Source organism: Microcaecilia unicolor, chromosome 7 (assembly GCF_901765095.1).
Source record: "Microcaecilia unicolor chromosome 7, aMicUni1.1, whole genome shotgun sequence".
Lineage (NCBI taxonomy): Eukaryota > Metazoa > Chordata > Amphibia > Gymnophiona > Siphonopidae > Microcaecilia > Microcaecilia unicolor.
Window position 1 is genome coordinate 66,894,248 of NC_044037.1, and position 109,545 is coordinate 67,003,792.

A 109,545-nucleotide genomic window follows, 5' to 3' on the forward strand; every position below is an offset into this window, starting at 1 on the left:
TGCCCTCCTCAAAGTAGTACCTCTCTGCTCTTTCTCTTCTTGTCCTCACCTCACACCGCCTTCCTTTCTCTGCAGCAATTTTTTAAAGAAGTGCTGGCAAATGACTGTAGGAACAGGCTGCTTCTGCCAACCCCAGGGAACTTCCTTCAGCTTTTTCCATGCCTGAGGGCTGAAGAAAGCCCAACCCTGGGATTGGCTGAAAGCAGCCTGTTCCTTGCATTGGGACACATGTTATCATGTCTTCACCTCATCTATTATATAGAAGTTTACATTTTTAGATACACAAATGGATTATTCTGGGAGAGGTGGTTTTATAAGTCAAAATAAAAATAAGTATTTCGTTTCATGTAGATCTTTTGTTTAAACATAACTAAATGGGCTATAAGTCCCTAAGACTGTCCATTTGGTTTTCTTATATTTTGTTCTAGTGATGACTTGTTTTTTCAGTTTTGGCACAGTATATCTCTTCTATCTGGTCAATAATAAAAGGAGCTCATTGTGAACATTGTCCACCTTTTAAAAGGTTGTTTTCTAGCTGTACATGAGAAATTGTGGTATTGAATAAACAAGTGTATGTTTATGTCCCTACTCATGCAGCCAAAGGTAGCTAGTTAATTGTTTAACTTATTAGTAGAACATGACAGAGGCATGATATGGTTGCATTTTCAATATGGTAATACTAGGGCCTAGCTAAAGAACAGGTTACGTTGTGTTAGTCTTCATTGTAGCAAACTTGCTTTCATTCTGCCATCATTATCCAGCTGGCTAGGCAGTGTCTTTAAAAGATGGAGGATAAATGATTTTTTTTTCCCCATTTTGTCTCATATTGAAACCACCTTTGCTTGGGCTAATATGGCTTACATTTGAAAATAGTGTGACAGAACAATAGAATTCAATTATATTGTGGGAATAAGTAAACAGATATGTCTGAAACAGATGTGATTACTATATAAAATCTACCTGTGCATTTAAAGATCTGTCTTTTAATTATGCTGCATATTTAGAAATCATAGCCCTAAGTCTAAACAGTTATTCAACTGTAGCATGCATACATATGCATGTTGCAAAAGTAAAACACCTTTGCCAGAGTACCTCCAAAATTTAATTTTTATTTTATAATTTCCATTTTCCAAAATGTTAGATATCAGTAGGCCTCAATGCAGTCCAAACGAAATTTAAAAAAAAAAAAAAAAAAAAAAGGAAGCAATACACATTACACCTAATTATTCAGCCACCCTTAGCATTAAGCTTTGTAATGACATTGTTAACAACATTATGTAAGCCACATTGAGCCTGGAAATAGGTGGGAAAATGTGGGCTACAAATGCAATAAATAAAAGTACCTGATTCTCATAATTATTGTGGTGGCCCTTTACTAGGTAAAAATATCTCTACACCAATACAGGGCCTTCCTCTAACCATACCCTCCAAATGATTACAATGATTTACTATTTAGAACTAATTACAACTCTAACCGATGAAACCAATACTACTTCTGTGTAGATCCGTATGTTGCATGAGCCTGTATGTTTGAACATATAAGTGAAATCAAATAAAAACGCTGCCTACCACCAATAAACAACGACAAGGATGCAGCAGCTCATCGGTTTGCTTGCTTTGTTTTGAGTGTATACTAGATGACAACTGCGCTCGGGGAATGGGAAACAGCGACCAAACACATTGAATTCAACCTTTTGACGTCATCCCGTCTCCTGCTTTCTTTAACTTTTTTGGTCCCGCTCCTGTTGACATTTATCGGCCCCACCCCATCCCGCCACGCTTGGAAACAGGAAGTTGCGTCAGGGGGCGGGGCGAGAGGCGGTCGTGTTTGTATGTTTATAAGTCGTTGCCTCAGAGAGGGAAGGAACGTTTTGGGTTTTGTAATTATGGAAGATAAGTTTGAAGGTAGGCTGTGGGAGTTGGGCGTTTCATAATGAAAGAAAGATGCTGATCCTCGGACGAGGGAGTGAAGGGGAGACAGACATACTATACAGGGGAGAGCTGAAGAGAAGGATAGATGGTAGACTGTGGTCGGGTGGGAGAAGCGGATCCCCAGGTCCTCAGTATACGATATGTTTTATTGCATTCATGCATTATATAATATAAATCAAGGAGAGGAAGTTTGTTTAAAAAAAAAAAATTAAAGTAGTGCACTGAGGGATCCCAGATTCAGATGCACTTTACTGGCATTAAAGTAATTGCTCCGAGTTTTGTTTTATAGTAGCTACGTTAAGAGATTAAAATGTTTTCAATATCGTGATTTAGGGACTCTATAGGGATAATGCTGGTCCACTCAGTGTCAGTAAAGAAATGGTTGCCTTGACCGTTGCAGAAATATTTCCCATCGTTTTGAGTGCCACAGGCTTGATCAAAAACCTTCCAAGCGCACCTGGATAAGTTACCTATACTGTTACATCTTATGAGCACCAGAAAAAAAAAAGCATTCTTTGGCACAATGCAGTACTTCTGTGAGCGTTCAAAGTAAATTTGAGAGACTGAGATCATACTCCACATACACTGGGCTTAGGAAGAGGTTCATTCTCTTCATGGTGTGCAAAAAAAACTAAAAGGCACAAAGGAGTGGAGGTTGACACAATGACTTCCATGCGAGACATAGTAAAATATGGAAACCTTTGTTAAGACACCAAGATGAAACCTGACATGGAGCCATGTTTCAGTGGACAGCGTGCCTGCTTCAGGGGTTCCTGAAAACCACTCAAAACTAGAATACTGAGTTTCTGCCTGTTGCAACACTTTGAGTTATGTAAATAAGTACACTGCCAGCCGATGGCAGGACATCCAGATATAAGAAATGCTGAAGCAAAGCTGTGGATGGGTGCAAACATGTTGCAACAGGCACCAGAAATAGAGAATGACACGGGGACAGGGACCCGCACTGTGGGGATGGTGACAGCCCACAGGGACAAGGACATCCCGTGGGGGCGGGGACAAACTTTGTCCCCATGTCATTTTATACTTTGAAGCGAGTTAATGAACTGGACTGTTGTTTATGTTTCAGTGATGAAGATGATGATATTTAGATTTGTTTAAGAAAAACTTGCTGGCCGCAACTAGAAAAGTTTGCATGGGGGATCCTGTACATTCCTGAAAACAACACATCTTTTAAGAAGATATTTCCTATCACAGAAAGGACTGTGGAACACAGGAGAGCTAGATTGAATCCTGAGATTGTTGATGACTTATTCATCTACAGATTAAAAAAAAATCATAACAGTGCTTCATGGGGCATATTTCTCCCATGCTAGGGCATACAGAATTAACAGGGTGGATTAGGATTCCTTGAGGTAGTAGAAGTCAACTATTGTTGGGTGTGGTGGTGGGAGGGTTTTTATAGTTGCTCGTTATTATTGTTTTCTGTTTGTGATTTATAAACAGTTGCACAGCATATTGTTCCTTTTTATACTTTAATAAAAAGATAAAATCATAAGTGTTTGAGGCTTCCTCAAATGAGGACAGAGCCCACGGTTATGGGGACAGGGCCTGCAAGGGCAGAGACAGAACCTGTGGGGATTGGGTGGGGACAGAGACAGAGCCCACGGGGATGGGATGGGAACAACCTTTGTCCCCGCGTCATTCTCTAATCAGAAACTCAATGCTCTAGACTTGGAGTGTTTTTCAGTGACCCCTGAAGCAGGCGGGTTATCTGCTGAAAACAGGGCCCTGTGTCTGGTCTCATCTTGGTACCTTAATAAAAATGTCCATATTTTACTACTCGTGTGGAAGTCATTGCGTCAACCTTGGCATCTTCTGGATTTCCATAGAGGTCTTTTTCCCATTTCTCATGCACAAAACTAACCCATTTTGAGAACTTGACCTTGAGGGAGAAGATTAACCTTGCTTAATCAAAAAAAAGAAAGTAAGAAGTATTTGTTGTAGTTAATATATAGTTTTCAAATTTGTTCTTTTTGTCTTAGTGTTTATAAGAAAGAAGCACAAGAAGAAAAAATCTTTGACAGAGGAGGATGTTGCTGTGAGTATGCTTTGTTGCATTTTATGCAGCTGTAGAGTGAATGTGTGGCGCTGGCCCAACACACGCAGCCAGCTATTTCTTTTACCATGAAGGTATTTTTTAAAAGTAGATGCGCTGTGATCATAAAATGGCATTTAAGAAAAAGATTTTTTACATTTTACATGCTTTTTAGCCCCTACCCCCAGCACTGATTCTATACTATGTAAATGTTTTAAGCTTAAAATATATATATACAGTGCAATCCGCTTACATGCAGTTAACTTGAGCGTGCACTTAACCGCTGTGACCCAAAGAAGCTTGACATCTGATAAACATGTACAGTACTGTTTATTATACGTACAGTATACAGTCTCAGTTAACGGACATTAGGATTACTTGAAGTAATCAGTCATAATCCTCTGTACACTCGTGTCTGTGAGTTCCATAGATATGCCAGACGGTAAAAACTGTCATAGCACTGACATCCAGTGGCTTCCAGATAGGCCCGCACAGTGTTGAGACTCTCCAGCGCTCTTGCAAAAGTGACTGGAGGTTGTTGAATTTCGCCAGCATGTACCTCGCTACTCATTTCATCATCTGTTTCATCATCATCTGTTGCCTGCGTGTAGGCACATATCTCAACATCAGTGCTGTTGTCAGCTGTTTGTAGATTGTAATCAGCAGCTACGTAATGATGAAACTCCTCTTCAGTAACACCGGCTGAGATGTCAATAGCCTGTTCATATGGCATGTTTGCAACAGCTGCATCTGTTTCGTCCCTCTCCACATCCTTAACAAAGCTTGCCCGCTTGTAGCAGTTCACAATGGTTGCCTGTGTAACATGATTCCAGGCTTCTTTCTGCTTATGTAGTGAATCCAACAGTGATAGATTACGAGCCAGTTCAACAGCACGTTTATCCTTGCCAGTCTGGTCATCCATAATGCTCATCAGATGACGTAGCACAATGTTGTTTGAAATTGGCTATTATGCCCTGATCCATAGGTTGGATCAGAGAGGTAGTGTTTGGTGGCAGGAAGACCACCTTGACGTTAGACAGCCTGACATCATCACTGTGTGCAGCACAATTATTACAAAGCAACAAAATCTGACGCTTTTGTGCCCACATTCTAGTGTCTAACTTCTTTAGCCATTGCTTCCAAATTTCCCTAGTCATCCATGAATTTGCATTAGCCTCATATAACACAGGAAGTCGCTTAACATTCTTGAAGCAATGGGGCTGTTTGCTATTTCCAGTGACGAGTGGTTCCAACTTCTCACTGTCATCCATATTGCAGCAAAGGATGATCATCAGTGGGTCCTTCGATGTTTACCTTCTGTAGTTTCGGCTTGTTTGAATGCAAGTGTTCCATCAGGAATCGCTCGCCAGTAGAGACCGTTTTTGTCAGCATTGAAAATGTCACGAGGTGCAAACTCATCCAAGATGGTAGGAAGAACTGAAACAACCCAATTTTCAGCACCAAAGTCATCAGCGTCTTGCTTCTCACCATGCTGTTTCTTGAATTTTATGTTCCTCTCCTTCCATCTTTCCAACCATCCAACAGTGGCTTTGAATTCAGTTAGTCCAAGACTTTCAGGTAGCTGATTAGCTTTCTCCATAAGCAGTGGACCACTGACAGGAAACTGCTCCTGACTTGTGAAAACCACCGAAGAAGAGCATCTTCTACCTCCTCAGCTTTCCCTCCCGTTTTTGTTTCCGTTGTGGATTTCCAGAAGCTGGTCTTTCTGCGTCAAGATACGTGAAATTTGACTGGGATTGACACCTTATTCTTTAGCAATAGATGCTTGTCTTTGTTTGTTTTCTAATTTTTTAAGAACTTCTATTCGTTCAGCCAGTGTTAAAGTCTTACAGTTGCGCGACGACGACAACTCCAGTGTACACTCTAACAACATTCTTTCGCTTATTCTACCTGTGGCATTTAAAGGGGCGGTAAATTTGAAATTTAGTCGGTTGTCACGCACCAATCGGCTTCCATATTCCATGTGCGCGCTTATGTGGAGTCTTTTCTGCAGAGGAGCGGTCTTAAACCATGCATATAAGCGAATCTTGCACTTATCAGTGGTGCGGTAAACCGAAGTTTGTCCCCATAGAAATTGATGGTGCTAAAACGGGACCAAAGTAGGGCATGCAGTTAAACAGAGCATGCGCTTATCCGACGTGCACTTAAATGGAGTGCATTGTATATATAGGAAACTTTTTTTATGAAGTTTTGAAGATATAAATCAGAGAAACAATATTTCCCAATAGAAATGTTATCAATATCAAAATTAAAGTCTCACAATACTAGAAGTTCGAACATAGGCAGTAGTTAGGAACAGTTATTCCTTGTCGTCATACCAGACCAGCCCAGACTAATGGGTTATGTCCATCAACGAGTAGAAGAAGATAGAGAAAAGTAGTTCTTGTGATTCACCCCTTAAGGCTATTGTGCAGCCCAGAATCTTATTTTTTTTTCTGTCTCCAAGCAGATGGTTGAGGGACAGTGTAGTTATTCTGCAGTGCTTTTCAGCCAGCTCCTACCCCAAGTCTCCTGGGTGTCAGTTGAGCAAGGGTTTTCCTCTTGGAAGTGTATTCTCCTTGTCTCTCAAAAACTGTGGTTGGAGCTGGGTGACACCTGGCGGTGCCAGGCTTCCCCCCATTCCATCACTATTCAGCAGTTGTTGAGTTTTGGCAGGCTACAGGCTGCTAATGATTCCTGCTGCGAGTGGGATTACCTGCAAATAATTATTTCAACAGGTTTTTCTTCTCTCTTGGTAAGTATTTTTGCCAGGCCCTTTTGCCGTGCGAGTTCTGCCTCAATTCAGAGCGGGAGGAGCCTCTTAGTTGTTGTTTTTTTCTGTTTCTTCTTCCCATGCTCCTCTTCGCTCTTTTTCCTATGTGCGAGTTGGTATGTTTATTCTCCAGGTGAACTTTCCCTTTCGGGGTATTTCAGTCAGTAATTCATGGCTGTGAGCTTGGCCTTGGTTTTTAGTGTTTAAGCACAAACTTCATATATTCTCTGACATAGTGGTTCTCGAGGTTCGGGGGGTGCCTTAGCTTAGCTGCACCCACTCCAGGTGTTCCTCCTTATTAATATACATCTCACTCTATGGCTACTCTCCTCACTGTCGTGTTTCTATGGGGTAAACTAGCTGTTGGCATTTAGCTCTGCCATAGCTCTTAAAGCGCATTCTAATTCACAGTTTCAGGGGAGTTTCTCAAAGTCCCTAGAAGGGGGTCTCTCTCTCGCTCTCTCAATATATGTTCCATTGCCTATTGTGCTGCTCTCTCTGCCAATAGGCTCACCTGAGGATGGCTTTCATTGTTCTCCTTGAACTGCATTGACTATAGGTTTCATTGGGAGGCTCTGTCTCTATTGACCTTATGATAGTTGTGCTGACAGGACTCATCTGCCACATTACCCAACTTTTTTTTTTCTGCGTGTTGTCTCTAAATGCCTGTTGGTAACTCGCATATATATCTTTGTTATATAGTGAGGCTGGCTTACTATGAGCTCTGAAAAGCTGTGTTTTTTCTTAGCAAAGCGCATTTGTTACTTACCAAGGGATCTGTTTATGGGTCAGCCGCAGTGCAGGTGTCACTTGGGAACACCTTTTGAAGTTGCATTGCCTTCTGGTTTTTGAGAGAGAGAGAGAGATTGTTTTTTTGTTTTTAATTCAAATTCTTGTTACTTACCAAGGGATCTGTTTATGGGTCAGCCGCAGTGCAGGTGTCACTTAGGAACACATTTTGAAGCTGCATTGCCTTCTGGTTTTTGAGAGAGAGAGAGAGAGAGAGATTGGATTTTTGTTTTTAATTCAAATTCTTGTCCACCTTTAATCAGAATCTCCCAAGTAATTGAGGAGCAGTTTGTTTCTTAGCTGATACTGTAGCTCACTTATCCACTCCTACCCTAGTTGAGAACATATTCATGCACCTTTTTGATTAGAACATAAGAATAGCCATACTGGGTCAGACCAATGATCCGTCTAGCCCAGTATCCTGTTTCTAGCAGTGGCCAATCCAGGCCACAAGTACCTAGCAGAAAGTCAAATAGTAGCAACACTCCATGCTACGAATTCCAGGGCAAGCAGTGGCTTCCCCATGTCTGTCTCAGCAGCAACTTTCTTTACAATCACAAGTGTTTATAACGTAATCTCAGAAATATGGTTCAAAGCAACTTGAATTGATACAGATGTCTCCATTGCAATTGTAGAGAAATATAAAAAAAAGATTAACTATTTTTGAAAAAGAAAGGTCTTTAAGTGTTTGTGAAAGAATAAGTTGGTTGTTATCGGACAATTAAATGTATATTATTCCAGATTTGAATAGCGTGAGAGGAAAAGGCACCTTCAAAAACTTGCTTATATCGAATACCCTTACATTAGGGGAAAGTCCAGCAAGAAACAATTAAACAAGAAGTTTGCGTATTTAAAGTCTTAAATATGAAATATGTTTGTATAAACAGGTGTTGCTCCAGAAAATATTTTAAAAATGAAGCAGGATATTTTGAACTAAGTCCTAACCTGCACCAGAAGCCAGTGGAGACATATAAAGGAGTGACATGATCAGACCTTTTAAATTTATAAATCAAATGAGCAGCTGTATTTTGAAGAAGCTGAAACTTTTTTTTTCTGTAATCTAATTGAAATCCCATAATAGATAGAATTACAGTAGTCTAATTAGGTCAGAATTAAACTCTGTATCAGTAAAGCAAAATGGTCTATCAAAAAAACTTGAACAAATAATTCTAAGTGGATGAAGTCTTCAAAAAAAAATAAAACAAAAAAAACCTTGTTATATAAATGATTTACCTGAGGTTCTAACGAAAGAGAAGAATCCAGAATGATACCCAGAACTTTACATGTATGATCAACTGGCAAACTTATTTATTTATTCATTACATTTAATGTACAGACAGAGCGGTTAACATCAAGATCCAAAGGTATTTTGTCAGGAAAAGATTCCTGATGTAAACCAAACTATAAGATCTTAGTTTTATTTGTATTTAACTTTAATATTGCAGCCCAGTGTTTTATCTTATTAATACAGTCGACAGTTATATGATAGGTCTGGTCCAGACATGTAAGTGTAGGTACCATATATATATACTAGAGAATGGCACAGTTACCATTACCATGGATATACCGCGGTAAATTGCAGTAAATTTTCAGTAACAGCATCACTGTAGAAAAAATTACTGCGGCTGCAGGAACAAAACTTTTTACTGTCCTGCGGGAACTGTAAAAAGCCTTGTTCCCACGGTAAAAAAAAAAAATCCTCTCCTCCCAGCGCAGCTGTCAGTCAGGTATTGGAGTCACTTACGCTTTCCTACAGCCAACCAGCAGTGTCAGCAATTCACACAGGAGGAAGTTGTAGTAAAGAGGACGGCAGTTGGCAGGAGGAAGGCCATGGAGCCGGCCTTGGTGAATCACTAGGAAAGTGATACCAAAACATTCTCGAGTGACATGGCGGGGGGGGGGGGGGGGACACGGGAGAAAAGTGCTGACTGGAGAAACTGGACCCATGGGGAGGAAGAGGAGGTGAGGGATGGCTAGACCCATGGGAGGAGGTAGGGGGCTACACTCGGGCTCTGTCTTCCCAGAGCATGGTAGAGGCACCAGAGCACCGTTCACATGTAGGTTAGCAGAGGCCAGAAGATGCACAGGTTCAGCGAGTAGCACTACATGCTGCTGCCATACCCTGACCAGGCCTCCTGTCAGCTGCAGCTCAGGGCTCGCGCAGACTGTTATTTGAGTTTGAAACTTCCTCTTCTGAGCAAGCAAGGGGGAAGAGCGGAGGAGGCCATGTGACATGGGAAGAGAGGGGGGGGGCTGGACACATGGGATGGGCGGGCTGGAGGGAAAGGGAAGAGGGGGGCCTGGAGGGAAAGGAGAGAGTTGAGGACTGGACCCATGGAAAGAGGGAGGCTGGTGGGAAAGGTGGGGGCTGGACCTATGGGAAGAGGGGGGCTGTGAGAAAGGAAAGCGGTGGGGACTGGAGCCATGGGAAGAGGTGGTTGGAGGGAAAGGAAAGAGATGCAGACTGGACCCATGGGAGGAGAGAGAATAGAGGAAAAGGAGAGAGGTGCTGGCTGGACCTATAGGAGGAGGAGGAGGGGGGCTGGTGGGAAAGATGTGGGCTGGACCCTGAGAGGAGGGGGGCTACAGGGAAGGGAAAGAGATGCTAGACCAAGGGGAAATATTTGACAGACAGCAGGAAAGAGAAGAGGAAAGAGGGCAGGCTGGTGAACCTGGATTGGAATGGGTGGGGGGGGGGGGGGGGGGAGAAGCTGAGTTGGGTTGGAGAAGAGAGGAACGCATTGAGGAAGAGAGGGGAGAAGCAGGTCACAGAGAGGTAACAGAAACAGAGGTGAAATGTGCATGGGGGGGGGGGGCGCAGGGACAAGGACACAAAGTGGAGATGCAGTGTGGGGATGGTATATGGACAGAGGGGCAATGCCAGACACAGAATGGAGATGTTCAACACAGGGGGAGAGGATAGGGAGATAGAGAAGTAATGATGGATTTGGGGATATAAGCACAGGGGAGATAATGGACAGGGAAGTAGAGGGGCACAGAAGGGAGATGCTGAACATGGGGAACGATAGGAACACAGAAATGGAAGATGGATGGTGAACATGGAGAGAGAAGAGAAGTCAAATGGACAGGAGAACCTGGTGAGTGAGTTAAGAGAAGACAGAGAGAAGCAGAAACCAGAGCCTGAGATCAATATGATTTTAAAAATATAACCGGACAACAAAAGGTATAAAAAATAATTTTATTTTCTGTTTTGTGATTAGAGTATGTCTGATTTGAAATGTACATCTTGCCAGAGCTAGTGTTAGACATGGCTAGGGTCCAGGGCAGAAATTGGGGAAGGGACCCCAAAGCCCACTACCAGGCTACACTTTCTTCACCTTTCATCAGACTTGGGGCTCACTCTGGTCAGGAGCCAAGGGCAGTTGCCCTAGTTTACATTCCCCTAACACTATCCCTGGTATGTGCCATCTTTCTATTTTGCACAGTACAAGAGTAAATACATATCTTTCTATATCTATGGCGTTATACTAAATAGCTGTTTGAGGCTTGTGCAGATGGGGGTCGGAGCTCGTGGTGACGGTGTCAAACTTTGTCCCCATGTCATTCTCTATATACTTGTTTATAAATTGAGAAATTTTGGCTTCAAAATCCCATCAATAAACCAGGGTCATCTTATCTATGGATTGTTCTCATTGGTACTCTAGCATTCTGGCTATTGCTAGCTTCATGGAACTACGCTGTGCTGAAGTTACTTGAAAGGATACAACCAATGCTATATATGTTCCTGATGTGGGAAGAACTCTTAATTCAGGTGAGCTCTAACAGTGTTCAAATTAAAGAGAAGAGGTTTGGAGGAAGGAGTGCAAGTGAGACTGGGGAGTGGTAAAATAAAAGCGGTTGTTTAAAATCTGTAAATGTTCTGTCTGGTTGAAAGTTTGTTCTGAGCATGTACACAGAGGAGGGCATGCCTGCTGGGAAGTGAGCATAATTATGTGGTGACCTGCAGAGAGCTACAACTAAAAACCATTTGATTGGCTGATTGCTCAAGCAGTAGGTTCAAAGTGGAACTTTAGCAGAGACTTATTGAGAGTTGGCGAGTGAAATTCCGATAGCGATTTATGTGCAACGCAGAGAATCTTAAATCAGCTTCCAAAAAATATGGGCAACCAATGAAACTTTAAAAACAAAGCATGATCAAATATTTGGGCATTCCCTAGGAGTCTAATTGCTGTATTTTGCAGTGTTTGCAGTATCCTAAGCTGAGAACTTGGTAGACCTGACTTTACTATGTTACCATATACCAATCTGGAGGTAAACAGAGCATGCAATAATGTCTGCATTGTTGATTCATCAAAGTATCCTTTAATTGATCGTAACTGTCTCAAAAAAGAAAAACCCTTTTCCATATCATCAAGCTGATCAATCCATAGACTGGTGGGTTGTGTCCATCTACCAGCAGGTGGAGATAGAGAGCAAACTTTTGCCTCCCTATATGTGGTCATGTGCTGCCGGAAACTCCTCAGTATGTTCTCTATCTCAGCAGGTGGTGGTCACACACAGCAGCAGCTCTGGCTAGGCCTCCAAGCCTAATTTTTAGGTTTTGTTGAGTGCCTGGGGTTGAGGGCTCTTTTGAGCAAGTGCAAACCTGGTGGTGCCAGGTCCCTCCTTTTCTCCCCCCTCCCGCTGGCTCCGTTAAAAAAAAAAAAAATTTTGAACATCCTTAAAGGCGTTTATTTCGACGTTTATTTAAACGTTCATTGCAGCTACTCACTGGGACACCAGGTCGTTACAGCTCGGAGCGGAAAGCAGGTAATTTTTACCTTTTTATAGCGGGCAGGGGGTTCCCCGATTTATCTCCTCGTGGCATATGGCGTCGGAGGGCGAGGGCGTAAAGAGTCGCTCCCCGGATCGCTTGGGCGCTTCTAGAGGGGATGCGGGGGTCTTAAAGTCTGATTCGCCCTTGTTGGGTGACAGTTTTGTGACCGATGAGTGTCCCGGTCCTTCCTCCGGTGTGGCGGTTTTTCCCGCCATAAACGCCCATCCCCCGCTCCTCGCCTCCGCCATCTTGGCCGGCCACGCGGCTCGGACGGCTTCTTCTTGGGCCGCCCTTGAGGTAGGAGACATTAATGCCATGAACGCCCTTATTTTGGGCGACGGCACAAAGGCGGCTAAAATTAAGCGCCGTTTTTCCCGCGCAGCTCCTTCGCGGAGTGTCGCGCCGGACGCCATCTTGGATGCGCAGCATGTCTCTCCCCCGCTCTTGCGAGCGCCGGTTGAGGGGAGTCTAGGGCTGTTGCCCAGGCTGCGGAAGTGCACAGTCTGGGGGGTTTCTCCCCCGAGTTTATTTTGCTGCTGCATCAGGCCTTCCTTATGCAGAACGCTGCCCCTGTTCCCTCGTCAGGTAAAGAGGTTGAGGCCCCCGGAGGTAAACGCCCTCGGGTTGATTCCCAGGCCTTGGAGGACTTTGTCTCCTCCGATGTAGATGAGGGCAGCGTATCTGAGTTCTCCCAACGGTCCTTTGCGGATTCCTTGGAGGAGACGGATCCCCGCTCGGATGGAGCGGATGACCCCTCTGCAGCGCAACTTTTTAGCTCAGAGGATTTGCCCAACCTGTTTGTGCAGGCCATGGGCATTTTGAAGATTTCCTCTCCGGAGGACGTCTCTCCCTCAGCCCCTGTTGGCTCTGCCATTATGCTGGGGACGAAACGCCCGCCTAGAACCTTCCACGTGCATGATGCCATGCACACCTTAATTTCGGCTCAATGGGATGTCCCGGAAGCGAGCCTTAAAGTGGCTAGGGCTATGTCCCGCCTCTATCCTTTGCCTGTAAGTGAACGTGAGGCCTTTCTGTGGCCTACCGTGGATTCTTTAATCACTGCGGTGACTAAGAAAACGGCGTTGCCGGTGGAAGGTGGCACGGCCCTAAAGGACGCCCAAGACAGAAGATTGGAGGCGGCCTTAAGGTCGTCCTTTGAGGCGGCTGCTTTAAGTTTGCAGGCCTCAGTTTGCGGCTCCTATGTGGCCAGGGCGTGCCTGACTATGGTGCAGCGGGCTTCCCCCTCGGATCATTCCTTGAGGGCTGATTGGTCGGCCCTGGAATCGGGCTTAGCCTATTTGGCAGACTTGCTGTATGATGTCTTGAGAGCCTCAGCTAAAGGCATGGCTCAGACAATCTCTGCGCGGCGGTGGCTTTGGCTGAAGCATTGGTCTGCTGACCACGCCTCTAAATCCCGCCTGGCTAGATTGCCTTTTAAAGGCAAGCTGCTCTTTGGGGTCGAGCTGGACAAAATCGTGACCGATCTCGGCACGTCTAAGGGCAAGAAGTTACCAGAGGTCAGGGCTCGGGCTAGTACTCGCCCTGGTACCTCCAGAGGACGGTTTCAGGAAGCCCGTCGGTACCGCCCGGGCAGGTCGGGCTCCTCTGCCCCCTCTTCCTTCAAGAGGAACTTCTCCCCCAAGCAGCATTCCTTTCGCAGAGACCGCCGTCCCGGAGGTGCTCCCTCCGGTTCTCCCCCAGGGTCTCGTACCCAATGACGGGGCCTTGGTCCACGCCTCAGTGCAGATTGGAGGATGGCTGTCCTCGTTTATGGGCGAGTGGACCACAATAACTTCAGACGCTTGGGTGCTGGAAGTCATCAGAGACGGCTACAAGCTAGAGTTCTGCCGACCCTTAAAAGACGGGTTTGTACTCTCTCCCTGCAAGTCTCCGGTCAAGCTGTGGCAGTGCAGCAGACCTTGAACAATCTGATCCGCCTGGGGGCGGTCGTTCCGGTGCCAGAAAATCAGCTTGGCAAGGGACGTTACTCCTTTTTCTTTGTGATACCAAAGAAAGGAGGTTCTGTATGGCCTATCCTCGACCTCAAAGGGGTCAATTGGGCCTTGAAAGTTCGGCACTTTCGCATGGAGACCCTCCGCTCTGTTATAGCGGCAGTGAAGGCAGGAGAGTTCCTGGCATCCTTGGACATCAAGGAAGCGTACTTGCATATTCTCATCTGGCCTCCTCATCAATGCTTTCTGCGTTTTGCAGTACTGGGCCGACACTTCCAGTTCAGAGCCCTCCCGTTCGGGTTGGCTACTGCTCCGCGGACCTTCTCCAAAGTAATGGTGGTCATCGCGGCCTTCCTGAGGAAGGAAGGAGTTCAAGTCCATCCTTATCTGGACGACTGGTTGATCCAAGCCCCCTCTTATGCAGAGTGCGGCAAAGCTGTGAACCGGGTGGTTGCTCTTTTGAGCTCCCTGGGGTGGATCATCAACTGGGAGTAAAGCCAGCTGCGCCCGACTCAGTCCCTGGAGTATTTGGGAGTTCGATTTGACACCCAAGTGGGCAGAGTGTTCCTGCCAGACAATCGGATTGTCAAGCTTCAGGCTCAGGTGGACTAGTTCCTAGTAGCCTCTCCTATTCGGGCTTGGGACTACGTGCAGCTGTTGGGCTCTATGACGGCCACGATGGAAGTAGTGCCCTGGGCCAGGGCTCATATGAGACCACTACAACAATCTCTGCTGCTGCGCTGGACTCCGATGTCGGAGGATTATGCTGTGCGCCTTCCCTTGGACCCAGCAGTGCGCAAGGCGCTGAGCTGGTGGACGCAGACAGACAAGTTGTCTGCAGGAATGCCTCTGGTGACCCCGGAGTGGATTGTCGTCACGACAGACGCCTCTTTGATGGGCTGGGGAGCCCACTGCTTGGGAAGGACAGCGCAGGGGCTCTGGTCTCCTGCAGAGGCAAGTGGTCTATCAACCTCCTGGAACTCACAGCCATTCGGTTGGTGTTGTTGAAGCCTGTACGGGTCCTGTCGGACAATGCCACGGCTGTGGCCTATGTCAACCGCCAGGGAGGTACCAAGAGTGCCCCTCTAGCCAAGGAGGCTATGAATCTATGCCAGTGGGCGGAAGCGAACCTGGAGCAGCTTTCAGCGGCCCACATTGCCAGAGTCATGAATGTCAAGGCGGACTTTCTCAGTCGCCATACCTTGGAGCCCGGAGAGTGGCAGCTATCTGCTCAGGCGTTCTTGGACATCACGAAGCGCTGGGGCCAGCCGAGCCTAGATCTGATGGCGTCATCGGCCAATTGCCAAGTGCCGCACTTTTTCAGCAGAGGACGGGACCCTCGATCCCTGGGAGTAGATGCTCTTCTCCAACAGTGGCCGACACAAGAGCTTCTCTATGTGTTCCCGCCCTGGCCCATGTTGGGCAGGGTGCTAGACCGGGTGGCAAAGTATCCCGGCAGGGTAATCCTGGTGGGTCCGGATTGGCCCAGACGTCCCTGGTATGCGGACTTGATCAGGCTCTCAGTCGGCGATCCTCTGCGGCTGCCAGTGGAGCAGGGCCAGTTACATCAGGGTCCCGTGGTGATGGAGGATCCCTCCCCCTTTGGTCTTACGGCCTGGCTATTGAGCGGCAGCGTCTGAGAAAGAAGGGCTTCTCAGACAAGGTCATCGCCACTATGCTGAGAGCGAGGAAGCGCTCGACTTCTACTGCTTACGCCAGGGTTTGGCGTATCTTTGCAGCGTGGTGTGAAGCAGGCTCACTTTCTCCCTTCACTGCTCCAATTTCTTCAGTGTTGGCGTTCCTGCAAGAAGGTCTGGACAAAGGCCTGTCGCTCAGTTCCCTGAAAGTTCAGGTAGCGGCTCTGGCTTGCTTCAGGGGCCGCCTGAAGGGTGCTTCCCTGGCTTCGCAGCCAGATGTGGTGCGCTTTCTCAAGGGAGTTAATCACCTGCGCCCTCCTCTGCACTCAGTGGTGCCTGCGTGGAATCTCAACCTGGTGCTAAGAGCATTGCAGAAGCCGCCTTTTGAACCCTTGTCGAGGGCATCTCTGAAAGACCTGACGTTGAAAGCAGTCTTTTTGGTGGCTATCACTTCAGCCAGAAGAGTTTCCGAGCTCCAGGCACTTTCATGTCGAGAGCTTTTTCTGCAGTTCACTGAGGCAGGAGTGACTATTCGCACAGTGCCTTCCTTCCTGCCCAAGATTGTTTTTCGCTTCCATGTGATTCAGCAGCTCTGTCTCCCTTCCTTTCGTAGGGAGGTCTACCCAGAGGAATACTCTGCTCTCAATTTCTGGATGTGAGACGAGTCATCATCTGATACTTGGAAGTGACCAATGATTTCCGGAAATCGGATCATCTGTTTATCCTGTTTACAGGTCCTCGTAAGGGTCTGCAGGCTTCTAAGCCTACAGTGGCAAGATGGGCAAGGAAGCCATTGCAGCGGCTTAGGGTCCGTCTCCTTGGAAGAGATTTGCAAGGCGGCAACTTGGGCTTCGGCCCATACCTTGGCCAGGCATTACCGCTTGACTGTGGCTGCTCGGGCGGAGGCCCGGTTTGGAGCTTCAGTGTTGCGGTCAGGGATTTCTATGTCCCGCCCTGGGTGAGTACTGCTTCGGTACATCCCACCAGTCTATGGATTGATCAGCTTGATGATATGGAAGGTAAAATTATGTATCATACCTGATAATTTTCTTTCCATTAATCATAGCTGATCAATCCATAGCCCCTCCCAGATATCTGTACTGTTTATATTCTGGTTGAATTTTAGGTTCAAGTTTAGCCTTCAGTTACTTCAGGAGGACTTCGTGTTCAAGTTCTTCTTTCACTTGGATTCTTCAAGAGTTGAGACGAGTTTGTGTTACAGTGAGCTGCTGCATTCCTCTCCCCTCCATTTTACGGGGCTGGATTGAGATTTAAATTCTGCCGGCACTCCCTCCCGCTTCGTGCGGCTGTAGGGCAGCTTTGTACCCCTCCCGCTTCGGCGGTGTTAGGGTCAGTTAGCTCCTCCCGCGGTTGCGGTTGCAGGATAAGCCAGATCCCCCCGCATCGGCGGGGATGAGCTGGACGGATTCCCCTCCCCCACTTGTGTGGGGATGAGCTGGGTTAATTCCCCTCCCCCGTTTCGGCGGTGGTGAGCTGGCCAGAGTGTCCCTTCGTGGGTGTAATTCTCTAAGTGCTGAGTCCTGCGGATGGAGCTTTGATATCGACATACTGAGGAGTTTCCGGCAGCACATGACCACATATAGGGAGGCAAAAGTTTGCTCTCTATCTCCACCTGCTGGTAGATGGACACAACCCACCAGTCTATGGATTGATCAGCTATGATTAATGGAAAGAAAATTATCAGGTATGATACATAATTTTACCTTTAGTAACAGAGAGGAGACAATTACCATCCCCAGGTATTTAAAGCTAGTGACTGGTGGAATTGGTTTACCAAACAAAATAGGTATCAGTCGGACAAACGCTACTTCCTAATATCCAACAGGCTGTGGTCTTATTAATATTTAAAAGAAGCCAATATTGCTGTAACCAATCAGCAATGGCCGATAGTCCCTTCTGAAGGTGAGAGGTCCATGGTAGCAAGTAAATCTTTGCCAGAATAAAGACATCGTCTGTATAACAATACACACTTACTCCATGTTTCTGTATCAAAGTTATCAATGGGCTCAAAGATGTTAAACAGGAGTGGCACTAACACTGAACCTTGTGGCAGCCTGCATTCTAAGGGTGTTAATTCTGAGTTCTTATAAAAGATCTCAGAAGATCTTTTAAAGAGACAAGATTTAAACTGTTAGAGCTATACCCATGATACCTATAGATTGCAATGGCTGAATAAGTAGATTGGATCCACTAGATCAAAGGCTGCTGCCAGATCTAGGGACACTGCTAGGATGAGCTGGCCATTATCTAATAATGCCCACATTTCACTAACTACTGCTATTAAAATTGGTTCTTCTATGTCCTTTCCTAAAACCCGATTGTTTTCGGTGCAGTATATTTGTATTTTCTACAAAATCAATCACTTGTTTTAAGGATTACCTGCTCAATCATTTTAGCTGGAAGGTACAGATTAGAAATAGGTCTATAGTTCTGCACATTGTCTGGGTCTAAGGCAGTGGTTCCCAAACTTGGTCCTGGAGGCACCCCAACCAGTCAGGTTTTCAGTATATCCACAATGAATATTCATGAGATAATTTGCATGCGGTGGCATGCATGACTGGCTGGGGTGCCTCCAGGACCAGGTTTGGGAACCACTGGTCTAAGGAAAGGGCCTTTAATATAGGGTGGACACTAGCGCATTTCCATTTGGAAGGCACCAAGCCTTCCTGTACACTATTAACCACCTGTACACTATTAACCATCAGCAGTAGTAGTGGAGTTAGATATTAAGTTATCTGAAGCCATGATATCAAGATGGGATCTAGCTTTACACATGGTCGCTTAATCCATTGGACTTAATTTCTCTAAAGAGATTAAAGAAAAAGTTTGGAATTTACTTATCTTTGATTCTGGGAGTTTCACTTCTGGCTCTACATTGTTTGCCTTAAAAGCCCCCTTTAAGCAAGAAGTACGTAAATTCAGGACCTTAGTTTGAAAATGTTAACCTAACCTCTCTTTGGGTGGCATATCCATTGGTGCATTATTTTCCCTAGAACCTCTCAGTTACTTTACTAGAGAAAACATCTGACCCAGTATATTACCACTTTCTCTAATCATTTTTGAAAAGAAATTTTACCAATTTCACTTGAAAATTATAGTATTTTTGTTATTGTTTACATTGATTTTGAAAAGCTACAGTTTTATTTTTGGGCAGGCTTTTTGGCAATTGCAGTTGCCTTATGAATTTCAAAACTTTTTTTTTTACACAAGAGCTCTGCTCTTTTGCTAAATTTGTTGGACTGTTGCAATGTGTTATGTTTAGGGATTACTGGAAAACTGCTTAAACAGCTTCAGACAACTCAGAATGCAACTACTAGATTGCTTATGGAAAAAAGTAAATGAGAAAGCGCTAGGCCTATTCTTAGAGAATTTCAATAGCTACCAGTTAGGGAATGCTGCTTGTTTAAGCTGATGGGTTCAAATATTATATTATCAAATGCTGCCTTATTGAGGATTATTCACCAGTATGAGCTATCCCACATGCTTGGATCCTTATCTCAGATATTATTAGAAACCCCAAACTTAGCTTCTTGTCTGAGAGTAAAATGGATGAATAAGGCTTTTAGTAGCCCTTTTATTAAAGCTTAGCATGCACTAAATTATAAGAAGCCCATAGTTATATAATGGGTTCATAGCACTTGGCGAACGCTAATGTCCGTTAGTGTGTGCTAAGCTTTAGTAAAAGGGCCTCTTAGTATGACAGGCCCAGGTTCTTGGAGCAAACTGCCCACTGAATTGCAGGATAAGGCTACATTAACTTCTTTTAGGATGGGTTTAAAAACATACCTTTTTAATACAAATGACATTATTCTATTTTAGAGGTTTAACCAAGGAGCTGGTTAGTATCCTCTTTTATTCTTTTTTTGTATTTTATCTGTGATGTAAACTACTTTGAATGGTCTATCCACAAAGTAGTATAAATCCTGATGATCGTCATCATCATCATTGTGTCTTGGAATAGTGAGAACCATTACACATTTACCTTCTGTGCTAATTTAGGTGAGAGGTTGATATGAGGGGAAAGCATTTATTTATTTATTTATTTGTTGCATTTGTATCCCACATTTTCCCACCTATTTGCAGGCTCAATGTGGCTTACAATGTTCCATCATGGCATTCACCATTCAAGAGTAAAGAAACAATTGGTATTAAATGAAGAACAAGTATAACTTAATAGAGTTGGGCAATCCGGTATAAAGAAAACAGTCAGAGTAAAAGGAAGTAGTGGTGCGATACAATTCCTATTATTGATCATTGTGGTATGCCTTATTAAAAAGATAAGTCTTTAGTAATTTTCGAAAGTTGAGTAGGTCGTAAATAGTTCTCAGGTCAAGTGGTAGTGCATTCCACAGCTGTGTGCTCATGTAGGAAAAGCTGGACGCATGTGTTAGTCTATATTTTAGACCTTTACAGCTTGGAAAGTGAAGATTTAGGAATGTTCGTGCTGATCTTTTAGCATTCCTGGGTAGCAGGTCAATAAGGTCTAACGTAGGCCGGGGCATCTCCGTGAATAATTTTATGAACCAACGTGCAGACCTAGAACACAGTGAGGGGCATAATCGAACGCGAACGCCCATTTGTAAAAACGTCCATCTCCGAGAACGGGTCCGTGAAGGGGCGGGCCGAACTGTATTTTCGAAAAAAATGGACGTCCATCTTTTTTTTCGAAAATACATTGGATTAGGGCGTTTTTTGAGCTGGGCGTTTTTGTTTTTTAGTGATAATCGAAACTGAAGCGTCCCAGCTCAAAAACGACCAAATCCAAGGCATTTGGTCGTGGGAGGGGCCAGCATTCATAGTGCACTGGTCCCCCTGAGATGCCTCTATGCCAGCCTCAAATATCATACCTAGCTCCATGACAGTAGTATGCAGGTCCCCAGAGCAATTTTACTTTAGTTGGTGCTGCGCGGACCCATGCAGAGAGGAAAAATCGGAAGAAAAAAAAAAACAAGAAAGCAAGTGCAGTCAGGGACGTCCAAATTAAAAGATAGTAAAAGGGGGAATTGAACCAGCAACCTTTTAATTACAAGCTCAGTGCTCTAGCCAGTGCACCACTGATTAGACGTCCTTTCCTTTCCATTAAGTCCCTCCAAGTTTCTGTCAGCCAATCACAGCTCATTTAGCTGACATCTGTGTCAGTTAAACAGCGGTGATTGGCTGACAGAAACTTGGAGGGACTTAATGGAAAGGGAAGGACATCTAAGCACCTGAATAATGTGGTTCACTGGCTAGAGCACTGAGCTTGTAATCAGAAGGTTGCTGGTTCGATTCCCCCTTTTACTATCCTGGTAATTTAGACGTCCCTGACTGCACTTGCTTGTTTTTTTTTTTTCTTCTGATTTTTCCTCTCTGCATGGGTCCCGCACAGCACTAACTAAACTAAAATTACTTCGGGGACCTGCATACTGCTGTCATGGAGCTGGGGATGACATTTGAGGCTGGCTTACAAGTTGGGAAAAAAGTGTTTAACATTCGTTTTTTTTTTTTGGTGGGAGGGGGTTAATGACCACTGGGGGAGTCAGGGGAGGTCATCCCCGGTTCCCTCCGGTGGTCATCTGGTCATTTAGGGCACTTTTTTGGGACCTGTTCGTGAAAAAAACGGGTCCAACAAAAGTGACATAAATTCTCTCTGAAAACGCCCTTCTTTTTTCCATTATCGGCCGAGCACGCACATCTCTGCTCAGCCGATAACCACGCCTCAGTCCCGCCTTCACCATGCCTCCGACACGCCCCCGTCAACTTTATGCGTTCCCGCGACGGAGTGCAGTTGGAAACGCCCAAAATCGGCTTTCGATTATACCGATTTGGGCACCCACAAGAGAAAGATGTCCATCTCCCGATTTAGGTCGGAATTTGGGCGTTTTTCTCTTTCGAAAATAAGCCTCAGTACGTTCTTTAACTGGAAGCCAGTGTAACCTTTCTGTTAGGGGTTTAGCACTTTCGTATTTTGTGTTTCCAAATATGAGTCTGGCTGCAGTGTTTTGGGCTGTTTGAAGTTTCTTGATGATATTCTCTTTACAGCCAGCATATAGTGCATTGCAGTAGTCTAGATGACTTAGCACCATTGACTGTACTAGGTTGCGAAAATGCTTCTAGGGAAGAAATGTTTTAGTCTTTTGAGTTTCCACATTGAATGGAACATCTTCTTAGTTGTATTCTTCACATGGCTTTCAAGTGTGAGATTTCGATCAATGGTAACTCCAAGAATTTTCAGGGTGTCTGAGACAGGGAGGGAAAAGTTTGGTGTGGTTATGGTAGTAAATTTACTTGTGTTATGTTGTGATGTAAGTATAAGACATTGTGTTTTTTCAGCATTAAGTTTTAATTGAAAAGCATCCGCCCATGAATGCATGATTTGGAAGCTGTGGTTGATGTCATCCATTATTTCCGTTAGATCATGTTTGAATAGGATGTAAATCATGACGTCATCTGTATATATCTATGGATTGAGGCCTTGAATGGATAACGACTTGGCCAAGGGTGTCGTCAGGTTAAAGAGGGTCGGGAGAGTGGAGATCCTTGGGTGTCCATGGAACTGACATATTCGAATTAGATTTCACTTGGTATGATCTTGTAGTTAGGAAGCCTCTAAACCAATTAAGAACGTTACCTCCAACTCCGAAGTATTCAAGAATGTTTAATATTTTATGGCTTACCATGTCGAATGCACTGGACATATCAAATTGTAGGAGGAGTATGTTATTGCCAGTTGCAATTGCTCGTTTAAATTTAGTTAGAAGAGTAATTAGTACTGTTTCGGTGCTGTGGTTAGATGGATCCTGATTGAGAGTCATGAAGAATTGAGAATTTATTTAAGTATTCAGTAAGTTATTTGGTCACCATACCTTCCATTAGTTTGGTTACTAGTGGGATATACGCTAGTTGGTTAAGTCATTTGTACTTTTCTTTGAGTCCTTGGGAATAGGGGTGAGTAGAATATTTCCTTTCTCCTTTGGGAATAGTCCATTTTGTAACATATAATTCAAATGCAACGTGATGTCTGATATGAATTGTTGAGGAGCGAATTTTATAAGGTTGTTAGGGCATATATATAGTTTGCAGTGGGACTTGGCAAACCTTTTGAGCGCTTGGGAGATGGAATCATCCAAGAGTGTGTCAAAGTTAGTCCAGGTTCGATCCGCTGGATGTTCACCGGAAATTGGGTCTAGACAGTCCAGGAATTTTACGTAGTCTGTGGAATTAATTGGTAACGTGAGTCGTAACTTAACAATTTTCTCTCTGAAATGTTTCGCAAGATTATCTGCTGAAGGGGTGTCTGTGCTGTTAGAGGTAATCGTGTGGTATCTAATAATTTGCTCACAAGTTGGAAGAGTTTGTGTGTATCCTTGTAGTCTGGCCCAATTTTAGTTTTGTAGTATGACCTTTTGGTTTGTCTGATGGTATATTTGTATTTTCTTTGTAGATATTTCCAGGCGTTGAGCGTGGAGTCGTCTTTCTTTTTATTCCATGCTCGTATATGCAGTGGACCTGATTTGATAAAATTTTTCTCCCATAGGCAAACAGTGGTGGTGTTTTGCAAAATGGGCGACGTTGTACGGAGTGTTCACTGCTGACGCTGTAGGTAGAAGCTTCAGAAAATTAAAAGGTGGAAGCTGTACTATGTGCTTGTCACTTCTTCGTAGGTTGTTGGTTATATTAGAATTGTTAAGAGTATTTCATTTTTTTTTCTCTTCCAGGAACTACAACATAGAGGGCATTTTCTTCTCAAACCAAAATTGGCACGGCTGGATATGTCTGAGTTTCCTTTACTACTTAAGGTAAAACCTCGCACTCTTATGTGGTAAGCTTTCCAGAAAGTCTTATGGGTCTTTGTCACGAAACGCCTAGCCACTCACCTGGGGCTAACCCTGCGACCACTTAGAGGGTCTATCCCCAGCACAGCTCAGGTCCACCTGCACCTGGGCATGTGCTCAACACTAGCACCCTCCTCCCATCGACTGGGTCCCAACTGTCTCTCGGCGAGTCTCCCGCTTTCAAGTTATCCCCAGTGATTTCTATGTTACTGGGGCCACACTTCCAGTGGTCCCACATTCCTAGAAAGCACTCACAGATCCAATACACAAGCCACCAGGATTCTTAGCCAGTCCAGAAAGCAGAGTTGATAAGCTAAAACATTTATTGTAATGAAAAACAGTGAACTATAAAAACAGATGTAAAATAACAGGTAACTGAATAAGGATCAATTATAAAACTAAACATTTTATCACTACCTGGTTAGTGCCTGGGAAGTACAGGAAATATAGCTGCTCACAGGGTCTTAATAAAGAGGTCTTTCTCTCTCTACTTCCAAACTGAGACTGGGGAAAAATCCTTTTTTCCCAGACTAAATTTGAGCTCCTGTGCCATCAGAGCCAGAACAACATTTTTTTTTTTTTTAAAGTAGCTGGCCACATCACTGCAGGTTACTTTCTCTTTGGGTTAAACTAAAGAAGGAACAGTCATTTCTTTGCAACAGCTTTAAACATAAAACATGCACCAGGTTCTGGCCAAACTAGAGAAATACACTTCAAGAAATAATTCTTATAATTCCCATGCTGGAAAATTCACCATTTCGCCACAATCTTCATCAGTGTAAATGTAGAAGAAAATGAGCACCAGCTGCTCTGCAAATCACTTAACTCATTTTGTATCTGGCTTAACAAGTTTGCATCCTTTAATCTCGGGGCTGAGGTATTTCCCTGAGCAGGTTCTATACATGCAGGTCTCAGAAAAACCTCAGCAATAATGGAAATGAAGCACTATAAGTTACTTTGTCTTTTGCGCCTTATATCTGGAAGGTCCTAAATAGTTGAAAGACTTAGGGGCTTTTTTACCAAGCTGCGCAAAGAAATGGGCCTAGAATGTCCTTATGTGAGCTTTTCCTGTGTGCTGAGCCAATTCCACAGCATCCCTTCAGACCAACACAGATGGGTTATGCACTCAACCAGCAGGTGGAGTCTGTGAACCACTGACTTCTGAGTTTGGCGATAACCATGCTGTGTAGTCCCAGAGAGCCAATAGTTCTCAGTCTCCAGCAGATGGTGGATGTGCAAATTGTGCAGTCCCAGTCAGATATTGGGGTGTTAGAGGCTTAGTAGGGATCAGTTCTACACTGCATAAAAATATAAAAATCTATAGTTATTCCTTCTCAGCGGGGTGTTGATAGCACTAGACTGAGGTTAAGGCCCATAGAGTGTCTTTTGCCCTGGATATGTCACACCTGGGTGATGGGGGGTCCCTCCTCTCCTTCCCCCATATCCGTTTGGAGATGGTTTCTGTGTGCTTCGGCTAAGCTTTAAATACCACTGAGGTCTGCTTTAAAAAAAAAAGTTGTTGTTTTTTTTTTTTTTTTTGAAAGTTTACCTTTTAGCGCTGAAAGGCTATGTGTTGCCAGCAAACTCAGGATCCTCCTGTCCCTTGCATCACTAGGTGATCCTTTTTTGTTGTTGTTTTTATTCCTTCCTTCTTCAGACGGTTTGCAGTCTGGGAAAAGCTTGTTCTCTGGCTGGTTCCCCTAATCGTGGCGGGAGTGAAGGCACTGTTTAAGCTGTATTTTGATCATCTGCGTTTGCAGTACAGACAGCTGTCTGCGGAGGTCTGGTGACCAGGGCTTGCTTTAGATGGTCTGAGAGGATCTTAGGACTACGGTTGATTTCGCCTTGGTGGACAAAGAACTGGCAAAGATAGAGATGGGTTCCTCCTTATGTGATGCTCTGTATGACCTTAGAGCTTTGTCAAATGCCGTGGCTCTTGGTGTAGTCGTCAGGAGGTACTTATGGTTACGGGGCCGGTCGATGAATGTGGACTCCGAAATCGAAGCTTGGTAAATTCCCCTTCAGGGGTTCTCTGTTATTTGGTGTAGAGTTGGTACAAAAATATTGCTATACTGGAAAAGACCAAAGGTCCATCAAGCCCAGCATCCTGCCTCCAACAGTGGCCAATCCAGGTCACATATACTTGGCAAGATCCCAAAAAAGTACAAAACATGTTATACTGCTTATCCCAGAAATAGTGGATTTTCCCCAAGTCCATTTAATAATGGTCTATGGATTTTTCCTTTAGGAAGCTGTCCAAAACTTTGTAAAACTTTGTAAAACTCTGCTAAGCTAACCACCTTTACCAATTCTCTGGCAACGAATTCCAGAGTTTAATTACACATTGAGTGAAGAAACATTTTCTCTGATTGGTTTAAAATTTACTACATTGTAGCTTCATCACATGCCCTCTGGTCCTAGTATTTTTGGAAAGCATAAACAGACGCTTCACATCTACCCGTTCAACTCCACTCATTATTTTATAGCCCCCTATCATATCTCCTCTTAGCCGCCTTTTCTTCAAGCTGAAGAGCCCTAGCTGCTTTAGCCTTCCCTCATCGGGAAGTCGTCCCATCCCCTTTATCATTTTCGTCGCCCTTCTCTGCACCTTTTCTAATTCCACTATATCTTTTTTGAGATGCGGCGACCAGAATTGAACACAGTATTCGAGGTGCAGTCGCACCATGGAGCAATACAAAGGCATTATAACATCCTCATTTTTGTTTTCCATTCCTTTTCTAATAATACCTAACATTCTATTTGCTTTCTTAGCCGCAGCAGCACACTGAGCAGAAGGTTTCAACGTATCAACGACGACACCTAGATCCCTTTCTTGGTCTGTGACTCCTAACATGGAACCTTGCATGACGTAGCTATAATTTGGGTTCCTCTTTCCCACATGCATCACTTTGCACTTGCTCACGTTAAACGTCATCTGCCATTCAGACGCCCAGTCTCGTAAGGTCCTCTTGTAACAAATTGAACAATCTTGTCAGAAGTCTAGGGGAAACGAAGGTTTCCAGAGTGCTGGAGGACAGACTGAAGGCAGAGGTGCGTCTGGTAGAGGGTGTTTTTTGGGATTCTCGGAGGCAGAGGCCAAGCAAATTCAGTGTCGGCCAGCGTAGTAGGTTTCTCCAGAGATCGCGGTCCTTTCATGATGGCTGAGGTCTGTCTTCCTTTGCCAGGGCATAATTCCCAATGAAGGTGTCGGGGTCCAGCCTCTGTTTGCTATGGGAGCAAGGTTACGAGAGTTTTACCAGAGATGGGCCTAAATTAATGAAGATTATTGGGTGCTAGAGATCATTCACGATGGGTATGCTATAGAATTAGAGTGTCCTCTGCCATATGCCTTTGTAGAAGCTCTTTGCTGGTCCGAATAAAAGGTGAGAGCAGTCCAGGTAACGCTGGACAGATTAATCCATTTGTGAGAGTCATTCTTCTGGTTCCACATGATGAGATGGGCACTGGTCAATACTCAATTTATTCAGTTGTTCCAAAGAAGAAGAGATCTTTCAGGCCTATCCTGGATCTGAAGGGTGTGAATCGAACCCTCAAAGTGCCATTTTTTTGCATGGAAACTCTGCAGTCAGTCATAGTTTCAGTGAGGCCCAGGGTATCTCTCTCCTCGTTAGATCTGACAGAAGCTTATCTTCATATCCCGATCCAGCAGTGGCACTGGAGATTTCCTTCGCTTCACAGTTTTAGGGAGGCGTTATCAGTTTTGTGTGCTCCCGTTTGGTCTGGCCAAGGATCCACATACCTTTTTGAAGGTGGTGTGATGGTGGCTGTAGCGCTGAGGAAGGAAGGGATTTCCTTTGCTTCACAGTTTTAGGGAGGCGTTATCAGTTTTGTGTGCTCCCATTTGGTCTGGCCAAGGACCCAAATACCTTTTTGAAGGTGGTGTGATGGTGGCTGTAGCGCTGAGGAAGGAAGGGATTTCCTTTGCTTCACAGTTTTAGGGAGGCGTTATCAGTTTTGTGTGCTCCCGTTTGGTCTGGCCAAGGACCCACATACCTTTTTGAAGGTGGTGTGGTGGTGGCTGTAGCGCTGAGGAAGGAAGGGATCTTTGTTCACCCATATCTAGACAATTGGCTTATTTGGGAAAATAGAGAGGCTACCTCTCAGGTGGTTCAGATGTTGAGTCTTTGGGCTGGGTGGTCAACCTAGCAGAGTCAGCTGAGTCTGTCACAGAGGTTGGAGTAATTGAGAGTGTGATTCAGCACCAAGGTGAGGAGAATGTTTCTTCCCCAAGCCTTGATTCAGAAGCTGCAGATGCAGGTACTCCAGTTCTGCTGCCCTCAGGACAGGTACTTCTTTTTTTTTTTTTAACTTTTATTTGTAAGTTATTGAAACATAGAACAACTTAATGGATACAACAACAGTAACATGAACAGGAGAAATTCCAAATAGAGAACAGAAATAAGGTAAACTAGTACCTAACAATCACATTTTGGAGCCCTACCCCCCCCCCCCCTTCCATATCCCCTAAGAGTCAAGCAGTCAGGATGAGAGGACCACAGTACATATGGATCCCAAATGCGATGGTAAAACAGTATGTGGCCCATATGCAAGGATGTTAGCTTGGACATCAGATGAATGTAGTCTAACTTGCGCAGGATTACTCGAAGGCCAGGTAGAGTAGGCTGCTTCCAGGCTGCCACCAGCACCAATTTGCTGGCTACAAACACATGGGTAACCAGATGATGGGTAGAAGACTTCACTCCATGCGGTTTGACAATGATCCATTTTCATGGGGTAAGTAGTCTTAGCCAGACTAAATACAAATTTGAAAACATTAGTCCAAAAAACTTGAGCATGGGGGACAAGACCACCAAATATGATACATATCTCCCTCCCGCCCACATTGATGCCAACATAGGGCTGATCCCAGTTGAAACATTTTGGCCAGTCGCTGGGGGGGTATAATACCAGCAATAGAGTATTTTATACCTGTTCTCCACTAAGGAACTAGAAACTGACACCCTAAGCAAAGATTTAAACACCCTCTTCCGCTCTGAATACTCATAAGAAACACCCAGTGCCTTTTCCCATTTTTGTATATAGTACATGACGGGCTTATGCTATGAGAGGAGTGCCTTATATAGTCTAGATATACCCCCCTCCCCCCCCCCCCCCCCCCCACTGGCCATCGCCTGCTCTAACTGTTTTTCCGATAAACTCAGCTCCCCCTTTGCCCGCCTAAGAACAAAATCTCGCAACTGATGGTACTGAAAAGCATTAGAGGCGAAGAACCCATATTCCTCTTGTGCCTCCTCAAAGGTGAGTAATTCCCCTCCTGAGGTTAAATTGTCATTAAATCACACTGCTGTCTAGATATTTGTCCAACATATCTTATGTGAGGAGGGGGATTCCTGTATTGACTGAATCTTTCAGAAAGGAAATAACAAGAATTTCAACAAACAGGCTTCAGATGGCATAGCAACTGTGTAGACACCCATAGGAATATTATGGACATCTACACAATTAGCCACACTAATTTTTAGCACTTTCTAAAAATGCTAACGTGCCTTCATAAACAGGGCCCTTAGCCCTCCTTTGCCTCAGGTACAAAATTAGATTGTAAACCCTCTGGGGACAGGGAAGTCCTCGAGGAAATGCCTAGTGTACCTGACTATAACTTACCGTGAGCTATATGGAAGCAAATTAAAATATTTTATCTTTATTAACTGATCTTTAGAGATTCACCCAAGGTGGTGTACAGCTTACCATAAAAGCTTAAACTTTTGTTAACAACATAACAGTTGTAAAATGGCCAAATATAAGAACGTAGAACATAGATCTGACTCAAGCTAACTTTTAAGGTCCAGCTTGCCCAGTATCCTCGTTCCAGCAGTGGCCAGTCCAGGGTACAAGGACTTGTCAGAGTCCAAAAAGTGGCAAGATTCCATGTTACTTAAATCCAAGGATAAACCGTGGCATTCCCTCTTGTCTAATTTAATAACTGTTTATGGATTTTTTTCCTATATAGATTTGTCCAAACCTTCTTTTTTAAACCCAGCTATATTAACTGCTTATACCACTTCCTCTGGCACTGAGTTCTGGAGATCAACTATATACTGAATATAAGTATAAATGCCACCTCCCTACCCATCTTCAAATCCCTACTCAAAACCCACCTCTTCAATGTTGCTTTCGGCACCTAACCTTTATACCTTTCAGGTAATCTAGACTGCCCCAATTTGACTACCCCTACTTGACTGACTGTACATATGTCCTTTAGATTGTAAGCTCTTTGAGCAGGGACTGTCCTTCTATGTTAAATTGTACAGCGCTGCATAACCCTAGTAGCGCTTTAGAAATGTTAAATAGTAGTAGTAGTAGTAAATGCAATCAATGAGATAAACTTGGAGACAGGCAAATTGAATTCTAATAATAAGGTGTCAGAAATATGCTTTTTCTGCTGTGCATTTTTAATATGCATAACAGAAATATGATTTCTCTGAGGGCAACAGAATGTAACATTTCACTGATGGTGGTATCATCTGACAGAGGCTGGCATGGGAAACACTCCCCAGCATCCTTTCTAGAAGTGTTTGGAAGTGACTCACTATGCACGAGTGTGCCTCCCCACATGATGTCATGCGGTACCAGCTCAGGCTTCATTTTTCCAAAGAGCAGTGAGGACATACTGCTTTGTTGTCTGCCCCCAATAGTTCTTATCGAAGCTAAATTTTCTATCGTTGTTCACAGTGTTTTGCTGCACTTAGTTGCCATTCAGGGGTACTATTCCTTTCCTCTTATTTCTCTTATTCCGTTTTTTGGTGCCTTTAAGTTTTCTTTATTTTCTGTGCCTGGGTGCAGTTTTCGCCATAAAGCTGGCTCATTTTGCTTCTTTTACTTTTTCTGACATGTCCCATAAAACTCCAGTGGTTTTAAGGAGTGTTTCAGGTGCAACATGATCATGTCCCTCAAGGGCACTGATAACTAGTGCCTGGGGCCCGATCATGATTCCTCTTCTTGTAAACTGTGTTCACAGATGACAGAGATGCATCAAGGGGTGAGAGAAATGGAGCAAAACGATTTTTGGTGCCGATAAGTCTGGTCTGTTGACTTTTTGGCATCGGAAGCATCAGATTTGGGGGCTCTAATTGCTGCATTTGGACACTGGGAGCTTTCGATGTTCAGAGGGCCTCTACCTTCCTCAACATCGAGCATTGATAGCAACTATTAAGACTGGGCATCCTCCATCCCCCTCCTGAGTGCGAGACAGGATTAGTCATCATCCTTTGTGACACTGAAGGATTCAGATTTGATGCATTGGGCAGAGGGTAAGAAGCATAGTTATGGATCCCTTTCAAAGGATGGTGTCTAACATCAAGATCACCGATGCCCTCAAAGTACTCCTGAAGAGAGCCGATCACTCTCCTGAAAACAAAATGGGGTGCAACAGCCTCCATGAAGCCAAGACCAGGTCACTGATAGTCCCCAGACCCCTTCAAAAGAGTTGATCACTCTGGATGACCTCCAGCCTTCATTGATAGCAGCCCTGAAGAAGTGACTCTGGGCTAAGCTTTAGAAGCAGATGGAGTGCCTGTTTGTTCTGTAGGAGGCTATGGCATCAAGGACACTGGTGCCAGAATCTCGGGCAATCCAGCCTATTTTATTAACTTATATTTCTTCTAAGGTTTACAGAATTTACACAAGTAAATCCATTAAGAAATTTTTTTTTAAAAATCAGAAAACAAAATAGCAACCTAAAAATTCTAATTCTAGTTCACATTACAGAGAAAGAATGCATCCATAATGAAAGTAAACAAAAATTATATAGTTGAGAGAGCCCACCCTCCTGCAAACTTAAATAACTCTCTAAATCCCCCACCCAATGCTCCAAATCTCCTTATAGCTACCATCAGACTTAACAAAAAGAAAACATTGTAATTATCCCTACTAATAAACAGTTCAGTTCATTAGCGCTGTATGATTGTGATCCCAGCAATTTTCTTTTATTCAGTCTGTAGATGAATTTCTAGAAACTGTCTTCTGGTTTTGTGAGGGTCTCGGTGTCCCTGGAAACCATCGGGTAAAAGCTTGCAGGGACCTTGTGCAGGAGCAAGTGAAAACTGAGTTGCTGGCAGTTAAGAGGGCACATGCATAAATGCAGGTGGGACCTGAGCAGTACTTGGCAGAACCTTCCAAGTGTCCATGGGATTAACACTGTATGGGTGGTGGGGTTAACTTTCAGACAGTGTTCCTCCTCACTGCACCCCCAAAGTTCTGCGGTGTCTGTGCTAATTGTATGTTCATCATAAACTTTGTTTATTTTAGAGTCTGTGACACACTAGTGTCATTTAGGATTGATAGAATAGCATGGTGGTTGGAAAGTTTTCACTACCACTGAACAAAATTTCTTCTGTTCTCATACTGAAATTACTTATGCCATATCTAGTAAGCTTCTCATCTACTTTTTCTTCCCCTCTCCCCACTCCCCCAGAACTTAGATAAATTAAATGTAAAGACAACGCACTATACACCTCTTACTTTTGGAGTCGACCCTCTTAAAAGAAATATTGCCGACTATGTGAGGTAAGAGTTTGAGTGAGTGGATGAGGTTGTTGAAATTTTACCTAAATATCTGTCATTAGTTCTCAGGAACTCAGGGTAATTGGGTCTCTTCATACAAATGGGAAATAAGATTTCTGATGGGAATAAGATTCTGAGCAAGCTAAAAACACATAATTTTGGCAAAAGTGGTGTGAAACAACTTTGCCTGGCAATGTTTGTGTTTTCCCATGGCAGTTAGAGGAAGCAAGCTAGTAAATTAGAACATCCATAAAACTGAGACTTGCCTGACCAAGGGGCCAGTTTGAACAGCCTGTTGAGTACATTGTTGCATCTTAGACATTTCTCAGTACAGTTACATTCCTGTTCCAGAATTGCCTGAATTTGGTTGTTTTTTGCTTGTAGAAACGGATTCATTAACCTAGATAAACCAGCCAACCCCTCTTCCTATGAAGTGGCGACATGGATCCGTAAAATTCTGCGTGTAGAGAAGACGAGACCTAGCGGTACAGTGGACTCAAAGATGACAGGTTGTCTGATTGTGTGCATCGAGCGGGCGACACGACTTGTGAAGGCACAGCAGCGGGCAGGTATGACGGTTAATTCATCACCGGTTGCGCCTCAGAGGGTTTGAGTCAAGTTGTATAATGTGAAGATGCCAGTGGACAATGCAAATGTAATAAAATTGTTTTTGTGTTCATCTACAAACTGAAATGTACTACTACTTAAGTGGTTCAGCACATGGATCAGATGTTGTCTGTTGTTATCCCTTGTAAATAGCAGAGGAAATGTGACTTCCTTTATGTCCTTACAAAACCAATCCTGATGTGTGGTTATATCCCCATGCCAGCTGATGGAGACGAAGCAAAGCAAAAGGCAAAGGGAACACTTTTCTGTAAGACCAGTACCTTAGAGTCCCCTAGCCAGATGATGCAGCAGTTTGGACTAGTTTGCTACAAGCCAAGGAACTAGAGCTAAAGGGGGAGAGCAGAGGTCCTGTTTCTGCATCTCCGCTTCTGGTCCTTGGTTAAAGCTTAGGGCAATGAGTGGCAGTCCTACACCCTGAATAGGGCAATCCCTTGGGGGTTCATTCCTGTTAGTTCTCCTGGGCTGGGGTGAAGGCTGTTAATGACAGACAAAACAAATATTATTTCGTTTTTTTCTTTTAAAAGTTTTCTAAGCAGCACAGCCCTGAATAGAGCCACCTGCAACCTCATTTGTAGTGCAGACTGATAAAGACCAGATTCAGCAGTGACTCTTCTGGCACCATCACCTCCACAGCAATTGGTGTGGGTAAGAGATCTGCTAGCTGTAGGACCTGGGACTGGATCAGCTTGTGAATTCTGTACTGAAGAGCAAGACACAGTGGGAAGAGGAGCAGCCAGGATCAGCATAGTTCAGATTCTGCCGTGGCAGTGACATACTGTAAGATTGCATGGGAAAGGAAGCTATATTGGGGTCTGAGCTTGTGGGCAGGCAGAACCTGGAGGAAGTCCACACCAGTGCAGTGTGGAAGACTTGCAAGCTGAGGAGGCGATGCGGTCCTTCACCTGAGATCTGGGAGAGGGACTTGGACGGCCCTTTTTTTACTCCAGCTTTTGTTTTGATGATGCATAGGGCTTATAGTTTGCTGTAGTGCGATTTGGGAGCAGATCCTCGAAGCATGAAGGAGGCAGTAGTGTTGGGGCCCTATGGGTAGTCAATAGTCACTATGGACTGTGAGAAACAGACTGATGGGCCAACCCCCAAAGTGCTTAGAGTTGGAGGGGAATTGAACTGAAGAAGGCTTAGCTAAGTTTGTGACATCCAAGAAATTGCTTGGGGAGGGGGTAGAATTTCTTGGAGGGGATCACGGGGCCAAGGAATTGGAGGGGAGAGGTAACTTGCCCCCTACTTTGGAAGGCGGGACCTCTCTTGTGCGCTTCTTTAGCAGAGAGAAACTGGCCTCTTATTTCATAGTTGTCTGAACATTGCTGAGAAAGGTCCAAATTCCAGCCCCATATTTACAGCTATTTGGAAGTAGTCTTTGGTATTTCTGTTCCCCCAGCCTATTCAGTAATTGTTGCTATGTAGTGGAAGACACCAGATGCAGCCTTTAATATGACTAGAGCAATGAGCATTCTCTATCCCCTTCCTAGCAGGAACAGGATAGTCTGCTAAGACTGCCTAGAGATGACGGCAGTTAAACTCAAGAGTATGATTCTGGTTAAAGAGAGCGTAGCACTGAAGGACCTGCAGGACTGGCATTGAAACTGGGTTTTTAAAACCCAGCTATGGGAGCCTAGTGGCATGGGCTGTGCTGCTGCTCCTCACAATTAAGGTTTGCAGGCTTGTTCCAAGATTTAGCAGGTGGGAGGTTTGCTTTGCTAGTTTTATTTGGAATGGGCTGCAATCACATTTGACTGTGTGTTTGGAGATTACTTAAGGAGTTACTCCCTGGAGTTTCTAGAACTGGTTCCAGAGGTCATTCGTGGATTCTCCTGATGGGGGAAGGAGATGTAGTGCAGGTAGCTGGACCATTTGTTGCATCTGAAGTCCACAGAGCCAGTTTCGAGTGAGGAACGAGATCTTCTGATATTCCATGTAGTTAGTGGTGTCAAATAAGGGGAGAGGGACCTTCAGGTCCATTGTGGCCATCAAGAAGGTGAACAGTTTCTTGGTTCTCTGATTCTGGATGGAAACTGCATGCTTCAGTCACAAGGGGGAATTTCTCACGTTGCTTGATATCATTAGAACATCAGTGGTTCCTTTTCATGATACCAGATCAATCTTACTGCACCCAGTTGGGCTTGCAATGTCATAAAGACCCTTTTCCAAGGTGATGGCGATTGTGGCAGCCTTCTTGTATAGTGATGAAGTATTGATTCACTAAACAGCTCGCTTATCACTATCAGGAGCATATGTTGGCTACAGCCTGGGTGATTTAGACACTTGAAGCCTTAGGGTAAGTGTTAAATGTAGCTAAGGGTTGGTTATATTCTATTCCCTAGATTACTGTTTCCTAGATTACCTGGGACTAAGACTGCAAGGATTGGCTGACCTCAGAGAGGGCAGATGTGGTAATCCTGTGAACTGTATTGTTTCATGAGGTGTATTTCTCCTAATTGGCCAGCAGATGGCAACTGTTTTGTGTTTTGAAGCTGTTGCAGAAAAGATTTTTTTTCCTTTTCCACTAGTTTAAGCTTGTGAAAAGGCAATTTGCAGTACCATTGGCCAGATACTTTCAAAGTTGGTGCTCTGGGCTTTGATTGGCCCTGGAGTTCAAATCTAGTCAGGAGGTACTGGATTTTCTTTAGTCTCAGGAAGAATAGAGGAGAAGCATCTCAGTCCTGAGACCCTGTTCAAGACTTGTGAGGAGTTAATTTTCCTGAAACTCCCCACGTGCTACCCAGGTGGTAACAAGTGTTAGATAGTTTTAATGTTGATCCTTGTTTTGGTTATCTGTTATTGCTTGCTGTACCTTTTCACCTGGTTTTTCAAACAGTCACTGTTTTACTGTAACGATAAACCTGTTAGTTTATTGGCACTTTTGTCCTGGACTGACTAAGAATCCTGGTGGTTTATGTGTTGGGTCTATGGGTGTTTTCCAGGAACTGTAGGACCCCTGAGAGAGTACCTAGAAATCATCAGGGAATAACTTGAGAGCGGGAGACTTGCCCAGAGGCAAGAGGGATCCAGTCAGTGGAAGAAGGGTGCTTCAGGTGCAGGCGGGCCTGAGCAGTGCTGGTAATAGACCCTCCAGGTGGCCGCAGGGGTTAGCCTCAGGTGGGTGTTAGACATTCTCTGACAGCAGGCTACTGAGCCAGAGTCTTGTTTTGTTCTTGGCCAAGCCCTGATGGTCTGACAGTATCTGCAGGTACTGAGAATGATGGCAAAGAATCTGGAGGTGGTCCTGTGTGCTCACTCACATGCAGCCATTACAGTGGACCATGCTTTCTTGATAGCCTCTCACATATGCTTGCCATGATTCTGTCCCTCCCAGAGGAGGAGAGGGGTTAAGTCTCTGAAGTTACGCATACAGCACCTTAAGAAGGGTGGACTTAGAATTCCCTGAATGGGTCCTGGTAATTGGTAACAATGGATGGTATAACCAGGTAATCCAGAGCCAGTAGCCAAAAGGCAGAAGCAGCATGACCGATAACTTCTTGGAGGCCAGAGCAATCCGATTGCCCCTGAACAGCCTGAGAGGTACCTGGAGTTGGCTAGTGGCAAGTGCAAGAAGTGCTGCAGTCTTTCTGCACTGGACAGAGAAGCATCTGATGGTGATGTCAGCAGCTCACACAGTTGGGAATGGACAATGTGAGGGCTGATTTTCTTAAGCCACAGTACATTTTTATAAGCCTTTACCACAGTAGTTCACAGTTGGGGAGAGGCTGCAGGAAGACTTGATGGGCAACAGGCAGAACACTGAACAACAGTCCTTTAACTGGTGTCAAGAGGTGGGAGCTCAGAGCATTAGATGCCTTATTTTGGCCACCATGGCTGCTAGTGGGTAGAATAGTGCAAAGGTCAGCAGAACATCTTGGCCCGTTGCTCCACACTGGCCTCAGAGGCAAACATATGTTGATCTCATGAAGATCTTAATGGACAAGCTGTTGCACTTCTTGGAAGAGGGGATGATTGCTACACCAGAGTCCAATTTGGATAGACAGTGTGACTCCTTACTCTGACTGCCTGGCACTTGAGAAGGTGGGCTCCAAAATAGGGGATATTGGTGGGAGCAGTAGCAATAGTAATATTGTGGACTAGGAAAATATCTATGTCCTTAGTCTATGTAGGAGTCTGGAGGATCTTTGAAGAATGGTGCAAGAAGGTCTCATTTGAGCCCATGAGATCATTGGTCGTGGATATTTTGGCCTTCCTTCAAGTTCGTCCTTTGGCCAGCCTCTACTTTTTTATGATGCACTGTCTACGTAGAGGTTTTTCCTGCTTGCTTAGTCAAGGGCCTGGCATTCAATTTCTCTCAAGGTGCAGGATGTAGCTACTGCTCGTTTCTGGAAAAAGGTGCAGGGAGATACTTATGTCTGCATGCAGATGTATGCTGTTTTCTCTGAGGAGTCAACAATATCAAGCTTCTGTTTAGATCAGTGGTTTCTTCTTGGGACCTTAACCTGGTGCTGAAAGCATTGTTATCCGCATCATTTGAACCTCTTTGGGCTGCAACGTTTGACACTGAAGACTGTTTTGTTGGTGGCTATTTGTTCAGCATGAAGGGTTGCCAAACTACAAGTTATCTCCTGCATGGACCTCTTTCTGATAATTTTCAGAAAGGCGGTCTCCCAATTCTGCTTGAACTAGGTGATTTAAATTGCTATCTTTTCATGATAAAGATCAAGATGACTGGAGGGAGCTTCACCGGTTAGATGTGCAGTGAGTGGTCCTGAGATATTTGGAGATCTCTAATGACTTCCGCAAGCCGGACCAGGTGTTTTTGTTTTGTTTTTGTATTTTTAACTACTCTTTAGAGGCCCAAAGAAGGGAGAAACTGTGTCAAGTGTCTCTCTTGTGGTGGGTTAAAGAAGTAATTGATTCCCTCTGCATACTTTGTAAAAGGGAAGCATAAGCCAGAAGGATTGTTAAGTCACTCTGAGTCCAAGCATTCTACTGGGCTGAATGTCAAGCTGTTTCACTGGAAGACAACTGCATGGTAGCAACAAGAGTGTCTCATCATTCTTTCGCAAAATATTATAGGCTTAATGTGCAAGCTATGTAAGAAGCAGCTTTTGGCATGGGTGTACCAGAGCCCTCTGTTCCTACTCAGTACTGTATAGTAGGTTTGCTTGGGTACATCTACACATCTGGATTGGTCTGGTAAGGATGTACAGGAAGTTGAAGTTTATACTTGCACTTAATTTTATTTCCTGGAGTTTTCTCAGACCTGTCCAGGGCCCTCCTAGACTAGTGGCAGCTCTGAATGGTGTTTCAATTTTTTTTTTTTTTTTTGGGGGGGGGGATGAGAAGCATGGTCTGTTGGGCAGTAAGGTCTCACAGCATCTAGTTGTACAGGTGTTGACATTGGGTCCATCTTGATTAGTGTCTATCTCTATTGGAGTTTTCAAACCTTCTTCTTCATCATCTTCTTCATCATGGAAAGCAAGAGGATTGTGATCCACTATTGCCAAGATGCCCTAAGTGGTTTATTTAGAGGCAGTAATCATTTATCAGTACCGGAAAGTTTCCTTTCCAGTATCGGTCTTATAAGGAGAGTTCCTTTTGGCTTGTTTTTCTCTGTCTGTATCTGCTAGCAGGGGAACATAACCCATATGTCTGAAATTTAATGGTGAGTATAAATTTCAGTTTATCACAGGGAAATAATCAAGAAATAAGGTGAATGGGTGTCTGATAGTGCTTCTGCTTTTAACTGGTTTATCCTGAAATGTGATCACATCACCCCACCCAGTGCGCGGTGTACATTAAAACTTAGTGGCCTGTCCTGACTACTCTTCTGTCGCTTCCAGGCAAAGAGTATGTCGGAATAATTCGGCTGCACAATGATATCGAGTCTGAGCTTCAGCTCTCCAGGGTAAGTCTCTGCATATCTGAGGATCTTTGAATTCTTCTATTGTGATGCTGGCTTGTGACATGCGCAGGTCCTAGTAGCTTTTTCAATAGCCTCTAGGACTCTGCAAGGATACAGCCATGTTCTTTAAAATTCCAATGGCCTGGGCAGGGCTTACTTTCTGAAATAGTGCATTTGTCCTAAGAAGGGCAAGCCTGAAGGTTGAGAAGCTTTTTAATCTGAGCTTAAATTGGAACATTACAGATTCATGTGGGAAGTCACAATAAAATGAAACTAATGATGATATAATGTTCTTATATACTGTACTTCATACCTTGTTAGGAGTTGTAGTGGAATTTCTAGATTTTTAACTGTTGCTGTGCCTCGCCACCTAGCACTTTTTGGAAAGCTACTACTTTAGACTTTTTTTTAATTGGACTAAACTACAGATTTGTTTTTGATCTCATATCCCAATTTTATTTGCTGTTGAGAAATGTTTGCTTCCACTAAAATTAGTAAATTTCTATAATATTTTGGTGCCAGGTTTGTTCATGTGCTCCCTTCCCTTTTTTCTTCATACTGGACTCCTTGCTACCTTCGGTATATATGACATGAGTTCATCCATTCTGTGAATACCACTGCCCTGTTGCTGCTGCTAGTGCAGCAGCATGAAGATTACTTAGTTTCATTACAGTGCAGTGTTTGAGTTGCACGGGTTTGGATACCACTCTCTCCACCTCTCCTTGTATATGTTTTGATTTTCTTTTTTTTGTATTTCCTGTTTGGTAACATATAGGTGTATATATTTGGTCCTTGCATTGTATTTGATTTTTATTGTATTAGGTTTATATCACATTTGCTTTTAATGTTATGATTAAACTATTGATTTATTTTATTTTAATTCTACTTTATATCATTTTATAGATGGTTTGAATATGTTCTGACATTCTGTTTTGTTTCATGTATATGTAAATGGTTTTTGTAAGATGGTTTTATGTTTGTTTTTATTTTATAGTTTACCCCTGACGCAGCCTGAGGGCGAAACGTGGCCACGTTGGGTATTGTTTTAATTACTACTTCTGGGTAATGTTTTAATAAACCACTTATATTTTTACCCAGTCTGCTTTCTAGTTTGTTCATCTGACTTCAGTAAGCAGATTTTTTGCCTTTTTTGTTTATGATGGAAGTTGATTTCCTTACGTATTTATCTTGCTGCATAACCTCACAGTAAATCAGACTATGAAAATGAACAGAAATAAAAACCTTGTGATAGATTCTTTTATGCCAGTGGATGTGGGGTAACCTGAATTTGTTTTCTCTGCTTTATTTTCAGGTTCTTGAAATCCTGACGGGCGCTCTCTTTCAGCGACCTCCTTTCTCCGCTGCTGTCAAGAGGTGGCTAAGAATTGTAACAGTCTATGAGAACAAGCTCCTAGAATATGACCCCAAAACCAGATTTGGTAAGGCACAGAAATTGCCAGAACCCCTTCTAGAGGCTAATCCTGGCCCTAAAGCTATAGGAAATCAGAAAAAAAAAACAGATTCTCATATCTCTCTCTCTTTTTTTTTTTTTTTTTTTTTTTACTGTTCTGTAATTATTTGTGTTTTTTCCTGCCTCCTTGCAGTTTCCATAACTCCTTATAGATTGTATATCCTAGATGTGGCTGTAGATATGTCTGTACATAGTTGTTAGTGTTGAGATATGGTATAATTTCAGGCTGAAGGAAAACTACCCTGTCTAATCTGGATTTTTATATACTTCTTTTCTGGGGCACCAAAGAAGCACCCAACACAGTATACATGAGTGCAAAAATACTTGACCAGATATATATTTTATCTAAATGTTTTTTATATTAATATATTGGTGGCAAAAACAAGGGACTGAGACATTTTCTTTCCCTTGTTGGACTTCTTTCTCATGTAATCCTTGAATTGACAGCCTAATTCCATTTTTGTAAACTAGCTTGTAGGTATTGGTCTGACCGTTGCAAAAGTTTTGTAGTTCTGGGGCTGATACAGAAAGTACCTGAGGGTGTGAAGTGGGCAGTTAGGACGTGGTCTACGTGCACATTTCTGGCCCAAAATAAAAAGGGTTTCACTGTGGCAGTTAACTCGAACAGCAAATATCGGTGCACAGCATATTAAAACGTATACTAAGGAAGCTATTAAACTGCAGCAATGCAGAGACATTTCTGAAGGAGCTGAATGCAAGAAACTTAAGGGTAAGGGGAGCCTTCCCGCCCAGAACTGCCTGCTCCTGATACAGCTTTCTGCACTGACCTCAAAATCCCTGGTTGTCTAGGGGCATCCTTCCTGCCCCTGACATTTACATAAAATAAGATATTTCCCTGATATCTAGCAGCACCTTCAACTGAATAACACCACAGGGAGTACAGAAAATAAACTGCCATATAAAAAAAAAACCTCAAATTGTATAAAAATTTGTTTACAGCAAATCATAAATATCAAACAGATAACATTAAAGTGCAAAGTGAAAGTGCTCAGTTCATAATAATACAGCCACCATGCAGTAGGGACTAGTTGGATCAGAACTATTACAACACAACCCATATTCTGACATGCTCAGGCACTCATCCAGAATGCCCATATAACATTTATACTCAAACACATACAATGAATTGTGCAAAAAAATAAGTCGCTTATCTTTAATCTTGAAATTCAGCATCAAATTTCCAATCAAATTATCCATACAAAAATCAAAACTACAATTGTCCACGGGCCAGATAACTTTGAATGTCCCCTCTTCACTAGGGAAAACACTTATAGTCCAATTATTCATATCAGTGGTCCAAAAATTTCCTCAACTCAAGCTGAGTTTCGCTGAAACTTCACCTGGAGGAAATAAACTCTATACAAAAGCAAAAATTATAAAAATAATCCTAATGTTCAAATTTAAACTTCTCAGTTATTCAGTAACTTGCAAATATTTAATCCAAACATCAATTTGCATCACTTTCAAATAAACAATGTTCAGCTGCTTGCCAAAGAAGTATCCAAGCCCAAACATGACTTCAGCAGAAACCAACTGCCAAAAAAACACCCAGCTTAAAAAGAAACATTACTAATGATGAAATCACATGCAAATGATGAAAACAGCACAGCCACTTAACCTCTTTATTCATGCTGTGTGGGTGGACTGTGTTCCTGAATGGAAGCTGGGCATTTTTTTGCGGGGGAGGGTGTGTGGACAGAGGGAGGTGTCTAGACTAGACTACTAAGGACTTTGATTTTAACATTAGGGGCAAGAGAGGGGTCAGATTGGTTCAGTTTTGGGGGGGGGAGAATGGGAGGCTACCAGGGATTAAAGGGGCTGATGCAGACAGTTATATTGGAGGCAGGGGATTTGGGTTGGGGTGCTGACTTTTTTTGTTTTTTTTTTGTTACATTTGTACCCCGCGCTTTCCCACTCATGGCAGGCTCAATGTGGCTTACATGGGGCAATGGAGGGTTAAGTGACTTGCCCAGAGTCACAAGGAGCTACCTGTGCCGGGAATCGAACTCAGTTCCTCAGTTCCCCAGGACCAAAGTCCACCACCCTAACCACTAGGCCACTCCTCCGCATAACTTTAATGTCCCCTTTCCTGTTGGTGCCTACGCTAATCACTACTCATGCACTGACAGGAAGGGGGATATTTTATCAATGAGCTGCAGATTACTGCTGTATTAGTGCTGCAGTAATTTGCATGCTCATTGATTATTGCATTGTGGTATATTTTTGAGTAAATTTTGTGGTAGAAACCACATTCTCATTGTCATTGTCATGTAGCTCTACCGTTTGACTCTCGGCATCATCTCTCAATGAGGTTCGAACAGTATGTTTCCCAGTGTGCTCTGGGAGTTGTAAGGTTGTAATCGTATGGTAATTATAGTCTAGTCCCTATCGTATGGTAATTATAGCCTAGTCAAAACAGGACAAATAGATGTTAGGAATTTCATTTATTACAATAAATGATTACACAGGGTATGAACAGAAAAATAATGGATTAAGATTTAAAAGGTGGGCTTTTAGGCCAGATTTGAATTCGGCCAGAATGAGAGCATGATGCACCAACTCAAACTTATACTAGTCCTTGTAGCTTATCAGTGAATAATAAGAGGGGTTTTGAACGCAAGGTCAGCTAATATAAGACGTACTTGTTTCCAGCATTCTAAAGCTATTAATTGTTAGGTACACAGTGCAGTTGTTAGGTTAAGAGAATAAAGTCTAGAGTTGGTGGTTAAGAATGGTACAGTGGATTTCTTGAACAGAAGAAAAGAGGTAATGAGGCGCAGCAGAATGAATGCCCTTGTGGGTGAATAAGAAATTTTTGAACTGTATTAGGAAACCGATAGGGAGCCAGTGAAATGGGTTAAGAATCAGGGAAGCCAGGGTTCATTTCCTTCTTCTGCCACACTGACACTTTGTCTCCTTAGGCAAACCACTTTATCTTCCGTTGCCCCAAGTACCTGCTTAGACTTTACTCTTTGGGGCAGGGGCATTTTACCTGAATGCTTCTCACTGCTGTACAGTGCTGTGTGTGAGATACAATAAAACCAAGAGGCAAGTGCTATGAATCCATGAGGAAGACAAAGAAACAGCACCAAGAACTAAAGTGAGTCCAAAGCAATTTTATTGGTAAATCAATGATCCCAATGGTCACATTTTACTTACAGAGGCTGCATTAAGGGTCAGAAATCGGAGGTCTTTCCCCCACACATGGACAAGCAGGATAATCAGCCAGACATATGTGGCGACATCACATGATGGCAACAATTCTCATCTGTTGTCCCTGAGCCCAGAAAAGCCTAGAAAGCTTTCTGGGTATGAATATGTAAATAAAAGGGGTTTTTTACCTGCCAGGGTGGTGGGGGGGCTATGAGGGCTCGGGGGGTCCATTGGGGCTGCTTTGCCCGGGTGGGAGAAAAATCAGGGACATGTACTTATCTTTTTATTTCCTGTGGGTAGCTAGCTGAGAAGACAGGATACACTCTCACTACCACACAGGGAGAGAGTTTCTTTTATTGTTTTTTTAATTATAAAGGCAGTAGGTACCTTCGGCTAGTGTTCCTATTAGCTCCTGTGACTGTGTTCCTGGTTCCGGTGGTACCCTCTGCAAGCAAGCAATGAGCTGTCGGAGGAAGGTGCGCTGGAGTCCATGTGGATGACTATTGGGTGCTAGACCTACTAGGGTTCGTTATCAACTACCCAAGTCCCATCTCCGACCTGTTCAACAATTGGAGTTCATAGGAGCCCTGCTCGACACGAGGGATGCTCGGACCTATCTCCTATCCGGTAAACACGTTTGCGCCGTGGGTAGCCAGTTACGTTGATATTTATATGGTTCCAGAGACATTTCCAGAATAGTTGCACTTTAAGACAATCCCAAATATGGAGTTTATAGGAAGCTTCTGTTGCCTGACACTTAGGACAGGTCCCATCAGAAAGGAGACCCATCTTCTTTGCACGAGACGGATGGATATAAATGTGCAAAAGAAATTTGTGATGTAATTCTTGCAGCTTAATACTATATGCTAACAACTGTGTGTCTTTTAGGCTATCTAGACATGCCTCCAAAGTATAGGTTCAAAAATCGAGAATCCATTGATTCACTATTCTGTGAAGTGGGGCTGCTTGATTGTCACCTTTAGATCTGCATAATAAAGTCCTATCATGCCTTTACATTGCAGCCATTTTTCATCAAACAAAGATTCAGTAAAATCTAGTGTAGATGTGTGCATCAATGTGACATTATACTGGTGCATCTGTTGCTATGCATACCAGTCCTGCAGTTGTAGCAAGTAAGTGGTTTTTATGGTATTAAAATCTAAAATTTGTGGTTCATCATCCTCAAGTGCATGTTGTATTGGAGGTAAACAGTGGTATGCTTGAAACGTGAATCAGTAAGTCCAGGAGGAGAATCCTTATTTCCCACTAAGGACAGATACTTGGAGACATTCAAATATAAATCATATTTCTTTCTTAGAAGCATCCAGGCCCTTTTCATGGGATGAAGAAGAATATGATTTTTGCAGTGGACGGGTAGGGATCCATAACGAGCATGAATCAAGTAGGATAGTGCCAGTCCATCACCCAACGTGCTTTCAAAGTGGTAATCACAAAATTCAGAAATCCAATCTCAAACATAACGTAATTGTCAGGCTGCACTATATGCCCGTAGGTCTGGTAGTCCCAAGCCTCCCTTACTCAGGCGAAGCTGTAGATGTTGAAGAGCCAGTCGTGGTGGTGTTGTGCCCCAAAGAACTTTCCTGATCATATTGTAGTTAAATCAGTGTGGGTGAAGACTATGGACAGATGTTGCAGAGTATATAACCATTTAGGTAACAGAATCATTTGTAAAACTGCAACTGTACCCCATAACAATAGAGGAAGATGGTTTCATGTCTTACAAAGGACTTTTATCTCTCGGAGTAGATAGAGAATATTCTAATTATACAGACAAGACAAATTTCTAGGGATGAAGAGACCCAAATATTTTAGTTGAGTCCCCGCCCAGCGCAAAAGAAAGGTTCCCCTCCACCGATGTTCTAAACCCTCTGACAAACATAAAGCCTCTGATTTATCTGCATTTATCCATAAACCCAAGGCCTGGCCAAATTCTGATAGTCTTCAGGGTCCATGGTAAAGAGACCTATGGAGACTCATACACTATGAGGTGGTCATCAGCAAAGAGAGCTAATTTAAATTCTTGGGAACCTACAAATATGCCCTGAATAACTGGATCTTTCAATAGCCTCAATGCCAGAAGTTCTATACATAAGATAAATAATCATTCTAGTTGAGTTTTCCTTTGACCAAGACTTGGGCCTAAGGCTCAGTGTAAAGGGGTTAGGCCCAGAGATAGGGCCATAATACCATATCAAAAGCTTTTTCTAAATCATAACTTACCAAAAGGGCATCATGTCTGTGAGATCACACCAATTCCATGGCACAGAGAAGTTTGTGGACATGAGAGATGGCATTTCTCCCTTTCACAAAGCCTGTTTGATGGGGTCTGTGTAGTCCTGTCCCTTCCCCTGAGGAGGGGAAAATATTTCAGCCCTAGTGGCTGGAATAAGAGAGACAATCAGACTTAGGCGTAGCGCAACCAGTAAAAATCTTTATTGGTATTTCCCTAAGCCAATACAAAATAATTGTTCTCTCTGGATCAGGTTGTCACCCAGAAGCCAGATGCACAGATTGAATAACAAAATCTGCTTAGCAATACTTTCTCATTCATTTTTATACTGTTAACAAGTTTCATTTCTCCTAAATCATGTGATTTCTCCTAATCTAACTTTTGTTCATATGAGGATTTTCCTGTTTTCTTCCATTACACAATCTATATAATAATTGGTCACTCCGCTTCCCTGGATGGCTGGCTGGCTGGGTTCGTAACAGCATGCTGACATCAGCTTGCTCCAGCGTTCCCTTCCCTCTCAGTGCCCTGCCCTCGCGGAAAGACAAAATGATGTCAGAAGAGGGCGGAACACTGAGAGGGAAGGCTGGAGGCGACGCGAGCCGAGCCTGCCGCCGCTGTGACCTGAGGTAAGATGAACGGCTTAAAGGCAGGGCGGCAGGAAGGACAGAGTCACTGGCCATGGTGGGGAGGAGAGGGGAGAGGAGAATCGCTGGACATGGATGGGAGGGCAGGGCAGAGGAGGATCGCTGGACATCGATAGGATGGCAGGGCAGAGGAGAATCGCTGGACATTGATGGGATGGGAGGCGAGGGGAGAATCGTGGGACACAGATGGGAGGGCAGAGCAGAGGAGAATCGCTGGACATGAAGGGGAGGGCAGGGGAGAGATGAGAAATCGCTTAGACGAGATCCTTCCTAGGGCCTGTTTCATTTTTCACGAAACGGGCTTTGTTGCTTGTATTGGTAATATTATGCTATTTTTTTTTTACATGTATACAAAAATGGCAATTTCCTCTACCATCCTCTCCTGCTTGTGTTCACATGCACACTTAGTGGCCATTGGCTAATCCCTTATCAGTAAAGCATGATCCCAACGTGAAAAAACAGCTAACACACAAGTAATATGAAACACCTGGTGTCCTCCTCTCTGAACACATATTTTCGTTAGAACATTTTGGTCTCTGCAGGGTCCTCAGTCTCTCTTCACTATCAAGGTTATATCCATTTGTATCTGCCATATATGGGCCACATAGCCTTGGTTCCTCCTGTGTTTCTCCTTGACATTTGACCAATACTTTCCATGTTGTGATCAAGCACTCTGCTTACATGCAGCTGCGGAGAGAAACTAAATTTATGCTGATGACAGCAAATCTGAGGGCTAGCAGGCCCATCTTACAGGCCTAGTATAGGGAGGAATATACAGGTCCCACTAGTATATCCATCAGCCAATTAGCTCAAATCTTTGCATATAATTTGTAATCCACATTGAGAAGTGATATTCCATTAATGTGATTATTGTTTAACATATTGTAAGCCACATTGAGCCTGCAAATAGGTGGGAAAATGTGGGATACAAATGCAGCAAATAAATAAAAATATTGGTCTAGAAGAGCTTGTGAGGAGAGGGTCTCTATTAGGTTTCAATGTAGGGATTACAGTGGCCCCCTCATCATTTCTGGGAATAGCCCGTTTCTCAATGCTTCATTATAAACAGTGACCAAATGAGGAGCTATCATTGGTCCCAAGAGTAGAACTCCAGTGGCAACCCATCTGGGCCTGGGGTCTTAGATGAAGCAGAGGTCTTAAATATCCCTCTGATGAAGAGGGGCGTTTAAGAGGGCTAAATCTTCCTTGGTTAAAGTGGGAGTAAATCAGATTGCATCAGTGGAGTTGTAGATTGGGCCTGATAGGTTTTATATTAATTATGGAGCATTTTAGAATAGATTGATTATCGTTTAATTTAAAACCTGTGAGGCCTTTCAGAAAAGGGATAAAGTGAGGTCCCTGGGTATCTCGGACCAGACGTGCTAGGCAGGTGTCCATAAGGTTCCTATATTGGAAAAATCTATGGTGGCCGTATTTAAGTGTAGTAAGCGTCCTCTGGTGAACAGGGCCGCCGAGAGGGGGGGACAGTGGGGACAGAAGTCCCGGGGCCCGGGCCTCCAGGGGGGCCCGGTGCCGCCGCCGCCTGGCCCGCCCTCCGTCACTCCCAGAAGTAACCTTAAGCCTCCTTTCACTTCGCAGCAAGCAGCAGCAGGTCAGGCCACTCCTTCCTTCCATGTCCCGCCCTCGCCTGATGTAACGTCCGCGAGGGCGGGGCACGGAAGGAAGGAGGAGAGGTCTGCCCTGCCGCTGCTTGCTGCGAAGTGAAAGGAGGCTTAACGTTAGTTCCGAGGGCCCGGCCCGATAGCGGGTGGAGGGGGGCCCGGCGACCTCGGGTGGGTGGGTGGGCGGTGGGGGGGGCCCCGACGATCTCGGGTGGGCAGGGCCCGGCGATCTCCGGTGGGCGGCGACCTTGGGTGGGGGGGCCCGGGGGCGGCCTTGTCCCGGGCCCGGCTCCAGCTCTCGGCGGCCCTGCTGGTGAAGCGAACAGTTAAGTATACATTGAATCTCTAGGTATTGTTTTTTATTTTCTGGTGTCAAATGCGTTACCATCATCTTACGAGCTTGAGCCAATTGTTTATGAAGGTGAATGAACATAAGAGTAGCCATACTGGATCAGACCAATGGTCTATCTAGCCCAGTATCCTGTTTTCTAAACAGTGGTCAAGTCAGGTCGCAAGTACCTGGCAGAAACCCAAATTGTGGCAACACTCCATACTACATATCGCAGGGCAAGCAGTTGCTTCCCATGTCTGCCTCAATAGCAGACTATGGACATTTCTTCCAGGAATTTGTCCAAACGTTTTTAAACCTAGTCACCCTAACCGCTGTTACCACATCCTTCGGCAAAGAGTTCCAGAGCTTAACTATTAGTTGAGTGAAAAAATATTTCCTCCTATTTGTTTTAAAAGCATTTCCATGTAACTTCCTCAAGTGTCCCCTAGTCTTTGTACTTTTAAAACAAGGAAAATTTGATTTTACTTCTTCTCGTTCTACACCACTCAGGATTTTGTAGACCTCAATCATATCTCCTCTCATCCATCTCTTTTCCAAGCTGAAGAGCCCTAACCTCTTTAGCCTTTCCTCATACAAGAGGAGTTCCATCCCCTTTATCATTTTGGTTGCTCTTCTTTGAACCTTTTCTAATTCTGCTATATCTTTTTAGAGATACGGCAACCAGAACTGAACGTAATACTCAAGGTGCCGTCGCATCATGGAGCGATACAGAGGCATTATAGTGTTTTTGATCTTATTCACCATCCCTTTCCTAATAATTCCTAGCATCCTATTTGCTTTTTTGGCCACTGCCGCACACTGAGCAGAAGAGTTTAGCGTATTAACTACAACGACACCCAGATCATTTTCTTGACCCCCAAGGTGGAGGTAACTATAATTGGGATTATTCTTTCCAATGTGCATCTCCTTGCATTCACAAAGCCACACAAAATCCTAGATTAATATTCTAAATATCTGCAAGCTTCTTACGGATACTGATGTAAAGTTTATCCTTCAATTATCAGAAAAAAAACTGAATGGGAGCATTAGCCAGATATTTTATTTGCCACCAGATCTTCTCAGTTCAGGGAGGCTGGTATTTTTCACCTATGAAAGAGCAGTTGGTCATTTGCTTATTGCTGGCATGTTACATTGTGAGAGTGTTTGTTCATAACTTTTCTTACCTTGTTCTTTGTGTATACTGCAGGTGTTTTCTGGGTAAGTTGCGAGGCAGGCACCTATATTTCAACACTCTGTACACACATAGGCCTGCTGCTGGGCGTTGGAGGGCATATGAAGGAGCTGCGGCGGGTGCGCTCTGGAAACCTGACAGAGAAGGTACTTTGTCCCTTCTCCCTTCCCCCCCACCCCTTCTTTTCCTGCTTTTGTTGCTTTACCCCAAAGTGTTCAGTTCAGGGTGGCTTCTCCTGTTCTGATAATTAAACTTCAGGATAGTGAAATGAGCTGGTTAAGATCTGAGACACAGAGGGGCATTTTCGATATGACACCTAAGTCTGACTTTGGACATTTTGCAAAACATGTCCAAAATCTGAATAGGAATGAAGATCATTTCGAAAATACTGTTTTGAACATGGTTTTGTGATGTGGACGTTTTGTTTTTTTTTAGTCCATTTTCAAACTAAAAACGTCCAAGTACAAAATGCACAAAATCAAGCCATTGGGATGTAGGAGGAGCCAGCATTTTTAGTAGACTGATCCCCCAGACATCCCAGGAAAGCAATAGGGCACCCTGGAGGGCACAGCAGTGGACTTCATAAAATGCACCCAGGTACACATCTCACCATTGCTCCCTTATTGTGTCTGCTGAGCCCCCCCCCCCAAACCCACTACACCCATCTGTACACCACTACCATAACCCTTATGGCTGAAGGGGGCACCTATATGTAGGTACAGTGGGTTTCTGGTGAGTTTTGGAGGGCTCACAGTTTCCTCCACAAGTGTAACAGGTATGGGCCTGGGTCCACCTGTCTGCAATGCACTGCACCCACCACTAGACTATTCCAGGGACCTGCATGCTGTTCTAATGGACCTGAGTATAACATCTGAGGTTGGCATAGAGGCTGGCAAGTAATGTTTTTAATCACAGTTTTTGGAGGTGGGAGGGGGAGTAAGGGGAAGTCACCCCAGATTCCCTCCAGTGGTCATCTGGTCATTTAGGGCAGGTTTTTGTGCCATATTCGTTATAAAAACAGGTCTAGCTCAAAACGTCTTGGACGGTTTTATTCTGTTCCATTATGGCTTAAAAAACGTCAAAGTGTTAGGAACGCCGAAATTCCTCCCTTAACATGCCCCTGACATGCCCCCTTGTGATTTGAACACGCTTCTGATGGACTTCATAGAAAAACATCTAAAAATTAATGCCAATTGATGTTTTTGTGAGGAAAAACATCCAAATGCAGATTTATTCCACTTGTTGTCATTTTTCTCTTTTTTTTTTAAATGAACCCAACAGGATACTAAACCCCATTAATCTCTCAGCCCGTACAAACCTTGCACTTATTAACTAAACAGACACTGGAGATTAGAAGACTGAAGCTAGCAGTTTCTGTTTTTCATCCTGTTAACTGAGAAGATGAGCACTTAAAACTAGGGGTGACACCTATTAAAACATTTTTAATCCAAATTAATCATGGTATCAGAAATTTTAATCACATGATTAATTGCAGAAAGTATGCAGGTAAAGACATGTTTTCTCTTTTCCAACACATATGCATGTCTGGGTTTTGGGGAGCCTTTTAAAAATTCTCCTATGTCGTGATAATTTCTCCTATGTACTATTAATACCCTTCCTTTTTTATTTTTTAAATCCCTGTGAAACTTGCTCTTTTAAAATGTCAGTGTTTAACTTTTTAATCTTTTAAAGTATTTCTGCTGCTTATGTTTACTTAAAATATCTCTGCCTGTGCTATAGACAAAACACTTGTCTACCAGACAGAGAATTATAAGTTAAAATAAGCAGCTTCAGGGGGTGCAAGTAAATCATTTTCTTGTTTCCCTGCCCCCCCCCCCCCCCTCACCTCTCCTAAGCTTTCTAGTTGCCGAGCATGCCCAGATGTGCTTGAAGAGGTCCTGGTATTTTCATCCTGCACATTTATCCTTAATAAAAGTAAAGTCAGATATGCCTTCTCCCCCCCCCCCCCCCCCCCAATTACCTTAAAAGGCCTTTAAGCTCCTCATAGAGTTGCCAGCAGCGTCGGTGTTTTCCCTTGTGCTACCTTCAGCTGACCCGGAAGCCTTCATTCTGACGCAATCTGCGAAGGCAAAGTAGGATTATGCATCAAGGGAGATCAGGACGCAGCAGAGAAAAGGCTTCTGGGTCAGCTGCAGGCAGCGCGAGGAAATGCTGACTGCTACCCTAAGAAGAGCTTAACAGGCTATATTACTTCTGTGCTGCTACTGTTTGTATTTGCTGAAACTGTTTTTACTTGTGTTTTCTAGGCTGCCTGTTAGTGTGTCCCTGAGCCCCTTGCCGCTGCCAATATCTTCACCCCCATCTGCTGCCGCTGTCACTGCCTGTTAGTGGGTCCTTTGCCCTGTGCCACTCCCGATATCTCCGCCCCCAGTGCTTACATCGTCATCTGCTGTCCTGGTGGTACTTTAAATTTTATCCTGTCTGCACTGTGGCAGTGCACGCTGAAGGAGCACGCACAAGGAGCAGGTCCAAAGATTCGAGTAACTTCCCTTTCTTTTTTACAAATTTGTGTCCTGTTTGCTTCCCTCAGTATCTCTACTGCTGAACCCATGTCCTCAGTTCCCCAATCAATCCCTGTTCTCTGGGGATATAGAACAGATCAAATACCCTCCTCAAGGCCTGCTACAAGGGTAAGAATTCTCTCTCCTTAGTATTTCTTTAAACCTTTCATTACCCTCTTCCTCGTTGTCTTCTACACTGGCTCTGCTGGTATCCACCACTTCTTCTGATTTATCTGTTTCCTCTATTCCTTTTTCTCTTCTTAATTGTAGATCTAGTAGAAGTAAGACTACAGCCCTCCTGGATATTCTTATAGTAAATCCCTTTCAGGTCTTATGTATAAATGAAATTTGAGTGTGGTGAAGAATCCCTTCTGAACCACTGCATTCCTCTGTACTACTCAGCTTTTGCTACCTCAAGCCTCTCCCATGCTGGAGGAGGTTTGGCAATTCTTTCCCTTCTTTTCTGAAGCTTCTTGAACTTTCTTCTGATATATTCTCTTATCAGGAACTGATACTTATTAAACTTTGCTTCCCTTTTCCATTATATCTTTACTTGATATATTTTTCTTCCTCTTTTGATTCCTCTGCCTGGGAATCCCTATCTCAAACCTTATCATTTGCAGTGACTACCTATTCTAATGTTTTGATCTTAGGCAATTTTAATTTTCACATTGATAACCCCCATTCTTCTTTCAACAAGTATTTTCTTTCATTACTTTCTGACCTTAATCTGATGCATTTCCTTCTCAACTCATGTGGCTGGCCACACACTCAATTCTTTCCTCTTTTTCATCAGAGACCTTTGCTCTATCTAATTTACATTCTTCTTCCTTACCCTGGATTGATCACTTCTTAATTTCTTTCTCACTGCAAGTTTCAAATACTGAGCATCAGACTTCTGTCTTTTCTTACCTAGAACTTGCCTCTTTCAATATACTGACCCTCTACTCCTCCCCTCAGTACTGCTTTACCTGCGTCATTTATGGATACCCCTTAGATACCCAGGTTTCCCTTTGGAATTCTACTCTGAGCCCAACACCCTACAGTTTCCGTCCAGTCCTCCGACTCTCGTTCTAATCCTTCAACCCTAATTTCACAGGGCTCTTCTTTTATGTCGCCAGACTCACCATGCAGAAAGAGCCTAGAGGAAACACGGGCCCCAAGAATCTTTCTTGTCCTATCAAAACTCTTACCGTCTCTCTCATCAGAAAATAAAATGGGTAAAAAGGAACTTTTTCTCAGCACAGATTCTTAAATCAGTTATAAACCTAAGAAGCTCTTCTCTGTACTTATCTCCTCAAGGCTGTCTACATTTTTTTTTTCTAATATTCTTTCGGCTGATACTGTTGCACTCTCCTTTTGTTGAAAAAACTGCCAACCTTAAGTCCTTGCTCCAGCTCGCTTTCCCGAACTTTCATATCTCTTCTGTTCTCTGTGCCCCCCCCCCCCCCCCCCCCCCCCCCCCCCCCCCCCCCCCCCCCCGCCTTACCCACTTCTACCATTAATAATTCCCTTCCCTTACTTGCAACCTCCTCAGATATCACATCTCATTCTTGGGATAACTTCTCTATACTATCTCTGACCTCATGACCTCATTCATTGAGCTTCTTGGTTCCATTAAACTGACCACTTGCTCTGTGGATCCGATAGCATCATCTTGGTTGGCTATTTCTCACCACTGTCGTCGTCCTTTTCTTTACCACATGATCACCACTTGCCTCTCATCTGGTGGTGTCCCTAAACCCTTGAAACATGCAGTAGTAAAACTAATTCTCAAAAAACATATCCAAATCCAGAATTAGTTTCCAGTTATCACCCCATCTCAAATCTTTGCATTCTTTCAAAAATCGCAGTGCACATAGTTTTTAGGCAACTTTCAGATTATGCTGAAGCTGCTAATGTTCTACACCCATGTCAGTCGGGTTTCTGCTCAGGCCATAGCTGCAAAACCATTATCACAGCACTTTAAGTAATCTTCACAAGGCTCTTGACTCTGGTAACATAGTTGTTCTAATTTCTCTTGATCTTATTGGAGCATTTGACCTGGTTAATAATGATGTACTTGTGACCAGACTCCGATATCTAGGTATATCTGGAACAGTCTTCTTATGCACATAAGCACCGCCACGTTGGGAAAAGACCCAAGGTCCATCAAGCCCAGCACTCTGTCTCCGACAGCGGCCAATCCAGGCCCCAAGAACCTGGCAAAAACACAAAATTTAATATGGCTGACTTCTTTCCTTAACAGTCACACTTTTCATGTGTCACAAGCCTGTTCATCCTCTAACACATACCCCTATCTTGCAGCTTCCCACAAGGCTCCATTTTGGCCCCACTTATATTTAATATCTATCTTAGTCCCCTGGCCCTTCTGATCCAAGATCTCGGTATCCATACTTTTTACTATGCTGATTATATCCTTCTCTTCTTTGAAACTCAATCACTCAATCCTGATTTGAGCAAACTAAACTGGCTGTAGCTTCCATAGAGTCTTAGTTGATTGATAATCGTCTTTTACTTAACCCTGCCAAAACTACAGCTTGCTGGATAACTGGTTCTCTTTCTCCTCTACAACTCTCCTCTTCTTTCCCAAACTTTCCCATTTCTCTGGTATCTCACTTCAGATATTTAGTTCTTGATCAGAAATTACCCCTATCTTTTAATCATCACATTTTTATCCCTTGCTTGCCCTTGTTTTTCATCTCTTCATCAATTTAAGGCTCTTAGACCTTATCTAGAACTCGATTTTCAAAAAAAACTTCTGTACACATTCCGAATTATTTGCTTAGGTCTTTGCAATACTGTCTACTCTGGTTTACCCCAGTATTCCTTTTGCCGACTCCACACGAAGCACAACTGTCCGGATTCTCTCGTATGCTTCCAGATTCGATTGTATTACTCTCTTCCTTATTCAACAGTACTGGCTCCTATCACTTCCCATATTCAGTATAAGATACTTGTTCTCACTCACAAAGGCCCAGATGCACTAAAACTTAACGACCCTCTAACAACCCTTTAACGAAGAAATTCCTAACCGCTGCATGCATTAAAGGCTTTTTTCCAACGAAGCAAGCAGCTAACGAAAACGGAATACAAACGAGTAACTACCATTGTAATGTGGACGATTCGAGATGCACTAACAATACCGACGATTACACCGAATCATTTACCGCGACATATTTAACATATGGTCAGAGCAGTCGTAAAGGCCAGAGCTTCTGGCAAAGTTTTTCAGTACTAAAATTGAGAATCTAAGAGCCCAATTCTCAAGGGTATCAGGGATCAGTCATATTGACAACTCCTCAAATTCACAATTAACTGTACCCTGGCAAGACTTTGAACTCCCATCTGTGGAATCACTGCATACTTTAGTTGCAGGTCTTTCACCCACTTACAGTTCCTTGGATCCCATACCATCAGCATGGTTGAAAAACCACACGCTAGAAATCCAACAGTTTATGTATTTAATCATCGTACGGAGTCTTTCTGAAGGGATAGTCCCTGCTACTCTAAAAGAGGCGCTAGTAAAGCCTATTCTGAAGAAGCCCTCATTAGATCCTATAACACCCAACAATTATAGACCAGTTTCTAATCTTCCGTTCCTATCCAAAGTGATAGAGACAATAGTGTTTAGACAATTGCAAACTTATGTAGATTCTAAAAATTTGCTACATCCTAGACAATCGGGCTTTAGGAAAGGCCATAGCACAGAGACTATCCTGACTTCAATGTTAAGTGAGATTCATGCAAAACTAGAACATGGCTATATTGCCTTGGTTGTTTCACTGGATCTATCTGCAGCTTTTGATTTAATTAATCATAAACTACTTCTTGATAGACTAGGTGAGATTGGCATTTCAGGGACAATTATGAAATGGTTTATATCTTTTCTTACCGAACGGTCATTTAAAGTAGTTCAGCAGCAATCGTCCTCTACAGAATACAACTTACCATGTGGGGTTCCACAGGGATCGGTCCTGTCCCCATTACTGTTTAATCTATATGTCAGTCCCTTGGCACTTCTCATTCAAACAATGGGTATTAGTTTTTATTCTTATGCGGACGATTTCCTTCTTATACATTATGTTAAACCATCTAATATGGATCTTACACCACTACAAATTTGTCTGGATAAAGTGGCAGACTGGCTCACAACATATCAATTAGTATTAAATCCAGATAAGACTATAACATCTTGGATAGTAGGACAGGGCACATGTCCAGCAGTGGTACCTATGCTATTTGGCAAGAATATCCCTACAGTTAAATCTTTTAGATACCTTGGGGTTATAATTGATTCTGCTCTGACTTTCGAGGAACAAATATCTGATGTAGTGAAAAAATCTTTTTTCCATCTTAGGAGACTTCGGTCAGTTAGGAATTCAATTAGTAAGGATTCCCTTAAAACGTTGACATCTGCTTATATTACCTCACGCTTAGACTACTGTAATATCATATATTCAGGGATCACCCAAGCTAGCTTGAAGCGATTACAAAGAATACAGAATACTGCAGCACGTATGATTTGTAGGGCCCGGAGGGATGACAGAGTAACACCTTTGCTACATCAACTGCATTGGCTTCCAGTTGAAGCAAGAGTTAAGTTTAAAGCCTTAGTCTTGACCCATAAGGCCTTTTATACACTAAATCCTGACTATCTGTCAAATCTAACTATTCCTTACACTGCCACACGAACCCTTAGATCCCTGACAGATAACAGGTTAGTGATTCCTCCTCTTGCTAGGGCTAGATGGGAATCTACACGGAATTCGGCTTTTTTCTATCTGTCTCCCTCTCTTTGGAATGGCCTTCCAAAAGAGATCAGACTTGAGAAATCTTACTTTCATTTTCGGAAACTTTTGAAAACCTTCTACTTTATCGAGTATGTAGATCAGAATTTAGAATAATGGAAGAAAGGTTATAAATGGGCATCTGTAATATATACTAAGTCAAAACTGTATTATCTGTCTGTGTAGATTATATTATGTATTTAATTTTGTATCTGCAGTGTTCTCCTGTGTATTAATCATGAGTTATATTGTTTTCATCTTATGTAGCTAGTTTGTTGGGTTTGCTGTGCTTTCCTGTAATGATTGGAGTTCTAATGTTTGTCCAATTTGTACTTATTGTACTGCTTTTTTTTTTTTTTTTTTTTTTTTTATAAATTGTAAACCGTTCTGTCTTGCAGTAGCAATAAGATACGGTATATAAATTGATGTAAATAAAATAAATAAATAAATAAATAAATAAGCTGTCATCTCCCCGCTTCCCCCTGCACCATAAAAACCCAAGCTGGCATGTTTAAAAACAAAAGTGAGATAAACAACACCTCCCCGCTTTCCCCTGCATAAAATCTAAACAAAAATCAAAAAAGGATCGGGAGGGGGCAAGGCGCTCATCAGGAGCGGGAGCCCGAGGTCGCCGCTGCTCCCCTGCTTCTCTGCTCTCCTCTGAAGCCAATTTCCCGGTTCTGAAAACAACTTTAAGCAGCCCAGGTCCCCCTCTGTTCCCCCAGCCCAGGTCTCTCTGCTGAGCTAAAGGGGATCACAGTGAAAGAGGTCTTTTGTTAGAAAGGGGGGTTTATGAAGGACGTCCTTTTGGAGTCTTGAGGAGGACGTCTTCAACTGCACTCTCCTGCTAGGATCACAGAGCTAAATGCTCGCACGTCCCGATCCCCCCCTCGCACGCCCCCATCTGACGTAAGCAACCTACATAGGTTTAATATGTTTGTGTTGACGTTTATGGCTCTGCGCATGTTTTAGGAGTCGATTACCGACGGGGATTACGAATCTGTAATGCATTGTATTTTACAATACCGCACTGAACATGTGCGACTTGTTTATTTGGTGCATTCTTCGTTTTTTCAAATTCGGTAAGCACGTTTACGTTTTAGATTATTTTATGTTTGGTTGATTCATCTGGGCCAAAGTGCATTATTCCAGTGTCCCTTCTTATCTCTCCCCTCTTCTTATTTCTTATACTCACCCCAGAGCCCTTCATTCCCTCAATGATAATCACTTATTCCTCCCTCCTGTAAAGAATGCCCAACACAAATCCACTTGAGCTTGTGCAATCTTCTGGCTCGTCCCTTCCCTCTGAAATTCTCTTCCCGTTCCCATTCTCTTAGAGCGTTCATATCCCAAATTCAAAACACTTTGAAAACTCATTTCTTAAAAAAAAAGCCTTCTCTGTCCACCTGGATCCAAACGGCTCTCTCGCAATCCATTAGCATCGCAGTCTGTCTCCCATCTCTCCCCCCTACCTACCTACTTACTCTCCTCTTGCCTTTATAACACTGACGTTCTTTTAACTTTATTTTACAGATTATGTACTTTGCTTTATCTCTGCAAGGAAAGTGATTAATCAAGTTCTAATTTAAATAAAAATAATAACCTGGATGGGAGGAGGGCATTAAAAACTTTAATCAATTTTAAATTAAAGAGCCCTTGTTAAATGTATTAAAAATTTATCATGGTCTTAGTGACTAATAGATGTTTGAATCCATTCTGGATCTCTTGTTCACTTTCATTCTGTCTTCTTACGCTATTGCTTGAAAGTTGCAGTATTTTTCTTTAGTTAGCTCTTCTTGGATGAAAACATCTTTAGGTTATGTATGTGGAGGTTTACCAGTTCTGCTTGAGAATTTGATTCTTGGGTTCTTGTGCATGGTTTGAGGAGTTTGCTTGTCAGAACTTCTAAACCTCATGCAGCTGTTGCATTTTACAGGACAATATGGTGACCATGCACGATGTGCTAGATGCACAGTGGCAGCTTGACAACAAGAAGGACGAGACCTACTTGCGACGGGTTATTTACCCACTGGAGAAACTTCTGACATCCCACAAGCGCATTGTTATGAAAGATAGTGCGGTGAGTTCAGCATTTTCCTCTTCACATTTTCCCTTCCCCTTTCTGAACCAGATTCTTTTGGAGTGGTGAATACTTGTACATTTTGACATTGTCATAGACTTTTATGGGTGTTGATAAACAGATGAATCAAGAAGTATGTATGTTGCACAACCGTGGCTAGGTTGTCATAGGTTGTGGTTTTTGCTGTTTACAGTAGGATGTTGCTAGTCAGGACTGGAGGTAGCAGACTTTTTTGAACTGGCATGTGTTACTTAACTTGTTACTTAACTTCTGACCTTTAGTGTTTGACTAGTGTCATTTATTGTATTCTTTGTTTTTGTATAGGAAAATAAGTACTATTTCTGATTGCTCTGTTGGCATAAAAGTGTAAGTGCCCTTTCTGATTAGAACCTTATGTCATCTGTTATCCTAATGATCCCAGCTCTGTTTATATATATATATATTTATTTCATTGGATCTGTTATATATATATATATATATATATATATATAACAGATCCAATGAAATAAATAAATTGTAAGTACATCATAGACCCATGTTAACGCAGCACGGCATTATGTGGGTGCGGTTACAATGCGGTCAGAGTTTGGACCCCACATTTTTCATGGGTTTCAGATGCAAGCTAATTGGTTCCAGACTTGTTCTTTCAAGTGATGCAAGGCAGTACTACTACTACTATTTAGCATTTCTATAGCGCTACAAAGCGTTCGCAGCGCTGCACAAACATAGAAGAAAGACAGTCCCTGCTCAAAGAGCTTATAATCTAGTAGACAAAAAATAAAGCAAACAAATCAATTAATGTGTAGAGGAAAGAGGAGAGGAGGGTAGGTGGAGGCGAGTGGATACAAGTGGTTACGAGTCAAAAGCAATGTTAAAGAGGTGGGCTTTCAATCTAGATTTAAAGATTGTCAAGGATGGGGCAAGACGTAGGGGCTCAGGAAGTCTATTCCAGGCATAGGGCGCAGCAAGACAGAAGGAGTGAAGTCTGGAGTTGGCAGTAGCGGAGAAGGGAACAGATAAGAAGGATTTATCCAGGGAACGGAGTGCAAGGGACGGGGTGTAGGGAAGGACGAGTGTGGAGAGATACTGGGGAGCAGCAGAGTGAGTACATTTATAGGTTAGTAGAAGAAGTTTGAACAGGATGTGAAAACAGATAGGGAGCCAGTGAAGCGACTTGAGGAGAGGGGGTAGTATGAGTAAAGCGACCCTGGCGGAAGACGAGACGGGCAGCAGAGTTTTGAACCGACTGGAGAGGGGAGAGGTGACTAAGTGGGAGGCCAGCAAGAAGCAGATTGCAGTAGTCCAAACGAGAGGTGACAAGGGTGTGGATGAGGGTTTTGATAGAGTGCTCAGAAAGAAAGGGGCGGATTTTACGGATGTTGTAAAGAAAGAAACAACAGGTCTTGGCGATCTGCTGGATATGAGCAGAGAAGGAGAGAGAAGAGTCAAAGATAACCCCAAGGTTTCAAGCTGAGGAGACAGGGAGAATGAGAGTACTGGCAAAGTTTAAGAGGTTTAAAACATAGCATTAAATGCTAACATGGAAATTTCTAAAAAAAATAAAAAAAAAAAAGGTGTCAGTACAAGAAAAGCTAGAAGCTTTAGATCTTTTAAAATCAGGAAAAACGCATGGAGAGGTGTGCAGACACATGGGCGTCAACGAGTCCACTCTACGGGGGTTGGATCAATGATGAAACAAACACATAAGTCACAAATGATTTTGACAATGATGAAGGTCTCCCAACGAAAACGGCTAAAGCAATCAAGTGATAGCCTCCTGGATTAAGCCGTGTTCACTTGGTTTACCCAAGAACAAGCAGAAGGGAAATGGGACTTGATATATCGCCTTTCTGAGCTTTTTGCAACTACATTCAAAGCAGTTTACATATATTCAGGTAGTTATTTTGTACCAGGGGAAATGGAGGGTAAAGTGACTTGCCTAGAGTCACAAGGAGCTGCAGTGGGAATCGAACTCAGTTCCCCAGGATCAAAGTCCACTGCACTAACCACTAGGCTACTCCTCCACTCCTATCTCTGGAGAAATAATCAGGAGTGTCAAGCAGAAAAACTAAAAAAGGAACTGGACCACCAATGCGGGCTACAAGCAGAGGAGAAGGCATTTAAAGAAAGTAAGGGCTGGCTTACCTGATTTAAAAAGAGGCATGGCATCCAGAAAGTTTTAATTTTATGTGAAGTTTGATCGACTGACAAAAGCTATCATATAAGAAGGTTATGTTCCACTGCAAATTTATAATTTTGATAAGACAGGACTTTGATCAGGATGGGAAAGCGCGGGATACAAATGTAATAAATAATAATAATAATGTATGCGATAGCAGACACTCGCCAGTAAATCTGAAGAACAAAAGGCACAGGGCTTCAAATTGATGAAAGATAGAGTGATGCTGCTGTTTTGTGTCAATAAGTCTGGCATGCACAAAGTAAAACTGCTGTGCATAGGGAAATAGAGGTCCCCCTGTTGTTTTCACCACAAAAACTTGCAAACGCTAGCATTTTTTTACTGTCACAGTAAAAATGCATGGATGACTGCCAACATTTTTGCAGAGTGGTTTCACAAATTTTTTGTGCCATCCGTGTGTGCACATTTAAGGAAGAAAAACTTGGAACCTAAAGCACTTCTGCTACCGGACAAATGCCCTGCCCATCCCTCGGAAGAAAACCTTATTAGCCATGATGGGAAAATTAAGGTCAGTTACTTATGAACATACACCATTTCTAAAATCCAACCTTTGGACCAAGGTGTTATTTCAACATTCAAGATGCACTATCAGAAAAATATTTAATCAAACTGACCACTGATGAGGAAATAACCATAACTAAATGTCTGAAACTTACACTCGCCACTGTTTTTGATCTAGCAAGGTAGGGCATGGGATGTAATAAAATCATCTACAACTGAAAAGTGCTGGGAGAGAGGGCTACATGAAGCATTTGCACCTGATACTGGGGAACTCGGAAGGTGAGTCGGACTCTGAAAACAAGGCGGAAGCTCTATTTCACGAACTGTTTGCTCAGTGTGGTAGTGAGGACACAATGGAATGGATTCATATTGACAACGAGTGTCCTATATATGATCATCTAAATGACCAGACAATTGCAGCAAATGCTTTGTCATCAAGCACAAACTGAAAACCCAACTCAAGACAGCAGTGATGAACATGGCTCTCTACCTCCACCACCAAAGCTAACATTGGCTTTAGCGGCCGTGGATACTGTTCTTCAATGCATAAAGACATGAATTCAACTTACAAACTGCATCAGCAGAAGAACAATCAAAAGAAAAAAAGAAACCTGTATATCTTCAGCATAAATCTGGCATTACAAATGGAGACTACACAATATCTGATGACAGAAGTACCAGATAGACTGAATAGTAAAGTCAACAGGGTAGATCCCTGGGACATACCAGTTATCACTGGATAAACAGAGTACGAATCATTGAAACAAGCCTGCATATACTTGTCAGCAAGATAGAACCATTACAAAACTGTACCAGCCATCCCCCCATTGATTCTAAATTTTACAACCAAATAAGATGAACTTTTTTATTTCATTTTTGGTTGAGACTGGTCTTTCCTTATTGTATATAACAGATCCATTGTCTCCTTTCCCTTTCCCCCTCTTTTATTTCCCCCAATTAAATGGGTAAATTCTGAAAAAGAATTTTAGCTTCCCTCTGTCCTCTTATATTTAGAATAGTCACCATGAAGCTTATTTTGAACCTCTAAAGTGTCTGATAGAATGTCACACTGCCAGGGGGTCATCTCTGAGGGATTACCGAGCCTATCCAATGTTGTTCATCATTTATTTACAGTGCAGTTTTTCTATTAAGCTTCTAATGGTTGCCATGAAATCCTGTAGCACTCGGAGCCAACTTATATGAAGAGACTTATCACCCAGTGCTGAAGGTTCAGCATGGCTGTGTCTGCACTTCATGCAGAATAACCTGCAGTTCGTTGAACATAGTTTTGCTCTTTCGGTCTGGGGTACAACACGTTGAGAAAATTTCTGTTTCAATCCCTTTTTAGGTGAATGCAATCTGCTATGGTGCTAATGCCATGCTTCCAGGTGTACTTCAATATGAGGATGGCATTGAGGTCAATGAGGAAATTGTGATAATCACAACCAAAGGGGAGGCTATCTGTATAGGTAAGTGGCCCATTTTTAAAGTAGATGAGTTGAGCTCTTGTTGCATGGCTTAATCCATTTCTCCATTTCTTTCCAAATCTTAGGTTTTGTGAGAGATAAGGGTGTAGAGAGTTGAGTTTTGTGAATAGGCCTTACTGTGCAGAAGCTATCCCACAAATAATTCAGTAAGTTTCTTCTCCCTGTCTTCTGAGTTGGTGTGTTTGCAGTGCATCATGGGGGTATAAGTGAAATATTTTAGACACATGTTATTCTCCCCCTAGGTATGTTATTAAATAAGTAACTAATTTCTGAAAGTTAGAAGCGGACACATTTTGCTTTTACTGTTGCTGTTTTCCCTGTGTGTGATGTAATGGTGCAGTTTAACCATTCTCTGGGTGCAGCTACACTGCTCCAGTGACATTTGTTTTTCCTGCAGCCTCTGGATGGCTGTTGTGACTCAGTGTTCTGCTGTTTGCTGGTGACCTCTAGGGATTATATGCAAGGGCTGAGAGAGAGGGCTATATGGAATGCAGCTGTGATTACAGGGCCTCCTCTCAGCAAGCATCAGTGATGGAATCTGATCACATACATTGAGGGACCAGGAAGTCTAGTGTGAGTACTATCTAGCAAAAAACATAGTGCTGAAAAATACTTGCTGCAGTTCAGTTTTGACTGCTCACCTTTTTCGTATGTGTCTGTGATAATACATAGAGAGTGACTGAAGAATGTATGTTAATTCAGTTTCAAATAAGCGTGTGTGGTTCTGTTTCATCTGTGGTTAATGTACTGGTTTGTGGTGACTAGACCCAAATAAATGATAGTGTGGAAAGGGATGGACACTTACAGAGCTGGGTTTATCATTTATGCACAGAGTTTAAGCTTCTCTACAGCTGAGGATGTTTTGCTGCCATATGAGATGTAGAACACCCTAGACCAGGGATTCTCAACCCAATCCTTGGGACACACATGGAGGGGCAAAATCGAACGGGGCATCCAAGTTTCCCTGAGGACGTCCCGGCGAAGGGGCGAGGAAACCCGTATTATCGAAACAAGATGGGCGGCCATCTTTCGTTTCGATAATACAGTTGAGGACACCCAAATCTCTACATTTAGGTCGACCTTAGAGATGGTCGTCCTTAGAGATGGTCGTCCCCGGTTTTCGGCGATAATGGAAACTGAGGACGCCCATCTCAGAAACGACCAAATCCAAGCCCTTTGGTCGTGGGAGGAGCCAGCATTCATAGTGCACTGGTCCCCCTGACATGCCAGGACACCAACCAGGCACCCTAGGGGGCACTTCACAAATTGCTGTCAGGTGCATAGCTCCCTTACCTTGGGTGCTGAGCCCCCCAAAACCCACTACCCACAACTATACAACACTACCATAGCCCTAAGGGGTGAAGGGGGGCCACCTACATGTGGGTACATTGAGTTTCTGGTGGGTTTTGAAGGGCTCACATTTACCACCACAAGTGTAACAGGTGGTGGGGGGGGACCTGGGTCCGTCTGCCTGAAGTGCACTGCACCCACTAAAACTGCTCCAGGGACCTGCATACTGCTGTCAGGGAGCTGGGTATGACATTTGAAGCTGGCATAGAGGCTGGCAAAAAATATTTTTTAAGTTTTTTTTTGTTTTTTTTAGGGTGGGAGGGGGTTAGTGACCACTGAGGGAGTAAGGGGTGGTCATCTGGTCAGTTCGGGCACCTTTTTGAGGTTTGGTCGCAAGAAAAAATGGACCAAGTAAAGTCGGCCAAGTGCTTGTCTGGGATGCCCTTCTTTTTTCCATTATCCGCCAAGGACGCCCATGTGTTAAGCACGCCCCAGTCCCTCCTTCGCTATGCTTCCGACATGCCCCCGGGAACTTTGGTCGTCCTCTCAATGGAGAGCAGTTGTTTATGCTGATTTGGGCGACCCTGGGAGAAGGACCCCCATCTCCCGATTTCTGTCGAAAGATGGGCACCCTTCTCTTTTGAAAATGAGCCCACTAGCCAGTCAGGTTTTCAGGATATCCACAATAAATAATCATTAGATAAATCTGTGTACAATGGAGATTTATCTCATGCATAATTTATTGTGGATATCCTGAAAACCTGACTGGCTAGGTGTGTCCTGAGGACTGGTTTGAGAACCTCTGCTCTGTACTCTTGTATAGTAGCTTCCTTTCCTTCCACAGCTTGGAGCTTGTTTCACAGCTTTCTCAGTATGTCACCACCCTTCTAATCTAATCTTGAGCATTTTTAACCTGTTTATTCCCAGAAAGGGTCTGAAGCGGTTTACAATGAAATGATCAAATAATCATTTAAAAAAAACATTAGAAACAATATTAAGATCAATATAATATTAACATTTATCCTGGATCAAATAATCCTCAAAAAGAAATATTTTTAGATATTTATGAAAAGGGAGGTAGGACAGCTGCTGTTAATAGCCAATATTTAAAATATAAGTTGCTTGGTAAGAGATGGTACTCTCTCAAACTTGTTTAAAATGTAAACCTTTAACTGAAGGAAAATGTAATAAATCGCAGTCTGATGAAGATAGGTCTGGGCACAAGAGAACACACTAATAAGTACAGTGCACTCCATTTAAGTGCACGTCGGATAAGCGTATGCTCTGTTTAACTGCATGCCGTACTTCGGTCCCGTTTTTGGCGCCATCAATTTCTATGGGGACAAACTTCGGTTTAGCGCACCACTGATAAGTGCAAGATTCGCTTATATGCATGGTTTAAGACCGCTCCTCTGCAGGAAAGACTCTGCATAAGCGCACGCGCGGAATATGGAAGCCGATTGGCGCGTGACAAAGGGGTGGTAAATTTGAATCTCGTTTGTTAACTGCCACAGGCAGAAGAAGCGAAAGAATGTTGTTAGAGTGTACACTGGAGTCATCGTTGCGCAACTGTAAGACTTTAACACTGGCTGAATGAATAGAGGTTCTTAAAAAATTAGAAAACAAGCAAAGTCAAGCATCTATTGCTAAAGAATATGGTGTCAATCCCAGTCAAATTTCATGTATCTTGAAGCAGAAAGACCAGCTTCTGGAAGACTGACAAAACAATACAAATCCACACCGGACACGAAAACGGGCGGGAAAAGCTGAGGAGGTAGAAGATTCTCTTCTTCGGTGGTTTTCTCAAGTCAGGATTAGACAGTTTCCTGTCAGTAGTTCACTGCCTATGGAGAAAGCTAATCAGCTAGCTGAAAGTCTTGGACTAACTGAATTCAGAGCCACTTGTGTATGGTTGGAAAGATGGAAGGAGAGGAACAACATAAAATTCAAGAAACCGCATGGTGAAAAACAAGACACTGATGACTTTGGTGCTGAAAATTGGGTTGTTTCAGTTCTTCCTACCATCTTGAACGAGTTTGCACCTCATGACATTTTCAATGCTGATGAAAACGGTCTCTACTGGCGAGCGATTCCTGATGGAACATTTGCATTCAAACAAGCCGAAACTACAGGAAGTAAAACGTTGAAGGACCGACTGACGATTCTCCTTTGCTGCAATATGGATGGGAGTGAGAAGTTGGAGCCACTCGTCACTGGAAAGAGCAAACAACCTCGTTGCTTCAAGAATGTTAAGCAACTTCCTGTGTCATACGAGGCTAACGCAAATTCATGGATGATTGGGGAAATTTGGAAGCAGTGGCTAAAGAAGTTAGACACTAGAATGCGGGCACAAAAGCGTCAGATTTTGTTGCTTTGTGATGATTGTGCTGCACACAGTGATGATGTCAGGCTGTCTAACGTGAAGGTGGTCTTCCTGTCACCAAACACTACCTCTCTGATCCAACCTATGGATCAGGGCATAATAGCCAATTTCAAACAACATTGTGCTATGTCATCTGATGAGCATTATGGATGACCAGACTGGCAAGGATAAACGTGCTGTTGAACTGGCTCGTAATCTATCACTATTGGATTCCCTACATATGCAGAAAGAAACCTGGAATCATGTTACACAGGCAACCATTGTGAACTGCTACAAGCGGGCAAACTTTGTTAGGGATGTGGAGAGGGACGAAATAGATGCAGCTGTTGCAAACGCGTCAGATGAACAGGTTATTGACATCCCAGCCGGTGTTACTGAAGAGGAGTTTCATCACTACATAGCTGACGACAGCACCGATGTCCAGATATGTGCCTACACGCAGGCAACGGCTGATGATGAAACAGATGATGAAATGAGTAGTGAGGCACATGCTGACGAAATTCAACAACCTCCTGTCACTTTTGCAAGAGCGCTGGAGAGTCTCAACACCGTATACAGAATCAGGACAGAAAGGAGAACATGTACAGAAATGGAATAACAGTGGAAAAAGGTCAGGACTTTCTTTCAGTCACCCTGGCTTGGGGCCAAAAGGGAAGCACGCTGCCCATCTTCCTGTGTTACAGAAGAGTTTATATAGGGTTTTCTTTCTCTTACAGTACAAGGAGTAAGAGGGAGGGGAGGTCCTCTCCCCCCCCCCTAGTTAGCATCTTGCAAATACAGTCAGGATCTCCTGTGTTTATAGTGTCAACAAAGAAACACATAGCATATGTTTGCATTTCCTTAGAAGATGCATTTGTTCTGTTGTCAGAAAGTAACAAAATGTTATCTCTCTTTTGGTCATATTTACAGTTTTCCCACAAAAGAATATATGTCAGAACTTTTGATCTTTTGTCTTAGTATTTTCCCTATTCTAAAGAGAGGAGACAAGATTTTAACTGTTTCCTTTTAGAGGTGTTATATTTCTCTCCTGCCAGCTCAGACCCTGTATTCTGGAGACAGATTCTCTTGTGTTCAAGGAAATACATAACAAAAAACTTATTTTACCTGGCTCCAGAGATCTATTTCACAGAGGGAGGTTTCTTCCCTTCCTGTGAGACACAGTATTTGATCTATTGTTCTAGGCAGAAAAAGAAGTCTTCTGCAAGTGTTATTCCTCTCATGGTTACAGGAAAGTCATTCTCTTTTGCTTTGAAGTGGGCCCTTAGAAAAGACATGAAAAAAAGAACTCTGTCACCCAGATTCATTCCCTGAGGCCTGTTCACACTTATGGGTAGTGGGCAGTCAGGTTTACAATTACCTGGCTGAGCAGGAGGTGGGGGGGGGGGGGGGGTGGAGTGAATTGCTTCCAGCAATAGCTGTTCTCATAATCAGAAGGGGAGAGATCTTCATTTCTCCCTGTCTAAAAATGAAAAATTAATTCTGTGCATGGAATATTGGAGGCCTTCTCTGAGCCTCTTCCAACAAAACCCAGTAACATTTGGATCTGAAGCCTTTTCAAAATAGAGGTTTATCTCCTAGAACAATCAGTTGAAGAAAATGAGGGGATAGTTGCAGAATAGGTTCAAATCCAAGCAGGTATAAAGTATACCCATGAAAATTGGCATGGAATTTGAAAATGAATTCTTACATACTTAACTTTATTGACCTAGATTCTCCTTGCATACTTGCATATTTTTTTGCAGACAAAAATATACACACTACAACAGCATGTGTATTTTCACCTATATCTTGGAAGAGGGAGCAAGTTTCAAAATTTTTATGCAGGGTCAATGTGTGTTGTTCTATGTAAAAGCCTTTTATTATTGCTCTTGTAATCCCTTATTTTTTCCTGTTTGTCGAGCAGGGGCTGTCTCATGTGTGTTTAGTGTACAGCACTACAAACGCCTGTTAGTGCTATAGAAATTAGTAGTAATATATCCACCTTTGATCCAAGTGGTCAATATATCAGCATAATCCCTACGTGACCTAACGCTGAGCCATAGATCTCATAATTAAGTCAGCTCAATCTGTTTCTTTTCTTTTTTCACAGCTGTTGCCATGATGTCTACAGCTACCATCTCCACCTGTGACCATGGAATGGTGGCTGCAAGCAAGAGAGTGATCTTGGAACGGGATACATATCCTCGCCAGTGGGGCCTTGGGCCTAAGGTGTGTTTGCGTTCGCTCATTGTTGAGAAGGCTTAATGCAGGAAGAAAGTTGGGGAGGAGGAACTGAAGCTTAAAAGGAAACTGACTGATGTTTTATTAACAAATTTTCTCATTGTCCCTCTAAACCAGTCCAGGTACAGTACTTGGGGTATATGCTTTCCTGCCAGCAGGTGGAGACTGAGAACTTCTGAGTTGTGACATCGCTGTATATAGTATTCCGTGCTGCCTACTAGCAGCCAGTATGTTCTCGGCCTCTAGCAGTTGGTAAGTGAGTCTTCCTCTTGTTGGTCCATGTAAGCCAGTGCTGCCTCGACAGCCTTGACCCCCTTCACTGTGACTGGTTGTCATAGCTTTATCTAGTCCATGTGCAGACTCGGTACAGTTGTCTTCATTGCCATCATCTTTGTTCTCACTCCCATTCATTATAGCAAACACATCACTGTCAGTTCTTGCTTATCCTTCTGCATCTGTTCCCTTATGTCATCTTCACAAGCATTCTCAAAGCTCGGTATTTCTTGTAACGAAGGAGATTGTCATCCTCATCCACTTCATGTTCAGTGTCATGGCCTTGTCCTTGTCCATGTTCATCTTCTGAAATTAACTTTCTCAGTGATCTTGCTAGGTTTGTGGTTCAGTTTCAATCCATGATTGAGCAATCCAGTAGATAACTTTCTTTAGCATTTCTAACCTTATTTTTCCATCAACTAATGCACAAACAAGCATTGTTAGAAGCTTACTGCGTTATTTTTTTCTTTAATGTTTCAAGTACACCCTGGTCCATTGGCTGGCACAATGATTTCACATTAGGAGAAAGAAAAATTCAGTCTGTCAGCACTTCTTAGTTTGTCCTCGTCAGGATGAGATGTTGTATTATCAATGAGAAGGATTGCTTTCCTGGACAGGTTTAGCAATCTCTGAAAAACATTTCTACCAATAGAACACATTCACTGAAAAAACAGCTACAGAAAATGTCGGTGTCTATCCAGGCATTTTTCTGGTTCTTATAGGACATTGGAAGTGCAGCAGGAGCCAGGTTTTTAAAAGCCCTTGGAGTTCTCAACTTTCTAATAAATGTGTGTTGCAATTTGTTTACCAGTTGCATTTCTACAGGTTAGAATAGTCGTCACTCTTTCATTAATTTGTTTATAGCCAGGAGTTGAAGCTTCAAGCCATGAAGCAAGAGTTTTTGCTGGCAATTTTAAAATTTAACCCATATTCATCATGCTGAAAGCATAATTAGAGGCACAATTGGAGCCCCATTTTTCCAACTCACTCCGTTGCCTTTTCCAGTCAGTAAGTTATTCTAACCACTCCAAGTTCAGTTCCAGCTTTATGGATGCACTCACCTTGTCTATTCTTTTTGTAAATTCAAGTTTCTCCTCTATAAACAATACAACTTTTTTTTTTCTCTTGACTTGCCATTGCAGAGAAAGCAGGGTCACAGGTGAAAAGTGAATAAAAAAGGTACTGTAAATGTAAAGTTGAAGAAATGATAAGAGTAAAATATAAAAACTGATAATACCGAGCAACTATACTGCCTTATGACTGAACGTGACGGCAGGAAAGAGAGAGAGAACCACATGTATCTGAATGATGACGCTGTGATGTATATGTGTATATATGGAGGAATGGCCTAGTGGTTAGAGTACCGGTCTTGAAATCCAGAGGTGGCCGGTTCAAATCCCACTGCTGCTCCTTGTGATCTTGGGCAAGTCACTTAACCCTCCATTGCCTCAGGTACAAACTTAGATTGTGAGCCCTCCTGGGACAGAGAAATATCCAGTTTACCTGAATGTAACTCACCTTGAGCTACTACTGAAAAAGGTGTGAGCAAAGTCCAAAATAAATAAAGCCTGGTAGGCTTGAACCATCTTTTGTTTGATTGGTATGGATTCCACAGCATGTGGTCTGACTACATGATAAACCAGCTTTCTACAAAGGAAAATTACTTCTTGTGCTGCTGACTTCGTCAAAGACATATGTCAGTGTGCACTAGCCGTCCACCTTGTCTCCTGGGAGCATGCAGAGGTGTGCACGTCTCAGGAACAGTGTCTTCGATAACAACTGAGAATGATAGAGGGGAGCTTGCTACAATCAGGTTTGTGAATGATGATTTATTCTTTCTGGATGGTCACAAGCCCTCTTTGTATTGACAGTGAATTATCTGCTGGACAGTGATACATAGTTGGTGATTGGTCCATGTGTCAGTTGACTGACAGCAGGGCCAAGGATGGTGGATGAAAGAGAAGTCAGAAGAGGTTGTGAGAGGGGAAGAAGTTAGGAAGGAAGAAAAGAAGATTTGCCTGGTATAGATCTCTCTCAGAGGAGCTAGAGAGACTGACTTTTGGTCTGAGCACTGGTGAACTGAATTCCTTGTGATAAAATCTGACAAGGTCAGTTGGCTCTATGGATTCTCCAAAGACTGTGTAACCAGACTGTGTAACAGAGCAAAGATCTTGGACTTTATTCCTGAGCAGGAAGATAGAATTGCTTATATTCTGCTGGAATCTAAAAGGAGGAATCCTATTCACACCACTAGATGTTTGGAATAGAGAGTTGCACGGGGACAGAAATCCAACCCGTCCCCATTGGAATCTAACCTGTCCCTGTGTGGAATCTAACTCGTCCCACTGCAAGTAGTCTCCTCCATCCCAGCTCCCTGCCCGCCAAGCCCTTGCCGTGCCGCAGTCACCTCCCCCCCCCCCCCCCAAGAAAGCCAGATTCTATAAGCACTAAAATTGTTAGTAAAAGTAACATAAATCATTTTCTTCTGTACTCTCAGACAGCAGATGTACAGATCAGCAGAGGACTCAAAGCAGTCCAAATTCCAAAACAATTAAAATTAGAAACAACACAGTTTATACCTAATTGTTTAACCACCCGTAGGATTCACCTTTGGGATTAAAAAGCAAAACCATGTACATGTAAGGACTGGATAAATGAATTAAAACAAAGTTTAAAACAAATGCCCTTAATACGTAATACTGGATGCAGTATTCACATAGCAAGCAGCCTGAGGCAAAAGATTTATTTTCTACTGAACATAATTAACTTTGTTTGAATTTGTCTAATAGTGTTCTGAACTGAACAATGTTGGCACATTAGACTGATGCTGGACAAAACTTCTGCATGAAGGAAGCCCTTCTCTAATTATTCATTACCTTTCTGTGAAAAAGTAGTGATAAAAAAGGCAAGTGCATTTATAATATACCACTGCAATTCACAAAACAAAAGGAGCAAGTTTCCACATGCCATCTTTTTCTTTTGATCTAGGCACAGGGGGAAAAAAAGATTTTAAATGCTCCTAGGTTTCAACTTAATTCATGTTTAACGTGGGATATAAATGTCACAAATAAGTAAATTGATAGAAACTCTGAATGTTGAGCACCTGATTCTCATAACATTTTGTCTGTTTTAGTGGCCCTTTACCAGGAGAAAAAAATCTCTGCACAAATATAACACATGCTAGGGTGTCTCTATAACCAGCCCTTCCAAATAACACATTAGACCACCAGGCCAGGAGGATGAGGGGTTGTGGCCAGCCTGGGGGGACCCACTCTCTGGCAGTGCTTGTCATGATGATGGTGGTGGTGGCAGGCAGAGAGTGGTCATGGGGTGGGGTGGGGGGTGGAATCAAAAAACAGAAGAATCTTCAGCCCAGTTTTGGTGCCAAAGCCAAAACCGAAAATTGGTCATCCTTTATATATAACTCAGTATTGCCATGAGAGTTACCTCTGTGCTGTGCCCCTCATGGAAACCTGACTCATTAGAATGAAAAGTTATTTGAAGACCAGAATTTAGAGAGTGGTGCTTGTGGTACAGATATCTGATGAGACTGCTGGTAGAGCAGCCCTTGCCCTTGATAAGAGAGAGCTGCTTCTAATTTACCAATCCCGATGCAGAAAACAGCCTGGCTATTGAAAGGGCGAGGCTCCACATAAGAAATTACTTTGCTCAAGTCATAGCGACCTTGTTATGGTTTAGGAATTCTTCTGTGTCCCTGCCGTATGTGAGGACCTGGAAAATCTTTGAAGGTTGGTGTGACGATCATCTGGTGTCTCCGTTGAAGGTTTCGGTACAGGAGATGTTTGACTTCTTGCAGAATGATTTTGAAAAGGGTTTAATGCTAGTGTCCTTTAGAGTACATTTGGTAGCAATAGCTTGTTATCGAGATTTGGTGCAGGAGTGGTCCTTAGAGACACATCTGAACATTTTGAGGTTTTTTAAAGATGTGAAATTGCTTAGAATGCCTAGACACCCGGTGGTACCTCCTTGGGATCTTAATTTGGTGTTATCTACCTTGATTCATGCTTATTTAGAACCAATTCAAGATTCTACTCTGAAGGATCTTACATTAAAGGTGCTTTTTCTGCTAGCCACCTGAAATTAAATATGACCAAAACCGAGCTTCTCATTTTCCCCCCCAAACCCACCTCCCCGCTCCCCCCGTTTTCTATTTCTGTTGATGGCTCTCTCATTCTCCCTGTCTCCTCAGCTCGAAACCTTGGGGTCATCTTTGACTCTTCTCTCTCCTTCTCTGCTCATATCCAGCAGATTGCCAAGACCTGTCGTTTCTTTCTTTACAACATCTGTAAAATCCGCCCCTTTCTTTCCGAGCACTCTACCAAAACCCTCATCCACACCCTTGTCACCTCTCGTTTAGACTACTGCAATCTGCTTCTTGCTGGCCTCCCACTTAGTCACCTCTCCAGTCGGTTCAAAACTCTGCTGCCCGTCTCGTCTTCCACCAGGGTCGCTTTACTCATACTACCACTCTCCTCAAGACCCTTCACTGGCTCCCTATCTGTTTTCGCATCCTGTTCAAACTTCTTCTACTAACCTATAAATGTACTCACTCTGCTGCTCCCCAGTATCTCTCCACACTCGTCCTTCCCTACACCCCTTCCCGTGCACTCCGCTCCATGGATAAATCCTTCTTATCTGTTCCCTTCTCCACTACTGCCAACTCCAGACTTCGCGCCTTCTGTCTCGCTGCACCCTACGCCTGGAATAAACTTCCTGAGCCCCTACGTCTTGCCCCATCCTTGGCCACCTTTAAATCTAGACTGAAAGCCCACCTCTTTAACATTGCTTTTGACTCATAACCACTTGTAACCACTCGCCTCCACCTACCCTCCTCTCTTCCTTCCCGTTCACATTAATTGATTTGATTTGCTTACTTTATTTATTTTTTTGTCTATTAGATTGTAAGCTCTTTGAGCAGGGACTGTCTTTCTTCTATGTTTGTGCAGCGCTGCGTACGTCTTGTAGCGCTATAGAAATGCTAAATAGTAGTAGTAGCTATCTGTTCGGTGAGGGAGTGTCAGAGTTGCAGGCCCTTTCCTGTCAGGAGCCATTCTTCATCTTTTCAGAAGAGAAAGTGGTCTTCTGGTCGGTACCATCCTTTTTTCCCAAGGTTGTAACTGTTTCATCTAACTTGGTTTTCTCCGAGGACAAGCAGGCTGCTTGTTCTCACTGATGGGTGACGTCCACGGCAGCCCCTCCAATCGGAATCTTCACTAGCAAAGTCCTTTGCTAGCCCTCGCGCGCCCGCGCGCACCGCGCATGCGCGGCCGTCTTCCCGCCCGAAACCGGCTCGAGCCGGCCAGTCTTCTTTCGTCCGCACTCGGTACGGTCGTGTTTTCGCCGTGTCGAGCCCCGGACAGTCGACCTCGCGCGTCCTTTTTCAACGTGTTTTTTCTTCGGAAAATCCTCAAACTGTTTGGGAAGTGCTCCGGAAGCCCTCTCGGGTTTCGTTTGCCCCTTCCCGTATTTTTCAGATTTTGCCCCGGTAAGTTTTCTTTCGTCGTCGGGGTAGGCCTCTTTTCGGCCTCAGTCGAGATTTTTCTCCCTTAAAGTTTTGGTGCTCACTTTCGTCATTTCGGATTTTGATTTCGCCGGCGTGATTTTTCCGCCCATGACATCGAAGCCTTCCAGCGGCTTCAAGAAGTGCACCCAGTGCGCCCGGGTAATCTCGCTCACTGATAGGCACTCGTCGTGTCTTCAGTGTCTGGGGGCCGAGCACCGTCCTCAGAACTGTAGTCTGTGTTCCCTGTTACAAAGGCGGACTCAGGTAGCGAGATTGGCCCAGTGGAACGTTTTGTTCTCGGGCTCTTCGTCGGCATCGACACCGGGGTCATCGAGTGCATCGACGTCGTCAGCGTCCAGACCTTCATTCTCGGCCGCCAGTGCATCGAGTGCATCGAGGCATCGGCCCTCTGCATCGGCGCCGAGACATCAGATAGCTGCATCGACGTCGGTGGTACCGGGACCTCGTCTGCTGATGTTGTCGGACGGTGGTGCATCGTCAGGAGTGCAGGTGAGGGCTGTCCATTCCCCTGCTGGTGGCGGTGAGCCTTCGGGTGGGTCTCCCCCTACCCTGAGGGCTCCTGCGGTACAGCCCCCCCGAGATCGACCTCCTTCGACCTCGGCCCCGAGGAAGCGACGGCTGGATTCTACGTCCTCCTCGTCGGTGCCGGGGAGCTCCGGTGAAATGCTTCGGAAGAAGTCGAAGAAGCATCGACACCGGTCCCCTCCCCGCGTCGGCACCGAGAGCTCTGGGTCGCCGAGGGAGTCGGCACCCAGCAGGCATCGGCACCGAGAGGACCGCTCACCCTCTGTTCAGGAGGTGTCAATGCGCTCCTCTCTGGACAGCCCGGAACAGCCTCCACGCCCGGAACAGGTTCTGACGTCGACGCCTGCATCGACCTCCATGCCTTTCTCTGCAGCCGCTCTGAACGAGAGCCTCCGGGCCGTTCTCCCAGAGATTCTGGGAGAGCTGTTGCGCCCTACCCCTCCGGTACCGGCGGTGCTTGCGCCTCCGGTACCGTCGAGCGTGGCGCCGGCTGGCCCATCGCCCGGGGTGAGGTCCCCGACGTCGGTACCGCGTGCGGTGCCGACTGCAGCCACCTCCCAGGAGGGCTCCCCGACTACGTCGGCAGAGGGAGCTTCGCCGATGCGGGCGAGGGAGTCTACCTCTCGACGCCCCCATCGTGGACGTGGCTCCACTGAGTCGAGCCGGGCGAGGTTGCAGACACAGGTTCGTGAACTTGTGTCTGACACCGAAGGTGAGGCCTCGTGGGAGGAACGGGAAGACCCCAGATATTTCTCTGACGAGGAGTCTGAGGGTCTTCCTTCTGATCCCACTCCCTCCCCTGAAAGACAGCTTTCTCCTCCTGAGAGTCTGTCTTTCGCTTCCTTTGTCCGGGAGATGTCTACGGCCATCCCCTTCCCGGTGGTTGTGGAGGACGAGCCCAGGGCTGAAATGTTTGAGCTCCTGGACTATCCTTCTCCACCTAAGGAAGCGTCCACTGTTCCCTTGCACCATGTCCTGAAAAAGACATTGCTTGCAAACTGGACCAAGCCATTTAGTAATCCCCACATTCCCAAGAAGATCGAGTCCCAGTACCGGATCCATGGGGACCCAGAGCTGATGCGCACCCAGTTGCCTCACGACTCTGGAGTTGTGGATCTGGCCTTAAAGAAGGCTAAGAGTTCTAGGGAGCATGCTTCGGCGCCCCCGGGCAAAGACTCTAGAACCTTAGACTCCTTTGGGAGGAAGGCCTACCATTCCTCTATGCTCGTGGCCAAAATCCAGTCTTACCAGCTCTACACGAGCATACACATGCGGAACAATGTGCGGCAGTTGGCGGGCTTGGTTGATGCGCTCCCCCCTGAGCAAGCCAAGCCTTTTCAGGAGGTGGTCAGGCAGCTGAAGGCGTGCAGAAAATTCTTGGCCAGAGGGGTGTATGACACCTTTGATGTTGCGTCCAGGGCCGCTGCTCAAGGTGTGGTGATGCGCAGGCTCTCATGGCTGCGTGCCTCCGACCTGGAGAATAGACTCCAGCAGCGGATTGCGGACTCGCCTTGCCGTGCGGACAATATTTTTGGAGAGAAGGTCGAGCAGGTGGTAGAGCATCTCCACCAGCGGGACACCGCATTCGACAAGTTCTCCCGCCGGCAGCCTTCAGCCTCTACCTCTACAGGTAGAAGATTTTTGGGGGGAAGGAGGACTGTTCCCTACTCTTCTGGCAAGCGTAGGTACAATCCCCCTTCTCGACAGCCTGCGGCCCAGGCTAAGCCCCAGCGCGCTCGCTCTCGTCAGCAGCGTGCGCCTCAGCAAGGCCCCGCGGCTCCCCAGCAAAAGCAAGGGGCGAGCTTTTGACTGGCTCCAGCAGAGCATAGCCGACATCCAAGTGTCCGTGCCGGGCGACCTGCCGGTCGGGGGGAGGTTGAAAGCTTTTCACCAAAGGTGGCCTCTCATAACCTCCGATCAGTGGGTTCTGCAAATAGTCCGGCAAGGATATACCCTCAATTTGGCCTCAAAACCTCCAAATTGTCCACCGGGAGCTCAGTCTTACAGCTTCCAGCACAAGCAGGTACTTGCAGAGGAACTCTCCGCCCTTCTCAGCGCCAATGCGGTCGAGCCCGTGCCATCCGGGCAAGAAGGGCTGGGATTCTATTCCAGGTACTTCCTTGTGGAAAAGAAAACAGGGGGGATGCGTCCCATCCTAGACCTAAGGGCCCTGAACAAATATCTCGTAAAAGAAAAGTTCAGGATGCTTTCCCTGGGCACCCTACTTCCCATGATTCAGGAAAACGATTGGCTATGCTCTCTGGACTTGAAGGATGCCTACACACACATCCCGATACTGCCAGCTCACAGACAGTATCTGCGATTTCAGCTGGGCACACGTCACTTCCAGTACTGTGTGCTACCCTTTGGGCTCGCCTCTGCGCCCAGGGTGTTCACAAAGTGCTTGGCTGTAGTAGCAGCAGCACTTCGCAGGCTGGGGGTGCACGTGTTCCCATATCTCGACGATTGGCTGGTGAAGAACACGTCCGAGGCAGGAGCCCTGCAGTCCATGCAGATGACTATTCGCCTCCTGGAGCTACTGGGGTTTGTGATAAATTACCCAAAGTCCCATCTTCTCCCAGCACAGAGACTCGAATTCATAGGAGCTCTGCTGGATTCTCGGATGGCTCGCGCCTATCTCCCAGAGACGAGAGCCAACAACTTGTTGTCCCTCGTCTCGCGGGTACGAGCGTCCCAGCAGATCACAGCTCGGCAGATGTTGAGATTGCTGGGCCACATGGCCTCCACAGTTCATGTGACTCCCATGGCCCGCCTTCACATGAGATCTGCTCAATGGACCCTAGCTTGTCAGTGGTTTCAGGCTGCTGGGGATCTAGAAGACGTGATCCACCTGTCCACGAGTTTTCTCGAATCCCTGTATTGGTGGACAATTTGGTCCAATTTGACTCTGGGACGTCCTTTCCAAATTCCTCAGCCACAAAATGTGCTGACCACGGATGCGTCTCTCCTGGGATGGGGAGCTCATGTCGATGGGCTTCACACCCAAGGAAGCTGGTCCCTCCAGGAACGCGGTCTACAGATCAATCTCCTGGAGTTGCGAGCGATCTGGAACGCTCTGAAGGCTTTCAGAGATCGGCTGTCCCACCAAATTATCCAAATTCAGACAGACAACCAGGTTGCCATGTACTATGTCAACAAGCAGGGGGGCACTGGATCTCGCCCCCTGTGTCAGGAAGCCGTCAGCATGTGGCTCTGGGCTCGCCGTCACGGCATGGGGCTCCAAGCCACATATCTGGCAGGCGTAAACAACAGTCTGGCCGACAGACTGAGCAGGATTATGCAACCTCACGAGTGGTCGCTCAACTCCCGAGTGGTGCGCCAGATCTTCCAAGCGTGGGGCACCCCCTTGGTGGATCTCTTCGCATCTCGAGCGAACCACAAAGTCCCTCAGTTCTGTTCCAGGCTTCAGGCCCCCGGCAGACTGGCATCGGATGCCTTCCTCCTGGATTGGGGGGAGGGCCTGCTGTATGCTTATCCTCCCATTCCTCTGGTGGGGAAGACTTTGTTGAAACTCAAGCAAGACCGAGGCACCATGATTCTGATTGCTCCTTTTTGGCCGCGTCAGATCTGGTTCCCTCTTCTTCTGGAGTTATCCTCCGAAGAACCGTGGAGATTGGAGTGTTTTCCGACCCTCATCACACAGGACGAAGGGGCTCTTCTGCATCCCAGCCTCCGGTCCCTGGCTCTCACGGCCTGGATGTTGAGAGCGTAGACTTTGCCTCTTTGGGTCTGTCAGAGGGTGTCTCCCGCATCTTGCTTGCTTCCAGGAAAGATTCCACTAAGAGGAGTTACTTCTTTCTATGGAGGAGGTTTGCCGTCTGGTGTGACAGCAAGGCCCTAGATCCTCGCTCTTGTCCTACACAGACCCTGCTTGAATACCTTCTGCACTTGTCTGAGTCTGGTCTCAAGACCAACTCTGTAAGAGTTCACCTTAGTGCAATCAGTGCATACCATTACCGTGTGGAAGGTAAGCCGATCTCAGGACAGCCTTTAGTTGTTCGCTTCATGAGAGGTTTGCTTTTGTCAAAGCCCCCTGTCAAGCCTCCTACAGTGTCATGGGATCTCAATGTCGTTCTCACCCAGCTGATGAAGCCTCCTTTTGAGCCACTGAATTCCTGCCATCTGAAGTACTTGACCTGGAAGGTCATTTTCTTGGTGGCAGTTACTTCAGCTCGTAGAGTCAGTGAGCTTCAGGCCCTGGTAGCCCAGGCCCCTTACACCAAATTTCATCATAACAGAGTAGTCCTCCGCACTCACCCTAAGTTCTTGCCAAAGGTCGTGTCGGAGTTCCATCTGAACCAGTCAATTGTCTTGCCAACATTCTTTCCCCGTCCTCATTCCTGCCCTGCTGAACGTCAGCTGCACACATTGGACTGCAAGAGAGCATTGGCCTTCTACCTGAAGCGGACACAGCCCAACAGACAGTCCGCCCAATTGTTTGTTTCTTTTGATCCCAATAGGAGGGGAGTGGCTGTGGGGAAACGCACCATATCCAATTGGCTAGCAGATTGCATTTCCTTCACTTACGCCCAGGCGGGGCTGGCTCTTGAGGGTCATGTCACGGCTCATAATGTTAGAGCCATTGCTGCGTCGGTAGCCCACTTGAAGTCAGCCTCCATTGAAGAAATTTGCAAAGCTGCGACGTGGTCATCTGTCCACACATTCACATCTCATTACTGCCTGCAGCAGGATACCCGACGCGACAGTCGGTTCGGGCAGTCAGTTCTTCAGAACCTGTTTGGGCTTTAGGATCCAACTCCACCCCCCGAGGGCCCTGTTTGTTCTGTTCCAGGCTGCACTCTCAGTTAGTTGGTAAATTTTTTAGGTCAATCAAAGTTATGTCCTCGCCGTTGCGAGGCCCAGTTGACCATGGTTGTTGTTTTGAGTGAGCCTGGGGGCTAGGGATACCCCATCAGTGAGAACAAGCAGCCTGCTTGTCCTCGGAGAAAGCGAATGCTACATACCTGTAGAAGGTATTTTCCGAGGACAGCAGGCTGATTATTCTCACAAACCCGCCCGCCTCCCCTTTGGAGTTGTGTCTTCCCTTGTATCTCTTTTGCTACATATGAGACTGGCCGGCTCGAGCCGGTTTCGGGCGGGAAGACGGCCGCGCATGCGCGGTGCGCGCGAGGGCTAGCAAAGGACTTTGCTAGTGAAGATTCCGATTGGAGGGGCTGCCGTGGACGTCACCCATCAGTGAGAACAATCAGCCTGCTGTCCTCGGAGAATACCTTCTACAGGTATGTAGCATTCGCTTTCTTACCAGTCTTTAAGCAGTGGTGAGGGGCAGTGGCATTCCTAGCCTGCATGACACCCGGGGCGGATCGCCGATGTGCCCCCCCCCCCCCCCCGGGTGCAGACCGCTGGGGGGGTGGGGTGCTGCGGCACGCGCCTGTCGGCTGAGTCGAGTTCGCTAACTTCGTTCGCTGCAGCTCCCTCTGCCCCGGAACAGGAAGTAACCTGTTCCGGGGCAGAGGGAGCTGCAGCGAACGGACGAACGAAGTTAGCGAACTCGGACTAGGCCGACAGGCACGCACCGCAGCACCCCCCAGCGGCGGGCACCCAGGGCAGACCGCCCCCACCGCCCCCCCTCCTTGGTACGCCACTGGTGAGGGGAAAGGTCATAGTTGATGACAGGTTGGATGTGGGAACAAATGCTCCATTGTTATTTGTTGAGAACCAGTGAGTTTAGAAAATCATGCTGTTTGTATGGTGGGCCTTAGAAGAGTAAAGTGGTCTGTAAGGCTACAGTAACTTGCTGGATTAAGGAGGTGAGTGTCTTCGGTGGGCAAATCTGTTTCCATTTTTCTTAAGGCGTATTCAACTCCAAGCCAGATTTCCTCATGAGCAGAATGCAGATTGATTCTAGCACAGTAAATTTGCAAAGCAGCTATTTGGAAGTTCTTACATTCCTTGTGAACATTACAGGTTGGATGTACCAGCTAGGCAGGATGCAGCCTTTGGTGCCCATGTCCTATCCATAGGTATTGCTAGTTTCTGCCCTTGAATAATATTGCTTTGGTATGTCCCAAGCATTGGAACTGGTCTGGAGGGATAAGGAAGCTTAAATTAGGTCTTAACAGCTAATTTTCTTTCTTTGAGACCCTCCAGACCAGTGCAGAACCCGCCCATTTTCTCAGTTGTACATAGTTTCGGAGATGTCTGAAAAAGTGGTTTTCTGGATTCAGAGCTTGTGTTATGTTGTTTTTCATTGGAGTTTTCCTAGTGTTTAGAGGGGAGTATTGTTAAGAAATATTGGCTATTACTAGGTAGCACAGAATACTATATACAATAATGTCACAACTCAGTAGTTCTCAATCTCTACCTATTGGCAGGAGAGAATATACCCCAAGTGTCTTGACTGGAAATTAAATTGGCAGGAAAGACCTAATTAAACCTTACACAGTCATCTCAACTTTTGCCATTTTCTCTAGGCAGGTCAAAAAAGGATGATGAGGCAGCGTGGAAAGTCTGAATCCCAGACACAGAGGTAAGTGGACTGCAGATGCAGAGGGCATAAATAAAAGGCGTTCCTCTGCTATGTGTGCAAATTCCTACAGTGTTAAAATACTATACAGAGATGCTCTGAAATTTGAGCTTGCTGGCAGTGCAGTGCAGTCCATGGTGTTTCTCAGACACTCTTCTATAGTGAGGCAGGAAGTATCAGGCTGACCAGTTTGAAAGGGTGAATCTGTTCATAAAGGCGGTTAATAAATCCCAATAAACAAATTGCAGGGCTCAGAGCAATGAGTTGGGGAGAGCTAATGAGGGTCAGAATCATGTATGTTCTGTTGACATGCATGGAGAATGCAGACACACTTCATAGAGTGGTCACTATGACGTTGCCATGTAGTGTGGCTGCGTTTCCATTATCTGTGGTAAACCTCTCTTACAGGTAAGAAGCTCCACTTTCTGTCACACTGAGCTTGGTCAAGTCCCTTCGTTTCTCTGCCCATTTACCTACTAGGTTTAAAAGTGGCAATATTATTCTTTCCACCTTGAGTACCTGTGTTACAAGAGGACATTGGGCAATAAAAGTGAGTTGAGAGATTGATTGGCCTTTTTACAGATTAGTCTTTTTATGTAGTATCTTGAAATACCCAGCATGCAGGTACAATAATTGGATTATTGTAGCTAGGGTGGGAGGAAGGCATTCTGGGATTTATTTGTAATTATTTAGTATGATGCAAGATTGTGGATGGAGTTCTAAATGTAACTTCATTTTCCTACAGCATCTCCAGGAAAGGAGCTGTCGCAGTAGGACAGAGGATAGCAAAGGTATGCTGTAGAACACAGTCAAGCACATATCTTATTTTGAGTGAGTAGACATATGATTACTAAGGCAGAGGTGCATGCCCAGTGGACTTCTTCTGAAGTGGAAAATTGATAATATGCTGGAGTCAAGCGGTACATCACATGAGCCTTGCAGACAGTTAACCCTTTCTAGCTTGCCACCTTGTAACTCTAGAGGAACTCAATCTACAAAATGACTTGGAAGTTCTGCTCTTGTCCAGCACAGCTTTGTGTGCTGCTTCTGATGTGTGCTGGTATACAAAAAAACAAAACAAAAAAAAACAGCTGCTTAGTTAAGTTTTCTTTCTTTCCCAACAGAGGAAGAGAGAAAGAGAATATAATGAGATGGCATCTACATCTACTACTCGAAAATTTGAGGAGCAAAGAAGGAAGGAAAAGAGAAAGCAGAGAAGGTGGATAGTATGGTAGACGAAGAGGCTGAAGTGAACGACAAGGTACGTGTTGGTACACCTAATATTTATATGTTATGAGGTAGCTTTGCTTTGTTCTCCTTCCTCTCCCTATTAACTTAGTGCACTGTGTGTTGTACATTCCAATCTCAGAGGTAACAGGTGGTGATTGTACATCTTAGTTATTGGTTCCTCTAAGGCAGTTTTCTTGTCGTCCTGTTAGACCAGTCTGGATGTGCGCAATCCATTTAAGATCAAAAGTGAACAATCAGGTTATACAATAAATTTTGTTCCCCTACAAGCAGGTGTATGCAGGGAGCAAACTTTCAGTGGAGACCAGCAAGGGAGATTCAGGTATACTTAATGGTGAAGTCCTCTGACTCTGTGTGTCTGAGCTCTCCCCTAGATTATAGTAAGCCTTTGGCTAACTGCACGTGTGCAGGAGTTCCTGTGTTGAGGTCCGCTCCTCCCCCTTTCATTTTCCTTTATTTATTTATTTTGCTTAACCGATCCTGTCTTCCACATCTATCCCATTCAGCAGTATGGTGACTCAACCAGTACTACATCATTGGTGACAACTGGTTCCTCCCCCGAGGGCCCAGTTTTGGCACCACAGTGGGCGGGGGGGGGGGGGGGTGACCCAAAGGCTGAGCGATCTACAAGGCCGTCTCCCACAAACAGATGCCAACCTACCTCCGGTAGTGGGTTGTGCCAGGAGTCAGCGAGGCCGCTTGTCTGTGTACTGTTGCTTGAATCCCATTCCTCTGACACAGTCTAGAACCATAAGGCTCAGGGAGCTGCGCACAGTATATCGCTTTCTTCATGCTGCCCTCACAGAAACAGCAGTACCACAAGTACTGCGGCAGCCTCTGCCCCCACCCAGTCCCCAAAACAAAAGAATGGGCAGAAAAGCACACTGAAAAAGGTAAGGCCTACAAGAAAGGCAGAGACAAAGCCCTGCCTCAGCAAGGCCAGCTCTCCTTCCACTCCTACAGGGGATAAAAACAGTCCTCCCCCTCAAGGCCCTCCCTTCCCCTAAAATCATGTCCTTCATGCCTATGCCTGTCCTGCTTCCTAAAGCTCCACAGCAGCTGCTAGCCATGCCTCCTACTAATGCATTCCTACAGCTACTACACAAATTCATGCAGGATAATGTCTCCCTCCTGCAAACAACCCAGGCTCCGCTATGCATTGCCTCACAGCCTGTGCCCAACACCCTGTGGCCTGCAGTGGTGACCTCCCTGTCCTCCTTTTTATGGAACCTCCCCATGTCTCATCCCCAGTTTCACAACCCAAGAGCGCAGTGGGCACTGTTCCATCATTCTACCCTTCACTTGACCACCATTTCCTTAGCGTATCCAAAGGATTAGTCCATACTTGTGGGTTGTGCCCATCTACCAGCAGGTAGAGAGATGGAGCAGATTAGAACTTGGCCACATAAGGCTGCTGTGCACTAGGTTCCATTTAGTATTCGGTTAACCAAGCAGTAAGAAGTTAATAGAAAGAAGTAGAACTCCTGCCTCTTCAACAAATAACCCACCAAAAAAAGAAGGAGAAGAAAGAGTGGGATCTGGCCTGATCCTTTAGGACTAAAAAGAAAAATAACAGGTAAGAACTAGTTTTTCCTTCCTTAGCATCTCCAAAGGATTAACCCATACTTCTGGGATGTATAAAAGCAGTCCTCAAGTTGGGAGGGAACACGATAACCCTTCTGCAAGAAATTTATCAGATAAGAGCTCATTTTTCCATGTCATCCTTCCACTCTGACTCTCGGAGACCTGGTCAGATCCTGAGGAAGACATCATGCCTAAAGAGGACCCCCTACCCACCCAACCCCACCTCAATGCACCAACCCACCGTAGAACCAGAGAGGAATATTCCTAGCCCATGTTTTTTGAGAAAGTCTCTAAGCACCTTATCCTCAGTATAGTCAATATACCAGCAGGCAAACATGACTTCCAAGGTATCCTACAGTCATGCCAAGCCCCAGTGAAGGAGGTCATTGCACTATCAGCGCAGGTCTGGTTATTTCTCCTGCTCATCAGTCAGAGAGCCTCACCAATTTCGCTAGGATCTCAACCTTCCCTCCTCACTTAGCTCCTGCACCCCAACCTACTCCAGTCTCTCTCTGACAGTGTGGAGATTGAGCAGTGCATCCTAGACACAATCCCAGTATCACAAAACATCAAAACAATCCTCTTGGTAGTCAGGAAACTATCTACCCAGAAATCATACCAATCCCAATGGACATGCTTCTCCCACTGATCTCTGTCCAATGACTATAATCCTGTCTCTTGCCCCCTACCTTCTGCTACTCTCCAATTCAGGCCTTAAGACCACTTCAGTCCAACTCCATTTATCAGCCATCTCCACCTACCATGACCAGGTCAGCGGCAGACCTATCTCAAATCACATCCTCATATCTTGCTTCACCAGAGTATACACAAATATACACCCTCTCCTTTGAATCTTTCCATTGTCTTGGAACCCCAAGGTTGTCCTCTACTAGTTAATGAAAGAGCCCTTCAAACTCCTTGGCCTCCTTCAAACACCTAACTTGGAAGACAGCTTTCCTCATTGCTATCACCTCTTCCCATAGGGTCTGTGAACTGCAAACCCTGGTCACTTACTTCCCATACATGCAGTTCTTTCCCAATAAAGTTCTTAGATGTACCCACCCCAAATTCCTTCCCAGAGTTGTCTCAGATTTCTACCTCAATCATTCCATAGTGCTCCCATCTTTCTTCCCCTCACTGCATGAATCACCAGCAGAGCGGATCTGCCACTCTGTGGATTGCATCTAATTGAGAAGGAGCAGAGTAGCCAACCAAAGCTTCACATCCTGAGGCTTTGAGTGTGGGACGCAAACACGTGGCCAGGGCAAACAGAGGAGGCAATCGAGGAAACCCGCACCTGTGTTTGTTCATATCTGGAGATGTAGTCCAAGAGCTCATTGGGATCTTTGAAGTTCCTGGTTGCATTAAAAGTTACATGAAGACGGGCAGGATAATAAAGCCCATAGCGTGCCCCAAGCACTTTGAGTCATGCATGCAGGTCTAAAAGCTGTTTCTACTTTATAGCAGTAGTTTTGGACAGATCAGCAGCAATATTAATATGTTATCCTTGCCACATTAGAGAAGATTTAGATTTAGTACTGGTCAGAATAGCTAGTAACACATTGAAGATAAGATGGTACGGAGACCTGCACTGTCCAGAGGCACAAACTATACTACGATAAGCACACTCACTCAAAAGGCTTGTTGAAGGCCCAGTAGAGATGGAACAAATTCCTGAATAAATTTAATCAAATCACTGCCTTCAGGCAGGCCTAGGATCCACACGTTGTTGTACCGACTCCTATTGTTAACATTGTTCAATCCTTGACATAGTACCGCAGGTATTGCCAGTTCAATATGGTCTATACGCCTCTCAAGATTTGCTATAGTCTTCAGTGAGGTGGAAAATTGGTGCTTGAGCAAGGCCAACTCAGATTTTCTCTCGGGTGTAGCGTCATCAGTGGATTTAAACGTGTCCTTCAGAGACACGAATTCCATCATAACTGGCCGCAAGTGTTGAGATTTGGACGTGACTGCCGCCTTCTTGATTGGTGGTGGGGGCTCATGCTTGGAGCGTATCAATCCCATTGACAATGGAAAGGAGGCATCAATTTGATTTTGTTCATTTCCATGCTTCTAACAGCTTTGGAAGGTCGCAGAGTCACAAAAAGTGAGTTACTGCTGCAAGAGTGGAGTGGAGGAGTGGTTAGGGTGGTGGACTTTGGTTCTGGGGAACTGAGGAACTGAGTTCGATTCCTGGTACAGGCAGCTCCTTGTGACTCTGGGCAAGCCACTTAAACCTCCGTTGCCTGCTGCATTGAGCCTGCCATGAGTGGGAAAGCGAGGGGTACAAATGTAACAAAAAAAAAAAAAAGAATAGAGCTGGATCCCAACGAAGGTCAGGAGCTAGATCTCTAGTCTGCCATACAGTGCTGTACTACACTGTAAGTGCAGTTTAGATGTAGTTTGAATATGTGTCTGGACTGCGGGTTGAGGAAGTAATTTCCTTTACTTGTGTCCTGCCAGGCCAGTCCAGAACCATGAATGATAAGAAATCATTTGACTGTTGAAGTAGGATTCACTTGAGGGTTGACATGAAATTGATAAGTCCTCTGTTGCACCATCCTATATAGAGAAGGTGATATCCGTGAAAGTTTCTCTGCCTCCATCTGGTATTATGGGAGTGTAAACCCATGTGTTTGGACTTTTCTGGTAGGACTCAATGAAAGGATATTGGGTAAGGTGTTTTTTTTTTTTTTAATTATTGTTTTACTTTTCAACCAGGCTTCACCCAGGTTTAGACCTGAAAGTGTCTTTTGACACAGTGGACTTGGGAGAATGTGAAAGTGAGATGCTAAGTTTTGCTTTGCTGCCATCCTGTTCTAGTGCAGTAGAAACTCATTTGGGTGTAATCTGTATAGTGCGAATGTCTGTCGTTACAGGTTACTGAAAATGCAAAAGCAGAAGAAGAAGAAATAAAGTGGCTGAGGACACTTCAGAGTACCTGGGATCCAAAAATCTTCACAATTTAGAATAAACCACCATTGTCCAAGAAGTACAGATGATTATTGGCCATATTTATGACTATGAACAGATGGACAATAAACCAGTTACACGCTCGTTTGAAAGCACCAGCTTCAGACTACCTTGGTGCATTTACAGTCCTGTGTGAGGATAGTAGGATAGGCATGCAAACTCTCTCACTGCAGACAGGGTAACTTCTATACTGTGCATATGAGTAAATTAATGAGCATTCAGTAGTGGGAATAAAGTAGTACATATGGGAATCCCATTTAAAACTAGCAGTGGTTGCAATTTTGTCCCATTGGTTTTAGAATTGTAACAAAGAAAGGAAAGTCTTTTAAAATCACATTCCTCTTTCTTAGTGGATTATTTTGGGTGAAATCACATTGCCTTCTTTTAACACTTTACTGCCAGCAGTGAGTGGTTCCTGCTAACCATCATGGTGTCCCGTATGCCCTTGTTCACACAGTATGTGCTATTAGCCCTGTATAGCCTGTTCTGCTGAGTAGTGTATTCATGCTTTCAGTTATTTGTTGCATAGTCAAGTTGAAGTAATGGATATTTTGAGGCTTCTAATCGGGAAGAAGGTTTTACAGAACTAATAAGCTTTTTCACCATGGCAATAATCAGCCATTCATTGGTGACATCAATTCAGATATGACTTCCCAGAGCCCAGAAAAGCCTAGAAGGCTTTCTGAGCATGCCTCTACGGTTCTTTTGAATCGAATCCAACCAGGGTAGCCAGTTTGGTTCACAAGTACCTAATATAAAAAATAAATTGGTTTCTCTCTGATAGTGCCCTCATTATATGGAATTCTTTGTTTTATACACCTAACTTTTCATCATTATTATCAGTTTTTCCTGTCTCCCATTTCTGAACTATACCAGGGGAATTAGGTCCGTCTTTGAAACGAAAGCATTCATCCTTGCTCCTCACATCCACCACTCCTTATTAGGACCATATTTGGTCTTGGTTTCAAAATGAACCTGTGTAATTTAAATATGAAACCATATCTAGAATTGTTTTTAGAATGAAACTAGTTTAAATCTAGTTTTATATCCAGCCAGTGATGGAAAGGGATATTCTTCAAGTACAAGGTGTGTTAGAGGAGCCAAAGATAACTGATAAGATATTTATAACCTTCTTGCCTGTCTTTCAGGATGGTTGCTGCTGTCATAAGTGCCCACAGATTGTCTGACAGACATGCTCACATAGATGAACTTGTATAATAAGATGTTAAGGAGATGGGGAAACATTTTTGATCACACCACACAACACAGGAATAAACCTGAGATCTACAGGGGCTATCCCTGGTACACGCATTCAGTTTGTTTGATTGCTCATACGTACATATGTGAAATTATCGTCACTTCTTTCTACATAGTTTGCACTGTGATCAAAACAAAAGATTTAGCCCCTTCTATGACTGTGTACATATGAGAATAATTCACATTCCAGCACCACGCTAATGTTTCTTATTCACCTTGCTTTCTCATTCCAGGAAATTGGCAGGATTCTGTCTTGTCTACTCAACAAGTTAATTGAGAGGGTACAATTCAGCTTGACTTTATGCCACCCATCTGTCTTTTTTTTCCAATGCTATGATTTGTTTAGTTTCTCTAAAAACAAAGGATGCACCTACTCATATGTAGTATTGCATCCCACTCACAAGAAATCTCCTATGTTCTGCTTTTCTGAAGAATACTATGAATAGACAATTCATCCTTTAAGACCATTATTGCCACTTGTACCAAGTCTGAGCATTTCTCATGCTGCATAGCTGTAGTTGTAGGAGATTTTTCCTCCAGCATTGGATAGAAACTTAAATATTTCCCAGTCTTATTGAGAAAACACTATCACACCAGAGTAGGCTTACTCTGCCCTGTATTTAGAGTGTATTACGGTTGGTACAAAAATCATTACAGACCAGCGTGTTTTATTCCTTTAAATCATACTATTCAATGACATCTCAAGTTGCTCAAAGGAAGGCTCCGTCAACAACAGCAGCAGCAATCTCCATAGCAGTTGGACCACTCCAACCTGCTCCAGTGGTGAATCTTTCGTCAACTACAAGCTCAGGTGATCTCCCTCCCAGTGCGTCTAACAGTGGTTATGGAGCCCATCTATTGTAGCTTCCTGAGTCAGCTCCAGGAAACTACTTTTGCATCTTTGTACTCAAGGCTCCCAAAGTGACAATGAATGCATTCTCTGTTCACCTCCTGGACTGTTCTAACACAGATGAACAGTCCATGTCTCAGTTCACATGGATGTTTACTGTATCCTGGGTGTTTCATCCTATAACCACTTTGCAATGTACCAAGGTGCAGGATATCTTTCTGTTCCGGGAGGCCCACAGCAAGCAGTATAGTCCATTCCTGAACTTTTTTTTCTTTTGTCCTTTACTAAACAAAGAAGAGGAAATAGCTTAGTACTTAGAGGAAGATGCACTAAAGTCGTCGGTAATTCCCGTTCCCTACCGATTCCATAGCGAATCGGTAGGGAACGGGAATTCACTGAGGAAAGGGAATGCAAATGAGCTACTCGTTGTAGCTCCGTTGCATTCACCATTACCTTTGTAGCCAGTCGGAGAATCGGGACGTCCCATTCAGTTATGCTCCTCTTCTTGGGTCTCTTCAGCCAATCAAAGCGCATCTAGCTTGCTGGTGTCAGCTACACGCACTCTGATTGGCTGAAGAGACCTGGAAGAGGAGCATAATAGAAAGGGACGTTCCGAACTCCGGATCGACTCGCAGGTCCCCGATTCCCTTCTCCTCGCTGCTACAGAAGGTGAGCAGTGCCTGGGAGACAAAACTCAAAAAAAAAAACAAGACCGGCGAAAATACGTCCCTCACAAGCGCAGACAGAGTATGTCCATAAAGGATGCCCCTCACGTGCGCTCGATGCTTTTTTTTTTTTCTTTTTTACCTTTTTTTTGGGGCCCGTTTCCTTTCCGATTCCCTCACAGGAGCCCTAACGAGAGGTGCAGACCTCACGTTAGGGTTTCCACGGTAAGGGAATCGGAAAAACGGTAGTGCATCTCATTATAATGAGCTGCAACGGTACTGCAGCTCATTATAATAGCCTTTGGATAATTTGCATTCCGTTTTCGTTGCCTGCTACCGTGACAGGAAAAATGCCCTTGGTGCATGCCCCCGGTAAACTACTTGCGTTTTAAACTGCCTGGAACCAGTTTAAAGTGCAAGTTGTGGGCTCGTTAGGTTTTGTGCATCTGGCTCTCAGATCAATGGGCTGAGAACCAGGGAAGCCCAGGTCCAAGTCTCACTTCAGTCACTTGACACTCTTTGTAACCTTAGACAGGTCACTTGTTCTCCCATTGTCTCAGGTACTCACTTAGGTTGTAAGTCCTTTGGGACAGGAAAATATTGTATCTGAATACTTATCACCCACTGTGTGGTGCTGTGTATGTCCAGCAGTATTATTAAAGGAGTTGTACTATGTTTATTCATGTATCCCATCTGTTGTCTCTGATACCAATACACTGAGGCAGAATGTGGAGGAGTAGCCTAGTGGTTAGTGCAGTGGACTTTGATCCTGGGGAACTGAGTTCGATTCCCACTACAGCTCCTTGTGACTCTGGGCAAGTCACTTAACCCTCCATTGCCCCTGGTACAAAATAATTACCTGAATATATGTAAACTGCTTTGAATGTAGTTGCAAAAAACATCAGAAAGGCAGTATATCAAGTTCCATTTCCCTTGTAATACATTTCTAACCTTGGCACATATGCTTTCAGTCCCTGACCTCAGTAACCATGGGACGGATGATCAAAAGCACCTCACTCTTCCAAACCACTCTAAAAGTAGCTCTGGAACAGTGTGGGGCTTTACTGCCACTAGCATGCAAATTTAAGCATGCTACTATCTCTGATCATAAGTTAAATTTCACTCAGGCACAATTCTCCCTCAGTTGTTTGACAGGTCCGGGCTGTCAAAAGCCTGGACCTGTCAAACAAAGGGGCTGGAGGTCTGTGGGACCTCCAGACCCCCCTAAAACTGAAAGGCCCTGGTGGCCTAGTGCCCCCCCATACCCCAAGCCAGCAACATGGGGACTGGAGCCCAGTGGATCTCCATCCCCCCTTGCACCCAATAAAAAAAAAAGCCTTGTTTGGGGCACAATCTCAACTCCCCCACACCTGGTGGTCTAGCGGCCCCATTCCCCCCCCCCCCCCCCCCCCACACACACACACCCCTGTACCTTAGCGGTGGAGGAGGGAATAGTACACTTCCACCTCTCTTCAGTGCTGCCTTGAAAATGGTGGTGCCCAGCCCTGCCCAGTGCATCCTGGAATGCACTGGGTGTGGCTTCAGTACCATATAAGGGAGTGGGTCAGAGCCCACAAGCACATTGTTTCATTCAATTGGGGACTTTGATCATGGGGTGGTAGCAAACACAGGTGCTAATATGGCGCTGTTGGCCTCTAGCGCCTGCATTTGCTTCTGATCATCGGTGCCCATGTTTTTACTTGCTGAAACAACTAACAGTGAAGGTGCTATCTAACTTGATTCCATCACCGAAGGTCACTGTTTTCACCCCCATTTTAATAGTTTATACTCAGTAGGGATATTGCAAAAGCCATTATTTCCACTCTGACACAGGCTGTGTAACACCTATCCATGGTGTTAAAGAGAAACTTTCTCCAGTGTAAGCCTACAATTTTAAAAGTGAATTGCTGTGTCTTGGTGTCCCATACAAAGCCTGAATTCATTCCATTTTCCTTCCATCACCAACCCTTACCTCAATAGCGTACTGGTGTTCACAAGTCTCGAGACAGTCCATACTCCAGGTCCACTGGGTTTTAAACTAATTAAAAGTAAAACAAAAAACAAAACTAATATAGTTCCTGACTAACATGTCTTTGCTTGATTATGCATCTTGAGAAATGTCAATTGATCCACACTGTTCCCTTCTCCATAAGAAGATTTGGAAGACCATGGACACATCTCCGCTGCAGATTTTGCACATCTACACTACCTTGAAAAGCTCACTATTGTTTCTCAGATCTATCTGGCTTTCTGCCATAGATCTATTCATTCTGCATTCATGGTGCTTGCTTACCACCTTTTAACAGAATTAAAATGCAGATGTTGCAACCAAGTTTAGCACCATGTGGAACGTAGGGATCCTGAGCCTAGGACATGTGCATTCACCTATAACAGTTCCATTTCCCTTCAGTTTGAGCCCACCAGTACTCATAGGCTGTCAGAACTTCAAGCACAAGCCAGAGGTGTTCCCCACTGAGACACTGAATTCCAGTCACCAGGTAGTCATTGGATGAGAATGCACAGGAGGACTACTCCAGAACGTGGTAAGGTCTACCAGGGCAGTACCAAGTTCCAACAACCAGTAACACTGTCAGAAAACATACACAGGTCAGGGCAGGCAGACGGGATCAGAACCAAAAGACAAGCTAAAGGCAGCAACAGAGTAAATCACCCAGAAACTTGCATATAAGACCTTTACAAGCAGAAGGTGTAGTGGCAATTCTCAGATTTAAATAAAGCTGGAACTAAAGCACAAGGAAAATAAGGTGATTATTGGATTAAATTAATACATATTTTGACAAGCTTTCAAAGGCAAAACCACCTTCTTCAAGCAGGTATGAGCTAAAGATGACAATATTAAAAGATATATGTGTGAAAACATTAAACATATTTCAATGACAACCTTGAAGGTAAGGTTGGGGGGGGGGGGTAATCAGGAGGTAGAATTTTATGGTTTAAAATGTGTTAAATTCAAATCCTTGTTAAACTCTGTCAAGTAGGTGTCAAAATATTTCATCATCCTAACTTGAAAGGTCTTATTAGTGGAACATAACCACAGAGGCATGGTATGATCACATTTTCAATATGGTAATACTAGGGCCCAGCTAAGGAACCGGTTATTTTGAGTTAGTCTTCACAGGACCAAACTTGTTTTCCTTGTTCTAGCACCATCTAGCTAGATAGGCAGTGTCTTAAAAGGTGGAGGATAAAGGATTTTTTTCTTTTGCATTTATATCACACATCCCAAGCAAAGTCAAGTTCAATGTGGCTTACATTTGAAAATATAGTGAGACAGAATAATATAATTCAGTTATATCATGGGAGCAAATAGATGGATATGTCTGAATCATTTAGCAAAGCTGAGATTAGCATATATACGCAACTGGGCATTTAAAAGTCTGTCCTTTAATGATTCCACATATTCAGAAATCGTAGCTATAAGTATAGGCAGTTAATCAAAGATTATCACATGCACACACCAGAACAAGCATCCATCACATTGCAAAAGTAAACAACTTCTACAGAGGACATCCAAAATTTAATTTTTATTTTCTTATTTCCATCTTCCAAAATTCCAGACAGCAGATGTACAAAGTTTAAAGCAAATACCCATAATATGTAGTACTTGGTAGCAATAATGAAACAGTGATGGAATATTCACATAGCAAGCAGCCTGAGCCAACAGATTTATTGTCCACTGAATATAATTAACTTTGTATGAACTTGGCAGCTAATAGTGTCTGAACTGGACAGTGTTGGCACATTTAGACTGATTTTGAACTTCTCCTTTAAGTTAGCTCTGCCCTTATTATTCAGTATCAGTCTTTTAAGTAATAGTAATAAAAAAATATCAAGTGCATTTTTATAATATACCACTGCAATCCATAAAACAAAAGGAGCAAGTTTCTACATGCCATCTTTTTGTTTTGATCTAGGTACAGGAAGAAAATGTTAAATGCTTCCAGATTTCAATCTAATTCATGTTTAATTTGAAATATAAAATAAGTAAATGAATAAATAGATTGAAACTCTGAATGTTGAGCACCTGATTGATTCTCATAAGATTATGTCTGTTTTAGTTGCCCTTTACCAAGAGAAAGAAATCAGGGGATGCACTATCCTCTCGCACCGAGGATATGTCTCCAAGTGCTGCCCGGGAGGGAAAGGTTAGGACAGCTGTTGTAGTTGGTGATTCGATCATTAGGCATATAGATAGCTGGGTGGCTGGTGGACATGAGGATTGCCTGGTGACTTGCCTGCCTGGTGCGAAGGTGGCGGACCTCACGTATCACCTAGATAGGATTCTAGATAGCGCTGGGGAGGAGTCTGCTGTCTTGCTACATGTGGGTACCAATGACGTAGGAAAATGTGGGAGAGAGGTTCTGGAAGCCAAATTTAGGCTCTTACGTAGAAAGCTCAAATCCAGATCCTCTAGGGTAGCATTTTCTGAAATGCTACCTGTTCCACGCGCAGGGCCCAAGAGACAGGCAGAGCTCCCGAGTCTCAATGCGTGGATGAGACAATGGTGCAGGGAGGAGGGTTTTAGATTTGTTAGGAACTGGGCAACATTCTGGGGAAGGGGGGAGCCTATTCCTAAAGGATGGGCTCCACCTTAACCAGGGTGGGACCAGGCTGCTGGCGTCGGCATTTAAAAAGGAGATAAAGCAGCTTTTAAACAAGAAATGGGGGGAAGGCCGACAGTCGCTCAAAAGCGCATGGTTCGGGATAAGGTATCTTGCAAAGATACCTCACAAACAGGGAAGATAGAGTTTCTGCACAACAGACCATGGTAGGCCAGGTGCCCTTAAATACAACTAAAGATCAGACAAAAGATGGCAAATCAGTAGTGTCCAGTACTAAGCATCATGCAAATAGGAACAACAATCATACTCCGAAATGTCTATATGTAAATGCTAGGAGTCTAAGAAATAAGATGGGAGAGTTGGAATATATTGCACTAAATGAAAAATTGGATATAATAGGCATTACTGAGACCTGGTGGAAGGAGGATAACCAGTGGAACACTGTCATACCAGGCTACAAAGTATATCGTAGTGATTAGAGTGGACCGGACTGGTGGAGGGGTAGCATTGTATATTAACGAGAGCCTTGACTCAGATAGATTACAAATTCAGCAGGACACAAATCACACCTTTGAATCGTGGGTTTAAATTCCATGTATAAAAGGGAAAAGGATGGTGATAGGAGTGTACTACCGTCCGCCTCACCAGGATGAGCAGGTAGACGCAGAAATTATAAAAGAAATCAGAGACTCAAACAAAATGGGCAATGCGATAATAATGGGTGACTTCAATTATCCAAATATAGACTGGGTAAATTTAACATCGGGACACGCTAGAGAGGTACAATTCCTTGATGAAATCAAGGACAGCTTTATGGAGCAGCTGGTGCAGGAGCTGACTAGAGAAGGAAAAATTCTAGACTTGGTCCTTAATGGAGCGCATGATCTGGTGAGGGACGTTATGGTACTGGGGCCGCTTGATAACAGTGATCATAATATGATCAGTTTTAATATCGACCTTGAAGTAACTATACACAGGAAGTCAAATACGTTAGCATTTAACTTTAAAAAAGGAGACTATGATAAAATGAGAAGAACGGTGGGAAAAAAAACGTAGGGGGACAACTGAGAAGGTAAAAACTGTACAACAGGCATGGACGCTGTTCAAACCATCCTGGAGGCCCAGGCCAAACATATTCCACAAATTAGAAAAGAAAGACGGAACTCCAAAAGACGGCCGACCTGGTTAAAAAGTGAGGTGAAGGAAGCTATTAGGGCTAAAAGAAATGCCTTCAGAAAATGGAAGAAGGAACCGTCTGAAAATAACAAGAAGCAGCATAAGGAGTGTCAAAGCAAATGCAAGGCGCAGATAAAGAAGGCCAAGAGGGATTATGAAAAAAAGATAGCATTAGAGGCAAAAAAACATAGTAAAAATTTTTTTGGTATATTAAAACAGGAAGCCAGCAAAAGAATCGGTTGGGCCGCTGGATGACCAAGGGTGTAAAAGGGGCGATCAAGGAAGACAAAGACGTAACAGAGAGATTGAATGAATTCTTTGGTTCGGTCTTCACCGAGGAAGATTTGGGTGGGATACCGGTTGTCGGAAATGATATTTCAAGCGGACGAGTCGGAGAAACTTACTGACTTCACGGTAAACTTGGAGGACGAAATGGGGCAGTTCAGCAAACTGAAGAGTAGCAAATCTCCTGGACCGGATGGTATTCATCCTAGAGTACTGATAGAACTGAAAAATGAGCTTGCGGAGCTACTGCTAGTGATATGCAATTTATCCTTAAAATCCAGCGTGGTACCAGAAGATTGGAGGGTGGCCAATGTAACACCCATTTAAAAAAAAGGTTCCAGGGGAGATCCGGGAAATTATAGACCGGTGAGTCTGACGTTGGTGCCAGGGAAAATGGTAGAAGCTATTATTAAAAACAAAATTACAGAGCACATCCAAGGATATGGATTACTGAGACCGAGTCAGCATGGCTTTTGTGTGGGGGAAATCTTGCCTGACCAATTTACTTCAGTTCTTTGAAGGAGTAAACAAACATGTGGACAAAGGGGAGCCGGTTGATATAGTGTATCTGGATTTTCAAAAGGTGTTTGACAAGGTACCTCATGAAAGGCTACAGAGGAAATTGGAGGGTCATGGGATAGGAGGAAAAGTCCTATTGTGGATTAAAAACTGGTTGAAGGATAGGAAACAGAGAGTGGGGTTAAATGAGCAGTATTCACAATGGAGAAGGGTAGTTAGTGGGGTTCCTCAGGGGTCTGTGCTAGGACCGCTGCTTTTTAATATATTTATAAATGATTTAGAGATGGGAGTAACTAGCGAGGTAATTAAATTTGCTGATGACACAAAGTTATTCAAAGTCGTTAACTCGCGACAGGATTGTGAAAAATTACAGAAGGACCTTACAAGACTAGGTGACTGGGCAGCTAGATGGCAGATGACGTTTAATGTGAGCAAGTGCAAGGTGATGCATGTGGGAAAAAAGAACCCGAATTATAGCTATGTCATGCAAGGTTCCACGTTAGGAGTTACGGACCAAGAAAGGGATCTGGTGTTGTCGTCGATAATACACTGAAACCTTCTGCTCAGTGTGCTGCTGCGGCTCGGAAAGCGAATAGAATGTTGGGTATTATTAGGAAAGGTATGGAAAACAGGTGTGGAAAGGTATGGAAAACATATCTAGTAACGTTAAGAATGCCTTATTTTATATCACTATCATGATTTCCATTATGCAACCCAAAACACTTCTGTAACACTAAATGTCAATTCTCCTCTCATTTCCACTACCCATGATATATTGTAAGCCACATTGAGCCTGCAAAGAGGTGGGATAATGTGGGATACAAATGCAATAAATAAATAAATAAATAATGCCGTTATATCGCTCCATGGTGCGACTGCACCTTGAGTATTGTGTTCAATTCTGGTCGCCGCATCTCAAGAAAGATATAGTGGAACTGGAAAAGGTGCAGCGAAGGGCAACTACAATGATAGCGGGGATGGGACGACTTCCCTATGAAGAAAGACTAAGGAGGCTAGGGCTTTTCAGCTTGGAGAAGAGACGTCTGAGGGGAGACATGATAGAGGTATATAAAATAATGAGTGGAGTGGAACAGGTGGATGTGAAGCGTCTGTTCACGCTTTCCAAAAATACTAGGACTAGGGGGCATGCGATGAAACTACAGTGTAGTAAATTTAAAACAAATCGGAGAAAATGTTTCTTCACTCAATGCGTAAACTCTGGAATTTGTTGCCAGAGAACGTGGTGAATGCGGTTAGCTTGGCAGAGTTTTAAAAGGGGTTAGACGGTTTCCTAAAGGACAAGTCCATAAACCGCTACTAAACGGACTTGAGAAAAATCCACAATTCCAGGAATAACATGTATAGAATGTTTGTACGTTTGGGAAGCTTGCCAGGTGCCCTTGGCCTGGATTGGCCGCTGTAGTGGATAGGACGCTGGGCTCGATGGACCCTTGGTCTTTTCCCAGTGTGGCATTACTTATGTACTTATGAATATTACAGTGCTAGAGTGTCCGTATAACCAACTCCTCCAAATGGCACACTGATTACGATTTATAATAAATTATTACTCTACCTATGAAAAGTTATTAAATTATTATACATTCTCTATGTACATTGTATAATTATACTACAGCAAGAGGCCCTCACTGGATGCCCACCGGAAGGGTGGAAGGCCAGATTTTAGGACACAGGCTGTAAAAATACCAGCTAGATTTGAAGATCTATGACTGGCTGAGCAACGACTTGCTTTTCCTGCAAGTTAATATGTGTTCTACCCTAAGATCTATCCACTGGAATAGTGGTGGGTCAATTTACATACCTTAAACAGCTTAAACTGTTAAAAGGCACTGACTAGGCCTCATTAGAATTTGGTGTGACATTCAAAAGCAGTGCAAAAGCCAAGATCAAGGAATTGATGGCTAAAATCCTAACCCAGATCACAAAATAATATGAAATTAATATATCCAAATATAGATATCTTCATAAAAAAGTTGTTTGTTCATGTTTTGATGTTTGGATGTTCGTATCTAAGGAAGTGTTTAGAAAAAGGGAAGTTGCACAACAAGTTGCAATACTAAAACGGAAGAGCACCTGGCCGGAGGGCATGACTCATGGATGAAGCAATATTAGAGCTCTCCATAGACTTGTATAGTGACCAAATTGTATAAAAGCAGGGTGCATGCAAGCCCTAGAGAGAACTTTTCTTCAACGCCTCGAAAGCAGCAGAGCTCCGGTCAGCTGAATCCAGAATTTGTCTGATGAATGTACCTGATTAAAATCTGATATGCAAATAAACTCTCCATTCTAAACGATGGTTTGTGGGCTTCACTTAATGATGAAAGGCTGTAAGTACAAATGCTTTTGCTACATCTGGCTATCATTCGCTGCATTATATAACCTGTAGCCTAAATCCAGTTTGTCATAAGGCTGGTATCTATTCCTTGCCAGTGCTGAGAGGCGGACTAATGCGGGGATTTGAGACCTAACGTCTCTCTCAGTGGCAATTTCTCTTAGAACTTCACAACCCCCTCATTACCCCAGTACTAGTGTTATTTAGAGATGGAGTCAGATTGAGGTCACTCTAGCCTTCTTGGGGGGGCTTGGGACCCCTAAATTCTAAACATTGGTGACCCCGGATTGCTGATTTAACACAATAGCCCCCCAATACTGTCCTTCTTTCCCTAATTTTTGAACGCAGTGGGGATGAATATTTGCGTTCAAACTTTCGTTTCTGTCTTTCAATATTCTGTTCTGTTCTTTCTTACCCTCTTTTCTTTCTTCTATTCTGTCCATCTTTCTTTTTGATTTGCGTGATGTGCGCAAGAGTGTGCTTGCTGTGTGATTGGTGCATGACAACGAATCCAGGCGACTGCGATTTGGAGTTTGCTGACCGTTTATATCACGCTCAATTCTTTGGATTGGTCTTGATGCGAGCATTCTGGCTCAACGATCCTTAGAGGTTGCGCGTTCTCTTTTTCTCTTTTCTGTTCTCTTCTCTCCTCTTTTATACCCCTTCGTTCTCTGTATGCTTTCTGGCTCACTACAGATGTTCTGCCTGCTTCAGATGCATTTCTGTTCCCTTCCCATTCTATTCTCGGTTTTCCTTTATTCTCACATCTATTGTCTCTACCTATGAGCTCCCCTACTTGTCCTTCTGACTTCCTCTGTCCTTTTTCCTGGTGCGGTTCCTTCGCTGCCTCCTTTCTGTTCTTAACTTTTTGTCTTTCCCTCAATACACCTGTATTCGTGGGATGCAGTGCTTTCTCTCTGTTATGTCTTCTCTGTACTTATATGTCTGAAGATCTTGGGTTGAGTCTGATCCAGACACAGTTCTGTTCCGTCTTACCCAGAATCTACTTTCTGTTCCTTCATGTCCATTATTTAAGTTTTTTGCTCCTACTCTCTATGATTTCACTTTTTCCTGTGGTTATCTCCTCGCCACTTGCTCTTCCGTTATACTTTTTCTATTACTGTCAGTGAACTCTATAACCTTCGCATCTCCTGCAGTGCACTCTATGCTTTCTCCGCTCCTTTCTCCGTACTTGGTTTTGTCATCTGTTCTTTGTCTGCATCTATGCAGACCATTTGTCATTGTCATTTTTGACCCGGTGGTTTTACCCTGGTTTGCACCACTAAAATTCCTTGAAACACTATGCCTGTTTCTCTGTTCTTCAAAACTGACAACTCAAAACTGACAGCCCCCACCTTTTCACTTCTGCTTCCACTTGCCTATTTTGTGTAGTTACCGTTATGTATCTTATGAATGTCTACTAACCCTATTCTTCTGCTTTAATTTCACTGGACTGGCATATACCCTGGTGAAAAGTGCCCATTTGAGGGGTACTGGGAACTGGTATTCAGTCCGCTCCTTTTCTAACCCCTTCCTCTGGTACTCCTCTGTTTTTCTGCCTTCTTCCTCTGTTCTCTTATCGCTTTCTCCTTCTGCCCTGAGCTGGCACATTTGTTTTTCTGTTCTTGTTCTTTTGTGAGTCTGTCTAACGATTGTTCTTTTTAGACTATTCGGTGTATGTTGAAGTTGATCCCTGTTATGTTTCCCTCCATCCCTACCTGTAGATCTAGTGTTCCTACTTTTGTCTGCGCTCCTATTCACTGCAGTTCCCTGAAATCCTACAATCATTCTGTGTGTTTTCTAAACTACTTTTCAAAACTGACAGCCCACAGAACCCCCCCTTCCTTCCTGTTATACAGCTTTAGGCTTGATAAACCACACTTATTTCCATGCCCGTCTGCATTGGAAACTCCCGTCTGAAACTTTCATGATATTATAACTCTCCACTTGAGAAGTCCCGGTCTGTATTCTGTCTCTGTTCCCCGCAGCCACTTTAGATGCTTCCGGGTTTAATTTTCGCTGCATAGACCCCATCTCTGCCACTTTCGGCACCTTTCTGCCATACTCACTATATATGAAACTGCTACTATGCTCTAAGCCTTCTACTTTTGTATTTTGTCTTTGCTAAAAGTCCCAAAAGTCCTGCACTAATCCTGACAGTTATCTGCGTTAAGCTCCCGTGGTTACTGCTTCTCTAAGTAACTTTGCCACAGCCTCGGCTGTAAGACTTTTAAATTTATCTCACTTCCACCTATACTTTCTCCTTGCAAAAGGTCTTTTGGCTACTATTTTCAGTTGTAATTTTAAATTTGTACTTGTCCTAGTAGCTGTTATCACACCCTTTTAATTTACAAATTGTTTTGGGACAATGTTATATTTTTAATTAATAATGCTTCAGATTTGTCATTTATTTTCCTTATTTATGTCTTGGATATGCTTTGGGCTCTCACTTTGACGCCCCATACTTGGGATACACCTCACGGCCCTCCTCTCTGATGCTCTACCGACTCTTGCACCTTTTTATTTTCTTCCCTGCCCTCCTCTCTGATGCTCTCCTCTTACATAAATTATTTATTTTCCTCCTTCCGATTGCCCCTCATATCAAAAGTAGTAACATTTAAATGTGTGGCCCTCCGTAGATTATTGTTATTATATTTAGAATTGATATTTTTAACAGTAATTATGTGTGTCCGTTTTTGGATTAGGACAACCATATGCTGCATTTGTTTAGCTGTGAGGGGATAATTGACGTGATAACCGGTTATGTAGTTTCATGATAACATGACTTTGTATGTTTTTTTGACTCCGGAATCTAGCTTACGGCATTGTTTCTGCACGGCATGATTAATATGCACTTATTTCCTGTAGAACTGCTTGCCCGTAACTTTTCAGGATTCAAGGTAGACTTTAAACTACTGATTACCTCTGCGGTGAAAAAAAACTTGGATTTTCATTTTTAGTTAAGATTGCAAGACTATGTTCAAGGTCTATAAATTAATGGTGTGCGGCATAGTTTTCAGTTCAATCATATCTTCAGTTTTCTGCAAGTTTAACCTTGTTTTATGGCACATTTTCTCAGCATGCATGATGATATTCTTGTGTATTGGTACATATTATTTTAAATCACTTATCTTTTGATAATTCAGTTGCCGGTTCTCTAGCTTCTTTGTATGATTTACTTGATATTCCTATTTTGTTGTACGGCTTTTCTTCCTCTGATATGGGGAACATACTAAGTCGTTTGTTCATTGGTTCGCTCTGCTTTTCCATCAAATCATTTTTTTTTTTCATTTCTAGCTGGTGTAATCTGAATTCACTTTTATTTTAAGGTTTCCTGTTGTTGACAATGCCAGCCGATGTTCTTTCTCCCAAGCGGTGTATAATTTCATATATAATTGCTGAGGTTTTCCTGAATTTGTAGTTTGAAATGGGGCTTTATTGTGACATAATTAGGAAACATATCTTTACAGTTTGCTGTTTAGACGCTATATAGATTATATCCTGCTCCCGTTATAAGCTAGGGGGCTATGCTGTCCCCGCCCATCAGCTTCTATTGCTTGCACTATCTATTTTACTGTTTGTATTATGCTGCATTAGATAGGATCTTATTCACCCTCTAGATAAGATTCTCGTATGCTTTGGATCTCCGATATTCATATAGTTCTGGTTTCTTGTGCTCTGTTTTAATGGTGTACTTGTTTAAAAGAAATATAAGTTACAGCCCCAGCACCGTACTATCGTGTTAGTTAATGGTCTGACTTTAAATAATACTACAAGCCTGCTTATCTTCGGGAAACATGGATTTTTGAATCCTGGTTTTGAACAGTATTATAGATTGTCAGAATTATAAATTGTCCTCATTTTAAGGATGCTTTTTAATAATTTTAATAATTGGTGAGCCTGACTATATTATAACGTTATCTGCAGGAAATACTGCACTTCCTCGCTTGCATTGTGGTTTTCGTCCTCCGAGTGCATACAACTTGGACTGGCTTATTTTTAACACTTGCAGTAATGACTTATGTTATAATGTTTCTTAATGAATATTTCCACGTCCTGAGAATGACAATCACTTTTAAATGATATGGTTCCATAAAGAATTAAATTGTGTAAGTCTTTATAATAAGTTTTCTGTTTTTACGGATCCAACACAGAAAGTTACTTGAAATTACAATGGTTTATTGTTACATTAAGAGCTAGATAACCCCTTATATTACTTATATGATAGTGGAAGTATTCTGTACTATATAGAAACATTTCTTTGCTTTTACCTTAATAGATATGTATATAAAATGAGTTTTGCCTTTCCGGTTGAAAAGATGATGGCTGTGTGTCATGAGAATACAGCGTTGCTTCACTTCTTCAGTTATTTCCTGTTGGTTCTTTATAACCCAACCCACCTTCTCTTTCCTTCTAATGCTGCAGCTGTTCTGTTTGTTATCATTTAGACAAGTCATTTCAGTCACTGACTAGTATGTATGTTTTATGCCGTATCATTGGAAGTTCTTGGTGTAAGAATCACATGTTTTAATTTGTTTTTTTCCCTTTCACCTGTTTAGCCACAAAAGCTTCCTGCCATAGCATTCGGGTTTATTTTATTTACTATATTCCTTTTCTGAGTGTATGGGTATTAATTTGTCATATTTATGGGTATTAACTTGTCATATTTGCACCACGATTCTAGTGTCCTGTTTCACAATTTATTGAATTATATGCTTCTCTTATATTTTCCTGTTTAGATGCTACTTCCAACCTATCCGGTACCCGCCCTAAAAGCATTTATTATGTATCTAACTTTATTTCATTTATTCTAGGGGTATAGCTCCGGACTACACATGTTATAATGCCTACATTTTCTTGCCTTTTGTTGAAATCGGTGTTTCCTTTCACTGGATTGGTGGATGGAAAATTCTATTTTCCATTGCTGCATGACAAGTGATGTCTTTGGCATTTTTGGTTCTGGCTAATGTGTTCCAACAAATGACTTTTTTATGGTTGTACCTTCCCCGAAGAGCTTACATGTGTTTTATTTCTTTTTTTATTATTCTTTCTTGCTACCTCTGAAGTAGGTTTCAGGGGTTCTTCCTAGGATTATGTCATACTTTTATTCTTTCTTTTCCCTCCTTTTTTATTATTTTCTACCAGTGTCACGCTATAATCATTGGGTTCGATACCGATGCCTGGGGCTTACATCCATCGAAGGTGACCCTTCAATGGATGACGGTATCTCAATTACTAGAAGCAGACTTCCATTCCATTTTCGGAGTGGCCTGCGGATTCGGCATTATTGCCCACATAGGGGTTACCTGTACAGATGATCGCTGTGACGATAAAGGGACGCCTAAGGCATTGGTTGAGATTGTGTACAAGGTGACTCGGGCGTATCTAAATTCTTAAATGTATTTTGGTTGTTTGAATCGAGTAGAATCTTCAGTTGAATTGAGCAGAATCTTCATTCTAAATTTTTAATTGTATATTAAAAATATCCTGTGGAGGTTAGTTGAATTGAGCGGAATCTTCATTTGAATAGAGCAGAATCTTCCTAATCAGCGAAAATCCATAGGGTATCTGTTCTCCGAGTTCAGGGAACTAGTTTCGCAGCTTCCTGGACACTTTCGGGGGTAGTAGTCTCCCCTCCTTTGAGGGTTCTACCATTGGAGTGAATCATGGCCAATGGAGCTGAATCTTGGCTGCTAGTAGAGCAGAATCCTAGTTGTAGAAGCCTACCCTGGGGAACAGTTTTCTCGATTTTAAAGTAGGATACATAATAGCTGACACCATTCACTTTTTGTACTTTTTTCTTAAACTCTCCTTTTATCTTTGTGACTTATTATTCAGTATCAGTCTTTTAAGTAATAGTAATAAAAAAATATCAAGTGCAGTTTTATAATATACCACTGCAATCCATAAAACAAAAGGAGCAAGTTTCTACATGCCATCTTTTTGTTTTGATCTAGGTACAGGAAGAAAATGTTAAATGCTTCCAGATTTCAATCTAATTCATGTTTAATTTGAAATATAAAAATAAGTAAATGAATAAATAGATTGAAACTCTGAATGTTGAGCACCTGATTGATTCTCATAAGATTATGTCTGTTTTAGTTGCCCTTTACCAAGAGAAAGAAATCAGGGGATGCACTATCCTCTCGCACCGAGGATATGTCTCCAAGTGCTGCCCGGGAGGGAAAGGTTAGGACAGCTGTTGTAGTTGGTGATTCGATCATTAGGCATATAGATAGCTGGGTGGCTGGTGGACATGAGGATTGCCTGGTGACTTGCCTGCCTGGTGCGAAGGTGGCGGACCTCACGTATCACCTAGATAGGATTCTAGATAGTGCTGGGGAGGAGTCTGCTGTCTTGCTACATGTGGGTACCAATGACGTAGGAAAATGTGGGAGAGAGGTTCTGGAAGCCAAATTTAGGCTCTTACGTAGAAAGCTCAAATCCAGATCCTCTAGGGTAGCATTTTCTGAAATGCTACCTGTTCCACGCGCAGGGCCCAAGAGACAGGCAGAGCTCCCGAGTCTCAATGCGTGGATGAGACAATGGTGCAGGGAGGAGGGTTTTAGATTTGTTAGGAACTGGGCAACATTCTGGGGAAGGGGGGAGCCTATTCCTAAAGGATGGGCTCCACCTTAACCAGGGTGGGACCAGGCTGCTGGCGTCGGCATTTAAAAAGGAGATAAAGCAGCTTTTAAACAAGAAATGGGGGGAAGGCCGACAGTCGCTCAAAAGCGCATGGTTCGGGATAAGGTATCTTGCAAAGATACCTCACAAACAGGGAAGATAGAGTTTCTGCACAACAGACCATGGTAGGCCAGGTGCCCTTAAATACAACTAAAGATCAGACAAAAGATGGCAAATCAGTAGTGTCCAGTACTAAGCATCATGCAAATAGGAACAACAATCATACTCCGAAATGTCTATATGTAAATGCTAGGAGTCTAAGAAATAAGATGGGAGAGTTGGAATATATTGCACTAAATGAAAAATTGGATATAATAGGCATTACTGAGACCTGGTGGAAGGAGGATAACCAGTGGAACACTGTCATACCAGGCTACAAAGTATATCGTAGTGATAGAGTGGACCGGACTGGTGGAGGGGTAGCATTGTATATTAACGAGAGCCTTGACTCAGATAGATTACAAATTCAGCAGGACACAAATCACACCTTTGAATCGTGGGTTTAAATTCCATGTATAAAAGGGAAAAGGATGGTGATAGGAGTGTACTACCGTCCGCCTCACCAGGATGAGCAGGTAGACGCAGAAATTATAAAAGAAATCAGAGACTCAAACAAAATGGGCAATGCGATAATAATGGGTGACTTCAATTATCCAAATATAGACTGGGTAAATTTAACATCGGGACACGCTAGAGAGGTACAATTCCTTGATGAAATCAAGGACAGCTTTATGGAGCAGCTGGTGCAGGAGCTGACTAGAGAAGGAAAAATTCTAGACTTGGTCCTTAATGGAGCGCATGATCTGGTGAGGGACGTTATGGTACTGGGGCCGCTTGATAACAGTGATCATAATATGATCAGTTTTAATATCGACCTTGAAGTAACTATACACAGGAAGTCAAATACGTTAGCATTTAACTTTAAAAAAGGAGACTATGATAAAATGAGAAGAACGGTGGGAAAAAAAACGTAGGGGGACAACTGAGAAGGTAAAAACTGTACAACAGGCATGGACGCTGTTCAAACCATCCTGGAGGCCCAGGCCAAACATATTCCACAAATTAGAAAAGAAAGACGGAACTCCAAAAGACGGCCGACCTGGTTAAAAAGTGAGGTGAAGGAAGCTATTAGGGCTAAAAGAAATGCCTTCAGAAAATGGAAGAAGGAACCGTCTGAAAATAACAAGAAGCAGCATAAGGAGTGTCAAAGCAAATGCAAGGCGCAGATAAAGAAGGCCAAGAGGGATTATGAAAAAAAGATAGCATTAGAGGCAAAAAAACATAGTAAAAAATTTTTTTGGTATATTAAAAACAGGAAGCCAGCAAAAGAATCGGTTGGGCCGCTGGATGACCAAGGGGTAAAAGGGGCGATCAAGGAAGACAAAGACGTAACAGAGAGATTGAATGAATTCTTTGGTTCGGTCTTCACCGAGGAAGATTTGGGTGGGATACCGGTGTCGGAAATGATATTTCAAGCGGACGAGTCGGAGAAACTTACTGACTTCACGGTAAACTTGGAGGACGAAATGGGGCAGTTCAGCAAACTGAAGAGTAGCAAATCTCCTGGACCGGATGGTATTCATCCTAGAGTACTGATAGAACTGAAAAATGAGCTTGCGGAGCTACTGCTAGTGATATGCAATTTATCCTTAAAATCCAGCGTGGTACCAGAAGATTGGAGGGTGGCCAATGTAACACCCATTTAAAAAAAAGGTTCCAGGGGAGATCCGGGAAATTATAGACCGGTGAGTCTGACGTTGGTGCCAGGGAAAATGGTAGAAGCTATTATTAAAAACAAAATTACAGAGCACATCCAAGGATATGGATTACTGAGACCGAGTCAGCATGGCTTTTGTGTGGGGGAAATCTTGCCTGACCAATTTACTTCAGTTCTTTGAAGGAGTAAACAAACATGTGGACAAAGGGGAGCCGGTTGATATAGTGTATCTGGATTTTCAAAAGGTGTTTGACAAGGTACCTCATGAAAGGCTACAGAGGAAATTGGAGGGTCATGGGATAGGAGGAAAAGTCCTATTGTGGATTAAAAACTGGTTGAAGGATAGGAAACAGAGAGTGGGGTTAAATGAGCAGTATTCACAATGGAGAAGGGTAGTTAGTGGGGTTCCTCAGGGGTCTGTGCTAGGACCGCTGCTTTTTAATATATTTATAAATGATTTAGAGATGGGAGTAACTAGCGAGGTAATTAAATTTGCTGATGACACAAAGTTATTCAAAGTCGTTAACTCGCGACAGGATTGTGAAAAATTACAGAAGGACCTTACAAGACTAGGTGACTGGGCAGCTAGATGGCAGATGACGTTTAATGTGAGCAAGTGCAAGGTGATGCATGTGGGAAAAAAGAACCCGAATTATAGCTATGTCATGCAAGGTTCCACGTTAGGAGTTACGGACCAAGAAAGGGATCTGGGTGTTGTCGTCGATAATACACTGAAACCTTCTGCTCAGTGTGCTGCTGCGGCTCGGAAAGCGAATAGAATGTTGGGTATTATTAGGAAAGGTATGGAAAACAGGTGTGGAAAGGTATGGAAAACATATCTAGTAACGTTAAGAATGCCTTATTTTATATCACTATCATGATTTCCATTATGCAACCCAAAACACTTCTGTAACACTAAATGTCAATTCTCCTCTCATTTCCACTACCCATGATATATTGTAAGCCACATTGAGCCTGCAAAGAGGTGGGATAATGTGGGATACAAATGCAATAAATAAAATAAATAAATAATGCCGTTATATCGCTCCATGGTGCGACTGCACCTTGAGTATTGTGTTCAATTCTGGTCGCCGCATCTCAAGAAAGATATAGTGGAACTGGAAAAGGTGCAGCGAAGGGCAACTACAATGATAGCGGGGATGGGACGACTTCCCTATGAAGAAAGACTAAGGAGGCTAGGGCTTTTCAGCTTGGAGAAGAGACGTCTGAGGGGAGACATGATAGAGGTATATAAAATAATGAGTGGAGTGGAACAGGTGGATGTGAAGCGTCTGTTCACGCTTTCCAAAAATACTAGGACTAGGGGGCATGCGATGAAACTACAGTGTAGTAAATTTAAAACAAATCGGAGAAAATGTTTCTTCACTCAATGCGTAAACTCTGGAATTTGTTGCCAGAGAACGTGGTGAATGCGGTTAGCTTGGCAGAGTTTTAAAAGGGGTTAGACGGTTTCCTAAAGGACAAGTCCATAAACCGCTACTAAACGGACTTGAGAAAAATCCACAATTCCAGGAATAACATGTATAGAATGTTTGTACGTTTGGGAAGCTTGCCAGGTGCCCTTGGCCTGGATTGGCCGCTGTAGTGGATAGGACGCTGGGCTCGATGGACCCTTGGTCTTTTCCCAGTGTGGCATTACTTATGTACTTATGAATATTACAGTGCTAGAGTGTCCGTATAACCAACTCCTCCAAATGGCACACTGATTACGATTTATAATAAATTATTACTCTACCTATGAAAAGTTATTAAATTATTATACATTCTCTGTGTACATCCGTGTAGTGCACAAACTAGCATGTTTGAAAATATAAGTGAGATTAA

At 43.7% G+C, this 109,545-nt stretch overlaps 1 protein-coding gene across 5 annotated transcripts; it reads left to right on the forward strand.

Annotated features, from left to right (window-relative positions):
- Positions 1-1,824: 1,824 nt before the first annotated feature.
- Positions 1,825-89,498, forward strand: LOC115474031 (H/ACA ribonucleoprotein complex subunit DKC1-like). Of its 5 annotated transcripts, XM_030209312.1 has the most exons (15): positions 1,831-1,905; positions 3,936-3,991; positions 23,635-23,715; positions 32,204-32,295; positions 32,677-32,861; positions 38,730-38,794; positions 40,104-40,230; positions 49,495-49,625; positions 58,728-58,871; positions 62,921-63,041; positions 68,822-68,940; positions 81,751-81,806; positions 82,549-82,594; positions 82,928-83,064; positions 87,518-89,498. In XM_030209312.1, the coding sequence occupies exons 1-14, from the start codon at positions 1,833-1,835 to the stop codon at positions 83,036-83,038; spliced, it is 1,407 nt and encodes a 468-aa protein (XP_030065172.1). In that variant the 5' UTR covers positions 1,831-1,832; the 3' UTR covers positions 83,039-83,064; positions 87,518-89,498. The 5 variants fall into 5 exon arrangements, with proteins under 5 accessions (XP_030065176.1, XP_030065172.1, XP_030065173.1 ...); XM_030209316.1 differs by lacking the exon at positions 32,204-32,295 and having other exon boundaries at positions 1,825-1,905; XM_030209313.1 differs by lacking the exon at positions 82,549-82,594.
- The last annotated feature ends 20,047 nt before the right edge of the window (positions 89,499-109,545 follow it).

Bases quoted from the DNA above. Each gene is read 5' to 3' on its own strand.
- LOC115474031 (XM_030209312.1), top strand. From the start codon at position 1,833: ATGTTTATAAGTCGTTGCCTCAGAGAGGGAAGGAACGTTTTGGGTTTT. The intron at 23,716-32,203 runs GTAAAACCTCGC...CCACTCCCCCAG, and splicing joins AGTTTCCTTTACTACTTAAG to AACTTAGATAAATTAAATGT. The intron at 49,626-58,727 runs GTACTTTGTCCC...TGCATTTTACAG, and splicing joins CTGGAAACCTGACAGAGAAG to GACAATATGGTGACCATGCA.